The sequence below is a fragment of the Brachypodium distachyon genome, chromosome 1, assembly GCF_000005505.3.
Source record: "Brachypodium distachyon strain Bd21 chromosome 1, Brachypodium_distachyon_v3.0, whole genome shotgun sequence".
NCBI classification, from domain to species: Eukaryota; Viridiplantae; Streptophyta; class Magnoliopsida; order Poales; family Poaceae; genus Brachypodium; species Brachypodium distachyon.
Window position 1 is genome coordinate 26,469,120 of NC_016131.3, and position 104,065 is coordinate 26,573,184.

Here is a 104,065-nt window from a genome sequence, read left to right on the forward strand (position 1 = left end):
TTCAATGAGATATTGATGAGATTTGTTTGAAATCTGATTGGTGTGAAATAAAACCATGAGTTTCAATGGTGTATCTATCAAATTTGAGTGAGATATCAATGGCACATACATCAAATTTCTGCTATTTCATTGGCTGCAATCAAAATCCTGCAATCCAAAAATGCAATCAATGGTACACCACACCAAATCAATGGTACATAAATCTTACAATCCAAATTTGCAAACCAAAATTGATATATCACCGATTGCAATCTTACAGAAAAATTGCAATCCAAAATTGCAATCAAATCCTGCTTGTGATCCAAGATTGCAATCAAATCCAAATCCTGCAAGAGGTAGGCCTCGTCTGGATTGCTGAGGCGGGTCCAATGGCGGGCCGGTCGGCAGGCGGCGGCCGCCGGAGCGAGAGCAGCGCCGACGCGCCCCAGCCCTGCAAGCGCTCGCGGGCCTGCCCGGGCGGAGGGAGCCGGTTGGAAACTTGGAGTCCCGCAGCTATCCTTCCCGGCGGATCCGGGCGGCCACGGACCGGATCCGGGCCGCAGGTGCAGCGGCGGTGGCGGGAGGTGGCGGCCGCAGCATCTAGGGGCGGCGGCATGGTCCGAGGCGGTGGAGGCCGTCGCGAGAGAGAGAAGTGGTCGGGGGCACAACGAGCGACCCGGAGACGGCAGCCGCGGATCGCCGGATCTGGGGAAGAACGTGGTGGCGTCGCACTCCAGCGGCCTCGCCGGATCCCTAAGCTTCTAACTAGTTCCCCGGAGAGGAGCGGACCAGAACGACGGCGGAGGGATACAGGCGACCAGTTCGCACGATTCCAGCCAAAATATCTCCTAGGTGATAAGGACCAGACTTGAGTGGGCCCAGTATAGCAACAAGTGGTATACAACTTGCAACTACAGTATTTGCGTGTGTATAAGTTGCGGGAATTGAAATACCGATTTGGGCGCGCGTGGATCTCATAGCGCCGATGGACGGTTCGTAGGGTGCCGGTACATGCCGGCACCGCTACAATCCCCGCTTTGTCTTCTTGCTCATTTCTTTGTTTGTTTGCCTTTATCATTTCCTAAGTTTTAATTGATGTAAAATTGTAGTGGGAAAAAATCTACAACGAACTGGTAACCTCCTTTTTTGTGAGCCAAGTTTCAAGCATCCAGAGCATACGTATACTATCAAACCTGTAAACCCAACTGGCGTGCATGATCAAGACGGACGACAGTGATCGAGTAGCTTGAGATCGAAAAATGCTTTGACATATATTGCTAAAATCAGATGATGAATCGACGGTTGAAGCATAGTAATTTATTGCGCACAAGTTTTCTCAAAACAAAATTAAGAAAGAAACGAACAATTCTGAGCTATAATATATGGTTCCTTCAAATCAAATGACTCGGTGCACCCATCCCATCTGCTGGCAACCAAAAGCTAGGCGAGACGTGAACGATGTCGGCCAATCCATCCCAAAGGGCTCGAGCTTGGAGAGATAGCTGATCTCACCGTAATCTATCAATTCCTCCATCGTCCCGGTCTCAAGATCGGCTGCATAGACGTGTCTATGATTGTCCTTTACAATCAAGGTACCACATTTCTCTCCCAAAAGGATCAATAACACGTGTCGTCCTTCAATCCATACCTGCTTGGATAGTTTTAGCTCGATGACCGAAGTGCGGAGCCACTCCGCAACAACGCCATCCCCACTGTCGTTGCATCGTCTTGCCGAGTCAAGATGTCCAGTCGGTGGCCTGACCTTTGCAAGCAGAGCAGCGAGAGCGCCCCGTTAACATCGACACTAAGCTGCGGTCGATCGTCATAACCTAGAGAGTGCACGTAAGCCGTCGGAACCTGGATCTTCGTCACGGAAACGTGGCAGCAGGTCTCAGCATCCACATCGAGAGTATGCAACTCAAGGCCATACATCAATGAGCGCCAATTAATGAGCCAATGCACCGTGCCGCGGCGCACAACACTGCGAGACTGCATGAGCGCCAAGCAGACGCCGCTCCCCGGCATGCCGGTGTCGGAAAAGGATTTGCACGTCGTGCGCCACCTTGGCTCGCCGAAGGAGAACTCGTTAAGGCACTTCAGGTTGTGCGAAGTGTCGGCGCCGAGGATTAGCACTTTGAAGAAGAACGAGTATCCTTCCGGCGGCGGCGGCGGCAAAGGCTGCCGCTTATCGCGAACCGAGAAGCAGTCTGCGCCGGTTAGGATGGCATGGCCGCTGTAGTTGGAACTCCAAGCCCAACCGCACTTCAGCGGGGGGAGGACGTCGCAGGCATCGGTGAGCAGGTTGCAAACAGCAAGGCGAACGATGCCGTCGGGAGGATAACCGACAAGGCGAGGAGCCGAGGCCAGTTGCACGAGGAGAAGGCCGTGGCGCTCCAGGAGCGGCACGGCACTGTCGAGGAGGCCTCCTCCAACAACCTCATCGTTTGCGGAGAAAAATGACTTAAGGGCTCGGCGAACAGGCCCGAACACCGATAGTCGAGGCAGCCCCGGGAAGAAGGATTTCGCATAACTAGCTGCAGGGTTAAATACACCGAGTCGCCCCCATGGGAAGAACCCGGCGAGGAACGACGCTGTGTGGGCGGCGGTCTCCGGCGGCCAGCGGCGGCGGAGGAAAGAGGCATCGGACACGAGGCGGGCCCACTGCTTGCAGGCTGTGGTGCAACCATGGTTTTAAATAGCACGCTATCTCGGACTCCCGCTAAAGCTATGCACTTTTAGCGCTAAATAGCAATTGTCGCTAATAGCTCGCTAAAATGCGCTAAACGCTAAATTGGGCCTGAAATAGCGCTATTTCTCCTGCTAAGCCCCAAAATTTTCTGATTTGAATTTGAAAGTTGCAACTAGTTATGTAAGATGCACTTATGCAATCCATTTATTGCTACAATCATCATGGTTGTTCAATAAAAGTTGGTGTGGTTGAATTTCTGGTCATATATATATATGATGCCTAATTTTCATGAAAATTTCCTTATTTACAAGAAAAACGCTAAATGGCTTAGCACTGCTATAGCTTCGCTATAGCTTTCTTAACGGCTGAAAAATGCCGCCATAACCCGCTATTTAAAACTATGGGCGCAACGGAAGAGGGTGGGGACGTACTTGATGCGTACGAGAATCTCACAGATGACGTCCTCTGGCAACGGAGGCGGCCGGCACACGGGGGCCGCCGCCGCCGTCTCTGCCATCTTCCTTTTCTTTTCTTTTCGAAAATGGAAGCTTTTATTGATCTCAATGTTAAATCGAGCGATACAATCACAGAGTATCACACCCCCGGCCTCTGCGCCGAAACACACACAGCCAAAAAATACTGAACAAACTTATTACAATGAAAGAAATATAACGACTCAAGCAGCCTCAAGGCGGAGACTAGACCGCCACCCATGGTGGGTAAAAATATCCCTGACAACTTGTTCCAGCTTGTTGCACGCCATCAAAGCCAGTTGACGGTCCGCCGGCTTGAGGAGTATAGACCAAATACGGAGCCATTGCGTGCAAGAATACAAAACCTGCATTCGAGAAGTTAAATTCTTTCTATTAAAAACATTATCATTTCTGTATAGTCAAATTGCCCAACATAAATCTGTTGCCCTGAACAAAAGAAGCGCGCTCAATCTTTTGTTAACACCCCGTAACCAGGACCCAAACATATGAGCAACATCACGGGGAGGATAAAGATTAGAAGCTATTTGGACCATTGACCACACAGATCGAGAGACATGACACCGGAAAAAAAGTTGTACAATGGTCTCATCCTCAGCACAAAAACTACACTTCGGACTACCCTTCCAGTTCCGCTTTAACATGTTGTCTTTAGTAAGAGTGACCCCCCGCCGCAAGAACCAAAGGAAAATTTTAATTTTTAGAGGAACTTTTAATCTCCATAACTGTTTGGTAGATATCGGCGTATCAGTATGAACCAAGGCCTGGTGCATTGATTTGACCGAAAATAAACCGCTGGGGTGAAGATTCCAATGAAACTCATCGTGGCCAGGAGATAGGTTCACAGTAGAGAGACGAGTCAGGAGATCGGTCCACTCTACCAATTTAGGTCCGACAAGGCTTCGCCTGAAGGACACATTTGGTGGGAAGGATGTGAGAACCTGTGCCAAGGTATCATGTTTGTTATGGACAGTGAAGAATAAGAAAGGGTATTGGTCTCGAAGGGGACGACCACCGAACCAAGAATCCTCACAGAATCTCACTTAAAAGCCGAGAACGATCCAAAACAGAAAAAAAAAACCGCTTGGCTCTCATATGACCTCCCCAAAGGCGTGAATCTTCTTTTTCTTGGTCAGCGTCTCTCCCATCTTTGATCTGTTTCCGTATAATGATGGCGATCGATCACGTTAGCGGCCGGCGATTGAAGGTGTCTCGACTCTCGAGTCCACGTTGGGTTATGTGTTAAATATCCTTAATTAGGCGTGCCGTGGATTCGAATTAGCTGCGATGCCAAGCCCTGGTCCGGCCGGTTTGGTATATCTTCGTCAAGTTACAAGTCCTAGTTGTATTACAGATCGAAGTAGAAAAGGCTTCTTTCCTATAAAAAGGGCTATCCAATCAGTTCACGACAACGAGTCTCCTTGCTGTCTATAAGGGCTGTTGTTTAGGGCTTAGCATTTAGAAATCCAGACAACATGTTTTCCTTTGGATCATTTCCTTTTATTTTGTGTGAGCCTCTCGTCGATTTTGTAAGGTCAATCGGTCCGAGACAAGCCATGTTCACTCACCTAGGTTATGCTATCGAACCTGCAGCTCTGAGTTAACACGCAGCTGGTGTACATGATCAAGACGGACGATGTTCGAGTTGCCGTTGCTTGAGAAGAATGCTTCGACATACTACTAATCAAGACGAACGATCATCGAGTTGCTTGAGAAATGTGCTTTGCCATCCTGTACTAATCAGATGATTAATCCACGGTGATGCATGATAATTTGTTGCACACAGTATTTCTCAAAAGAAAATTAAGAAAAAACGAACAAATCCGAGCTATAATGGTTCCTCCAAATCAAATGTGTGGTCGTGCGTCGATCTGCTGGCTACCAAAAGGCGAGAAGCGAACAATGTAGGCCAATCCATCTCAAAGGGCTGGATCTCAAAGAGATGGCTGATCTCACCACAATCTATCAATTCCTCCATCGCAGATCTGCTGCATAGACATGTCTATGGTTGTCCTTCACGATCAAGGTATCACATTTCTCTACCAAAAAGATCAATAACATGTGTCCTTCAATCCGTACCTGTTTGGGTAGTTTTAGCTTGATGACCGAAGGGCGGAGCCACTCCGCAACACCAGCATCCACACTCTCTCCTCAGTCATCTTGCCGCGTCCAGATATCCAATCCGAAGCCCGACCTTTGTGGGCTGAGCAGTGTGAGCGTCCCGTTAGCAGCAACGCTAAGCCGGGGTCTGACATGAACTAGAGAGCACATGTCTGCTGTCGGAATTGAGATCTTCGTGAGGGAAACGCGGCAGCAAGTCTCAGCATCCACGGCGTGAGCCACCTCTCGGCTCGCCAGAAGTGAACTCGTGTAGGTTAATTGTTCGGGTACCGGCAAACGTCGGTGCTGCTGATGATTAGCACTTTGAAGAATGCCGAGTATCCTTGCGGCGGCGGCGAAGGTTGTCGTCTAGGATCGCCATTCAAGAAGCAGTCTGCGCCGGTTAGGATGGTGAAGGCGCTGTAATGGAAATTCGAAGGCCACAAGAAATCCAGCGTGGGGAGCACGTCGCAGGTGCCGGAGAGCAAGTCACAAAGACGGCAAGACGAACAGTCTCGCTTTCGTGTGGATCGCAAACGGAATATCGCTGCCTGAGACAAGTTGCACGAGTAGGAGGCCGTTGCGCCACCCGGCCATGGCCTATGGGGCAGACTACCAACGGATTGGATATTGCTGGGCTGTATATGCACATGCACGTGAAGGAATTTCATGTTGCTTGGGACCCGCACGTGAACAAGTCTATAAGGATCAGTTTGGTTGTAGGAACCTGATGAAATGTAATGAAACCGTGCTACTTTTGAAGTCTGTTCTCGCGTTTGGTCGAAATAACCAATAAGAATGGGACGGAAGCAACTGGGTCCACCAAAGGAAAATATCCCTTGTACGCGGTGACTCAAAAAATGAGGTATCAATCCGTTCCTCGTCTCCCGTGACTCTTCTTCTCGTCTCCCCTCTCCCCTCACCTCCTCTCCCGAAACTCCCTCCCACGAAGACATGGCGTCCACCTCCAGATCCGCGCGTTTCCCCACCGCGTGAACCCCATCTCTGCCAGATCCAGGGCGAGGCCGGCGGCGGACGGGCGAGGGGCGAGGCAGGCGGCGGGGAACACAGCGGAGCCGGCGAAGGGGAAGGCAGAGGAGGTGTCCTATCCCAACTAATTGAACTGACTGCACTCAGTTTCTACAATTTTTTATGCATTAGGCACTTCCCACCTATATTGAGAAAATCAAGCATGGATCCAAGTGATCTATGCTGTAACTTCTGTACATAATCTGACATCACTTTTTTGCAGCGAGTGTTTGTGCTTGCATTTTTCCTAACTGAAAGTGTCACTGCTGGAGCCTGCCATGCGACCTCCTGGTAGAGGTGCTTCAAAAACCCTAGAGGTGCTTCCTCCCCGGCGCGCGCCAGCTATGGAGGACGAGGAGATGGAGAAGAAGGTGCAGCAGTACCTGCACCGCAAGGGCTTCCGCCTCACGGAGCTCGCGCTGCAGGAGGAGCGCAATCGCCTCTCTACCACCTCCCTCTCCGACGTCTCGCTCTCCAGGTACGCGCCCCCCGAATCCCTCGACCCCATTCCCGGCCTCTCGTCCTCGTGTCCTCGTGTCTGCGTCGGCGGCGGAGCGAATTGGTGGTTCCTGAGTGGTGATTCCTGAGTGGGGTGGTGTCCAATTGGTGGTTCCTGAGTGGTGATGCTCCTGTGTGTGGGCTCATCCACGGCTAGGATTTAGCTTACCTGCTCGTGCTGACGTGCTGCTGCATGTTTAAGTTCTCCGAGTTCAGAATTAGCTTAATTGGTCGAGTGTGAGAAATTGACGCTTCTCTTGGGGAGCTGGAGCACAAGACGGGAGCGATTTTGCTTGGCGTGTGGTTCAAATTCAGCTTATGGTTACTTAAAAAAATCAGCTTCTGGTTGCTGTGCTGTGCTTATTTCTAAAGCTTGTTGTGCTGGGTAAATCAAATTTTGTATAGATAAAATTCTGTTATCCAAGGCTTTAGTCTCAAATGTCATCCTGTATGTTCGGAAATGCAGAATTATAACTGTTTGCGATTTGATTAAGAAATGGCACCAATAGCAAAGCAACCGTTTACATTAAGGAGCTAAACCTACGGGGTAATTATAATCCACCGCAACGCCAGATGGAGCCTTAGTGGTAGAGCTGCAATTCGTAGTTTTTTCTAGGTGGTTACTTGGGTGGTTGGTTTGTATCGATCCATAGGTACATTGTGCAGGAGGAGTATAGAAGTTGCTTATGGTGTTGGTGGGATTTACATTTTTTATTTTTTGTTGACCAGAGTGCCTTAATTTGTTATGGTAGGGTATTTTCTCCTCATGACTTTAATGGTGTGTTCGATTTAGCCTAGGCTTTCCCTACCAAAATTTGGCTAGCCAATTCTTTGGTCATGGAATTGCTTGCCCAAGAATTGGCCAACATTGGCAAGAAAAATGAACTAGAGTGCCAAAGGAGGCATTGGCATGCCAAATAGTTGGCTACCATGCAAACAAAGACCAACTATTTGGTCATGACCAAAAAATTGGTAGGGCACAATTTGGCCACTATCCAAGCAGCCCCTAATTGTCATCAGTTTGAGTGGATAAAGGGTAGAAGCTTTTGTTATGTGGAGAGCTCCATGCTATGACTGCTTATGCTTATTCATGGTTGAAGCAGCCTATCTTGATGGCTCAATGGTGCTCATATAGTCGTATCTAGTCTGTTATTATTGAAGTTCTTCATTTTGTGGAACCTGAATTTTTTTAAGTTCACACTGATTCCGAAATCACTATATTTTCTCTATGGTCTTTACCCTCTACTGTCACGTGATTGCATATTTTCCCCATTGACAGGTCGGATAACGATCCATCAAGATACTATGATGGTTACAGTAGGCTAAGAACATGGGCATATAGTTCTCTGGATCAATACAAGGTGTGTTAAATTTACATGGATTGTACTTCACGTTCACAGCTCTAGTACATTTGACTGTACTTCGCATTGAAGCACTCACGGCTATTTTGTGGCATGGAGCTGTTATTCTATACTGTTCTTTAATTTAGTGTGCTAGTTTTTCCTGTACGTATGATGAATGTTGCTTGACCATGAATTATTAGTTATCTTCATGTTCTCTTACTAGAAATGATCATTCCTACTTGGTGCACCAAGTTTCCAGCATTATGCCTGACTGCTTGCCTACTAACTTCAGATGCAGCATTAACAAAACAATCTTCTTTCTGTTCTATGCCTTGCGTGAACTCCTTGTAGAAAGCAAAAACTGTCCATGTAAGCATGATTGTGTACCTGTTGCACGCTTGTTGTCACCAGAAAGGCAGAAAGGACATTTTGCTTGCAGTGGATGGTATACTTACTATAGTTTGATGTATCATGATATGGGCTTTTCTGTTCTTGCAGTCAGCTATATACTTCGTACCTCTGAGTTATGATTTTTTGGTTGTAGCATGAATTACTCCGTGTCCTTTATCCAGTGTTTATACATTGCTTCATGGATCTAGTGGCAGAGGGACATGCACATGAAGGTATTTTTTTTTACGGGCAAGGAGGGTATTGGTAGTTGGTATACATAATTGGATAAACTTTATTTGCATTTTATGTTTCCTCTCAGTTTATTTGGAGTATTTTTTTCTTGGATATCCTAACCATTAGTTAAGTTCATATACTCCCCTAAGGTTTAAAGACGGAGTAAAATATACCGCTATCCATTAACTCGAAAGAAATGAACCCTTCAGTCTGTGAATTCAGAAAACGCACACATTAGTCCATGAACTCGTGTTAGTGATACAGATTAGTCCAAAAACAGTTTGGCAAGGATAAAAGTGGGCACGTGACACGAATCCAGGATCATGCCACGTGTCCATTTTTAGTCTTTCTAAACCGTTTTTGGACTAATCTGTATCACTAACTTGAGTTTATGGACTTACGTGTGTGTGTTTTCTTAATTTGTGGACTAAAGTGTTCTTTCTCTCCGAGTTTATGGACTAGTGATGTATTTTACTCTTAAAACGACCACTTAACCCCCCGAGCTTTAAAGCCATGTATCTGGCCCTCTGAGGTTTGCAAAACAATGTAAGACACCCTTTTTTGATTTAGACGGTTTTGCAAACCTCAGGGGTTGTTTTAAAGCTCAGGGGGTTAAGTGAGCGGCTTCTCAAACTTCAGGGGGTGGGGTGAGGTATATGGACTTAACTCCCTAACATATGAATCCTGCAGCTCGTTCATTTTTCCAAGCATTTCGGGAAGATCATGAACTGATGCATTCAAGGGATCTCCAGAAACTGGAAGGCATTCTTTCTCCTTCGCATCTGGAGGTCCATCATTTAGCTCTCTTACATCTATTCAAGTGTGAAGATCTGCATTTGCTCATTTGATTTGATGGATTGATTCCAAGATTCACAAAACATGTACTTATTTTATCTGCATGCCTTCATTTTCAGGAAATGGATCTGGCTCGATCTTTAAGGCAAAATAAATTCAGAATTAAATTATGTGAGGTAGTACTGCGTCAAGTTCTTTTGTCTTTGCATTCTCTCTCTTTCTTTCAAGTTTGAACTATTATGATTAGGTCACCTTTTATCATTTAAAACAATGCTCAAAGATAAAACTTTGCACTGAAATAAATGTTTGTTCTCGTGACATAGCTTTAGAAGTTCAGATCCTCTATAGTTGCTTTTTTTTTCTACTTCTTGTTAAGACCAAGGGAAACAATCACCTATAGGTTTGTTCTTATGGAAAAAAAAGTCCAACACGGGAGGAGCCCCGTGGAATTCAATTAAGGTAGCAACGACCCCGTGGTACTAGAATTCACTCCTGACAAGAGTTGAACCCTGGTTGGCAGGGACGAACCACAACAGCGCTACCAATGTGCTACAGCCCGGTTCTCCCTTTAGGTCTGTTACTTTTTTCTTCCTGAATTGTGGGCAACAGGTTGCAAATAAGAGTAGATGGTACGCCATGATATCATCTTTAGGTAGTTCTTATCCTAAGGTTGCTACAAATAAAATTAAATGATACATCATGGTAGCTATTGTAATCTCACTTTTCTGCAATGTTGTTTTTGATAGAAAAATAAGTCCAACTGCCCCATTTAAAGCCTCTACCTTGTTTTCCGTTGCAGTATTCATATGAATTGCTTCTTCAGTATCTCCAGAAAACACAAGCTCTTGTGATGCTTGGAATAATCAATGAAAGGATAATTTTTGAAGGTACAATTCTCCAGTCTATTTAGATCATTACCCCCAATATCTATCAAATTATCATGCATTTTACTTGCTCTCAGTTCTCAAATCTTCTCTACCACTTTTCTTTATGCAATATTGGCAGTATCTGCTGGGCAACCTTCATTGATCTCTGATGATGCGGATGTAGTTGCTCTGGTCGGAACCAGTAAGGACTTGGCAAAACAGATAAATCAGAAGGAAGTGCATTGGGGGGTATGTTACCCAGCACAACAGCTACCAGTCTGTTTATTTCCTATTTTCTATTAGTATCAAACCAGTTACACAATTCAGATAAAACAGATGAAAAAATTGCTCTAGTGGCATTGTTTTTGCCACTTCTCAAACACACCTCCTGAGCAATTTTTCTCTATTTTTCCTCGCCATCCTCAGGCATGTGTTCTTGAAATGAAAATTTTGGTATGCAGTTGCTTGAAGATTCAGTCGAGGAACGTATGGAGAAGGCACTCTCAGATTCTGATAAAACTGAAGCGGAAAGCAAGGATGCAGACACAGAAGATAACAAGGCACGAAACTCGGTCATAGTATATGAGAACCTTGTTACATTATGTTTGCTATCCTCTCTGTCATTGAAACATTAAGCTTCCTTTTCTTTTAGTGTGTCTGGCTACCAGCAGCATTTTTTTGTTTTTCTCTTTTTCTGTTGCCATCTTGAGAACAGGAATGCCATTGTTCATTGCTTGGTTCAACTATGCATGTCCCTGTGTTTGTAGTCACGATTGATCTTTCTTTCTTTTTTTTCTTTTTGTTTTTTGCTGCAGAAAAAATCTTCAGAAGGTGGAAAGCAGGGTGGTTCTCTTAAAAAGCTCAAAAAGGATAAGCTTGTTGGTGCAACAGGGAAAAACAACAAATCTGAAACGAGCATGGTTTCTGCGGCACCTCGTGTGAAACCAGAGCTAACCCTTCCAGCGACGTACAATTTTAACCTCTTTGTAATTTTCTCTGTTGGGGTTGGGGTGTGGGGGTGTGGGGGTGCTTCTTGGAACCTGAAATAAAAACTGAGGGATTTATTGGGGTCATTCGGAATAATTATCCCAAAAGGTCCATGAGGACCAAATATTGTACTTCCCCCTGTTCATGAAACATACATGTTTACTTTTTTGTTTTTGTTTCAGGCCTGTTGAAGTTGAACAATCAGTTCTCGAGGACTTGCGAAATCGTGCACAGTTGAATAACTTGGCATTACCATCTGTTAGCTTCTACACATTCCTTAATACACATAATGGGTAATCTTATCCGTAACTTACTTTTGGCAATTTCAATGTGTGCACTTTGGTTTGATCATTAACATGTGGAATGCAGATTAAATTGCACGTCGATTTCAAACGATGGATCATTGGTTGTTGGTGGGTTCTCAGACTCATCAGTAAAGGTTAGTTCCTTACTTCCTTTATGTCATATTTTGTTTTTCATGGGATCTCTATATTAACTTGGAATACTTCCTTGTTCACTAGGTCTGGGATATGTCAAAGATTGGTCAGCCAACCAAAACATGTTAGTCACTCTACACTATATATTATCAATATTTTGTTTATGTAATTATGCATCTGATTTTGGTCATGGTAGGTAACCTTTTGTTACAAGAATCCTAGTTTATTTTAGTCAGTTTAAGTTGTAACCTACAAGGATAAGGCGGTCTTGCAGCATTGGTGCATGTGTTGGGCAATGCAAACATATCTTCTGTACCTACTTGCTGAACATGCCGGAATATTTTACTGGTGTTGCAGTATTTGACTGGAACCTGTCTAGAACCTCTGAATAATCTTAGAACATTAATTCTCCTACATAATAATAACGTTTTCAGTTATATAATGATGTATTTTGCTGGGCAAATCTCAACTTTCAGGCAGTTCACAAGGAGAGAATGGATCTTCACAGGGTGAGCATTTATCAGGCACAACTGAGGGGAAAAGACCATATACGTTATTCCAAGGCCATTCTGGGCCAGTTTATTCCGCTGCCTTTAGTCCATTTGGGGATTTTCTCTTGTCATCATCTTCAGACTCAACAAGTAAAAATATCCTTACGTTCTGCTTATGTTGTACCATTCATTTGCTTGTTCACGTATACTGAATTAACATTTCATCTAAATTTTGTTACAGTTAGACTATGGAGTACCAAGTTGAACGCCAATCTCGTTTGTTACAAAGGACACAACTACCCAGTTTGGGATGTCCAAGTATGTGGACAAACTCTTCTATATCATTGTTGTGAAAACAGCATTTTGAGATGCTCTTTCTTTCATGAGCTGTCTTGACTGCCTCATTTATGTCAAAACGTTTGACTAGCTAGTTGTTTGTTCAGTGGTTTTTTCAATGGAAAGTGGTTTTTATTTTTCTGGTGCTCACACTGTTACACACAATTACATTGATCTGTGTAAGATAGTGTACTGACTACTGAACGTCAGGCATTTTCTACTTTCATGACTAGTTTATGCATTTCTTCTTGCAGCTTACTATTGAGTCAATCTGTTTATGACAGTCTTAAGACTCAAATATGGTTGATCATATTGTAGCGTAAACTTCGGCCTCTGAGTATTGGCAATTTACTCTTGAATTTTGTGTGAGGATGAAAATACTCGTCATATTCTTAGGTAGTTCTTCATTTCGTGTACTTTTGTTCATGGGATTTGGAATAGGTCCAGTGGGCTTGATATTCTTTTCAACCGCTTATAGTCGATATATAATTGTGTTGTTGCTTAGCTTTCTGATTCTGTTCTTCTGAACGCCGTGACATGGTCGTGTATTTTAAAATTTGCTGACATTCTTAAAATGTTTTTTTGGCAGTTTAGTCCAGTCGGCCATTACTTTGCCAGTGCGTCGCATGACAGGACCGCTCGTATCTGGTCAATGGATAAAATCCAACCTTTGCGAATAATGGCTGGCCATCTTTCTGATGTTGATGTAAGTGTGCTTCTGTCAGAACTTGTAATGATTTGCAAATTGATAAGTCTGCCTATGAGAATGCTCGGCCTACATGCTTATTCTTTTAATGCCATGTACTGATGCCTGTATGTTTGTACTGATATTTTCTTCTGCAATACTGGCATGACAGTGTGTACAATGGCATGTAAACTGTAACTACATTGCCACCGGCTCTAGTGATAAAACTGTAAGACTATGGGATGTTCAAACTGGTGAATGTATACGGATGTTTATTGGTCATAGGAGTATGGTTTTGTCGTTGGCAATGTCTCCTGATGGACGGTACATGGCCTCTGGAGATGAAGATGGAACCATCATGATGTGGGATCTCTCTACTGGTCGCTGCGTTTCGCCACTAGCAGGTCACAACTCTTGTGTATGGTCACTTGCTTTCAGGTAATCATCAGTATCCCATGTATCCTTGCTGATGGTAGTCAAACAGTACCTGATAATACTGAATATGTGCAAAGAGTAGAGTTTACTGTAATTATAAGCATTCCTTGGCAAACTGGCATTTCCAGCTCTGCCTATAATCAGTTTTCTCAGGCCTAAGCAGCTGCTTCAATTCAGAACGGGACACTTGTCTATACACGAAAGATGGGCTTGCTAACCATTTTTGCTATCCTTGTTGGGAGTATATGTAATTGGATGGTTGCATAATTCTGTCATTGTAGTTGAAATGACTGCGCCATGGAACTTCTTCAGCATGAACACATACTCATGTGGTTAAGTTATCTTGATTATCTTGATTATGCATTGATGGTCTAGGCTTGTGCACTTGGCAGCAATGCACCTTTTTTAGGGGGAACAATACCATCACACTTATTGGTTTGTTGCATTGATTTTCTTATGGATATATTGTTTAAAATAATCCTGTAAAAATGACTTGTATTTTATGCACTGCTTTTTAGTAGATTTAAGCTGAAATATAAGGCCTTCTCTGCATCCATGATGTTTTCCACATCTTTTTTTTTAATATAAAGTGGTTCTGCTTTGAGATGTAAATTATTTCTTATAGTGACTAATCATGAGAGTGTGTTCTGTAATACAGTTCTAGTAATTGGAAAAGTGTGATTACTTAATTGTATACTCATACTCTACAACAGTGGATCATAACCATTCTACCATTGGTTTAGCTGCGAAGGAGCATTGCTTGCATCTGGATCAGCAGATTGCACTGTTAAACTCTGGGATGTTGCATCCAGCACAAAGGCCCTGAAGTTGGATGACACGTAAGTTGGTTGGCCTACTTGTAAAAACGCTACTCTCCTTGCCTACTCTAGTCTAGTTGTAAAATTTCCTGTACTTTTCTGAAGGAGAAATGTCTCCTGAGAGTACATGCTCCAGGATGAACAGTAATTTGGAAAAATAAATCTGAAATATGATGTTTTTACACATGTATATGTTCGTGTCTTTTGTGTGCCTCTTTAAATTTTCATGAAAATCTGTTCCCAGGCCAAAGTAAGACAGTACTCTTTAAAGCACAATTGCAAGCACTAAAGTCTTTTTTACACAAGGCAAAAAACTTCAATTTTTCTCACAGAAATGTACACACACAAAAAACACAGGAACATGTTGTAATTTATTTTAACATTTCAAAAATTATTATTTTCACCCAGAGGAGCACATATTCCTGGGTGTACTTTGAAATTCCTCTGTTTTTTCAACCTTGAACTCCGATTGTTTTGCAATTTCCAACATCGAGGGATGTTCAATTTTCAACTGTTGGTGGTTTTCATGTCGATTTACGTTGACGTGGCAGGAGTTTTGACCCTTTGACTGTGTTTGACCACCTTATTGAGATGACATGGGCACCAATTGGTTACTGTATCACTTCCGCTTATAAGTTATAACATGTCGGTGAAAACACCTCCTGTCATACCAATGGACACGTGGATGGAATACCACCCTGGGTTGAAAAATTGAAAATTGAATGGTTCTAAAGTTTAATGTTGAAATGTGACTCAAGCAAGACAAGGCTGAACGATGGACTTTTTCCTTTTCTGAAACAGCAAAGGTGGTTCAACGAACCGACTGAGGTTGCTGAAAGCTCTCCCTACAAAATCTTCTCCTGTTTACAACTTGCGGGTGAGAAATCTATTTTCCTTTTATGCACCATACATGTTTCTCTTGGACTAGTTTGTTGTGCTATGAGAATAGAGAACTGACCGCTTTCTTCCCATTGCAGTTCTCTCGGAGGAATCTCTTATTTGCTGCTGGTGCTCTCTCGCTAGGCTCCTAAGCTGTCTGTATGTTCTCTAGAATACAATTGGCATTCTTTCAGTTTTGATCTTAAATAGTGAAGTTGATGTTTACTCGGCTGACTCCTGTTGTAGAACATTAGTCTCAATGAACCCTCTATCTAGGGTTGAACTGTAGCCTGTGAGTAGTGCAACACAATGGAATGTGTATTGATGTAACATTAGCTGAATTAAATTATATAAAATTTCGTAGCTGCAAAGAGAAGCATGGATGCACAGTTGATGAAAGAAGTAGATAATCCAAGAGCTTTACGTGCTTCTTCAGGGCTGTTTTCGCAGCATCAAAAGAATGTCTTTTCTGACTTGTTGAAGCTTCTTCTCCTTTTGCACCGTTTCTGTTGAACATTAGGTGCTTAATCAGGGTTACCACATCTTTCGGTTTGACTGGTAGTAGAGTAAAAAGTGTTCTGGATGTGGGAGTTCAGGCTTTTTCTTCGGAAGATCACTGGACGGCATCCGGAGAACGAAGTACACGTGACCTGAGATTTCTATGTTTACACTGCTTCTGCTCATCTGCTGTCTGATTCTGCGTTTGACGGCTCAGACATAGCACTGCACGTGTCATAAGTATGCATTTGGGCTCATTCTTGTCCACTGTCATTTCTGAGTATAAAAACTAATCTCCATCAGAAGGTTTCTATCAGAAAATGAATCTTGAACCAAGTCACTCCATGATTAAGCAACGTGTTTCTTCATTTGCTCTGTTTTTGAGCTAAACTCGCATGTTCAGGACACATCTTTGCTAAGTATCCAAAATCAGAACACCTACTCCTGCGACCTGACCTGTCGTGACCAAAGCATAGCGAAGGATTTTGTTGCCAAAGGATGTAGCAGCTCCAATTACAAAACATCTAATCTAGGGCCCTGTCAGTGTATTGAACCACACATTCAGCTTTTCAAGAGATCAAGTCTCTTTCATTATGGTTGCTAATTAACAACTAAACTGGCCTGTCAAAGATACATTACTGTTGTAGGAGTAGTGTCTTTTCACTTTCAGAACCTTTTTTCGGTTCTCTAAACTTTTTCCCCCCTTCTCAACTGGCAATTGTGGTTGCTAACTAAATAGACTGGAGGTAAGTATAACCACAATTGTGTCTACCAATCTGCACAACCTCTTGCAAGTTTGCACGAGTTCTCATGTCAAGTGGTCTTCACATGCTTTATGTGGTGATACTTAAATTAAGTACTTGGTTGTTGCGATATTGTCAACATATTACAGGGTTGCTGCAAGCTCTTGTAGGTAGTTCCGCTACAGTTCAGGGCCTGCTAACTAATCCATCTGAACACACTTTGACGAAGACGTTGCATTGCATGACACTTTCTGCTACCAATATTGCAAGAATACTGACGTCTTTCACTTGCTTTGTGTTGTTGGGAGAGAAAAAAATGAGTCTACCTACCTTTCATTGCATGTTAGTTCTACTAGATCAGCTAACAACTACCATTAAAAAAGAAAGAACAGCTAACAAACTGATGTTGCACCTGGACCAGTTAAGGCACTGGCATGTGCCCTGGATGGCATTCAGATTTTGTGCCAAGGATTAGAAATATTTCAATTTTGCAACACAGCTCCGCAAAGAGTTCAATTAATATTGATCTAAAAAGGACAGAGTTCGATTAACTCCATCCACTATATATAGCACAAAACCAACAAATTGTGGACAATTTGCTTGATAACATGGTTATTGTGGTTTTAGAAATAAGGCAGTTCATATAACAGGTTTTTTTGTTGCAATATTGACCGGCATATCATCGTGGTGGTTTGATAACAAGATTCAAATAACAAAACCTTTTGTATTATAGCTGTTTTGGTGCACTTCTTTGGAATCTATATGAAACATACCTAAAGAATGTATTTAAATTTTTTCTGCGAAAGGGAAACTCAAAAAGTTTTGGAAAACATCGCTTTTTTTTGTACAACTAGGGTGCTTAGGTGACAAAGGTTTCACCCAACCGGGACTTCAAGAAAATTGAAATTCAAACCAGCACATTTTTAGAAGAAAAACAAAATCAAATTACAATGTTGAAATAATATTTGGAATAAAAATAAAATCAAATTACAATACCGAACTAAGAATTGAAATAAAAACAAAATATTGATCCAAACCTCGATCCACAAAAAACCAAACCGGTGCAAGGGTCATGTTCAAATTAGGGATGCAATCAGGACCCTGCTTATGCCGTTTAATTAACTTGCTAGTTCAAAATGTGTTAAAAAAACTCGCTAGTTCAAAAAATCTGTTCAAATTCGAATATAAAAAATTTAGAGGTTGGCCTGAAGATGGTAAATATGCGGGATCTTGTTTGCATCACCAGTTAAAATTGCGGTTACGTTGATTAAGTTGGAAGAATTGACACGATTCAAATAACGAAGGAACACACGCACAAAAAAAAAATCATCCAAACAAGTGGGGGCCAAAAACAAATGGTTTCTTTCAAGACATGCGCGCCCACACGCCACGCACCTTCCTTCGTTCGTTCGCACCAACGAGCGCGTCCCCAGCACGCACCGAATTCCCCAAGACAGAAATTCGCGCACTCAACACGAAGAAAACCGAGCCGCTCGCTCCCTTTCCCTTCGTCTTCCCCCCTCCCGACGAACTCGCCGCGCTTCTCCCCCGCGTGATCGCTTCCATGTCACAAACCCGAGGACCCTCCTAACCTCGCCCTCCCCCCACACACAGCCGCGGGCCATGGCGCCGCCGCCGCGGCTCGCCATCCTCCTCCTCTGCATCTTCTTCTCCCTCGCCGCGGCGGCCGCGGCGGCGGAGGGGTGCGGGAGGAACACGAGCCTGGAGGGGTACGAGGCGGACCTGCGGATGTCGCAGCATCAGCTGCGTGGCCGCGTGGCGGTGCTGGACGGCTGCTCGTTCCGCGTCTCGGGGCTCGACCTACTCGCCGGCTCGTCCTCGGCCCGCTGGTGGCGGGCCCAGGGCGCCGACCTGGAGTCGCTCTCCCGGGGATCCCCCGCCGCCGCTGACCCGCTCAACCGCACCTTCGCCTCCGAGTCGCTCGTCTTCCGCCTCCTCCCGGGCCTCTCCTGGCCGCTCGTCCCCTTCCTCGCCGCCTTCGACCCCCTCACCTCCTCCCTCTTCGGCTTCGTCCGCCTCCCCTCCAACACCTCCGATTCCGATCCCACGGATTCCGATTCCGGTGGCGATGGCTCGTCATCATCCGCGGCTCCCACCATGCTCGCCTCCTGCGCGCAGCTCTCGCCGCGGTTCCGCGTGCGCTGGACGCTCAACGAGTCCGCCAACGCCATCGACGTCGGGCTCGAGGCGGCCGTCGGCTCCGAGTTCTACATGGCGTTCGGGTGGGCCGCCGGGAAGCCGGCCTCCATGATCGGCGCCGACGTGGCCGTCGTCGGGTTCACCGAGGACGGGCTCCCTTTCGCCGAGGACTACTTCGTCACCAAGCGCAGCGAGTGCGTGCTGCGGGGTGCCGACGGCGGCGCGGAGGGCGTCTGCCCGGACACGATCTACGGAGGCCGCAATGGCACCGCCGCGGAGGTCAATAACACGCGGCTCGTCTATGGCCATCGCCGCGACGGCGTCTCCTTCGTGCGCTTCTCGCGCCCGCTGGTCTCCCCCGACAAGAAGTACGACGTGCAAGTCAACGCCACGAAGAACATGACGGTGATCTGGGCCATCGGGCTGCTCCGGCCGCCGGACTCGCTCAGCCCGTACTACCTGCCGCTCAACCATGGCGTGCCAGCTGGGACGGCGTTCGGGTTCCTCGAGCTCAACGTGTCGGAGACGACCAGTTGCCACGGGCCATTGGACGCCGACGACAAGGAGGACCAAGGCAGGATCACGGCGGAGAGGCAGACGCCTTTAGTGGTGACGGTCGGGCCGGCAATGCATTACCCGAACCCGCCCAACCCGGACAAGGTGCTCTACATCAACAAGAAGGAGGCTCCTCTGCTCAAGGTGGAGCGCGGCGTGCCGGTCACCTTCTCGGTCGAGGCCGGGCACGACGTGCCATTGTACATCACGTCGGATGCTGTGGGAGGGAATGCCACGTCCAGGAACATGTCCGAGATCATCTACGCCGGTGACTCAAAGTCGGAGGGCGTGCCGGCCACACCGACGGAGCTCGTCTGGCTGCCCGACCGGAACACGCCGGACCTCGTGTACTACCAGTCCCTGTATGATCCCAAGATGGGGTGGAAGATCCAGGTGGTTGATGGTGGCCTCAGTGACATGTACAACAACAGCGTGCTGCTGGATGATCAGCAGGTGACGTTCTTCTGGACTCTCTCCGGTGACTCCATTAATATTGCTGCCCGAGGCGAGAAGAAGAGCGGGTACCTCGCCATTGGCTTTGGGACCGCAATGGTGAACAGTTATGCTTACGTCGGGTGGATTGACGGTGATGGCAGGGGGCATGTTGGATCATATTGGATCGATGGGAAGGACGGGATGAGCGTGCACGAGACACATGAGAATATCACCTACAAGAGGTGCCGATCGGAGAATGGCGCGATCGTGTTCGAGTTCACTCGTCCATTGACACCTTCGTGCAGTGGAAGGGTAGAGTGCAAGAACATCATTGATCCCTCAACCCCTCTGAAGGTCATCTGGGCCATGGGTTCCCAGTGGTCATCTGGTCGTTTGAGCGTGAATAATATGCACTCTGCCACGAGCAACCGTCCTGTCAGGATCCTTTTGCTGAGTGGTTTGGCTGAGGCAGTGCAGGATTTGCGTCCGGTGCTCGCTGTCCATGGATTTATGATGTTTGTGGCATGGGGTCTGTTGCTTCCGGGAGGAATTGTGGCGGCCAGGTACCTGAAGCATCTGAAAGGCGATCTCTGGTTCCAGGCTCACACATACCTTCAGTACTCCGGTGTGGCCGTCATGTTCTTGGGCGTTCTGTTCGCAGTTGCCGAGCTCCGAGGCTTCTCTTTCAAGTCCACACATGCTAAAATTGGCTTGTTGGCATTTACATTCACCTCTGTGCAGCCAATAAATGCATATCTCCGACCACACAGAGCAGAGAATAGGGAAATTCTGTCAAGAAAGAGGGTGATATGGGAATATCTGCATGTCTTCACTGGGAGGACTGCTTTGGTAGCTGGTGCCACGGCTCTCTTTACTGGTTTGCAGCATCTCGGACACAGGTACGGCAGCAAGACCATCAAGGGACTTACATGTGGATTGGTTCTATGGGTTGTGAGTGGTGTATTGGTAGTGGTATACCTTGAATACATAAAGGTTAAGCGAAGAAGAGATGGCGCCGATGGCCTTACACACAAATGGGTGCTTGGCAACACCGAGGAAGACGATTCGGTTGATCTATTGCAGTCCGACAGGTTTGCCAGTAAAATGAAGTCTAGTTTTCCTGGACCTGAGGAAGTACAGCTTGAGCCACTCAAAGGATGAATGAACCATTTTTCTTCTGTTACGGAGTACATATCAACATAAAGGATTTTAGTTAAGATTCTTCGTAGATAGAACAAAGTGGAGATGTGCATCTCGAGGTAAAAGGATTTTACTTGAGGTTCTCTACTGATACAAGGATTTTGAGTACCTCCTCTTTTACTGCATGAGAGGTATTATCATGACACATGGTCTAGAGTAGGTTTTCTTGAGCGTAGGTCCTCTTCTTTAGAGTCTTCTAACTTATTGGCTGGTCTGTATATCTGTACAATTTTGGTCTGGCTAAAAGAGAGTACTATTCCTTTTTAAATATGGACATAATCTTGTGAAGCGTTTTCTTTCCTTACCTGGTAAAAACTTAATATGGGTCCAATGAGATTATGCCATAATAACTGTGGGCACATAAGAAATGGAGCACTGTTTGCAGATTACAATTGCCTTGTCTTATATGCGCTACGTCTGCACCTTTTCAGAATTTATATTCAGTATGTTACATGCCGAACTCATATGCATTTTGTAGTTTGGCACCAACAAAATCTGGCCCATGTTTAGGTAAATTGCACCCTGATGTGATAAAACTGGCAACATGTTATGCTAAACTACCAAAGTGAATATAAATGTTATGCCATGTTATGCATTATGCCAAACTACCAAACTACCAAAACTGGCAACTTCGGGCTAAGCAACCTCACTTGCCCCTTTTTAATGGGATCGAAGACAGATTGCTTTTCGCTGTCCTGGTATGCAGATCTGTTACAAGGTAGCTGTCTACTTGCCTTGCAATTGCAGCTAACGTGCTGCAGTTTATTCTTTGTTGACCCTGGGGATATTGGCCATAACGATGATGAGTTGGACCTCCTCTGCTCCAAGCAAAACAAAGCAGGTACCAAATCTCTCCTTTTGATGTTGTTGTGCGTGCTAGTAAAATATTGCATTCAGTGGTATGGAAATCAACCTGCATGTTAGGTCTGCTGTTGTCTTAGTTAGGTATTCACCGTTTCCCATTCAGATCTGGATCTTTTGGTAGTTGGGTCTCCACCTTGCTAAGAAAGCAGCACCAGGTGTTGCCAGGCAAAGAGAGAAGAAATAAGCAGCACTGTTGCAGTACATCTGTCCCTTTGTCCATAAGAATCTCAATTATTTTTTCTTTCTCCTTTGATGGGCCTTCAGAGAAAGGGAAAGTTAGGTGTAGTTTTAGTTTAGGTTGATGATTCTTTTACCTGCTATCCGGACAACCAACATCCATTGCTCTAGCGGGAAAAAAAAAGCCCAAACTAAAAGCTGTCCTTCGATGGGCCTGGTGCTCGAACAACACTACACATTTGAGCTCTAAAATCAGTCCCGATGCAATTGAGCTCTAGGATCAACTTCGCAGTCAATTTGCTTTGCAGTCAAGATTCAAGCAACGCTCAACTCTGTTTCAGGGACTCCATGCTTTGCAACAGCAAATGATAGCAGCGGTCACAACCATGTGCTGAGAAATGTTTATTTTTCTTAATTGGCTATAGTTTCACTCTGGATCACATGCCCATGCATTGCGTAGGAACTATTCCAAGCACTTCTGGCCCAGCCAAGCTTTCAACTGATTCTGGTTGTCGCTGACGAAACGGAACTGCATTTCCCCGTTTGTCTGGTGTTTATAATCATGAATCTCCTCGACTGACATGATGCCTTGTTTGATGGAGATGGTCCCTGTGAGATGGACAACTTGGGGACAAGTGGCCTACTGTTGCCTCCTAGCATTTCCGGTAAGGCCCCTGGCTATGCTTTCGCTGTCATGATATTTCTCAGCATTTCTATCTTTCCTGAGGCTGTTTTACACTTTTACTCGCTCTCAATTGGTTTTTAAACTGCAAAGTATAACGAATAACTGAATAAACTATCCTGCAACTCTGATGATATTTGAGCCATGAAACAAAGCTAAAAAACGACATGGTTGTATAATTTATGCTGCCCCGATCTATCTGACAGGACAGCGGCGGGATAATGGACAATTACGACAGTATAAAGAATACCACTCTTCCAGACTGCCTCAAGAATAAAGATACCACAACAATAAAGAAATACTCCCTCCATTTCACAAAGGTTGGCGTATTTCGTTTCGTTAATACAAACCTTTGACCAAAAATTACTCTATTAATATGTAAGTTATATGATACGAAACCATGATCATTAGCAAGATTTTTTAAAGACGAATCCATTGATATAAATTTCATGTATGAAAATATACATATCAATAGAGTTTTTATTGGTCAAAGTCTTATCTTAACGAAACAAAATACGCCAACCTTTATGAAATGGAGTGAATACTGTATAATAACAGTACACATTAAGCGAATGACAGAATCGAGAAATATGTAATGCTAAATAAAGTATAGGCCACTTGCGGGAGACCTGGTAGTATGTTCCAGAGTCTCAGCTTGTGCCTTTCACTGACCTCTCTTTGGATGTTACTCCTGAGTTCTGACTTGAGCAGTTGAGCACGAGCGGCCGTCTTTCTTGTGTTTAAAATAGATGAACCGGGCCAACCACCAGGTGTTGTTGCTGTCTGACTATGTCCTCACAAAAAGGCAACTTCCATTTGCTGCCTCCAGGGCAGGGGTACTGGGTCTGCTCCTGTTAGAACTATTCTTTTTATAACACTAATTTCAGGTCCATCTGCTTAAATGTGCCCTGGAGTAAGTGCCACAGGGAATGTGATGATGCGAAATGCAACTCCACATCATAACATCCTACCGAATACTATACCTCTCCAGGCAACCAACCAAATGAAATAAATACAGCAGCCATGATCAGGATTCAGGAGAGAACTACTTGATATTGTGTTCTCTCCTGAATGATTGACATTGAAGATTTTCACGACCTCTGCATCAATAAAAAAAAGAAGATGATCACCCTTCACTCCAGTTGCAATGTACAAACCGAGTTGCATTACTGTCACAAATGATTTATACACAAAGCATTATGTTCCCTACGTTTAAAGGTAACACAACCTACATGGAGGTAATACAAGTACAGTAGCCAGCTAGCCTCATCACTGTTCCTCATGATCCTGTGAAATTGTAAGCGCATCGATTGCTCTCGACAGATCTGCATTAGCGCTCATCTCCTCACTGCAATTTTTTGTTCTTAGCTCATCTGCTTTTACCCTGTCAGCATCACTTGTGCGAGGAGTTGGAGGTGCATTGCATTCTTTGAAACGGAAGCAACTGATATGGTGATCATTGGTTAGCCCCGCTGCCTGCATGAAGGAATATACAACTGTCGGGCCCACACCTCGGAATCCCCTTCGCAGCATGTCTTTGCTGATCATATCTGCCTTGGGGCTCTTGACAGGGACTTGCCTTGGATATCTGAATTTGCTTACCATTGGTTTGTCGTACAGAAAACCCCAACAGTACTGATTGAAGGATCCAAACTCATCTGCAATCTGCATTGGTTTAACAAAGCCTTGTAAATAAGTTTGTGGGCAAAACACATATCTCACAGGAGCACCAAATAGATGGTGGTAAATCAGCCATTTTGAACCACAAACCTTGATTATCTGGCGAGCATTTTCCAGGACTGCTCGCAGCTTTTGCTCCGACAAAAGAGAGGTAGCAATGCTTCCTGGCGCTACGAGCTTCTTCTCGTTTATTTTGGCGATAGCAAGAGGGTCAAAGTCCATGAAAATTTCCCTGGAATATATGGTAAGGATGTTAGGAAACAAAGTATATAAACTACTCATTTACTTCCCTGTAACGTTAGAGAACCAATACCTGAAATTTTGTCTCCTCTTGAGAATTTCAGGCCATGAAAGTTCAGCCAATGCACCACATAGTACAAGTAACTCGAACAACCTCCTGTGAAATGGTCATGATTAGACATCATCAACTGTTCATTTCCTTCTAAGTTTCCAGAATACAAACAATAAGGATGAAAGAGTCTATGAATTCACATTTTCCACACCTGTCATCGTGAACTGGAACCCCCCATTCCTCATCATGGAAAGTGACATAGTAAGGATCTGAGCACAATAATGGGTACATCAGTGGAAATTCGACAAGTCAGCTCTCTCATCACAAATGATTCACAGAGTTAAGAATACTTCATCTGTAAGGCAAAGGAAAAGCACCGGGCAACCATACTACCATATCATGTGACAACACAATATCAAGTAAAGCAAAGCATTGCAAATGAAGCTATGGTTTTCTTGGGGTATAGATGAAGCAAAGTATACTGCTGCCTATTCTTTTTATTTTATTTTCCTGTTGGTAAAGAGTACCCTTTCCATGGGACCATTTTTACTGTTCCAACCGGTGAGCAAATGATCATGGCAGGTTCCAGTAGAACGATTACTGCACATTCTGCAGAACACTAGAAATCGATTCTTGAAGTGATGGCAAGGTGATCAGATGCTAATGTAAAGGATCACCCAATCTCTTCAAGGGAGTAATAAGAACAAAAAGGCGATCTAAAGGTGAAGAACAAAAAGGCAATCTAAAGGTGAGCATGCTCACTTTATCCAATGCAGGCACAATGATGAACTTTGTCTACTAATACAAGAAACTCTCAACAAAAGACTACAGGAGTAGCACATTAGTTTAGCTAGTACTACTATAACTTAGATAGCCAAATTGTGATCATTTTGGTTTGGAAGTTTGAGGAAAGCCTGAAAGGGGAATACAGTCTCTAAACCACAACTTAGATAGTCAAATTCATGGGTAGCAAGTGCCATGTAAATAATCATGCGAAAATAAGTTGTTTTTTCAACGTAGGCAAAACCATGCAAAAATACGAAAGATTGCAAAAACTGCAACACCTGATTGGAGATAATTGCAGTGTTTTTAGCCAACAGTTCTTCACAGTGACATATTACATACTCCCCTGCAGCACAAATGATAGAAACTAAAATCAATCAAGCTATCAGGAAGCAGGAACTCACCGGTGGTCGGAGTGACCCAGGCGCATCTCCTCTTCCCTTGGACGACATCCTCCGGCGTCACCGGAGCAACAACGACAACCTCCGGTAAGACATCGGCGTCCTTCTCCGCCGCCTTAGCCGCAGCCTTGCCACGCTTGGGCGCCACCGGCCGGGGCAAGCTCCTCTCCGTCCTCCCACCAGAAGCCCGGCCATGGAGCGGCTCCACGGAGGCGGGCTCCGAGGAGCAGGACGCGCTGAGCGGCGCCGCCAATTCCTGCTGCTTCTTCCTCGAGGCCGGCGGGGTCCGCCTCGGCGACCGCAAGGGGGAGGAGGATAAGCCCTTCCTCGCGCCGCCGGTGCATTCACCGCCGGCGGCAGCCTTCTTCGCGCCCTCCGCCTCCGCCTGCTCCTCCGCGGCGGCGACAGCCGGCGGCGGTTTCTCCGGCGTGGCCTCCGCCGCCTTCCGCAGCTGCGGCTGCGGCTGCTTGGGAGAAGGCTTCCGCGCGGCCGCCGGGCCCGACCTCGCCTTGTTGCCGCCCGGCACCAGCACCGGCCTCGCGTCCGCCTCCGGCGCCGCTACATTGAGCGAGCGCACCCTCGGCGCCCCGGCCATGGACGCCATACCCTTCTCCTCCTCCTTCTCCTCGCCCAAAATCTCCCGGCTCCCAAATTCAAAATTCTTCCCCGGCCTTTTCGTTTCCACTCGCAGGGGGACAACACAACACGCAAGCGAGCGAGCGCCCCCAAAACCTCTCCTCCTCCCAAGAAACCGAGACCGAAATCCCAACCTCTTTCTTCCTAAACTTCAACCGCAGCGAGCTGCGAGCTTGCGACGCAAGAACTGCTGATCCCGGCCCCGCATTGCGTGGACGGTGGAGGCCGCGAGAAAGTCAGACGGCGCAGGGAGGAGAATCTCCCGCCGGAGGCAAGCGGGTGAAGCCCTGCGGAGGCGGTGGGCGTAGAGGACCTCGCTGTCGCCGGGGTTGTGGGTGGTGGTGGGGACGAGAGGCGCTTCTGCTTCTGCTGCTGCTGCACCTCTTGCTTCCAGTGTTTCTGCTGCTGCTGCCGCTCCGAGGAGTGGAATCCAAGGAGAGTAGAGGAGTGGACGGGCAGGAGGGGTTGGTATGAGAGGGACACTTGTTGACACGGCTTTCAGTTTTTAGTTGGTTGGTTTTGCGCTTGCTTATTTATGGATTTCTAACAAAAAGAAACAATTTGCTGGAAAGAGGAGCTTTTCATTCCTTAGCATCTGAAATGTTCAGAGACTCAATATTGGCAATCGCGGGCGGGACACACCCCGAACAGAATTTTGTAGGATTTCATGGAGATACAATCCCAGCGGATCGCAACACTTTGCCACTACTCTTGGAGCGATTATTTTCACATAACCAAACCTGCTGAATTAAGCTTTTCGACAGAAAAAACAATTGTATGGGCCCACATGTAAGATCCTACATTGTTATTTTTGACAGTTTCATCATGGAAAATTTGGAAGTTTGTCTACCAAATTTAGAAGTCCAGCCCGTAAATTTTGAAGCTTGTCAAAAATATAGCAAGTTTCCATCAAAATTTGAAGGTTTATAAAAAAAAATAGAAAGTTTGTTCCTAGAAGTTTAGAACTTCAGTATTTTAAAGCCTTTTAATTCTGAAAGTATCTATACCTTTTTGGGAAAATTGAAAACTCGTCTCATGGTTAGCATTTCAGAATGTTGGGTAAACAAAAGCTGAAACCTACAGGGAATTAAAGGGCTGTCAGCACCATTTCTTAGTTAACTTTTCTTAGTTAAGATACTAAGAGACAAGAAAGATAAGATAGTTTTTCCCTGCGGTTTCATCCGACGTTTCATTAATTAATTTTGATCATCAAATATTTCTATGTTCATGCGGCGATAACTCTTGCAAGAGATGATGCTAAAAAGGTAGGAGTAAAAGATAAACTGCGATTAGTAAGCTTTATTATTTCTCTGCAAGTGAAGTGGAGCGTACCAGTGACAATATTCGCTATCCCACATGTGCTAAGCCTTACTTACATACGGTTCGCTTATATACTCCTACAAAACCAAATCGCGGATGACATGACGCCGCCAGCGAACGTGAGAGAGTCCGTCGTCCTCACCGTGCAAAAGATCTCACCGTTTAGCACAAAGTAAGTAGGCCTCTCTGACTGTAAGAATGTAGCAGAAGTCTAGCCGTGTACCGGCGTTTCGACACGTTCCCCGTACGTGCAGCGGCTTCCCGTCACGTGTACGTGGCAAGTTTTCTCCTGTTCATCATGTGAAGTGGTTGCGAGCTCATAAAACCCGCCCGAGTTGTTGGAGTTGGTTACACTACACAGAGGCGTGTAATCCGTTCTGTGTCTCTGTCGCTGCCCTCACCTGAGATTAGGACACTGCACTGCTCTGCTCTGCTATGGAGAGTATCTGTCCGGGCCAAACAACCGACCGAGTAGCCAGCCAGCCAGCGAAGCATTCCTCGACCGATGATCTCCGGGAAAACGATGGCTGCTAGCTAGCTTCATCCAGGACAACACCGCAAGTCTGCAGATACAGGATGCTGTTTCCTGTGTCACATGGCTTCTCAATTCAGTTAGTTCAGGGTGGTTTGCTTTCCGGGAGTGCAGGCACTTTTACTTCTTCGAAGATTTTGACAGAATGCCACGCCTTGCTTTGCGCTCCTGCATTTTTTTGAAGCATGTTACAATCATCAATGAGACGAATTATTCGAAGAATCTCCGTGTGTGTCAAGTGTGGTTCCCCTTCTCGTAGCGACAGACCGGTGTTATTCGCTGACAGCGGGTTGGCGGAAAAGAAGAGCTGAGCTGATCATCGCCTCCCTGATCCTACGCTGACGCCTCCAGGTCCAACGGTTTAACTGGCACAGTGTAGGGGGAATCCCAGTCGGCGTCGAAGACGTCCTGCAGCTGCGAGACAATGGAAGGGTTGCCCGTCCCGAAGCTCACCCCAGCCGTGGTATAGAAGTAGTCCCAGATGAGGTTGCTGGTGCCGATGTTTGCCCTCGTGTTGCTCACGGCGTACTTGCCATGGTTCACCCGGGTGAAGTCCGGGTAGCGGTTCCCTGTCACGGTCGCCTGCCCGGTCTCATTGTACCCAGGCACCACGTAGTACCTGATCTCGACCTTGCCTCCACAGTGGTTGTATTTGGAGGATGTGCACAGGGTGTTCGAGTATAGGAGGCTCTTCAGGTAGTTCTCGGTGTTGGGGATGAAGTGTGTCCAGTAGGCGACTAGGAGCCTCACGGTTGCATTCTTGGAGAAAATTATCTGCCAGTTGTCAAGTTAATTCGGTTAGTACATGAATTCAGCATCGATGAGTGGAGAGGAATTTAATGAGGAGAAGTTTGGAAAAAAGTCACTAACTGCTTAACTACAGCGATGTAAGATAAAATTGGACAAAGTTCTGGTGTTAGCAACCGAGGTGTGTGTATATATTGAAGCTATGATCAATTGCAACCGGATAGTAGTGATTATGGTGCTCATGTATGTAGTCATGATAATGTGCCCCTTGGATAGTACTTTTAGTCGATCTACACATTTAATACACATACGGTGTATTAAATGCCAGCTTGCAGCCTAGGTAGGTCCAAGTATGCCCAATTGTACTGAAAACTATAGGACGCCCATAATCCTTAAAGAAAGCGAGCCCCAGTTGTTGCAAGCCGAATTGGTAATATCAAACCGAATCTAAGTACCTCTGATATTGCTGTTGACAAAGATGGCCAGAACACTGTTTGAGTAGCATATTGTGATTGTCCAAGCCAGTCCATAGTGTTTATCCGCACAATTCCCCCAGAATTGACAGATTTGATGGTGTCGACCCAACCTTGCTCGTCTGCCTGGAACTTGTCGAATGACAGCTGCAAAACATGAACAGCTTGAATCGACAGCACGGGATGTGTTACTAACTAGATTACTCCTTCGAATAGTAATTTGTGTTAATTTCACATAGCATAGTACATTTTGAGAAGTAAATCGCGGCAAAGCAGGCAGTATGTAACAAATAACATGTGGATGGAAAGACATTATATGCCAATAGATTACACAGCTTGAAAAAAATAGTTTATTAGAAGCAGGCCTTCTCCTTTTTGGAGGCATCCAGGCAGTCAAGCAAAACAAAATTTGGAAAATGTTCCGTGCAATAGAAACACTAGTGTATGGCTTTATGCTGGAGGATAGGCTACTAAAGCACCAAGTGACCAAGAACTGCATGAATTAGCACTACAGCACTACTACTTCGATGTTTCATAGGTTGACACAAAAAATGAAGGCCATTTTCTTTTTCCTTAGAAAGAGGACAGTATGTGATATTACCTCAGGTGGAGCAAATGAAAGATAGCTCAGGTAGTGTTCTTGAGTGGATATGTTGTGCCCAGGGGTTTCAATTAAAACATCAAGCATTTCAGGATTGGCAAGTGATGGATAGCCATCGACATATGGGACATCAACAGAAAGTGGCAGAGGTGACCTGTTGGCAGATTATGATCAAACTTGTATTATTCAATTAAGGAAAGCTTCGCAGAAGAATTGGAGTATTTGTTCCTACTAATATTGTTTTGAGAAATTCATGGAACCACAACACGGCTTCAAGTAAATAATACTCCCTCTGATCCTAAATTCTTGACTCAAATTTGCCCAAATATGGATGTATCTATTCTTAAAAAGCGTCTAGATACATGTAATATTTCGACAACAATTTAGGATCAGAGGGAGTAGCAAGCATTGAATCCGTTTGACATTAAACAACAGTATGTGCATTACATAAAATAGTGAAGAAAAAAGGAATGGGGCTAAATGTTGTCAGCAGTTTGACCAAAATGTTGGCAACATAAAGACAAGATACATAAGTACACTTGTTGACGAATTATAGGCGGTCGTTTATTCTTGTATGGGTTTTATAACTTGTACCAACTCAGTATTAATTACAGAGAAGGCTACAAACCTGCATCTTTGTTCTGGACGTAGGAAGTGTGACCAGCATGGCACTTTTCTAGAAGTCTGCCACTGCTTATCCCAGGCAATTTTGGTGCAAGCAGTTGAATTGAGTGTCGAAAGTGTCCAAAGATTTTCAAAATATACTTCAATGGTTTTTGCTATCTCTGGACAATCAGCAAAATAAATCCCCAGCTCCTTCACCTGTAATAAGAAATCAAACTAGTATCAAACAGCTGCTACTTAAGAAACTTGTTTTTCAGCACTATTTTGCAAACTGCAATGTAAATATAGCAACACCATGTAGGATAGTTTAGCTTTCCAATATACCTGGGTAAGGGACTTCCAATCATTGTTTGCAGATCCAATATACACATCTTTTTTGTCAGATATCCAGACTTTTGCATGTAGAACGCCAGAGCCCCACCAATCACCAAAAAGTAAGGTTACATTCTGAACATTTGGTCTCCCTGCAGCGAGATTAGCGCTCTCTTCATCGAAATCAGGAGCAAATCCAGAGTGCTGCACAATCCTGAAAAGATGCTACAGGTGTTAACAAAATGAATTAGACTCCTGTATGTACTCAATGACAATTTCCTGTGACGCAGAAATCACTATGATGGTAACGATTAATACTTCAAATTTTTACATCAGCACTTGCCTGATTTTGACCTTACGATCTGCAGCTGTCTCCAGAGCCTTATACACCCGGAGCCCCTCACCAGCCCCAAATCGTGCCATGTCACTCTCGGAGAACCCGTAGTCCCCTGATTTGGGGTTCTTAGGCTGTGCTAACAACTGCCAGTATTGTGCAAGGATATCCAGGTTCTTGGTCGCATTCCCTGAGAGCCACTGGAACACGTCCGCTACGAATCAGCAGGAAGAACAGAATTCAGCAAATACTCTGTAAACAGCCAAGTAACATAAGCAGCTAACTTTCCACTCCTCTACATCCTTTTCACGTAAAGGAGGACGAATAGCACTTGCGATGAATATACCCACATGCAGCAACCGGAATCGACGTCTACAATATATAGGTACCTCCAGAAATTACAGTGACCGTGGCAAATTAACCAAAACAGGGCAAAGTGCCAAAGACATCCATGGAACAGGTGGCTTGTCGATTCCTCACTATTAACAGACCCCATTTCCATTCGTAACAAGATGAAACAGATCGACCAACATGCATGCCATCTTTCAGAATTCAGACATTTTTTCAGCGTTCAGGACCGTTACCTATAGCGAAGTGGACACCTAATTAATCATCATGAGGCAGTAATGGTGGAAAACTGAAAACAGACCACATCACTAGCGCGCCCTTGGCTCCTTGCAAGTTGCAACACAATCCAATTCATCAGATTGTTCCAGCAAAATTAGCAAATAAACGCGTTTTCCATCATATCACGCTCGAGTCGTCGAGCCCCCAAAATCGGGGGCACCGAGGAGCCGAATCCCCACGGCCCAGGCCACATCGATCGATCCAGCGCGCACGCAAAGGGGGGGATTGGGCGGGAGAGTGGCGGGCTACCTGTGGAGAGGACCCCGGGAACGCGGCGGAGGTGGGGCATGTCGGTGGGGACGGACTGCACCAGCCATGCCTTGCACGAGGCCGCCGCGGACGCCGGTGCGCCGGCCCACAGCGCGCCGACTGCGGCAAGGAGGAGTAGGCGGCGAGGCCAAGGAGGCATGGTTTCTCGTGCCGGCCGGCAGCACTGTGAACCGAGCTGGAGGGAGAAAAAAAAAAGGAGGGTTGAAGACTTGAACTCACCCTCCCATGTTTTTTTTTAGCGTATCCTCCCATGTTTTTTTTTTGAGCGAATACTCCTCCCATGTTATTGTGACGTAACGCAATTTATAATAGAACTCGGCCCACCTATCTGACCACCTCGGCCTACTTTCGTGGATTGGCCTTACAGTGTCTCACCGCTGAGCTGGCCCATCTCTATCTGGGCGCAAATACGGGCTGGACGAGGTGCATATATGCAAAACAGCCACATCATCGTCCCCAACCCGAACAACCCAAACCTAAACCCTCGGGAGGAGGTGGAGCTCCGGGGGCGAAGGGAAGCAAAACCCTAGCAGATCGAAGCGGAGAGAGGCGGGAGGGGATCCGCGATGCAGATCTTCGTCAAGACGCTCACCGGGAAGACCATCACGCTCGAGGTCGAGAGCAGCGACACCATCGACAATGTCAAGGCCAAGATCCAGGTAGTCCAAACAACCGCCCCGCCCGCCTGCCTCTTTTCTCTCCCCCATACCCCGCTAACTCGCCCTCGATCTGGGGCGCCGGGATCCGGATCGCGCGTTGTAGATGAGTCGTGCGCTAGTGGTTCTTGTTAATTATCGGGAGGGAAATCAAATAGTCCTTTAGGTTGGGATGATTCTGCAGTATGTGGTGATGGAGATCTTGTTTAGGATCGCAATTTACTGTTTAATGTTAGCTTTTCGCCAGGAGCCTACTCCAATTTCGGTGCGATACTGTGCTAGTATAAGATTATGTCGTGTGCTATCGCTGTGCTCTGTGGTATGTAATGATCAAAATTGGGCAAGCAAGTATGCACTGTATAATCCTCTGTTGAAGTATTGTTACTTATTAGTTGTAGGCCGATATGATTATACTTATCGCGTGTCGATATGATTACCTGTAGGCCGTGTTCTTTTTGTCTGCTAAGAATTGTTTTGGCTTCCATATTAGTTGTTCAATAAGGCCACATACAATGCTGGTGCTTAAGGAGGCGCTAGGGAAATAAATCCCAACCATCTGACCGCTGCTACCCCTAATCCCGGTCTTTAGGCTGGCGTCGGCGCAAAAAGAATCGCCAAGTGCTTGATGCTTTTTTTCTCTCCGTGGCGTCAACAAGGGAGTTAGCTTTTAGCGCCTGGAATTGCGCCCAGCGTTGGAAGCCCAACCTCTTAGCGGATGTTCTTAGTTTTTTCATTTTTCTTTTTCAGTTTAAGTGCCTATCCAGGCATCTTGCACTGGACATGCCCTAAGACTTCAGTTTAGAGGGATTTTGGAAGGAATATTTTTATTATTTTCTCCGATTAGACTAAACTTGATTGAAACAGTTTAGACTTCACTTGATTGAACAGAAAATTTTGGCTGGCATTGTCTTGAAAATCCTTACTCAGCCTAAACTAGCTAGTGCACATGTGAAATCACAATACTAAGTGAAGTTTTAAGATTATTCACAAATTCAAATTGCGCACGTAAAATGGAGGTTATGCAACAGTCGATTTATTACTGCTCTGATTGTATGGCATATTTTGTCGGCAAGTCATCAAGTTTGAATTTGGACCCTCCAATCTGGTAAAATGGATGGTCAGGTTACACTTTATCTGCTTTCCATTGATAGCTTAAGATTGCACTCTTTTTCTTATCAGGAATCATAGCAGTTGTTGAATTTCGTCTTAATGATCTCCTGGTATTAAATGGGCAGTTATTTTCTTCTTGCTCCTCCTTATGCTTTTAAGTAAGCAATGTCTAGGACCATATCATTGGAGTACAACTGAGTTCCTTGAAAAATACTGAGTGACTGACATACTGGTTTATTTACTTCAGGACAAAGAGGGCATTCCCCCGGATCAGCAAAGGCTAATTTTTGCTGGAAAGCAATTGGAAGATGGGCGAACGTTAGCTGATTACAACATTCAGAAAGAGTCGACGCTCCATTTGGTGCTGAGGCTGAGGGGTGGAACTATGATTAAGGTGAAGACACTTACTGGGAAGGAAATTGAGATTGATATTGAGCCCACTGACACAATTGATAGAATCAAGGAACGTGTTGAGGAGAAAGAGGGTATTCCACCTGTTCAACAGAGGTACTCTTGTTGCCCCTCAGAGTAAAACGAAGCTGGAATATTTATGTTCTAAGCGTGCTTTCAGCTTCATATTACTTTAATCTGTGTTAGCAACTTAGAATTTACTGACCATATGCAGGCTCATTTATGCTGGGAAGCAACTCGCTGATGATAAAACTGCCAAGGACTACAACATTGAAGGGGGTTCAGTGCTCCATCTTGTGCTTGCTCTGAGGGGCGGTCAGTAGATGCAACTTTGAGTGTGCACCGTATATGCCATTTCTACAAGATGCTGTTGCAGACTTAGACAAGTGTGTATTTGCCGTTGATTGAAGTACCATGTGATCGACACATTTGAAATCAGCTGTCATCTGTACCAGAAAGAAATGTTTGAACTACATGTTATTAGCTGTCATCTGATTTCTGTTTGCTCTGAATCATATTTTCTCCATGGCTGTTTATTGAGCTGCTCCCTATTTGTTTGACGTTGTCCGTTACACCTGGCTCTTGAGGTTTAAACTAGATTTACACTACTCTAGAGGGTTGTGGCTAATCCACAAAATTAGTGCTTGATTGCACAGCTCATTTGATCAGTGATATACCACTGAAATTGGTGTATCTGAAGGGTTTTAGGTATGTTTAATGTGCCTGTTATGTTTACACAAAATTGGATAATTTCTGTGTTGTTAAAATGACCACCGGAGAAGTTTTTCTCAAAAGTGCCTTTTTAAAGAAAGACACATGTTCTGTTAACATGACGGATTGTTTCGTGTCTATGCTATGCAAAGAGACTATTGGCATCATCACGTAGGAATCCACTCAATTTGATTATTACAATTGTGAATCCAATTCTATCCCGTTATAATTTCTGTGTTGTAGCTCCAACTTGGAATATACAATGCAAGCAGACATTTAGAACTACAACTTTGAACAGTTTCCTGCAATTGTGATGTGTGAATCTGATTCCTCATTGGGAGTATACATATACTTCTTGCAACACCTTTGGATTCTTGTTCAATGCTCCTGAAGAAATCATTCGAATGCAGACATCTATCTGTGATCTTCTCTTTGTAAAGACTAAAGATACAGATGTTTATCTCTAGTGCATTTCTGATGCACCAATTGAAGTACCTTCTTAAATAAATTGCAGACCAGAAAGGAGTGTTCCTGTTGGAGATACACATGTCCAGTCCATCTTATCTCTCAAAGTGCATTTCTGATGCATCCATTGAAGTACCTTCTAAAATAAATTGCATACCAGAAAGGAGTGTGCCTGTTGGACTTAAAAATGAAGGTTGAACGTTCTTGTCTGATAAAAAACATTAGGTTAAAAAAAACTATGTCATACCACAGCGACATAATAGGTTCAAATATTCCTTTTGTTTTGCCTTTTTATTATTCCTTCCAACATATCTTTGATATTCTATTAGGAATTTGCACTTTCTTTGGTCGGTACATTCTTCGTGCGCCTGCAAGCTGATTTTAAATGTAATTCATGTCATTATCTCTGGTTCCTTTTTGATAAGATCACCACCTCTGTCATGATCCATCTAATTGCAATGTTTATTAGGTTTAGGCCTGCCATGTTAACACATAGGTTTATTCCCACGACCCATTCTGCATATATTCTGTAGTTAAGAGAATACATATATTATTGCCATTAATAACTTCTCTACTTCCTGCCTTACACCAGGCAAAATCATGAGGAATATGAAGAACAAACTATGATGATGACATACTCTGTCTCTATACATGCTAGTTCAATTTCCCTAAACTCCAATTCGGGTCGATGTCAAGAATTACACAGAAATTTCAAAGAGACGGTTTGATTAAGCACATTCTGCCCTCTGGTTTCTTTACGCGGCGCAGAAGAAAGCGAGAACAGGCCATGTACACCCCTCCTAGGTTTTGGAGGGGACCAAACATGAAAGGAAGAACCCTAGCCACATCAACTTGCCATTTCTAACTCTGCTCCTCCTTCCTGGAAGTGTCTAGCAACTTGCAAAAACCCTTGCACTTTATCAAAGCCACTATTGCTACATATATACTCTGTAGATTAGCTTTGTTCTAGGTTCATGGATTGGCCAGAAGCCCAGGACCATTGCTGCGATTCCTTATGCATTTCACATAGATCCAAGTCATTTTCACTTACTTTTCCCTTCCCTTCTTTTTGCATAGGCAGGTCCATGGCTATCTTGGTCAGGAAACTCTGCAACTTGGACCATCACCATCCTGGTAAGTTCCTTGACAATACTACTCTATTTTTGGAAGATACGAGGAACACTAAAGTTTCTTCTTCTCTCCTGTGGACCATTGATCGACCTGGACCATGAATATGATCAGATCATCATGGCACCATCATCATCGTCTCAGCCATGAGCTGAAAGTGAGAGCTTGTTATTGGTGGGGGGCATGAATTTCTGTGTGATCTTGGAATATTTGGCTGATCTTGCGCAGGATTAAAGGAGATCTCCTTGTGCAACAGGAATTTTTATGAAATGTGTGTGAGACCACCAGGTAGGAGTGGGGCCAGGCTATTAATCTATCATTAGTTAATCCAGCATCACTTCTTTTCAGTGATCTTGTTCAGTCAAAACTTGTGCTAGATTGATGTCATATGTATTGTGATCTGGACTCTCATATGTATTGATGTCATGCATGCTTGCCTTTTTCATTATCATTGTATATTACATTTTCTCTAGTGTTAAGCTACGATAATTTTACTTGATTGCTTAGTTAGCTGGATGTGTTTTTTGCTGTTCTCAGTTTACCTTTCCACTGGTCAGGAGGTGAAAAGTGGGGCCATCTCTTTTGACCTGGCCACTGCCTTATTTTAATGATTTTTAGAAGATGATATAACCAAAATGATTAATTACTCATTCTTACTCCATCTGATCAACAATACCTGTCTTTGTGAGTTTTCAGATGGTCTCTAGTATTTTATCAATATTCAAAGTTGGCTGCATTCTACTCCCTGAGGTAACTTCATGAATTCCAATTTTTTAGAGAAGAGTCCACTGGATTACTAACCTGGAAGCCTCCATTAGTTGCACTTATGCAGGAGCTTACTGAACTCCCGTTGTTAATTGCAGCAAGACTAATTTCTCTTCTCTTAAATTAGGTTCATTGCAGGCAGTTTCTGCGAAAACCAGAGAGAAACAAGAAGTGGCATTGGTTTGATTCTGCAATGACATGAACAATGATCAGAGAAACTAGGGTCTGCTAAGCATTCCATTGCTGTTGTTCCTGGCCTCGGAACCAAACTAAAGTTAAGCTAATTAATTGACTAATTTCTCTAATATCACACTCTTGAATTAAGCTAATTTTAACTTGGGGGAGTTGTTGCCACAAGCGGCAAAGGCAGGTCATTGCCGCCGTTCGTCGCAGCACCAGATATACTAATGTGTACATCACTGTCAAAATTGGGCAGCCAGAGACGATCCAGCTGCCTGCTCCTGCCTGCGCCGTCCACGGCAATGCCGATGCCGATGCCATGGCACGGCATGGCCATGGCGGATTAGAACTCGCGGGGGTCGACGAACAGGACGGTCCCCGGCGCCGGCGCGGGCGGCGCCGGCCAGTCGCCATTGCCGTCGAGGTCCTTGATGCACCAGACGTCCTCGTCGCAGGAGAAGCGGCGCCAGCGAGGGACAGCGGCGGCGGCGGGGTCGTCGGGCGAGAGGTCGGCGGCGACGACGGCGCAGGCCGGGTTCTCGCGTGCCACGTTGTGCGCGTGGCGGCAGAGCGACCGGAGCAGCGCCGGGCCCCGCGGCCCCGCCATGCGCACCCCGTAGAGGAGGTAGGCGCCGAAGGGCCGGAACACGTCCGGCACCGAAGGAACCCGCATCCATGGCGCGCGGCGGTCGAGCTCCCGGACCGCGGCGAGACCCGCCCTGAGCAACCCCGGCGCGCCCTCCACCCGCATCCGCAGCGCGCGCGTCGAGTCCCACACGCTCAGCATGGCGAACGAGCTGTCCGAGGCGGCGGGGCTGCTCTCGGCGGCCTCGACGGCGAGGAAGGTGCCGAGGGTGAGCTTGTGGTTGAGGAGAGCGGGGAGATCTGCGGGGAGGAACTCGGTCTCCTCTGGGGGGAAATGGCGCGCGTAGGCGGCGGCGGCGAGAGGGGGCTGGAGGTGGAAGACGCGGTGGCCGGCCGGGATGGGCAGGCGGCGCGCGTGCACGGGCCGGCCCAGGAACACGGGCCGCCTGAACGGCGAGTACCCGAACCGGCCCACGAAGAGAGCCAGCGACGCCTTGTTGGACGCCGTCGTCGCCATGGTCGCCCGCGCCGCGCCCCGGGCCCGGCTCCACTCCTCCGCCGCCTGCACCAGCGCCGCCCCGATCCCCTTCCGCCTGCAAGCAAACACACACAGAAAGGACCGAACACGTCAGCACTCTCTGCCATTGCTGAAACAAGGAAAGCTTAATTTAGGCGAGAAGAGAAAGCAGCTTTGGAAGCAAGCAGGAGGAAGAAAGGAAGCTCAAAATGGCGATTAGGCTGCGCATTGTGCGTGATTGTTAGCCATGGCCGTGCCGGAAAGAGGAAAGAAATTACGTGAGGCGGGCGGCGGTGGTTTTAATTTACCTGTGGGAAGGGGAGACTCGGAGGCCGAGGAGATAGGCGACCTTCACGTACGGCTCTTCTTCTTCTTGCTGCTGCTGCTCAGGGGAGCTGGAGGAAGAAGATGACAAGGAAGAAGAAGAAGTCGCCGATGATGGTGGCGAAGGCTTGGTGCTGCTGCTGTTGGGGAGGCTCACCATCTTGATGCAGGCCTTGATCATCCCAACCATCTTCTCCCCATACTCGGCAACCTATATAAACATTCATGTACAATTAAACCATTTAGTCACATGCACAACACAAGCTACTAGTAACCAATTTAAGTATGTTCCAGAGTAGTTCTTGATTAAGTTAATTTTTAAAATTTCTGCATTAATCTGTGCATGCATGGGCTCATCCAAATATGTACACTGGCCAGCAGCCAGGAAGGAATTAACCATGATGAAGAGTAATATACAGTATATATTTGCATGTGTTTGCTTGTTGTTAATGCATGGATATATATGTTTCATGGTTAATACTACTAAGCATGGTAGCTTGCAGACTAACTAACCAGCATGACGTGCTCCGGCGCGTGGCGGACCCTGGCCAGCGGGTCGCCGATCTGCTCCACGCACAGCGACATCTTCTTCTTCTTGCTCTTCTTCTTCTTGTCACCGCCGCCATCGGCGTCGGCGACGGAGCCTTGGTTCTGGTCACCGGAGATGCCGACCTGGCAGCGGCGCTCGAGCTCCTCCACCGCCGCCAGGTCCCTCTCCATCTCCACCTCCCTCACCTTGATGGGCACCCCCATCATCATCTTCCTAGTTAACAGCTGATCAAGCTCTTGCTTTCTAACTTTCTCACTGCTTAGTTACTTGGTTGCCTTTGCTAGCTAGCTCCCTGGCTGCTAATTAAGCTGCTGCTGCGTCTTCTCCGATGAGAAGGGTGGTGTGTGCCGCGCCGGCCATATTTATACACGCAGGTTTGAGAGTGAGAGCTGAGATAGAGAAGAGAAGGTGGGGCCGGGCAAAAAAACAATGGTCAGCTAATCGACCGGTCGATGCAAAGCAAGAGATCACCAAGAACAATATTTCTGGCCCCTTTTGAATAACAGCTACCTCTGATTAATTACTTCATAAGATTTAATTTGATAGGCATGCAAATTTAATTTCATGGAATATAGTTGGATGAGTTAATTACTGTACTGCTCCTTTCACACAAAAGGGCTAGCTTCTTTGGCTAAATTCATCTAGACGTAATCATGTAGGGTAGGTTAATTATTTAGCCAGTTTCATCTCGATCTCTCTTGAAGTGTGAATGTGGACTAGACTAATGGGGCCTAATTAGTGGTGAAGACCATGGTTCTAGTGGTCCCTTAAGATACTGATTAAAGATTGATGCTGGCTCTCAGAGTTGATTAAAGGCGCCAAATCAACCTCTAGCTAACTAATCTATATAGTATATATACATGGCATACCCGACTGCTTTAAACAAGTAAGATTCCGATCGATCGATCAATGTGTGCAACCGAAGCTCACACTATATTGATTAATTAAATTGTTCAAACCTGCATATTAATTATTTTATCAGGGCGATGCAAACTAGGATTGATAGGGCAGAACCTACATGATTCTAGGGTATCATCCAGACATATATTCCATGCTAATAAGCAGTTCTCTGGATATCTGATCTGTTAAGGGGCATCGATCCTTCCCCCTCGCACGCATGTGAATTAATTAATGGATCCATCAGAAAGAAGCAAAGCATAATATCAAAACCGTTGCTAGTTAGCCGATATAGTGTGTATAGAAATTAAATTGTGAAAATAATTCTCATATCTTTAAGCACTAATTAACAAATGTGCATGTCAGAGCTAACTAATCATACGATTTTGTAACTTTTTAATTCCTTTAGGCATCCGAAGACGGAAATAAATCCCTGAATGGTTCTTATATAAAATTTTATTGGCTGTAAATTTGACCAAATCTATATGAAAAATCATCACCAATTAGAATCTGAAATCAAAATCATTAGATCTACCATTCTGTAGTTGATCATTTGAAATAGTAAATGTTAACATTTTATTTAGCTTGGTCAAAGTGTAGAAAGTTTTTTTTATATAGTCAACAATATATGCCCTTTATTTTAGAACGGCGGAGGGAGTATCAAATGCGCCCACATAGTAAATGTCATGACAGAAACCTCCTTTGCCGGCCCCACACGCCAGGTCGGTGTTTACGTTGGTAAAGATGCAAAAGAAAATTACATACCATGTGACCAGTTTTATCTCCAAACTCTAGCAAGCTAGCTACATATGCTTACCCCCAAAGATGCATAACTGCTTACGCATTATTTGTATGCGCTTTTGTTCAAAAAGAGCATTAATTTTTGTTGTTTACTGTTTGATGGATCTCCATCCGCGTCGATGTAGCCCATATATATACATGCATGCAAGATTTCCCGTTTGACATTGTTTTGGCGTCACGGCAACATTAATTAGGCAGCTAGCTTTCTGCGTCAGAATGGAACCACAAGTATATTTAGCACCGTTCGTTCGTTCTTTTCTTTCCCTTTTTGTGTTGCATCATGCATGCAGTACTCCAATAGTGGCTTTGATCTTGTTTACTGGTAGTATGTTAATTCTTGAGGTGCTCCTTAATGACTTAAATTTGTCCAAATATAAATGTATCTATACTCAAGAAACGTTTAGATGCATGTCATATTTCGTCACTTAATATGGACGGAGGAATCAGTAATATGCTTCAATCAATCGTTGTCTATACATGTCACTCTCAACTATGGCACAACTAAAGAACAAACTCCAAACTCCACAAACTTCACTTGTATATGTATATTTTCCATTGGTATATAAAAAGGAGCTTCACTGGTCTATTCGTTTGTTATGTTTATACATATCGAGAGGAATGACAAGGATGTTTCGTGGACATTTATGTACAGCACACATACTTTACATATGATATGATTGCGAAGGTTTAATTTGCGTGCCATGACGTGCTAGCTGAGCTCTCAGTGTACGTACGTATGTCTGGTTTAGTTAAAAAGCCGTGCTAGTTGAACACTTGAACTCCGTTTATATACTAAGTTAATCAAGCCCTATTCAACGGTCAAGAACTTTGAACACCACAAGCAAGCAGTAGCTGTATATAAAGTGTCATGGCATCTTATATAGTACTCCTAGTAGTTAACTGTATATGAAGTAGCTAGCTAGCTAGGTATGTACCTAGCTAACTAATCTCTCCGATACTAAATTGTTGTCAAAATATTACATGTATTTAAACGTTTTTTAAAAATAGATGCATCCATATTTAGGCAAATTTGAATCAAAAATTTAGTATCAGAGGGAGTGGTAATTAACAAGAACTTTGAGTACAATACTCTGCTAACAAGAGTACTGTATGGAGTCAATTGTAGAGTGTAGACCAAGTTAGCTAGTCAAGTAACTATAGGGTTTAACTAACAATTGTGGAGTATTAGACTTGTGACAGCACACAGTAGAACGAATTATTGACTTGATAAATTGGCGCGTCAATCTTCTCTCTTTTTTTAACACTTAATTGGCGCGTCAAGCTGGGTAGCTAGTACTACGTACTACGCGTGTTTGCAGGTTGCCTTCTTGGCCGGTTTGCATCGATATTTGAGTTGACACACGTTCCTTTGACCCTCACGAGCTTTGGTAACAGCTTTCCAACTTAATTAGTGACAGGTGGGCATGCATGCATGCATCTTTTCCTAGCAAATGCATGCTTTGCTTTTTGTAAGAAAGATTGTGTGTTCATTGATCCATCATGCATTGTTTAATGCAAGCATGCAAAGACATTTGGAAAGTAGGGAGAGAGATGAGAGAGAGAGAGAGAGATAGCTAGAGGAGGCATTGTCAAAAGGCATCTCTTGCTTGACACAAAATAACTACATTGATTAGTTTGTTTAGTACGAACTCTGTGCCTCCTCAAGACTGAAACCGGCCTAAGCTTTTTTTTAGGGAGAAACCGGCCTAAGCTTTTTTTTGAGAGAGAAACCGGCCTAGCTATAGCTTGCTTGCATTGCATGCTTGGCTGACTGCATGCTCTCTCATTGTCTCTCCCAACCTTTGCTAATTCTGTACTGCTTGGTATACTTATCTAAATTAATATCTAGGCTTCGGATCGAAAGTTGTTGGCGCGTAATTGCTGACCTTTGGCGCGTTAATGAATGAATATTCCTGGAAGATGCATGCATGCACAACCAAGTCAAATCTAGTTGCATTTTGCCAAACATATACGTGTACATACTATGTAGGGAATCAGCCAATCAGGGATCAGAGGCTCGACAAGGTATGGACATGCTTAGGGTTCCTGCCTAATGCTTCCTCCACAGCTGACACGCAGTACTAATCAAACTTTAATTAAGCACACACTGTCGCCTACTAGTTTAGTTTAGGAGTAGCTAAACTAAACGGGGACGTACGATCGGCAGCCATAAATAGCTTACTAATTAGCTAGCTAGGTCAGCTGCATGCATATTGGCATCTTGCATGCATTGACTCCATGTTACTTACACCACAAAGTACGTACCAGTACGTACGTGTCCCTGCATGGGACAGGCTTGTGTATGTACATATATAGCCATCTACACTAGCTAGCTGGCCTTAATTTGACCCGAGTTTACTATGGTCAGATCCGTATCTGTCATGTCTCCATTTGATATCTAGCGGTCGGTCGGTCGGTCGGCATACCCTGTAGTAATCGACGAACACTTGCTGCCAAAAAAAACCAACAGTTATTTCGTGCTTGGTCGTGTACGACAGCACGACACGACCGTAGTTCACGCATTCACTCGATCGTGCTATATACGAGTTTGACCGGCTATGTGTGGGGAACGTACGATCGAGACGCGCGCGCGGCCAAGCACGTGGCGCCAATCGGGACCGTCCAATCAAATCAAGAGCTAGCAGGAGCCCCCAGTGCATGCAGCATGCAAGGACTGCTGGCAGGCCACGTGCACGCATGCATGCCAGCACATGCATGCACACATCCACTGGTCTCGTGCCACCTGTCAGTGCCAGCAGTGACACGTGGATCGACCGTGTCCCCGGCCCACCTGTCTGAAATGTACTGGCATACTCTGCTACTCAAATTTTCAAATTTATTTAAATATGGCATACTCTCGTATTCAAATTTGTTCAAATTTATCCAATATGGATGTATTGGCATACTCCCGTACTCAAATTTATACTAAAATCACGATAATTATTTAGCAACGATTTCGTCAAAGTTAGTATAGGACGGAGAGTACACGTGCATGGCATGGCAAAATTGGAAGACACGCACGGCTAGAGATCGAATCGAAAGGAGCTGTACATGTACGTGCATATATGCCTCCGTGTGCCGCGTGCGAACAGTGTAAGAGTGCAAGTGGTCGCCGACTGAACAACGCGCTAGTAGCATGCAGCAAGCAATTTGTTTTTGCTTGTTTAATTTAAAGTGAAGGGGGCCGGCCGATGGAGCACAGCAAAGTGCAGTGGTGGGTACAGTAGAGTACGTACGACAGATTCACTGTTTACGTTTCTTTCGTGCCCTGGCCGTGGCCGGCCGGACGGCTGATTCTGCGCGGTGTGTTGTTGCACGGACAGTCTGGATAGCCAAGGATATTTTTCACACTGGTCGCCTCTCGTCCTCTGTTCCGGTTATTGTTCATGTTCTTGTAGCCTTTATATTTGTTGTTAGGCGCCTGCCTGGTGCGCGAAAATTAAAGGTGGATTTTTAAGCTTAAAAAATTGGACGTGTCTGTTCCGTTAAGTCAGTTCATTTTTAAGAAAAGTAAATAAATCTCAGTCCAGGCACAAGATGAGGTTGGATTAATTGATAAGCTTTCATGTTCTTTGTCATGCAATTTCTTGGATTACATAGAAACAACAGACTTTCAAGAAGAAACTTGCATGCATGAGGAATCTATAACCTTAGCAGCGAAGTTCAGTTTCATCCATAAATTCGCCAGTTTGTAAAACGACTCCTTAAACTTGGCACGTTGGCTCATTTCAGTCTAGAATGACAATGTTAGACCAAACTAAGGCAAGCCTGGAATAAATTAAGCCATGGCATCTGACGTGGCTCGGGAAGGTTTAATTTTTTTCGCAAAGTTGCCGCCGTTATTTTTTTTTCATGTAACCCCTTGTAACTTTGTTGACCCCAGCATCTCCCCGCATACGCACAGGAGCATATGTACGTACGTGCGTATACCCTGTCGTTGCGGCTGGAAATCCACACTTAGTACGTTTAAATATACGGAGCACGTACAGTAGATGTTGGAGGCGAATCATGCATGCAATCTTTGTAGGTTCGTACGTACGTCCGTGCATGCTGCCGACGTGTCCGTGCATGCATGCATGGGACCCGGAAATTAAGGGAAGGTCGTCGTTGTTCATGGACGACCAAAGCGCTAGCTGCATGCGTACGTACCCGGCCCCGGTCGACTGTGTTCGTTGTTGCCTCTATCGATCTAAGACCTTTTTCCGGAACCCGCGAGATTTGCCAAAAAGTTGTGGGCAGGACCAAAAACGAACGTACGAGACACTGTTGCACTGTACTGTGCACACTGTGCATGCATGCACCCTTATTTGCTGGACATCCACATGTACGTACCTGCAGCGGCGTGGCAGAGGGCACTGTGCAATTCGATCGGCACTGTGCATGCTTCCAGGAAATCTAGCTACCTGCGGACTAATCGGCCGCAAGAGCTAGCACGTGAAGGATGATGGATTTCCTGTCAATGCAGTAGAACTAGTATCGATCTACAGGGATCTCGTGCTTGCTCGATCCACGTGGCTCTGGATGCAAGCATGCCTAGTACTGCATGCTATCTTCCAAAACGTAAAAACCGTTTACTTTGCACCAAGGTTTGACCAAAACATATATTAGGTCAAAGAAGACGGAATGTGTTTTGGTTGCAACTGAGCACCGCTTGTTACATACTACGTATACAGTACAGTACAGTGCTACTAGCTCTCTGTATATATCTGCACTGCACTGCTGGGATGTAGCAGCCGTCAGCCATGCATGGCCGGCCGCAGCTGTTTGGCAGCGCTGTTCTCGAGGCATGCAGCAGTGGTTGGAGTGGTCATGCACTGTGGCTGATACTGCGCTGCCTTATCCCATCCATGCCAGCCGCCACTGTTGATGAGACCGTGTTGAGTTGGTGCACTCAGCTGATCCCACGGGGATAAGGCTCTCCCAGTACACATCCTCACGAACTCACCCACTGCTCATGACACGGATGACGGCTCGATCGGAGTCCCGGTCGAGGCAAGCACCAGTGGATCGATGGGGCGATATATTGCAGACAAAAGTATATATGTGTCTGGTCTTAAATTGGCGACGGAAGTCTACCGATGGTCTCTCAAATACAGATCCTATATATTTGGTCTTTTAATTGATATTTTTGGTCGTTTCTTCTGGATTTGAACGGTTCCGATTAGTTTTTCCTTCACGTGTCATGATTTTCCCACTATATTTCTTCACGTCGAGCGTGCCATGACGACATCTGCACCGTAAATGGTCCCTGAACTTGAAATCATGCATGTACATTTGGTTACTAAATTGGGTCCACAGTGACATCTATGTGAAAACGTTTAAGGAAAAATGGCGCCACTAGAGGTCAAACCTGTGCTTAGCCCTAAAAGTATCCGATTTTGCTAAAGGAGACCACATGTATACGGTTTTGACTTGAGGGACTGTTTCTAGATTTCGCTGTCAGTTGAGGGAACAAAATATACTTTTTTCTACCATTATACATGGACTTGATCAAACTCATTTAAGAAAGCAGAAGTTTAGAAATTTAAATAGGACAGAAGCAGGTCATTTTTTGTTTCTATAGGAATTAACGAAAAGGTTCATAAGACAAAGCTGGAACATATTACGAAAATGTACGAACAAAGTATGTTTCTATTGAATCGATGGACTAACTAGTTCACCCTAAAGCTTAACACTCTCACGAGCTACTCCCTCCGTTGCATATCATATTAAGTGTCGTAATATTACATGTATCTAGACGCATTTTAGACATAAATACATTCATATTTGAACAAATTTGAGAAACTTAATATTGGATGGAGTGAGTATTAGGTAAGGGATGTCTAGGTTACTTTAGGCCTAGATGTGGAGATCGTCAAAGGCCCCAATTATTTTTAAACTACTAATGTCTGAACTTAATTTAGACTCTTGTCTCTAAATCATATTGAATTGATGCACCAGTCAGTTCACTCAAAAAAAAAATCAGTTCACTCGAAAGCTCGAGCCGTTAAGAAACGATGCTTTTAGTACGAGTTTATAATTCTAAATTCGCAACACTTATTACTACGATCGACCGAGAGCTAGCTCTCCCGAGAGTAACAAATTTCTATCCTACTATGCATTTCCTTCTCGTTAACTTATTCGAGTCGTACGTTCACCGGTCACGATGGAAAGAGACATCAAATAGATGTCGCAGATTTCGCAGTACGACGTCGTCGATCACCTCCATCATTTCCCTTTTCATTTCTCTCACTCGAACAGTACGCTGATCGATTCGAGCCAGGGATGCACACGGACCGACCGATGTGATGCACGGAAAGCGATCGAGTCCGTCCGACCATCTATCATATCACACGTACGAGAGCTAGCCAGTCGACAGGGTCGTACACTCAAACAAGGCAAAGGTTTACATCTCCAGGGTGGTTTGACCAGTTTGTCACGATCGTACAGCCATGTCGGCCCGGGCCTTGTTTGGCAAATTCAAAAGCAGCTCCTGGTAGTACCGCAAGTGGGTGGTCAGAGCCAGGCCAGCTTGTTGACTGAAGAGACTGACACGCAGCCGCACAGCACCAGCTGGAGCGCAGCTGGAGTGGAGTACTTGACTGCACCTTGTTGTCTCTCTCGAGCTCGAGCTCGCCGGCCCGGACACAGTACTCCTGGCTACTCGATCCAGCTAGCTAGGTAGGGATCGACTGACATGAGTTTACTTCTTTTTCTTGACCGACTATGGTCGTTTATGCAGTATTATACAATTAATACACGTGTTTATATGATCTGCCCTGACCTGCTAGCTCCATTGACTTCTTTGATTTTCGGATCATAGAGTGCATGCCGAACCGACGTCCACGAAATCATAGAAGCTAGGCGCCAGAATTTGCTTACACATGCATGAATCCGATTTTAAAATTGAACTTATTTCGAATCGTATTTGTAGATTTGAAAGGAAAAAAAAGCTTCGTATAAGAAGCCCATGCACGTACGTTATCGAAAACTTATGAATGCTTCGTTATGGCATGTTTTTTGTGGAGTTTGTAGTACTACTTTTTTTACTATTATTAATTTATATGCTGCATGTGTGAAACTAAGTTGATTACTTAATGCACAACAAGCAGCTAAGCTACAGTACGTATCTATCATACGTATGTAGCATTCCCAAATTTATACCAATCCGTGCTACCAAGTTCGTCCGATTAGAATAACTATTATTATCCACAGATCGTAGGAAATGGACGGACCACAATGCTCGACGTCGACCGATCTCGCGCGGCGCGCGCAGCATGCACACAACATGCATGTACTGATTAATTAATGTTCTAATGATTCGCTCGCTCTCGGCGGTGCATGGCCCATGCATGCAAAGCTTAATTGGTTAATTAGTCCGTTGTTAATTTAGGATTGATTAGTTCGATCAAGGTGGTGGTGACCAGGAATTGTACGTACTGCTCATCGAGGCGATGTTTCAGCGTGTGATTGGCTGTCATGCATATATGCATCACCAGTTAAATTCCTTTAATTTGCACGCAATCTCCAAATATGACAAATATATTGTTTGATCAAATATGTTTTCTATGAAGATATATTGTTTCAAGTAAAATATATAAGTTGTGGTGCGTGTTGTACATGCATGTTGGCATTTCTTATTTCTCTAATAAATGCAAGGATTTACAACACTTTAAGTTGAAGTTAAGCTATATAACTAATTAATACACCAAATAATATATAACCATAATAATGCATGCTCATATTTTACTCCAACTCATGCTTTATTCACTTTTATGTACAGTCAATCACAAGCTGTCATGCTGTACATAAACTACTAACAGTTCTCCTGAAGCATCCATGCATACAATAATTTACTCCGTAACAAAAGTTCGATCACTCGCTAATAATAGTCTCAGCTAGTGGATAGGTGTACAGTACCTTTGCTTTATGACCAGGTCGTTTAACTAAACGCCCAAAGAAAGGTGCTCACCTTTAGTTGTACTACAAAACTAATAGGTAAATCAAAAGGGAATTATTAGCAAAACAAATATTTTGAAGTACAGATGTAGATCATATATATACTGCCAATAATTAGTACTTGCTTAACCATGTGTCGTTCATCCATGATCTATGCCTTGCTAACCAAATGCTCTCATCCTCTCATGTCTTGAAACGTGTCCACTTCAAAGTGAACCCTAATTAGTTTCCAGTTAATATATGCGCCCATCCAGTACATATATATGCACACAGTTTGCACATATACATATATGGAGAGCTCTCACGTCACGATCGTACGGCTATCCTTCTCAAAAGGGCCAAAAGGGAATCACCCACGCCATTGGATGACAAGGGTATCTTGTGTCAAAGGCTATGCTAGTATGGAGACCGGGAACTATCTGGACCATTTTGGAATTAAATAGCCTAATTAATTAACTAGCCATGCCTTCTTTTTAGGTTGATGCTATTTCATTCCAACAAGAAAAAATAGCCATCGACAGATCATATGGTGCATGGTAAGATGCATATGCACGGCTGACTATTACGCATTGCTAAAAATTTATAATAGTACTCCACCTCCTACTAACTAAGATTATAGGTAATACGTGCTTGTATTGATTCTTCACAGCCACAAGCTATTCTTTCAAGATAGCAGAAGCATGCAGCACCATGGGTGCTTAAAACTAAGGAGTTCAAAGCTCCATGCATATGGACACAGCATCACAGCTAAGCTAAGCTACCTAGCTAGCTAGCACCTTGCATACTCTCGCATGCATGTGATTGCTGATGCATGCTTAGGCATAAACAAAACATTTCCATTGCATGCTTTGGAAGGAGATAAGGATATGCATGGCACGTACGTGTACTGTTGGTTAGTTACTTAGCGAAAAAGAACAACGGTTGATTAGCCGCGCTATGTATTCTTTCTAGTAGTACTTTGATGGCATGCTAGCTTAATTATGGCATGATTTGACATGCATGCATCGATTGTGTATATAATTGAGAAGGACAAGCAAATCTAGCTAGCGTGCTTGCCAGAGCCTCTCTCTGGACACACATGGATGATATGCACATCAGAAAAGAGACGTACCCTAGCTATAGCTAGAGGATAAGGCTCAAGCTTTCTCGTGCCATTGATGCTTGACGTATCCGTACATATGAATAGAAAGGGGCATTGTGCATGTAGCAGCTGGCAATGCTAGCTAGATGGATAATGGTTTATGTCAATCGATCAGATAAAACAGTTTTCAAAAGTATTTTCCCTGGAATTCAAGTATCATCTCCAGGTATTTTCCCTGAAATTCAAGTATCTGGAGATAGATCTAATACAAAGTGCATTTTCCATTGCATAAGATCTATCTCCAGGTGTACGCGGTTCTGCATATATAGAGACCAATGTCCTTTGCCCCCAAATGGAATTTATTTGCTTTTTAGCTTGTGTTTGGCATAATTGACCTGCTACTGGAGCTGTCTACCTTAGTCGTTTGGATTAGTAGCAAGGATACGTTGAATTTCTGGTGGTGGCGTGGTGCTAGGTTTTCGTATCAAGTTAGCATGTCAACTGTGAGCGCTGACAGTAGATTTCCTAGCACTGCTCAATTAGCTTCCCTACCTTTTCGTCTCCCGCTGTTCTGTAAAAGACTGAATATTTCCGTTTGGTATGAGCGGAAAGGGAATAGCCCGGTTGCTAGTGTGTGTTCGGCATTATGAGTGAGTTGATCAATACTACTGCATGCGTATCATTTTCGCAATCCAACTATTGGTATCAATTTAACTCCGTATTTAGGTTCTTTACGGCAGGTACTTTCAGCGCAGCAAAGGTTCAGCGACTTCAAACTGACGTAGCCCAGCCCATGTGTACCTAACCATGGGGTCAGGCGACGGGCCTTGTTTGTCCTTGGGCTGCAAATTTTTAGGCCAGATCCGGCCCAGTAGAACACGCCACGGAGAACGACGAGGTCCGTCCATGAGTCAACTTCGAAAAAAACTAAACCAGCCCAGTGACACTGAGGCACCAAATCTGAACTATCCTGAAGCTGCTGGCTGGGTGACCTCAGGAGGTGTCTAGTAGAGACAAATGGACTCGGCAATCATCATGAGACAAAAGAAAATGGAAGCTAGTTTGGCAAGAACAGACAATGGATTACAGGTTTCGTGATTGCAGCTGGCAATTGGGTTTGGTAGAAGAGGACAGATCATGCTATTTTTTGGGTGCAAAATGAAGATGAGATTATGATAGAATGGACGTGCATCAGCAAACACAAGTCTTTAGAAAGAAATGGGAATGGAAGAGAGATGTTCTAAACAACCAAATGGACAACTTGGCTTTACTCGTGGTGGCGCGTGGACACGTGTCTGTCAGACGGCGAAGAACTGCAACACGTCCGTATCTCCACTGACGACTACTACTGGCCAGATCATCGCTGCGTTAAGCCGTTAACCAACCAAAGCTGTCACGAATCCTATATTCAGATGTTTATTTAATTCCCAAAAAGAAAAAAAATGTACTCCATGCACACACGCTAGTGGTACTAGAATTACCTAAAAAAATAGTCTCTCAAATCCATATTAATTATCTCAAATTTGCCAAATATAGATGTATCTATGTCTAAAAAGTTTCTAGATACAGATACACATAATATTTCGACAATTAATATGAATTTGAGGAGTACTAGAATTGCTCACTCACGAATCCTTGCCTAGAAAATGACCAGGTTCACATATAAAACATTGGTGCGTCAGAGTCATGCATCTGCACTGCACCCTGAGACAACTCCACCATGTTTGACAAACGCTAATGTAAATTTGATGTGCACATAGAGGCCAATTAATTAAGAAGGAGTGGTAACACAAAAACCGGAGCAAGCAAAGCTCACCTTGAAACTGGAAAACCATGGCGTGATTCCTACTGTTCCCCGTTGACACACTCTTCCTTCCTCTCTCCGCCTCGAGATTCCGTGAGTCCGGTGGCGTGCGGGCCCCGCACCTGACAGCCCCCGGATTCGGGTGGAGGCCCACGCGTCGGCCGGAAGTACGCGCGGCGAGGCCCACGCCCTCGAACTAAACCGCGGCCCAGGGCCCACCAGCCGGCCTCACAAGTCACAACAGCCAACTACCCTGGGCAAAACCAAAACCCCCCTTCTCCCAACCCAAGGACACCCGTCAAGTCCAAGCCAACGCCAGCCGAGACGCTCCGCTCGCTGCCGGCGACGACGTGCTAACCAAGGCTTCTCGCCTCGCGCTCTCCGCCCGGACCCCCGAGGGCAGGGCGACCATGGCGGCGACCCGCCTCCTCCTCCTCGGAGTCTTCGCCGCCGTCCTCTTCCTCCTCCTCGCCGGCGCCGCGCGCGGGTTCTACCTCCCCGGCGTCGCCCCCGCCGACTTCCGCAAGGTCCGTCTCCGTGCCGTACCCCTCGCCCCCTCCCTTCCTTTACCCTTTCTCCTCATGCCTGCGCTGCGTGTGTTTGTCGAATTGACGACATGGGTGTGGGGTTTGCAGAAGGACCCCCTGGCCGTGAAGGTGAGCCAGCTGAGCTCCACCAAGACGCAGCTGCCCTACTCCTACTACTCCCTCCCCTTCTGCCGCCCCGACGCCATCGTCGACAGCGCCGAGAACCTCGGCGAGCTGCTCCGCGGCGACCGCATCGAGAACTCCCCCTACCTGGTAAGTTAGCCTCTACCACGCTCGCTCCAACTTTGGGACGATACCACTTTGAATTGTGCCAATGAGATGCTCTGAATTGATTCCGGAAATAAATTTGTTGCGGCTGGGTTGTTGTTGTTGTAGTTCGAGATGAGGGAGCCTCGGCTTTGCCAGATCGTCTGCAGGACGGCGCTGACCCAGGAAGGGGCCAACGACTTCAAGGAGAAGATCGACGACGAGTACCGCGTCAACATGTGAGAATTCAGATACGCAGATAGATAAATTAACCAACGGAAGGGCTCAAATGTTCAGAGACTGATTGTTCGTTCACTCGCTGATTGCTTGCAGGATTCTCGACAACCTCCCCCTGGTCGTCCCAATCAAGAGGCTGGATCAGGAGGCGGCCACCGTCTACCAGCACGGCGTGCACGTCGGCATCAAGGGCCAGTACTCCGGGGTCAGTAATTCATCAGATGTGTGTTTGTGTCAGCTGCATATATGGATATACGCGTGAATGAATGGATTCTTTGTTTTTTTGGGTCCCATTCCTTGATGCAGAGCAAGGACGAGAAGCATTTCATCCACAACCACCTGACGTTCCTGGTCAAGTATCACCTGGACGCCAAGACGGATCTTGCTAGGATCGTCGCCTTTGAGGTCAAACCATACAGGTTTGGGTGACATCCATCGATGCCTTGTGTATAATGGGACATTTTTTGTTTTGACCGTCTTCATGTCATGGTATCGACTTATTGGCATTCCTCTTGCTCTGCTTTCATGTGTAGTGTTAAGCATGAATATGACGGCGATTGGAAAGGGAACTCGACGCGCCTCAAGACCTGTGATCCGCATGCCAGGCGCCTCATTGTCGACTCGGATTCTCCCCAGGAAGTGGAGGCCAACAAAGAGATCATCTTCTCCTACGATATCAGCTTTGAGGTATGGCCGAGCGTGAACCTGTTCTGCATCTCACATTCTTTCTGCAAACATCTCCTACGATGCCAGTTTTGAGCACATGTTTGCCAGTTTATGCTCTGCGAGGCTCGAGATCGTTCTTGACAATGGCGTCCACGGTATGTGAAATCCTGCAGGAAAGCGATATCAAATGGGCGTCGCGCTGGGACACGTACCTCCTGATGACGGACGACCAGATCCACTGGTTCTCCATCATCAACTCTCTGATGATCGTGCTCTTCCTGTCCGGGATGGTGGCCATGATCATGCTGCGGACGCTGTACCGCGACATCTCCAAGTACAACCAGCTGGATACCCAGGAGGATGCGCAGGAGGAGACCGGGTGGAAGCTCGTCCATGGCGACGTCTTTAGGCCACCGGCCTACTCCGAGCTGCTCTGCGTGTACGTTGGCACGGGTGTCCAGTTTTTCGGCATGCTGCTCGTCACCCTGCTCTTCGCCATCCTTGGGCTGCTCTCGCCGTCAAACCGGGGAGGGCTCATGACGGCCATGCTCCTCGTCTGGGTCTTCATGGGTGTGCTCGCCGGGTACTCCTCGGCACGCCTCTACAGATTGTTCAGGGGGTCAGAGTGGAAGAAGGTCACGATCAAGACGGCGTGCATGTTCCCTGGCATCGTGTTCGCCATCTTCTTCGTCCTGAACATGCTCATATGGGGCCAGAGGTCATCTGGCGCCGTGCCGTTCACCACCATGTTCGCGCTGGTGCTCCTCTGGTTTGGCATCTCCGTGCCGCTGGTCTTTGTCGGGAGCTACCATGGGTTCAAGAAGCCTGCCATGGAGGACCCGGTCCGGACAAACAAGATCCCACGGCCGATCCCGGAGCAGCCATGGTACATGCACCCCGTCGTGTCGGTGCTGATCGGCGGCGTGCTCCCCTTCGGTGCGGTGTTCATCGAGCTCTTCTTCATCCTGACCTCCATCTGGCTGCACCAGTTCTACTACATCTTCGGCTTCCTGTTCCTCGTCTTCCTCATCCTGATCCTCACCTGTGCCGAGATCGCCATCGTGCTCTGCTACTTCCAGCTCTGCGGCGAGGACTACCAGTGGTGGTGGAGGTCCTACCTGACGGCCGGCTCCTCAGCAGTGTACCTCTTCCTGTACGCCGCCTTCTACTTCTTCACCAAGCTGGACATCACCAAGGTGGTCTCCGGCGTGCTCTACTTCGGCTACATGCTCATCGCCTCCTACGCCTTCTTTGTCCTCACCGGCACCATCGGCTTCTGCGCCTGCTTCTGGTTCACCAGGCTCATCTACTCTTCTGTCAAGATCGACTAGAACCTAAACTAGCATTACAAGATTGGTTCCGAGTGACCACCAGAGATGTAATAGAGTAGTAGGCAGGCAAATCAGCTCTGCTTCTTCATCCGTTTAGGGGATTCCCAGTTACACTACAGTAAATGGGTGAACTTCTGGTGTGTTGAGCTTACATGTGTATCTTTAGTTCCTTACGTTACATACAGCACAGCTAGCTCCTTGAACTCTGATGGTAATTCAGTGTTTCACAGAATTTAACCAGATTCAGTAAACAAGACACTCTGTTGAGTGAAATTCATGCCATGTTCCTCACGGATAAGAAGGTACAACAGAAACAAACAACATACGATTTGCACAACATGGAAGGAACACCCAACAAAGGGAAGAACTTATTATGATGGTTACTGGTAAGCAACCTATGCTACTCGGCGTACGCCTCCTGGGACAACAACGGCAGCTTCTCAAGGGCGGTGAGCCGGACGGTCGATGTGCCTCTTCTCCTTGGGCATGAACATGAGGTAGCCGAGGGTGCCGGCGACAAGAAGGCCGCCGACGGTCATCGTAGTAGGGCTGAAGCGGCGCAACGGGCTGGACGGGTGCGTCGCCGATGATGACCCGCGCTTCAGAGGGTCGTCTGCCATGGATGCCCAAGCCTTGATCTCCGGCCACATGACCAACGATGCTTCCTCCTCCTCCTCTGGATGCCTAGTTGCCTACTCTCTAGGACGAAGCTTTCTCTATCTCTTTTGCTTGCTCCGGCGTTGTGGTGAAGTGCCAGCAGAGAAGGGAAGACGCTTTATTGTGGGCGTGTTAAGCGGCGAACTGGAATGCATGAAAGGACACGTGGGACGTACCGTGGCATCGTGTCACCGCCACGTGGTGGGGCTTAGCTGATCTCCGGCTACTTGGCCTGCCGCAGGAATGAACTAGAGCGACCTAGATGCAGTAAGGAAATCGCCTACGTCAGTTGGCACACAGAGAAGCCAACGCCAGCACTGACTCTTTGCCATTTTGCATACATCGATGGGATGAACTAGCGGGAGCACAGATCGCATACGTATAAACATTACAGAGTTGCCTGCAGTTAAATTCCATGCGCCTGAAATTAAATTTCTTGTTCGCCGGAAAATACACAACTGACAGCAATTTACACTGTAATTGTAGTGAGATGGTGCTGTGAAGCAACATGTAGAAGCAATTTTAGTCTGTGGGATATATATTGAGTTAGGCGTGTGAGGTGCTTGAATGTTGATATACGTTCTAAACTGAAGACTTAGGAGTATTAAAGACCCGCGAGTCGTGACTGTCATTTTAAATAAAATTCAAGCAACTTATGAATAAATGTCCTTAAAATTGATTCTCCTACACGGAACTGAAGAAGGCCATATATACTCGACATGCATAATTACAGTAAGCTATGCCCTTACGACAATATTACCTCTTGTAATTTCTTTTAAGGAAACTGCAAACTGAGACACTTAGGTACCGTAGAACAACACTTTTCTATAATACCCCGTTTACAGCAGTACGGAACATATGTTTTCATTAGATTTTCCCCGTAGGTATGCTGTAAGCCTCTAGAAGAATGTTAATTTACATGAGTTCGAGGCTTTTGATCAAATACCTTAACAGAGAGAGTATAAGTTTTGGCCCACCTTATGCGGAGCTTATATTCTACAGGGGCATCAGTCTCTTGTACTTGAAGAACCAGACGAAGAAGCAAAAGATGAAAGCCCCAACCACTCCAGTAATGATCAGGACCCACTGGAATGCATTCTGTATGCTGAAAACCGAAGTCTCGAAGTTCATCCCAAATACCCCCGCGACCACTCCAAAAATAGCGACAACAAATGTTGCAGTTGTTAGTAGAAGCTCAAACTGGATCAGCTGATTCCGAACATTGTCCTGGGAGCAACGGGAAATTCAACATCACTCAGTTACTACAGACCAGCAAGCAGCAGTAGTGCATAGCTTGAATGAGAAGAGTAGAGATATGTTGATGTACCAGCTGAATGTTGATAAAATCTTCCGTGTCATCGATATACTCCTTCAGCTGAAAGAAGAGACAACCAACCAGTCACCCTCAACTTCTAGTAACAACATGAAAAAATAACAAGACACTAGAATTTGAAAGATTACCGAAGTAAGCTTGTTAAGAGTGCTGTCAATGACTACAAAGTATGCTTCCAACAACATTTCCAGTTCTTCAATATGTTCTGTCACTGTGTTATCTGAGCTCTTCACACTATCATGTCTACTTCTACACAAGCTGAATGTTTTCTCCAACTTCCTTGATTCTGTGGGTGACGAGACTGGAGACACGGGAGCTGAAACTGAAGCCCCAGCACCTACTGAGTTGTAGCCCAGCAATGACTGATCACCAAATACGGATGATTCCATCCTCATCTTTTTCTCCGTGAGATACATCTCAGCCATATCTCCATCATCATCCATTAGCTGTTCTATTTCATCCCTGACCTATTATTGCAAAGACAAAATGGAAATTATGCAACAGGTCAAAACTTAGAAAGATGATCTGAAACCAAAGAAAGAGAAGCAGGTTCTGTTAGAACGCAATTTACCTTCTGAACTCTTCTGGTCAGAGCAACTAGTCTACTTTTTAGTCGCCGAACACGTTCCAGATTTAGAGTACTAATTTTTGACGTCAGCTCATCAAGCAATGGATATGCTTCAATTTCCAATTCTGCTGCCTGAGAAAAAGGCAGAAATGCAGATTCAGACATGCTCCGATTTGAAATGATATCAGATCATCTATTTGCATAAGATGTGTCATTTCCAAAGAACTTGATGAGGTAAGAACAAGGCTGCTTCTTCGCAAAAAAAAAAGAGGACAAGGCTGCTGACTGCAGAAATGCAAAATGCATTTTGATAGCTAAATAATACAGTTCCACAGCCTATAAGTGAACATGAGCAATATATGGAGAGTCTCAAACAGTACGAGCTGTACAGCTTGGAATATGTACCACTTTCTACATGCTAGAAAATTCAGGACGTTGGATCATAATCATTTTCAGGTAATGGTTCTTGTTTGCAGCTTTTACAAAATAATATTGTCAATAGTTAAATCCTGTGATGTCGTGTTTAGCAGCATGGTTGCGTTTTCAATGAACTACTAAGATGATTAATGTTGCATACATTCGTTAATTATTTGTTACTTTTTAAAAGCAAAAGAAAATTACTATATATCAAAGCATAATACATCCCAAAAGGCCAAAACACAGTGGATGGTTATGAATAATAATATTTGAATAATACATACCAATCCTCGCTGGGTTTGTCGCATTTGTACTATGCTGAGGAATCATGTAGTTATGAAGAATATTTGCCATCTCTAGTAAATCTTACTGTCATGCCCCAACAGATATGTTCCCATTAATTTATGTACTAACAAAGTAATAGGTTGAAAGTGGTACTTAGAGAACCAGAATGCCAAGCGAAGCTAAATCTGCTCCACGTCTCCTTGCAAGGTTTCAAATACACCAATGAGGTTATACTCGCCAAAAAAAAAAAGCTTCCAAATTTGCAGCTACGTGATAGTCAGCGTACTTAATATTGACGGGCTTACTTTCAAACATGGAAACAACACTGACTGATCTAACAAAAAGAAAGCAAAATTGTAATCGGTGGAAAGCATTTATGTATAGCCTGACTGTTCAGAATAGGAGTCTCTAGTCCCATATGATAGCCTCATAACAGTCGAAGTATCCAAATAAAACTATAACCAAGTGGCACAAATCTGGCTCAATAGTAAAATGCCACGTTGAGATGGTTCAAGCATAAGCATATGAGGTGTATTATCCATTTTCTGAATAAATTTGTCTGTTGTGCTTAGAACAGTTAGGCAATTTTAGTGTAATGAGTGTCAGTCAAGATTTTAACAGAGAAAGCATCATGTTTTGGCTATAAAGGGCAGGAGGCATCAAAGGGAACACCTGTAGAAGGAAAGAATATGCACATGGAAAGGTGGTGAATGGTGACTTCTTAGAGAAGAAACTGTTTGCAGGATCTTATTTTTCTACTAAATTTGCACCAAGCTAGCTATTATCCTCTTAAAGTGACAAATTTCTTTCAAAAACTTAACCCGTGATAACCCTATCTCTTAACACCGAGTGTCTAAGACTAGACAAAGATGCCCAGACATTGCCTATTATGACGACGTATCTAAATGGAGCCCCTTTTCATTTAAAGATGTATTACAGTGAACAGTTTCCTCTTAAACCTCTATTTACACATTTAAATGGTTAAATCATCCCCCTCCTAAAAGCATCAATACAGGAATGTCCAGATTAAAAACATCAACGGAAATGTGACAGCCTGAAATTGTAGTTACAGGTGCAGCAGACTGATGCCAACTAGTCCAAAAGAAGGGAAAAGACAAGAGCCACAACCATCAGATGTAATTTTGATCCAACTGCTACCAAGGAAACAAATCTTTGTGTCTTTGGACCAGAGGCATTGACCCCAAGCATTTCTGCACCATGGTACTCCACACTTAATCTCAAATTCTCAATTAAACATCGGATGAGCTTAGCCCACTCCAATTCAACTATCCAAGTAAAATCACAGTACTCCAGCAATTTTAGACAATAGTATGTGATCCTCCTCCTACCATAACTAAGCAATCACAGCAGAAGCATGTATACTTTATGTAAAGGGGGAAACAAGAAATCCTGGGGCGCGTGGGTACCTGAGAGTCAAGGAAGGAGCAGGCCGCCTCGAGGGCGAGCTCGAGCGCCCGGAACTCAAAGGGGAGCTCGTCGCCCTCGGCGCGCTGGAGGAGGCGGCGCTGCAGCTCGGCGGCGTACTGGAAGACGTAGCTGTCGAGTGAGTTGAGGAGGAGCACCTCGTCGGCGGTGATGACGCAGCGGATCTGCTCCAGGTTGACGACGATGGCGCGCTCCCTCCCCAGGATGGTGGAAGGGTACACGAAGAGCGGGTCGAGGAGGCGGAGGTCGCGGGCGGGGAGCTCGCAGCGGCGCATCATGGTGGCCTTGTCGACCTCCAGCGTCTGCACGGAGGCCGTGGAGGCCTCGACGCGGATCCAGCTGCGCGTGCCGCCGCCGCGCTTCTTGAGGTTGGGGACGTCGAGGCCGCCGGGGAAGCGCGGGCGGCCGCCGTGCACGCCGGAGGAGGAGACCGAGGGGAGGGAGGGCGAGGAAGCCGAGGCCGCGTGCGACGGGTACGCGCGGTGGAGGAGCGGCTGCTTGACGGCGTCCGCGGCGGCCATGGCGGCAGCGGCAGCGGCGCGCCGCCGAGTGATTGGTTTGCGGCGATGGGCTGTGGGGTCTTTTTTGCGGATGGGCCCCTCGGGAATCCGTAATATGGAAGTGGGTTCGCGCGAGCTGCGGTAGTTGTGGTGGCGCTTGTCTCTGGATTACGTGTGGTTCTTCTTGCCAGACTTTATACTCCCTACATTTTTTTTCAGAAACATGGCTGCCGTCATGGACTGATGTGTCAGTGTGTCTGGTTTCATCGGGAATCAAGTTGTTTAGTTGGCGCATAATTAAGAAAGTATTACCAAAAGATGTTTCGAGTTTGTCAATATTTAGATGTATCTAGATGCGATTTAGTGTATAGATGCATTTAAATTTAATCAAAATTGAGACATCCTTTGTTGGACGGAGGGAGTATATGAATTTGATTTAAAATTTAATGTAATTGCACCTATATCCAATCTGATTTCTTTTAAAAAACATCATTTTTCTAAAATTATCTCTCATTCTGTGAATCTACCTGATAGACAAACAAGATTTTTGAATCTAAAATTTAAATTCAAGTAAATTAAACCATTTAATTTTTTTGATTTCATTATGAATGAAATGCAATAAGTGCCGCCAAATGAGCTGATAGAGTTCTTCGATAACAATTTTCGTTATTGGTTCAAAAGAAAGTGCACATGATCAAACTGAAATAAAATAACAGTTATCTATGGTACAACCGAAAATCAATTTGCGTAGCTCCATCTTGTTTTTTTTTTGCGAAAAGGCCAAGGCCATATATTAAATGAACCAAGCCTTACAAAACCATATTTAAAATAAAAGAAAATTACACGCAAGTTATTTTAGGTAAATCTTGTTGTTTTTCTCTTGCACTCGCAGTTGGCGCGCGGCGCCGCGCCGTGAGCGAAGCACGATGCTGCCTCTGGATCTCCGAACCACATCCGAGCCAGAAAAACGTTGTTAACGTAGCAGCCGTAAAGTCGGTCGGAACCAGAAGATGCCGGAAAAGTTGCTACGTTTTTGACAAATAACGTGCAAAGTGTTACGACGTGCCGGGAAAGTTGACATGTAACAATCTGCATATATAGCTGGGCCTTCACGGTTTCGATGTCAACTTTTCAGGACTGTTGATTAAAAGCTTTTCATGTCGGTTGTCTTAGGAGGGAAACACGGGTCAATAAATATATGGCAGGTTAGGCAGAACATGAAATGGGTGCATTTGTAATGCTTAAAGAACTACAGTTGTTCTAGAGATCGAGAACAGCAAATTGTGTGATGCAAGCCATGAAGCCAAAGGGTCGTGACGAATCCTCGAAAAAGTAGGCTCCATCAGAAAAGGTAAGATTCTTCCAAACACTTGTTTTATGGTGTTTCATCACCAACTAGCTCAGCAAAAGAAACCTAAATTAACAAAGAATTATGGATACATAATATATTCGGGTTATCCATCACCTGTACAATCTTACGTTGCAGGCCTAAGATATGAGTTGCAGTTTTAAAAATCTGGTTCCCAATTGGATGTTTCAATACGCTCTTCAATTGTATTTCAACTTGTTTATAAAATGCTCAAGCCCACCAACAGAAATTTAGTAAATCCTGATTTAAGAAGACAACTACAGCCTCCAACTGCAAATTTACTTGTACGTACTTACCTCTAGGCTCCAGACATTGGAGACAATGGGTTTTCGGCAGATTTTTCTCATTAACTGGTCAAATTCTTTTCTACTTAATTAATATGAAGAGGCACAGTCCTTGCTGTTTGCTAAAAAAAAAGGGTACTTTGGAGACAAGGTTTAATCTTATCTACTGTAGGAAACAACCTCCTCCTTTCAGTCATCATACAAAACAAACCTTAAGCATGTAAAGATTGATATGGATTTTCAGGGAACCTTTAAATAATTGTGTGAACAATCAGCGAGGCACCGACGAACGAGCGATAGCCACCCAAAAGTCCAAAACTAATTGGTACGGCTAGAGCAACAAAATAGAATACCTGTTTCTGTTTGAATAACATATCTTCACAGATCTAAATGATGCTGAACACGAGAGTTCATCCCTCCAGATCTTCTGGTCTTGTAGCATCACTTGTACTCCTACTAGTATAAACAAAGTCTATAAACCATCCCAGTCACTGAAAACGAAAGAGGCGTATCAGCATATGCATTTCTAGTTAGCCACGATTTATTAGACTCCTCAAATTCTCAAATCCCTTCTTCATATTTACAAATGAGAAATACAAACTGTGGGTACAACCGTTAGAAATTTAGTTCTGTAAATGATCCCTTTCTCCCTCGCTAAAAACAGGGGGAGAAGCAGAGACAGTGACGCGTACAAGGAAATTTTACAGTTGTGCCGCCTCGATCTGTCAGGGCATGTCAAAGAAGAAGATTCCAGCTCCAGCTTCAAATGTCGAAAACTGATCGATCACCAGTCCTCGTCGTCGTCGTCGTCGTCGTTGAGGTAGTACCTGTAGCGGTCGAGGTCCTCGTCGGCGAGGCCGTACCGCTGGCGCCAGTACTCGAGCCGCTCCTCCGCCGCCCGGATGTTGCTCATCACCCTCTGATACGCCGCGTTGATCCTCTCGAAGTCCACGCCCACGCCGCCGTCCCCTTCGCCGCGCCCGTGGCCATGGCCGACGGCGTCCGGGTGGTACTCCAGCGCGAGGCGGTGGAAGGCCTTCTTCACCTCGCCCCTGCTCGCCCCCGGCGTCAGCCGCAGCGTCGCGTAGTGGTCCTCCACCGCCCCCGCCCCCGGCGCCGGCCTCGTCGACCGCGCCGCCGCCGCCCCGCCCACGCACCTCACCGACGCCGGCGCCCTCCGCCGCTGAGGCGGCGAGCCCCCCGCGCACAGAACCGCTGGTCCTCCGGCGACGATGACAGCCATGGGCACGCACGCACGGGAGAATGGCCGCTAGACCTCGAACCCCGGGGTTAGGGTTAGGTCAGCCGCGAATTGCAATCGAGAGATTCGTAGAAGGGGAAGAAGAAGAAGCCTTCGGATCCGGATCGATGTGCTGACTGCGCGTGGTGGAACGAATGAATCTGGGAATCGGATGTGAGGAATGGATGAGGCTGCTGCATGCCGCGTGGGGGCTGGGGGATTTATACTCGCTGGCCATGGCGGTTGGGGATGGTTGGGCATTGGCGGGTTCTTCTTCTTCTTCCCGAGGAAGCCGCACGTTTGGGGCGCCGCGGTGATTCCCACGTTTGGCATTTGTCTGCACGGGGAAACTTGGCCGGGGGATACAGACACAGACAGCGCGGCGTCCATATCCGTTTCCGTTTTCTTCCACACGTGGCGCGTGCGTGTGCTGCTAGTACTATTCCTTTCCTTCTGTGTCTTCCGTTTCCGTGGGGATTTCGCTGCCAAACGGAGCTGCTATTTTGGTCCTTTCTGGAGAAAACTATGTTATCCTTCACGTGACTGTTTGTAAGTAAAATCTTGCTATCATTTCTTTTGTGTTTTTTGAGCTGTTGAAATTGGCTCGGTAGTGGGTGGCGCCTCTAAAACCTGGAAAAGAAATGTTAGCCCGATTGCGTTATTTTAAAAAAAATCCGGATCATAATTATCTGGATTTATTAAAAGGTTTAACATATGACGTATCCGTCAATTCCGAAATGTCTGTACTGATTTCGTTAATTTTGAAATCCACGATCTAATCTCCGAGAGATGCTCGCATCAGTAAGGTACGCGTGCGTGCGTTCGTAAGATGAATGTATGACCACGTATTTTTGTACCCCTCAGTTCATAAATTCTAGGAACGGAAGAGATATTGTTCCTAGAAAAAACAGATGCCAAAATAAGAACGCGGAGAGTCATTTCTCTGTTGCCGTGACGAGAATACACGGCCAGAGAGAGAGAATCGTCCAGAGGCACGATGTACGCGAGAAGCTTCCCGGTCGCATTCATCCAGAGACAACAAACGCTGTATACCGATCGGCCGGTTAATCCAAAGGCGACTGCAGCGACAATCGAACCCGACCCAGTCCAAAGGCGCTTCCACGCGTACGGCAGGGTCGGAGACTAGAGGTACGTATATACAGTCTCCCCTGTTCCGACCTACCGCGTATTCTACGCACCTTCCTACAGAGTACGAACCCACAAGTGCCTAGCGACGACGACGGTGGGCCCGTGACGTGATGAATTTCTTCTGCTCGACGTCGACGTGGAACAGAAGTACGTACGCACAGGGGCGGAGCTACAGTATTGGGCCGGTGTTAGTTGACACCGACGCCTATGCCCCAGCCCCTTAAAATTGGTTTGACCCCGGCCCATTCCAAATGACATCAGTCCAAAATTGGTTTAACCCCGGCCCATTTGAAAATGAGTACTGTACAAACTGCAGTAGCCCAACTGCCCAAGCCCAAGCGTCAAGCCCAACTCCCAATCCTAAACTCCACAACCATCGTTCAGCTTCTTCTTCGCGTACCCAGTCGAGGCTTGCCCCAGAAAACTTGCGAGAAAAGGAAACCCTCGACGCTCCTCACCGCCGCGCGCCGTCCGCCGCCGGCCGCGCCTGGCGTCCCTCATCTCCGGCCTTCTTGTGCGGTTCCGATCTGTAAGTGATGTCGGGGCTAAAGCCAATTTGTTTCATTTAATCTCAAGAAGCCAATCTGCTTAATTTCTCGATTCCTCTTGTATTTGTATAATCTGTATTTCAATCCTAAGTATTTTGTGCTGATTTCGTAGGCAATATAATCGAGCGCCTTTTGATTTTTGAAAAGAAAATCGCCACCCACCTGACGAAGGTCCATCTACAAATATTACAAGTACGACTCCGTCAACTCGTCCTTCTCCTTCGCTGGTGTCTCCACGAGTACCAGAGGTAAATTTGGATCCTATCGATAGGAAGAAAAGTTTCTGAATATTATTGGACCGAAGCTACAAGATGAGATAAGGCGCAAATATTTGATCACAGGTCCATTCAGACCACCAGCTGTTTATGAATCACTCTATTGTTTGCTTTCTGCAGCAAGAATTTTTAGCTACACTCCCAAGCAATGATGTGATAAATCGCTTTCTGATGATAAAAGATTGCAGAGGAGATGATAAACAGAGGTACAACTCTATTGCTGTATGTTACTGTATAATTCAAGAGTATAAACACTTTTTTGATACATTAACACTTTTTATGTCCTTATATAGTTTATTTTATTAGTCATTTTATTCATATTAGATAATATGAGGTATATATTATTGCTACCAGTCCGTTTTGACACCGGGTACGCAGACACCGTCTCGCCGTCAGCCGGCCTTACATGTTTCTGTCAGGTCTTTAATGGCCTATTTATAATTTAAGTAAGTAGAAACAGCATCATATGTTATTAAGTTTTTCAGAACAAATCATGCACGTATGTCATGGTGAAAAACTTAGCCTCATGAGATTTTACATGGACTGTTATCCTTATGAGCTAGGCAAGAAAACAATCACAAATGATGTTCTTAGACTCGTGTTGCTACGGTACAAGTAAGTATGCTGTTATGTGAAGATTCATTTTTGTGTGGTTTCTACATGATTCACAAATTATCGTATTTTTTCCTCCTCCACCGGCAAACCCATTCTTTAATTACAAATTCATGCCGTATTTTGACAAAAAATGGTAAAGACATACTATTTTCTTGATTTGGAGACTAGTATTTTGACAAAAAAAAATGGTTGGCGTCAATGTGTGGGTTCAAGGTGGCAGCAACCCCCATGACTCTACAACTTGTGTTGTGTCATCATCCTTTGCTTAGCTTGTCGTTTCACACTTCAACCACGTCGATTTACTACTTAAGGTCCTATTTGGAATGAAGGGTTTTGGAGGAATATCATATGGAAAACATTGAACCAAATTCCTTTTGTTTCTCCATTGTTCCCCGACTTCAATCTCTCGTGGACTCCCTCAATTATCAGACCATCGTCTTCTTCTCCCACACGAGCTAGAGAGAGAAATGGCCTTCTCAGTCGGACCACCTTGTCTAAAATGTTCTTACTTTTTTTTAGATCAACAAAATCTATGCTTTTGTGAAATGATCTCATAGAAAGAACAATATTCAGTTAAAACCTCATTCTTTAGTTACACATTCATGTCGTAATTTGCAACAAATGGTACGGAAATACTATTTTTCTTGATTTGGCGAGAATGGTATTTTGACCCCAAAATGTTTGAGACATACTATTTCGACAAAAATGGTTGAGACACACACGGTTGAGCGTACAAAAATGGTTGAGAGATACAAAAACGGTTGAGACATACTATTTTGACAAAAAAATGGTTGTGACACACGGTTGAGATGTACAAAAATGGTTGGGACACACAAAAATGTTTGAGACATACTATTTAGCAAAAAATTGTTGAGACATACGAAAATAGTTGAGACATACCATTTTGACAAAAAATGTTGAGACATACAAAAATGGTTGGCACATTATTTCGTCAAAAATGGTTGAGACACACGGTTGAGACGTACAAAAATGGTTAAGACATACTATTTTGACAAAAAATATTGAGACATACAAAAATGGTTGAGACATTATTTCAACAAAAATGGTTCAGACATACAAAAATGGTTGAGACACACACAATTGAGAAATACAAAACTGGTTGAAACACACAAAAATGGATGAGACATACTATTTTGACAAAAAATGTTGAGAAATACAAATATGGTTGAGACAAACTATTTCGACAAAATGGTTTAGACATACACGATGGGACATACAAAAAAAATTTAGACATATTTTGACACAAAATGTTGAGAGATACAAAAATGCTTTAGACATATTTTGAGAAAAGAATGTTGAGACATACGAAAATGGTTGAGTAAGTAAATATCTTCTCTATTCAGTAGCAAGGCACGGGTATTATATTAATGGTGTCTAGTAATTGAATCGGAGAGCGAACCCTCTTGTTTTTCCTCAATCTCTCACGAAGCATGCAGAATTGCTCAATTGCCACTGCACCGTCTTCTTGCCCCATGAGAGTGAGCAAAACACTACCTAGAATTACCATATATGACACGTAAAATCCTCTCTCTTGTAACTCTGTATGTTTATGTTTTCCTGTCATGGCTTTCTCAAGGCAGAATCTTGATCCTATTTCGCTGCCCCGATAGAACTTCGGTTATGCAGCTTATTTTTCATGTGATCGATCCTTGTGCTAAATATTAAGTATTTTTTATCGACGGAGGTAACCTATGCTCCTGTTCCATACTTCCATTTCTCATAGGAAAGAATACAATATTAAGTTTGCAACCTCGTTCATGAGTTGTCTCAACCAAGGGTCTCTACAAGCAGGGCCAGCGAGCTATATCTTTCGTGTTTACTCGTTATCCCCCTAGCGGAGCGCAGATCGAAAGGGCTTGTAGCCGTCCGGTCACAATCGATGCGCCCGGACGATGGGGCAGGGCCGTCGATGAGCATGCACGGGCTGCACGACCGCTCAGGGCCCCCAAAAACGTGGGGCCTCCAGATCGATTGTTAGTTTGGTTGGGTATCCAGAGAAAAAAGGGAAACTATCAGTAAAACGCTAATTTACGCGCCTGACAGGTGCACGGCATCGCACGACTCCTGGACTCTGGTCGATGCCTCGACCTGCTCGCACGACGCATAAACTCCACCCAATCGCCGCCCGTTCGATCGATCAGTTCAGCGCTTTCCTCGTCTGTCTGATCCGCCTCAGACCTGAATCGCCTTCCCTATTTATCTGCTGATCTCCTGCCTAGAGTCTGGACTCTGGACGACGCCCTCCGGCCTTCTCTCCGTCCGTCCGCGTCCGGCCGTCGGGCCCTGTGCGCGCTGCGCCTCAGCGTCTGCCAGCCGCTTCTAATCGGGATCACCGCTCTTCATTGAGATCAATATTGTAACACTGTTTTTAATTGATTCACTAAGACAATTCAATTGAGGCCTAATCAATCAATTGGACAGTAGTTTGGTTTTGTAATTGTAGTCAGCAGTACACGACAAATAGCACTTGAAAATGAAGCCTTAAAGAAGATTAGTTATGAAGATATAATTGGAGATTTCATTTAAAAAACATAAGACCGATGATGCTTTTTCAGTAGAACATGAGGTCAGTTTATTTCTGCGATAAGAGCATATGTTTTAGCATCAGTTTCTGCTATGTATTTCTAATGTTTTATGAAATAAAGCATATTGCGATGGTGAAGTTATATAAGTGAATGAAACTACGTTTAGTTATATGAAGTTAGTACAAATTTTAGAACAAACTTTTCAATTTTGCTCTGGGGCCTCCAATTCCTGGAGACGGCCCTACGATGGGGTACAACAGCGGGCAAACGGTGAACATACGCCATGTGCCGGTCGACGGCATCGCAACGCGAAAGAGGAGAGACGGTGGCCTCTTTCAAAATTTAACCGCATCAAATCAAGGTTTGAAGTTTGTTGTCTGAAAGATATATTTGGAAAAATAATCGTTGGTTGTATCATATTTCAGATAAAAGATTGTCAAGTGGACCACCCTGTCTCAAAATCCTAGACACACCACTGCTATGGGCTAATCTCATCTCCTAGATACGCCACTTCTATAGGGTAATCTCATCTCAACTCTGCTTCCATCCGAGGTTCCTACAACTACGAGCAACATTCTGATTCTAACCAGTCTATTGAGCACATCCACCATGTGTTTCGTGGGCAAGTCCGCAATGCTGGTTGGGGATTCTCTTTATTGGTTTGTTACTAGAATTCTTCGTGGGACTTCATAAGGATTCCTTGAGCTTGATTTGAATGGACAAATGCTAGATGTGATACATGTGCCAGTGGTCATGTCTGTCGAAATTTTTTGCCGCATGACGTCCAATTATGGATGAGAAGTCATGGTATTGCTTCAGGGGAGTTGGGAAGAACTAGTGAAGTGGACAACCTACTTCCACACCCACATATTCTAGGGTTTGCTAGTCAAAATAATGTTGTCTTCATCCTCCAGCTCTAGTGTCTACTAACACTGCATGTAATACCCCGCATCGTTACTATCCATATGAAAGTGTCTACACTGCATGTAATAGCATAGACATACATTGCGGGTATGGCACAAGCAAATTATTTTCGATAATTGGTTGACCGAACGCTATTTACATCTCTTGTGTTAACCAGCCTAAAATTTGTAAGTACTGTTGTAGGAATTAGTTCTTCTAATGTTTGATTACCGTAATCTCATCCCTGCCGAGCGCATCTCCTTGCGGTCCGACCATAGGGACCCCCTGCGATGCCTTGGATGCAGACATGGTCTCGTACTCCTCTTCTCTCTGAAGCGGCTTGAGTTCTTGGTGTGGGACCCTCTCACCGGCGACCGACACCACCTAGCCATTGCCCCCGGGGTTCTACTAGGGAAGACGTTGATTAGTGGGTTTGTGCTTCGAGCTGCCGGCGACGGCCACCACTTCCTGGTGACCTTGGCACTGACACAAACCATCGACAACCAAATGCAACATGCAAGAGAGCGCTTGCCTGCATTTACTCATCGGAGACCGGCCTATGGGGTAATCTCTTCTTAACACTGCTTCCATATGAGGTTTCTACGACTACATGCCACATTCGGATTAGGACCGGTTTATTGAGCAATCCTACCGTGTGTTGCATGGGCAAGTCCATTGTGCTGGTTGGGGATTCTCTTTACTGGTTGGTTACTAAAAAAGTTCGAGGGACTTCATAAAGAATCCTTGAGCTTGATTTTAATGCATAGAGGCTAGATGTGATATGTCCGCCAGTGGACATGTCTGTCGGAAAAAAAATGCCATGTGTGATGTGGGCAGATGGTTGTGATATTTGTTTCCCCCTCTTGTCGGACTTCAGCGCCCAATTATGGAAGAAAAAGACCGATTGACATGGTATTACTTCATTGGAGTTGGGAAGAACTAGTGAAGTGGGCAAGCCGCTTTCCGTGAAATTTGAGAAGACAGGGCACCCACATATTCTAGGGTTTGCTAGTCAAAATAATGTGGTGTTCCTGTGGACACATTGTCGGTTTCTTCATGCTCCAGCTCTAGTCATTGCAGTTGAAGATCTTCAAAACCGACACCCCGCATTGTTACTACCCATATGAAAGTGTCTACACAGCATGCAATAGCATAACCATACACTGCGGATATGGCACAAGCAAATTATTTTCGACAATTTGTTGACCGAACGCTATTTACATCTCGTGTTAACCAACCTAAATTTTTTTAGTGTTGTAGGAGTTAGTTCTTCGAATGTTTGATTACTGTAATCTCATCCCTGCCGGGCGCTTCTGCTTGCGGTCTGACCATAGGGACCCCATGCGGTGCCTTGGATGCTGCCATGGTCTCATACTCCTCTTCTCTGTGAAGCGGCTCGAGGTCTTGGTGTGGGACCCTCTCACCGGCGACCGACACCACCTAGCCATTGCCCCTAGGGTTCTACTGGGGAAGACCTCGATCAGTGGGTCTGTGCTTCGAGCTGCCGACGACGGCCACCACTTCCTGGTGACCTTGGAAGTGACACAAACCATCGGCAACCAAATGCAACAGTGCTTGCCTGCATTTACTCATCGGAGACCGGCCGATGGGGTAATCTCTTCTCAACACTGCTTCCATATGAGGTTCGACTACATGCCACATTCGGATTATGACCGGTTTATTTAGCACTCCTACGATTTGTTTCATGGGTAAGTACGTCGTGCTGGTTGGGGATTCTCTTTACTGGTTGGTTACTAAAAAAATTTTAGGGACTTCATAAAGAGTCCTTGATCTTGATTTTAGTGCATAGAGGCTAGATGTGATATGTACGCCAGTGGACATGTCTGTCGGAGAAAAATTGCCATGTGTGATGTGGGCAGGTGGTTGTGGTATTTGTTTCCCCCTCCAGTCGGACTTCAGCGCCCAATTATGGAAGAAAAAGACCGATTGACATGGTATTTCTTCTTGGGAGTTGGGAAGAACTAGTGAAGTGGACAAGCCGCTTTCCGTGAAATTTTTGAAGACAGGGCACCCACATATTTCTGGGTTTGCTAGTCAAAATAATGTGATGTTCCTGTGCACACATTGTCGGTTTCTTCATGCTCCAGCTCAAGTCATTGGAGTTTGAGATCTTTGAAACCGACACCCCGCATTGTTAATATCCATATGAAAGTGTCTACACAACATGTATTAGCATAACCTTACATTGCGGGTATGGCACAAGCAAATTATTTTCGATAATTGGTTGACCGAACGCTATTTACATCTCTTGTGTTAACCAGCCTAAAATTTGTAAGTAGTGTTATAGAAATTAGTTCTTCTAATGTTTGATTACCGTAATCTCATCTTTGCCGGACGCTTCTCCTTGCGGTCGGACCATACGGACCCCCTGCGGTGCCTTGGATGCTGCCATGGTCTCGTACTCCTCTTCTCTGTGAAGCGGCTCGAGGTCTTGGTGTGGGACCCTCTCACCGGCGACCGACACCACCTAGCCATTGCCCCCGGGGTTCTACTGGGGAAGACGTTGATTAGTGGGTCTGTGCTTCGAGCTGTCGGATACATACTGTTGGCGACCAAATGCAACATGCACGAGCGCTTGCCTGTGTTTACTCTTCGGAGACCAGCCTATGGTGTAATCTCATCTCAACACCGCTTCTATATGTGGTTTCTAGGACTAAATGCCACATTTGGATTCTGACCATTCTATTGAGCACTCCCACGATTTGTTTCATGGGCAAGTCTGCCGTGATGGTGGGGGATTCTCTTTACTGGTTGGTTACTAGAATTTTTCGTGGGACTTCACAAAAAATCCTTGAGCTTGATTTGAATGGGTAGAGGCTAGATGTGATACCTATGCCAGTGGAAATGTATGTCAGAAAATATTGCCACATGTGTTATGCGGGCAGAGGGTGGTGGTATTGGTTTCCTCCTTCTGTTGGACTTCAACGCCCAATTATGGAAGAGAAAGACCGATCGCCATGGTATTGCTTCATGCGAGTTTGGAAGAACTTGTGAACTGGACAAGCCGCCTTCCCTGAAATTTGATAAGATAGGGCACCCACATATTCTAGGGTTTGCTAGTCAAAATAATGTAGTGTTCCCGTGGACACTTGTCGGTGTCTTCATGCTCCAGCTCGAGTCATTGAAGTTTAAGACAATCTTAGAAACCAGCACCTCGTGTTGTTATTATCCATATGAAAGTGTCTACAATGCAGTTAATAGCATGCCCTTACACTGCGGTTATGACACATGCAAGTTATGTTCAATAATTGGTTGATTGAACACTATTCACATCTCTTTGTGTTAAGTAGCCTAAAAATTTAAGTAGTGTTGTATGAATTAGTTCTTCTGATGCTTGATGACCTCTTCGACATAGTGAAGTTGTTTTGCTATGTATTTTCTGATGCTTGTGTGCTGTTGTTTTATGCAATTTTTGTGGTCTTGAAAAAATTAGTTAATGCTATCTAGTTTAGTTTATTTTGCCAGTTCCGTTTCTATAGCCAGGCAATGGGAGGCCATATCGCTATATCACGGTTCCTCTAGTTGGAGCAGGGCTTGTCAAAAAAATATGTAGCGCTATTGCTCACATCGTGACATTATCATTATGACTATGTGGTTCAACTAATAGTTAGCAAAGTCCCTCTACCAGTTTATTATGCGAATATCATACAGTAAAGCAACTAACACCAAGATTTGCTCATTCTTTGTATAATTATTGAACTAAATTTCATTGTCGTCTGCCTATTGACACGTGGAAGAACTGTATAATTGTAGGGCTAACGTATAATTTTACTATGCAACTATGACGACTTCCTGCTCATTCTAGATAGCCGTTTCATACTTCAATAGCATCAAATTTGCTACTTGAGGCTCTATATGGAATGGAACATTTTTGGAGGAATATCATAGGAATAGAAATTCATATGGAAACCCTTGATCCAAATTCCTTTTGCTCGTCCACTAGTCCCTACTTCAGTATCTCGCGGAATCCCTCGATAGTCGGCGCACCGTCTTCTCCCATACATGTGAGAGAAATGGCCTTCTCGTTCGGGCCACCTTGTCTGAAGTGTTCTTACCTGTTTTTTAGATCAACATAAAATATGTTATGTTTCATTATCTCATAGAAAGAACAATATTTTGTTTACAACCCCATTCTTTAGTTACACATTCACGTTATATTTTGCAAAAAAAATGGTTGAAACATACTATTTCTTGATTTGGCGAGAATAGTATTTTGACAACAAAAATTGGTTGGGACATAAAAAATGGTTGGGGCATACTATTTTGACAAAAGTGGTTGAAACACACAAGAATGGTTGAGACATACAAATTGTTTAGACATACTATTTTGATTAAAAAAATGTTGAGTAAAGTGGATATCTTTTGTTCCATTCGGTAACAAGGCATGGGTATTCATTAATGGTGTCTAGTAATGGAATTGGAGGGCAAGCCCCTCTTGTTTTCCTCAATCTCTCACCAAAGCATGCAGAATTGCTCAAGTGCCGGAGCACTATCTTCTTGCCCCATGCAAGTGAGCAAAACGCTCCACCTTTCCCGTCACGTTCACCTCATTTCCTAGAATTATCATATACCACACACAAATCCTCTATCACTCTGTATGGTTTATGTTAGAGTAACCTTTCCTAATCCACTTTATACACATGTATTGGTATGTTAGTTTGAGTCTGTAATTGAATCATCAAAAGTATAAAATGATCTTCTAGTTTGATGTCAAGTCGTAATGCAGTAGGAATAGGTTTCAAAGTCTCGTTTGTAAACTGAAGAGTTTTACAGTACTTCGGGTTAGCGTTGATATGGGCAGCTTTTTGTGTCATGTTGGCCGGCATGATGTCGAGCTTGTTAAGCTTTTTGTACAAAGCAGTAAAACGATTTCAAAAGCAGAAAGTTGCTGCTGTAAAAAAAATCTCCCACCGAAACCATATGTATTATGTTTTCCTGTCATGGCTTTGTCAAGTCAGAATTTTGGATCCTATTTCGCTGCTGGGATAGAACTTCGGTTACCCAGCTTGTTTTTCAAGTGATTAATCCTTGGGCTAAATCTGTCAGCCTCTTGTTTTGTAGATCAACGGAAGTAACCTATACTCTCGTTCCATCCTTCCATTTCTCATAGAAAAGCAAAACAATATTGACTTTACAACCCCGTTCATTTGCAGACAACACAGAGTTATGATAGCAACAACAAAACATCACCTACTTCAATAGATGGCAGATTCCCACAACAATTGCTCTCGTCGTTGTTTTTAACTTTGCTCAGAGTCTAGCCGCATTGGGATCGAGCTCTATTGTTTTGGTCTTGTGGTGGTTCCTATTAATTGCATCAGAGAGTGTGAACCCCACTCTTTTATCAAAATAAAAGAGAACTAATGTTTGATCCTTACTTGCAGTTGACCAGACTCTGACAGAGCATCATGCCAGACAGGAGAAGCATGACCAAGCTGGACGACCTGCCCGAGGATCTCATCATCGACAAGATACTCATCCTGTTGCTGGCCAAGGACATCGGCCGTTGCCGCACTGTCCGCAAATCATGGGGCAGCGCCACCTCCACGCCAAAGTTCATGCTTGACCACCACCGTCGCCAGCCATCGCTCCCCATCATTGACGGCCAGCCCTCCCGTTTCGTGGCCCTCCGTTGTGGCATGGGCACCAAGGTCTCCGATGAACAGCTCTGGCCCATCCCCACGAACAGCAACAAAGCCAGTGACAAGTTTCACCTCCACACCACCTGTGACGACGGCCTCGTAATCGTCTCCCAGGGACCCCGATTCTACATCTGCTGCAACCCAGCCATCCACAAGCATGCTCCCCTACCGCTCCATTGTCCCCATGACATACTTGGACTCTACCGACACAATGCAACTGGGGAATACAGGGTGCTCTGGTGCACAAGGTACACAAGCAATGCAGAAACTTTGTTCATCCACACAGTAGGAGCTAATGAGTCAAGGAGCGTCACGGTAAGATCCCCAACAGCACCCTCCTCGTCGCCTTCCCTGGAACAGGCCTTACATGAGGGGCTACCCTGGAACTATTCTAATTGTTCCCCAGTTCACCTCCATGGCGGGCTTCACTGGTTATCCCATAATACCAACAAGAGCATTCCACGTCGTGGGGACATCATTGTGTTTGACACAACAGCTGAGTCGTTCCGGTGGATGCGCGGTCCTGTCCGGTCAGGCCTTCTGGGGAATATGCCGTTTGAGATGGAGGGAAAGCTTGCTTTGTGGAGCGGCAACTCTTACCAATGCACTACTGCTATGGATGTCTGGGTGATGCAGGATTACGATGCTGAGATCTGGGCCTTGAAGTACCGGATTGACGTGTCTACGGTGGAGGCATCACGGCAACTCCATTTAGCTACTCTTGAAAAGAAAAAGAAAACATCACGTGATTTAAGAGTGAAAATGATCCATAATATGGTTGTGCTCAACGATCATGAGCTGCTCATACAGTTTAATTATAACCATGTGTTGCGCTGTGACATTGGTGGCAAGTTCCTAGAAATGGTGAACATTGGGAAGAGACAATATTGTATGAAACTCACTCAGCATCGCCTCAAAGAGAGCATTATTCCAGTCCTGTTTGATGAGATGCAAGAGTAAGAAGATGAGGAGCCTCCATTCTCCACAAGACATGTCTGAATCTTCAGGAAGCCTGGCCTTTCACCTGGTAGTACATCTATCTATCCTTATCTGAATGTCCAGGGCATACCTTTTGTTCGTGGCTCTTCTTACTTATTGCTAATATTATCAGCAGAGACTATTTTGGATGGTAGCACTTCTGCCGTCATCAATTGGTGCTTATTATGATGTCTTGAACATCATGCTATTGTTCTGGACTATGGAGCATCTATCTTTGTTATTAGAACTATTTTGCTGTTTTTATTGGCCACCAAAGTTTAAAATCCAGATTCCATTGTTAATTAAGAACAAGGATAGAAGTTTGGTCTTGGTCATATTCGTTGAGATAATATTGCATTTCCAGGAATGGCACTCTAGCAGTTCCTTAGAAGTTAATTATTGCATTACTTATTGTTGAGATGGTTACTCTGCATATCTCCTTCCACAGGCTGGTAGTTTGATTTCTGCTGTTCAGTGAGCAATTTGGTCCTAATTCCTAACCAGAACTTGCTTCTAGCATCTGCGTTACTTCTGCATTTTGCACGAACACGATGCTGAGTACTATGTGTAACATAGTTGTGACACTTAGTACCGGACGGAGGGGTACTAGGGTTGCTGCGTATGTTATACAGTATCACTTAATTACGGAGTAGCAGTTTAGCACAATTTGTTGTCTGATTGTTACTTAACTAGTGCTGCTATGCTATGATTAAAGAAAGAATATTGGTACTCTGGTCTTGTATCGGGAACATTTTCAGGGCTTATGTTTCCTGCTGTTTTTATGTGTAGAGTTTGGCATACAGGGGATGTAAAAGCGGCATCTCCCGTTTTCTTATAGGTAATTTAATCTGTAGATTTAGCGGATGGGCTAATGGCAGTTAATCCTCGCACGTGGTATTAGTCCATCCTTCATGCCCTTCCCATTACATCTTGGATGATGAACATGCAGCTAGCATGCACTAGCAATACTACTAAGCCATATAGCTGCACAAGTGCATATTCATCAAGATTCGGAATGCATGTAATGGGAAATAAATGAAGGATAGAGTACACCGCGTACGAGAATTAACCACGTGTATACGCAAGCATGTACGTCAGCCCATGCGCAAGCTCACAATGACCATACATATCATATATATACACACACATATACATCCATATATAGATACGAATCTCGACACATAAATACGTTTTGTAATCTTTTGGATCCTAGGTATCTCACATCGACCGTCGGATACTCGGACGGACAGACGGCGATCTGAGAAACCATATGTTCCTCGAAAATATCATGTGGTTAATGCGCCATAAGCCCATTACACCTTACCTCGGCTCACCGCCGCGCTCCAGATCGCCATGCCGGGCAGGAGAGGCTCAGCCGTACTTGCCGACCAGCTGGAGGAGATCATCGCCGACACACTCCTCCGTAGGCCGGTGCCGCGCCGCGTGCAGATCCATAAACATGCATGTTGTTGTTCTTTGAAAAAAAAATGGTTGAGACATACTATTTTTCTTGATTTGGCGAGAATAGTATTTTGACCTAAAAAATGGTTCAGACATAAATAAAAAAGGATCGAGACATACAAAAATGGTTGAGACATATTATTTTGATAAAAAAATGTTGACATACCAAATGGTTGACATACTATTTTGACGAAAATGGTTGAGACAAACGGTTGAGACGTGCAAAAATGGTTGACACATGTTAAAACCACATTCTAATTTACTTACACATTCATGTCGAATTTTGCAATAAATAGTTGAGACATATTATTTTTCTTGATCCGGCGAGAATAGTATTTTGACCCAAAAATGATTGAGACATACAAAAATGGTTCAAATATACTATTTTGACAATAAATGTTGACATAAATAATAGTTGAGACATGGTATTTTGACAAAAATGGTTGAGACATACAAGGTTGAGACGTTAAAAAAATGGTTGAGACATGCTATTTAACAAAACAATGTTGAGACATACAAAAATGGTTGAGACATACTATGTCGACGAAAATGGTAGAGACATAAAAAATGGTTAAGACACACGAAAATGGTTGAGACATACGAAAATGACAAAAAATTGAAACATACAAAAATGGTCGGGACATATTATTTCCAAAAAAATAGTGGAGACATACAAAAATGGTTGGGACACACATGGTTGTTAAGATGTACAAAAGTGGTTCAACACACGCATGATATACGCAAGCATGTACGTCAGCCCATGCGCAAGCTCATAATGACCATACGTATATGTCCATATAGATACGAATCTCGACACATAAGTAGGCATAAATACGTTTTGCAATCTTTTGGATCCTAGGTATCTCACATCGACCGTCGGATACTCGTATGGACGGAAGGACGGACGCCGATATGTGAAACCATAAGATCCTCGAAAATATCATGCTATTAATGCGCCATTAACGCCTACCCCCGCTTCCGCGCCTATAAAAAGGAGAAGGAAACACGCAAAGCAGCACAGAAGGAAAGGAAGTACTCCTACAATGCCGCCGCGTCGCAGGCCGAGCCTGGGCCGGCAGAAGATCGAAAAGGAGCGGATCGAAAGCCGGGAGGCCCACCAGGTGAGTTTCTCCAAGCACCGTGTTGGGCTGTTTAAAAAGGCGAGCGAGCTTTCGGTGCTTTGTGGCGTGGTGCGCTGGCCGTCGTCGTCTTCTCCCCCGGGTTTTGCGGATTTTGGAGGTGGACTAAGGGGCATCTCCTGTTTTCATGTGTAGAGTTTGGCATAGAGTATAAACACTTTTTGATACATTAGCATTTTTGATACCCTTATATAGTTTAGTTTATTAGTCATTTTATCCATATTAGATAATATGAGGATTATTGCTACCAGTTCGCTCTGACCCGGGTACGCAGATACCGTCTCGCCGGCAGCCGGCCTTACATGTTTATGTCAGATCTTTCATGGCCTATTTATAATTTAAGTAAGTAGAAACAACATCATATGTTATTAAGTTTTTCAGAACAAATCATGCACGTATGTCATGGTGAAAAACTTAACCTCATGAGATTTTACATGGACTGTTATCATTACGAGCTAGGCAAGAAAACAATCACAAATGAGGTTCTTAGACGTGTGTTGCTATGGTACAAGTAAGTATGCTGTTATGCGAAGATTCATTTTTGTGTGGTTTCTACATGATTCACAAATGATCTTATTTTTTCCTCCTCCACCGTCAAACCTATTCTTTATTTACAAATTCATGCCGTATTTTGACAAAAAATGGTAAAGATATACAATTTTCTTGATTTGGAGACTAGTATTTTGACCAAAAAAATGTTTGGCGTCAATCTGTTGGTTCAAGGCGGCAGCAACCCCCATGACTCTACAACTTGTGTTGTGTCATCATCCTTTGCTTAGCTTGTCGTTTCACACTTCAACCAAATCGATTTACTACTTAAGGTCCTATTTGGAATGGATGGTTTTTGGAGGAATATCATATAAATAGAGATTCATATGGAAAACATTGAACCAAATTCCTTTTGTTTGTCCATTGTTCCCCACTTCAATCTGTCGTGGACTCCCTCAATTATCGGACCACCGTCTTCTTCTCCCACATGAGCTAGAGAGAGAAATGACCTTCTCAGTTGGATCACCTTGTCCGAAGTGTTCTTACCTTTTTTTTAGATCAACAAAATCTATGATTTTTTTCCCATTATCTCATAGAAAGAACAATATTCAGTTAAAACCACATTCTTTAGTTACACATTCATGTCATAATTTGGAACAGAAGGTAGGGACATATACTATTTTTCTTGATTTGGCGAGAATGGTATTTTGACCCCCAAAATGGTTGAGAGATACAAAAATGGTAGAGACATACTATTTCGACAAAAATGATTGGGACACACACGGTTGAGACGTACAAAAATGGTTGAGAGATACAAAAATGGTTGAGACATACTATTTCGACAAAAATGGTTGAGACACACACACCATTGAGACGTAGAAAAATGGTTGAGACACACAAAAAATGTTGAGACATACTATTTTAACAAAAAATTGTTGAGATGTACGAAAATAGTTGAGACATACCATTTTGACAGAAAATGTTGAGACATGCAAAAATGGTTGAGACATTATTTCGTAAAAAATGGTTGAGACATACAAATATGGTTGAGATACACACACATACTATTTTGGCAAAAAATGTAGAGACATACAAAAATGATCGAGACACACGGTTGAGACGTACAAAAATGATTGAGACACACGGTTGAGACAAAATAAATTGAGACATACAAAAATGGTTGAGACATATTATTTTGACAACAATAGTTGAGACATACAAAAATGGTTGAGACACAGAGAGTTGAGAAGTACCAAACTACTTGAAACACACAAAAATGGATGAGACATGCTATTTTGACAAAAAATGTTGAGAAATACAAAAATGGTTGAGACAAACTATTTCGACAAAATGGTTTAGACATAGACGGTGGGGCATACAAAAAAATTAGACATATTTTGACACAAAATGTTGAGAGATACAAAAATGGTTTAGACATATTTTGAGAAAAAATGTTGAGACATACGAAAATGGTTAAGCAAATATCATTTCTCTATTCAGTAGCAAGGCATGGGTATTACACTAATGGTGTCTAGTAATTGAATTGGAGAGTGAACCCTCTTGTTTTTCCCCAATCTCTCACCGAAGCATGCAAAATTGCTCAATTGCCAGCGCACCATCTTCTTGCCCTATGAGAGTGAGCAAAACATGCCACCTTGCTCCATGTGTTCTCTTCACTACCTAGAATTACCATATATGACACGTAAAGTCCTCTCTTGTAATTATGTTTGTTTATCTTTTCCTGTCATGGCATTGTGGCCAAAACGACAAAACTGACCCTTTTGTGGAAGTTGAGCCCGAAAACCCCCCTCCTCGAAACTAATTCCAAAACTGACCCTTTTCAGCAACGCCACTCACTCTGGCGTTTCGCTTCAGAAGGCAACGCCATAGGTAGTGGCGTTGCGTCCGACGTGGCGCTAGGTCAGCGGAGCGAGGCTCGCTGTTGACTCGGTCTACGTGGCATCGTCCGAAACGCCAGAGCCTTTGGCGTTGCCCTTCTCGCGCGAAACGCCAGAAGGTCTGGCGTTGCCGCCCCATAACTCCCGGCCCACCACTTATTTCCCATCTCCTTCCTCTCTGTTCCTCATACACGCGCGGCCGCTAGGGAGGCCCGGCTCTCGGCTTCCTCTCTCCCCCCTCACGAAATCCCCTCCTAACCACCCCAAATCCAAGTGAGTTTTTGAGGGATTTTCAAATCTCTCAATTCCTAAGGTAAATCTCACCCTCTTCTCTCTATTTGCCCGGTTAATTTTGTCCACATGGGTTGATTTGGTTGAAACCCTAGACTTGTAAGATTTGATTTGTTGAGATGTTCAAACCCTAGGCATGGTAAGATTTGATTGGTGTAATGGATGTATTGAATGTTTGTATGTATTAGCCTAATGCAATTTGTGGTTTAGATGCATGTTCCTAGGGATGCAATGTGTGCACGCTGCGTGTATGCATTTATGTCCTACATCAATGAGTTGGACACGCTCACTCACCAGCAGGTAATGGTGTATTAGTTTTCGGTTGAAGTCTGATGTGATGCCTTACTTAAGAAGTAATGTCATCTGTTGTAGGTCAACTGGAGGCCTTACTTGGGTGAGAGGCCTTGGATTTTGAATGAATTGTGCATGCGTGACGAACACCTTTGGCATGCAAGGGTACCGATGATATGCTTTTACGCTGTCGAGTGGCACCTTCCACAACGGGTTGCCGCTCAATTTGGTATCTTGCAATGCACCCCGCCGGAAACACAGGTCACCGGTCTTGAGCTACATCGGTGAGTGGCTGTACGATTATGCATATGCCTTCAATAAAGCCATGAATGCTAATGATTGCACATCCGCTCTAATTTTGCAGTATTAGTTGACGGAGGTGTTCGGGAGAGAAGAATTGGCCACAGAAGCACCAACGTTGGATTGACATGTGGAATGAAAGAAATAATAGTGTTGAGTTTGAGGAAGCGAAGTATGATGATGAATCGTACTACCGCCATTTATACTGGCTTAGAGGGGAGTATCGGCTTTATCTGAAGCCTGCTTGGACCGATGAAGATTTCTTGGACTTAGAAAGGGAGTTTGAGGTTGACAATCCATACAACATGGGCAGAAGAGAATCCGAGGGGAGCCAACTTGACTACGCATCCGTTCATGATAGAGTCGTATGTTTTATATATTATGTATTGCATATCGTTTACTTGTGTCTTGGTTTTTATTCTAATAACCACCATCTTCAGGGTACGGAGCTCCACAGGTGTGTGAGTGAGGCCCCAGTCGCACTCTCACTCCCTGAAGGCACTACAGTGTCAGAGACGTCTCTTAGGAACACCATGACAGTATGTCCCCCCTCCCCCTTTTGTTTCTGATTGTTACATTTTTTTTATACAAATATTGATGCCGCGTTTTGTCAATGTTATTTTTCCAGAGGTTCGTAGGCCGGTTCCGCAAAATGGCAGCCATGCTTGCTTGCCATGGTTGCGGAGCCGTTGATGCCCATGCACCTGGGCCGAGTGCTAGCCAAGCCGTTGATGCCTCATGCACCAACGATGGTGAATCCACTCATGCCCTAGAATATCAATCTCCATGGCATTGAGTATCCCTTGGTGCCAGTCTGATATGATGCATACTTCCCTATTAGGAGAAAAAAATCCTTGTCCTCACAAGATACATGAGCCATTGCCAATTGTCGTTGGTCTCCCCTGACACCAAAGCAAAGGCCACGGGCAACACCCGATCATCAACGTCATGTGCCATTGCAATCAACAGTGATCCCTTGTATTTTCCAGTCAGGAATGTGCCATCTATGGACATATCAGGCCTGCAGTGCTGAAAGGCCTTGATGCACGGCTCAAAAGTCCAGAACGCACGGCGGAACACTCCATTGAGTTCTTCCACCACATGATACATGCCTGGGTTTCTATAGGCCATCCCTCCCAACATCCTAGGGAGTAGGTTGTATGCTTCTGCCCATCCACCGTACAACATTTTGAATGCGGCTTGCTTGGCCTTCCATGCCTTGCCATACTTGATGGGGTATCCCATGATCTCGTGAATGAGACGCATCATGAAATTCACCTTTATAATAGGTTGACACTTGATCCAATGAACTATTCTGTATGCGATGAAAGTGGAGGTGAGCTGACGGTGTGTCTTGGATGGGATTTTGGGTTTAGGACACATGTGAGTGGCTACACAACTTGTTATCTTCCACCCCCATCTCTCATTCTTCGTGCACGGACAACCCATGGGCATCGAGGCTTCTCACACTTCACGGTGTAACGCTTATTCGCATCCGAGTGCCTCACCTCGTAAGGCCGATGGTGCTTAACCGCGTACTCCCTCAGCCACATCTTATAGTCTGTCAAATCTGGAAACTTCAGACCTTTCTTTATTTGAGGATTATTGGCTTCATCCTCTTCGGTGTGTTTTACGGTAGGCATCGGTTCAAATACTTTAGTCTTGCCACCATCAACTATAGCCTGATCGACGAGACTGAGATCACCAAAAAATGATATTCCGTGCTCACGACCGAATTCTTTATAAAATATTTCCGCTTCTTCTTGCGACACCCATCCCCATGCCCTTCTTCTGGTCCTTCATCATCCGAGTCATCGGCAAAGGCATCACAGTAGGGGATGTCGCGGTCCATGTCCTCTTCTTCCACATGTGCCTCGACATCACCAACATCATTGTCATGAATCTGATCCTCCCTCTTGGAAACATCATCCTGAGTGCCTTCATCATATTCCATTTCATCAATTCCATCACCCTCCATGTGAACATTGACCTCATCTTCTTGTTCATCGGCATGCTCACTATCTCATCTTAAATTCAAGTTGTTGGCTCAAAAGTGGTGGTTGGCTCATAGTATTAGGGACATACTCCTCAAAACTACCATCAACTAGGGACTCATTTCGACACGGATTCATAGCATTGTTTGGGGAGGCACACCGGTTCAAGTCAATTTGCAATCGGGCGCCTATGAACTTGGTGGAAAAAACTTCGAGAGACTTATCTTGTGAAGCCGCTACAACCTCCTTGTACGCCTCCCACACTAACTCTGACGTGATAGGCATTATCTTAATTCGAGATCGAGGCCCCGACCCAACATCATACCTTCCTTCCAATCGAAATTCCTCATTCCAATCAATCCATTTTGAAACATCTCTAATCCTTCCCACAAGCTCATCATAGCTAGGACTTGTTTCAAAGACCAACACTTCCTCTTGAGTTTCCACATTATCAGAATTGTTACTTAGAAATATCGCCTTGTCCACATGATGGACATTTACGATTCTCGCCATCTAAGAAGTACAATATAAAACAAACATAATGCATCAATCACAACTCTACCAAACAAACTTTGACATAAATTTCACAAAATCTAAAAGGCAAAAACCCTAACCCTAACCCTACCTCACATCCTTACAAGTTAACCCTAACCCTAACCCTAACCCTAACCCACATCCATATTATCCTTTAGGAATAACATTTGAGAGAAAATCCTTAGAGCTAGGTTCAAACCCTAACCCTAACCCACCAAAAGATTGAGCAATGCCAAGAAATAGTTCCATTTCAACCAACCAAATTGTGAGAGAATAGAGAGATTACCTCAAACAACGCAAATGAGATCCTATTCCACAAAGAAATGCCTCCGATTTGAAGGATTTGAGAGGGATTGAGAGCGGCGACTGTGAGAGGGGCGAGAGCAAGAACTGGCGGAGCTGAGGAAACGAACTGGCTGTGGGGAAACGAAGTGGCTGGGCCACTTAACTCTTCGGGCCCGCAAAGCCAGACGTCCTGGCATTTTGCTCGGGGATGGCAACGCCACGACCTCTGGCGTTTCCACCTGGCCACGTCAGCCAGGTCAATGGCCATCGTCTCTCCGCTGACCCAGCGCAACGTCGGACGCAACACCACTACCTGTGGTGTTGCCTTCAGAAGCGAAATGCCAGAGTGAGTGGCGTTGCCGAAAAGGGTCAGTTTTGAAATTACTTTCGGAGAGGGGTTATTTTGGGCTCAACTTCCACAAAAGGGTCAGTTTTGTCGTTTTGGCCTGCCATTGTCAAAGCAGAATCTTGATCCTATTTCCCTGCCCCAATAGAATTTCGGTTATGGAGCTTGTTTTTTGTCGTCACACGGGGCTCCGACACCGGGGGCGTGCTGTCACACCCCCTTTTAGGTTCGGTAGGGGCGTCGGGGATCGCTTCGGCGATCGCCGGCGTGGCCGATGGCGTACGCGAACTGCAAAGTGATACACCCAGGATGCATGCAAGCTAGGAACACATGCACACACGTTTTTACCCAGGTTCGGGCCACCCGGAGGTTTAAAACCCTACGTCCTGCTTGTCTGAACTGGTATTGACAGTAGATCAAGTGTTTACATGTTGTCGGGGGGAGAGTCCCTGGGTGCTCTCTTTTTGTCTAAGTGCTCTTTGCTACTTTTGGATACTGCTAGTGGCGAACTGTGAGTCCGTTGAACCCTTTGACCGTCGGCGGGGCCCCTCCTTTTATAGCCAAGGGGATACCACAGGTGCCACGGTGCATGCATTACAAGTGGTGAGCAGGGAGACATGGCAACTCATAGGTACGGAACCGGCCATTACCAAACGACCGGGTGCTATAAAGCTTTTACTGTTGCCAAAAAGGGGAAAACACTCTACTCCCCACGGCCTTCGCCTTCAACCTCCTTCGCATCTCGCACCCAAGTGTTCTTGCTAGCTTCCACCCCCGTTCCCCATGGCGTCCCCCACCACCAGGAAGGGAAAAGAGGTGCAGGTCTCGAAGAGAGCGGCGGCCAGCAGGAGCGAGGCGGCAACCAAGGCAGTCGCCGACAAAGACTGGAGTAAGCGGGAGATGTGGGCCACGCTCGCCTTCTACCGGCCTGGCTACAACGGCGAGGCGCTGGACAAGATCCGGCACGCCGTCGCCTCCAAGTTCAACGAGCACGGGGAGACCTTGTTCTTCCCCGCGGGCACCGAGCACCAGGACAAGTACTTCCGGGTGTTCGGGTGCTTCATCCTCACCGGGCTGGTGCCGCCGTTCTCACTGTTCCTCCATGCGCTGATGGAGTCGTACCAGCTGCGGGTGGCGCAGCTCCATCCCACGTCGCTCTTCCTCCTCGCCACCTTCCAATTCCTCTATGAAGCATTCGTAGGGGTGATGCCGTCGGTGGCGCTCTTCCGCCACTACTTCTACCCCCGGATCGATAACGCGAAGGCGATGTCGTCGGGGGTGGTGTTCCGCACCCGCGACCAGATGAAATCCGAGTTCATCGTTCGGTCGGGGAAGAAGATCGAGAAGGAGTGGCGGGGAGACTGGTGTTGGGTCCGGGTGGAGGACCCCCAGGAGTTCATCCTCTCGCTCACGGAGTTGCCGGAACCCCACAGCGGCTGGCAGGACAGGTACCATCGCGATGCCGATCTCCTCCCCATCATGGAGAAGATCAAGGCACTGCGGCTGGCGGAGCTCTCCGAGGTGGACGTGGCGCGCTCCTTCATCACCCGGCGCATCGCGCCACTCCAACTGCGCTCCCGGCCCGCGTGGATGTACACGGGCGCCGAGGACAGGACATGCCTCCGCTGTGAAGGCATGGACTTGGAATCCCTCAAGGTGTGGGTGAGGGGGATCTCCCGCGAGAACCTCCCCGCAACGGGGTTCCCGCCGGGGGTCGTCTCCCTCCACGCCGGCGTCACGGGGCTCAACGACACCATCGCCGCCTTCCCGCCCTGCAACGAATGGGGGTTGATGGACGATACCCCCACTCGGGCCCCGCGCGCCCCCCTGCCAGCACCTCGCGGGAAGCAGGTGCTTGAGGAGAGCGGGAGCGAATCTAAGACCAGCTGGCCCTCCCTCCAGTCCCTGGGCGACGAGGCGGGCTAGCCTCCGGCGTCCCAGGAAGTCATCCCTGTGGACGACGACGACAGTGATGACGCGCCCCTGATCGTGCAAAGATCAAGGGCGTACGCAGCGGCCGCGGCTGCCTCCTCGGTTGACCTCGACCCCGATGTCGAGATCACAAGGGCGGTAGAGGAGCCGGCATCGGCTCCCGCACCAAGCCCTGCGACGCCGGCCACGGCGGCAGCGGTGGCCACCGTCCCCACCGGGACGGCGCTTGGCGACGCGCTAGCAGCCGCAGACGCGGCTGGCGCGGATTCGCCTGCCACCCAGCAGGCAATGGCTCCTGCCGGGAGCACGGGGGCTTCTCCAGCCCCGGGTTCCCTGGGCGCGGGTGAAGGGGAAGCTGGTGGGAAGGGCGACAGGATCCCCCGGAGCAAGCAGACGACCCCCCGCACAGCCCTACAATGGCAGCGGGGGCTTCGTCGTCCTCGGCTGCCTTCCCCAACACCGACCTCGGCACCCTTGCTGGGGTGGCTTGGAATCCCATCACCTGGGATCCGAACATCTTCGAGCGAGGGCACCGGTTCCTGGACGCCGCCAGGGACCAACAGCAAGCCTTCGTCACCTCTTTCAACGAGGTGAGGGAGCACCACGCCATCGCCAAGAGCCAACTTGACGACGTGCGGGAAGCCGCGGAGAGGGAGCGGCAAGAGCTTTCCCGGCTGCGCGAGGAGACGCGCCTTGCCCGGCAAGCCCTAGAGGACGCCGAGGAACCGGTCGTCCCAGAGGCTGAACTCCACCGGCAGCTAGAGGCCCAGCGCACGGAGCTTCAGGGGGTGCTAGACTCGCTGGCGGCAACCCTCAAGGCGACCAAGAAGGAGCACGTCGGGGTGCTCGCAGCAGCCCAGGCCCGGCTGGACGAAAAGAGTGACCTGATCGCCAACTACCGCGGCGAGATCCAGGGGCTGCGGGTCAAGCTGGAGGTGCAGGTCAAGGCCACCGAGAGCGCGGTGGAGGCGGCGGCCAGGCGTGAGATCCAGCTCGGCTCCACCAAGGACAAAGCGGCCAGGCTTGAGACCGAACTGGCCGCCGTTCGGGCGGAGCTCGCCAAGGCCGGCAACGACATCGCGGTCAAGACCGCGGAGGTTGCGGCGCTGGAGGGCAGCGTCCGCAAGGCCAAGAAGGCCACGCACGACGCTCGGCTCCATCACGGCACGCTGATCGGGCAGCGGCAATTAGAAACCGAGAAGCTACTGAAGATCGCACAAGCGCTGCGCGACTTGCTATCTCGGTTTGAGCTGGAGGCTGCGGCAGCGGAGGGCACAAACGTCTCCACGTTGATTCCTTTCTTCTCCGACCTGGTGGGGAAGCTTGGGGCGCTCGACGTCTGGATCGCGCAATATGGCGCCAACGAGGTTGCCAACCGTGCCCGGGAGGTTGCCGGGACAATCCTCCCAAGGATACACCTCCGGGACCCGGGGTTTCCCTTCGAGTCCCTGCTGGACGCCTGGTCGGACAGCGAGGACGAGCCCACCCACACCCAAGCGGTGCGCGAGTTCGTCGACGAGGTGGTCGAGCAGATGCAACGGAAGCCGGACCCCGAGCCGTGCCCGGAGCCCCCGGTAGAAGATGCTGGCAACTAGTTGCCGTAGCCCCCAGCCGTCCTTGCTGCTTTCCGATGTATCTTCTTTTTTTTGTTTTTTCCTGCAAGTGTGGCGCATGGCGCCGTTTAAACAATTACACTCCCATTAGTTCATGTAATCGTCCAGTACTTAGTTGATCAAGCTCTTTAATTTGCTTAACTCTTGTTCCTTGTTCCTGGGGCTGCCTCGCGTGGCGGCTCCCTTAGCCTTTGCGTGTTTTGCCTTGTGTTGCCGGGGACTCACGCGCCTCACCCTTGACCAGACCAGGGACCCGGGACGGACCCGCAGTGCTGACCTGGGGTCAAGCGGTAGCGGGGAGCCAATCCACTTGCGGGGTAACTACTCCAAGCCATGCCCTCCCGGGACGGACCCGGGAAGCCACACGGGGAGCGCACTCCCCCCACAAGTGTCCTTCAATTACGTTCAGTTCTCAGAGGGTTTGTCATTTAGGTGCCAGCACTTAGCTTTTCGTTCAGTCTTGCGCCCGAAGCGTTTTCGGAGGTGCACTCCTGGCTCGTCGTCCTTACAAAATGCCTGATAAAGGGGCGCCGCGGGGACGCCGCGGCAACCCTCGCCCGTCGTGGGGCTGTTCCGAGGGGTGCGGCAGGGACGCCGTGACTTCCTCGGCACCGCTGCTGACCACGGGCGACGAGGACGTCACGGCGTCCCGACAGCAGCCCTCGCTGCTTGGGGAAAACCCGTCTGAGGGTCGCAGCAGGGACATTATGGCTTCCTCGCCACCACCGCCGAAAGCGGGCGGCAAGGCCGCCACGATGTTCCCGTAGCAGCCCTCGCTGGCTGGGAGCAAAACTGCTCGAGGGCCGTGGCAGGGATGCGGTGATGGGCCGGAACGAACGGGGAACGCCGGCACCGGCGCCATCACAGATAGAGGCGATTTCTAGAGGGAGGCGGCAGGGACACTATGGTAGTGCACCCGTCGGCGCGGGGCGCCGATGGAATGCACCACATAGTGTCTCCGTGGCAACCCCTGCTTCTTGCGGAGATGTCCTCTGGAGGGACGCGGCAGGGGCACTGCGGTAGTGCACCCGTCGGCGTCGGGCGCCGATGGAATGCACCACCACAGTGCCTCCGCGGTAGCCCTCGCCCAGGAGCCGCTCGCTAGAGGAGGCGCGGCAAGGGCACGGTGGCAGTGCACCCGTCGGCGCGGAGCGCCGATGGCATGCACTACCACCGTGTCTGTGCGACGCCCCTCGGAGTAGGCTCGATGGGGTGATGCGGCAAGGGCGCGATGGCAGTGCACCCGTCGGCGCTAGGCGCTGATGGTATGCACCACCATCGCGCCTCCGCGGCACCGCCCGCCTCAATAGCCCCTTTCTTGGCTTCGCTCTGAGCCGTTCCATGGCTGGGGCGCGCTTTTTATAGGCACGGGGGGAGGGCTTGCCACCGCGCGCGACGGATCAGCGCAGCACTTGTGGCATCCCTCCCCTTGAAGTGTGGTGCAGTCTCCGCCACTTTGCATGCCAAGTTGTTGTGGCACACGTGGCGGCCCCCTCCTGAGTCAAGAGCCTCGAAGTGCGGTGAGTCCCTAGTGGCGCGGTCGTTCCGCACCACAAGGCACTGCTACATGCCGCGACCCGTGGGCAGCCCATGTGCATTACAGTGCGCAAGATTCCACCTTTTCTTGCAGATTAGATTCTTACCAGGCCGGAGGTGCTACAATTTTTTTTCAAAATTCATGAATATACAGAAAGCAACATGAGTAATCTCCTGCCTCCCAGCCCCGGGCACGGAAGGGTTGATGCCAAACTTGGATGTGAGCATTCCATTTCCCAGCCACAACGGCTGCGGGGTGCACGTTGCGGGAAGCCCGGCAACTACACGTCCCGTGATGCACGTTGCGGGGAACCGGGCAACTGCATGTCCCGTGATGCACGTTGCGGGAAACCCGGCAACTGCATGTCCTGTGTCGGAGCGATCCGGCAACGGGGTTTTTGTTTTCGAGGCTCCAGCAGCCCCCTGCTCACAACCAAGTATGGAAAGACACTTCCGTGCACCAAAAGCAGGAGACAGAAGATGGGGGGGGGGGGAACACACAAATAAACAAGGCAACTTTGAAGTTCAAGAAAGAAACACTTATCTTTATTCACAATAACTAGTGGTTTACACACGGGGGCTGCCCAGCTACACTAGTTCGAGAGGTATGCATCGGCGGCATCACCTGAGGATCGGGCTCCACTGCTTCATGGGTAGAACTTGCGCAAGTGCTCAATATTCCAGCTATTTGGCATCGGCAAGCCATCTTTGGTTTCCAGCCGGACAGCCTCCGGTCTGGTCACCTGCACTACCCGGAAGGGGCCCTCCCATTTCGGAGTCAACTTGTTCCCGGCCTTTGTTCCTTGTATCCGGCGTAGGACAAGGTCTCTGTTCTCGAGCCCCCGGGGACGGACTCGCCTGTCGTGATAACGATGGAGTCCCTGCTGGTAGCACGCGGCTCGTATAGCAGCCCGGCATCGAAGCTCTTCGATGAAGTTTAGATCGCCCACCCTTTGCTCGTGTTGGCTGGTGTTGCCGTACGCGCGTACTCGGGGAGATCCGTGCTTGAGCTCGAGGGGCAGCACCGCTTCTACCCCGTAGACAAGGGCGAAAGGAGTTTCGCCCGTTGCCCGACTAGGTGTGGTCCTGATTGACCACAGCACGGGTTGGAGTTCTTCAACCCAGTGTTTCCCGTGGCCTTTGAGCTTGTCAAAGGTTCTCGTCTTGAGCCCCCGCAGCACTTCTGTGTTGGCTCGCTCCGCCTACCCGTTACTCCTCGGATGAGCAACGGATGCGAAGTGTAACTTGGTGCCCATGTCCTCACAGTAGGCCTGGAACACTGCGCTCGTGAACTGTGTGCCATTGTCGGTGATGATGCCGTTAGGCACACCAAACCGGCACACAATGCTTTTGAAAAACTTGATGGCCGCCTAGGCGGGCACCTTCCGCACTGGTTCCACTTCCACCCACTTGGAAAACTTGTCGATGGCCACGAACAAATATTCGTAACCACCAACCGCTCTCGGTAGCTTACCAACGATATTGAGCCCCCAGACCGCGAACGGCCACGAGGAAGGGATGACGTGTAGGGCCTGCGCCGGCTGGTTGCTCTTCTTCGAGTGGAACTGGCATGCTTCGCACGTCTTCACCAGCTGCTCCGCGTCGGCCAGGGCCGTGGGCCAGTAAAAACCGTGCCGAAACGCCTTGCCAGCCAACGTCCGGGAGGCCACATGGTGGGAGCATGTGCCTCGGTGTATCTCTTCCAGCAGCGCGCGCCCTTCGTCTTGCGGCACGCAGATGAGCTTGACTCCATTTGCACGCCTGCGGTAGAGGTTCCCGTCCACCACGACGTACATCTTGGCTTGCCGGGCCACTCGCTCTGCGGCGGCATCATCCTCCGGGAGGGCCCCCTCCTTCAGGTAGCGGGCGATTTCCATCGCCCAGGGAGGGGTCTCCCTGCCTACGCATGCCGCTATGTCAGCGGCATGGACCCCTGCTGTTGCGGGGGTTCCTTCGGTCGCTGGTGGGCTTCAGCTGCTGCACCGGCAACCAGAGTTTCTGCACCAGTCTGGCGGACAGGAGGTTAAGCCCCGCTCCGTTGTCCACCAGTACCTTGGTCACCGTCATATTGCTGATGATCGGTGAGACGACGAAGGGTATTACCCCAGAACCCAGCTGCCGAGCTGGGTGATCGTCAGCGCCGAAGGTGATCGGTACATGCGATGTCCACCAGTACCTTGCTCAGCGGCTGTTGTGGCTCCGCGTCCGGCAGCAGCGCGCACACGTCGTGAGTGAGGCGCTTCACCGCGGCATGAGATGGGAGAGCATAGGCTCCCCCATGGATGCAGGCGACGCCGCGAGGCTCCTGGAAGCCCGGCTCGTCGCCACCAGTGCAGTCAGACTCGCGCTGCTCCTCAGCGTGAGCCCTGTCATGTCCCCGGGGAGGGCGCTCCCTGCCCGCGTGGGCCTGGCCGTGTCCCCCCTGGGGTTCGTCCCTGCCGGCACCGCCGCCGGCAGGCCTTGGCCCCGCTCTGGGGTCGTTCGGGCAATCTCGGGAGAGATGCCCGATGTCGCTGCAGTTGAAGCAGGCGCCAGCAGCGCAGCGCTCCTCACGGCGCTGCTCCCGCCGCTGCTTGATTCCCTGCAGGATGTGGCAGTCCTGCGTGTCGTGGGTGGAGTTGCTGTGGATGGGGCAGCGGGGCGCGTCACCCTGCGTGCCACCAGACCTGCCACCCGGCGAGGTCTTCTTTGCAGGCCTCGCAATAGGAGCCCCCGAGTCCGCAGCGAGAACCTGCTTCCCCTTGCGCTTGCGGGAATCCTTCTTCTGCGAACCCTCGCCAGGGCTCGCGGCAGCCTTGGCTGCTAGCTCGGGCGCTAAGCGCCCTTCCTCAGCCATGGCGCACTTGTGCGCCAGGGCGTATAGATCCTGCGTCGTCCGGATCCAATGCGTGCTCAGCTTCTCGCGCATCTTGGGGTCGCGGATGTTGATGGAGAAGGTGTTGACGATGGCAGCTGCCTCCGCCTCCGCCTTCGGGATAGAGTAGGAGAGGTTGGAGAAGCAGTTGACGAAGCTCCGTAACGTCTCCCCCGGCTTCTGCACGATGGTGTGCAGTTCCGCCATGGTTCCCGGGCGCTTGTAGCCGCCCTGGAACGCGCTCACAAACTGCTCGTGCAGGTCCGCCCAAGTGGCGATGGACCCGGCGGGCAGGTTGAGCAGCCAGGTTCTCGCTGATCCTTTCAGGACCATTGGGAACCAGTTGGCCCTGACCTTGTCGTCGGCGCCGATGGCATGCATCCCCAACGTGTAGGCCAGGAGGAAATCCTTAGGATTCACGGTCCCGTCGTACGTGCCGAGCGCTGGCGCTCGGAACTTGCGGGGCCATGTCACCCGGCGCAGCTCGCGCGTGAACTTGCGGGGCCATGTCCTCGAGGCCCACGGGAGCATCTTCCTGCTCCTACAGGTGCTGGTGCTCCACCTCGCGCCTGTGCCGGCGCTCTAAGCGCTGGCGTAGATCTTCTTGCTGGCGGGCATTCAAAATGCCTCGCGTGTCACCTCGTGTGACGATGGGTAACGAGTTCGAGGACCCCTCCAGGTCCCCGTTTCCCTGGCCTCCCTGCGGAGGAGGGTTCTCCCCCTGTCGCGAGGCGCGGGGCGCGTCTTCGCGCTACGGGTTCTGCCCGTGGCCGGAGCCTACCGGGACGCCCTCGCCTTGCGGCTGCTGGGCGGCCAGAGCGAGGAGCGCGTCCAACTCCTCACCCCATGTCTCGTGCGCCGGCGTGCCTTGCTGCGGTTCATACCGCACCATGACCGCGCGGCGATGATGGCTTCCGCCGGGGTTCGTGCGGGGGGCAGCCGATTTCCCGAGCGGCTGCTGTCCGCTCTAGCCCCGGACGCCTCCGGCCGTCGCTCGCGACGCGGTATGCTCATGGTGCCACTGTCGCTGCGTGTCATCGGTCCGCGACTCGATTCACTGGCCAGCGCGGGCGGCACCATGCCCGCTCACGCGGCTAGCCCCGGCGCTGGGGGCCGCCGGTCCCCTCAGCCGGTTGTCTGCCGACGGCCGAGGGGGCGGGGGAGGCAGCTGTGATTGCTGCACTCTCGAGGGCTCCGGGTTCTCCTGAGCCCCGACGCGGGTCGCGCGTCATGCGACCGCGTGTGTGCCGTTGGGGCCTCGCGCGTGTCTATCCGAGGGTCACCAGCCTGCTTTGGGGGCATGGTGGCCAATCCCGTCAGCGAAGAAGACGAGGCCGACGTCGACGCAAACACTGCTGCCGGCGGTCACCGGTGAGCTCTCCTCTCACGCCCCCTACCTGGCGCGCCAGATGTCGTCGCACGGGGCTCCGACACCGGGGGCGTGCTGTCACACCCCCTTTTAGGTTCGGCAGGGGCGTCAGGGATCGCTCCGGCGATCGCCGGCGTGGCCGATGGTGTACACGAACTGCAAAGTGATACACCCAGGATGCTTGCAAGCTAGGAACACATGCACACACGTTTTTACCCAGGTTCGGGCCACCCGGAGGTGTAAAACCCTACGTCCTGCTTGTCTGAACTGGTATTGACAATAGATCAAGTGTTTACATATTGCCGGGGGGAGAGTCCCCGGGTGCTCTCTTTTTTTGGCAAAGTGCTCTTTGCTACTTTTGGATCCTGCTAGTGGCGAACTGTGAGTCCGTTGAACCCTTTGACAGTCAGCGGGGGCCCTCCTTTTATAGCCAAGGGGATACCACAGGTGCCATGGTGCATGCATTACAAGTGGCGAGCAGGGAGACATGGCAACTCCCCCTCGGTGCGCTGGTGAGCGTGCATGAGCGCCAACTCCGCTGCTAGGGGACTAAAACCCTAAAAGTAGGATTGGACAACCACTGTTCACCTGACTTAGACGGGTAACGCCCCTCCTGCCGTGCGCCTCACTCCTCGCCTTGGTGAGACTGCGCACTCGACGCCTGGCACACGCCCACGTGGCGCCGTTGCTCTGCCCGCTGGGCCCCACCCTTGTGGCGGGAGCCTGTGCCCGGGAACCCCTCCTCCCGGCAAGTGGCTTCCCGTTGGGAATATTCCCCGAAGCCCTGCTAGCCCTTCCAGGCTGGTAGCTTGCCGGGCTGCTTGTGGCTGCAGCCCGGGATGAGACCCTCCCGGGAACTCGGAGACGAAGCCCATGCGTCGCGCAACGGTGGTACCTCGGGTGCCACTGGCGCGACATTTTTCATGTGATCGATCCTTGGGCTAAATCTGTCAATTTCTTACTTGTCTTTTTTATCAAAGGAGGTAACCTATGTTCCCGTTCCATACTTCCATTTCTCATTGGAAAGAATACAGTATTAAGTTTACAAAGTTATGATCGAAACAAGGGTCTCTACAAGCAGGGCCAGCGAGCTATATCCTTCGAGTTTACTCATGATCCCCCCAGCGGAGCGCAGACCGAAAGAGCTCGTAGCCATCCAGTCACAATCGATGCGCTCGGACGATGGGGTGCAGCAGCCGGCAAACGGTGAACATACGCCATGAGCCGGTCGACAGCATCGCAACACGGAAGAGGGGAGCCGGTGATCTCTTTAAAAATACAACCGAATCAAATCAAGGTTTGAAGTTAGTTGTCTGAAAGATATATTTGGAAAAATAATCATTGGTTGTATAATATTTCGAATAATAGATTGTCAACTGGACCACACTGCCTCAAAATCCTAGAGACACCACTGCTATCGGCTAATCTCATCTCCTAGATACGCCACTGCTATAGGGTAATCTCATCTCAACACCGCTTCATTCCGAGGCTCCTACAACTACGGGCACATTCAGATTCTAACCAGTCTATTGAGCACATCCACCATGTGTTTCATGGGCGCAAGTCTGCAATGCTGGTTGGGGATTCTCTTTACTGGTTTGTTACTAGAATTCTTCATGGGACTTCATCAGGATTCCTTGAGCTTGATTTGAATGGACATATGCTAGATGTGATACATGTGCCAGTGGACATGTTTGTCGGAAAAAATTGCCACATGTGTGTTTTGGAGCCAAAGGGTGGAGGTCTTGGTTTGCTCCCGGAGTCGGACTTAAACGTCCAATTATGGAAGAGAATGACCGATATTGCTTTAAGCGAATAGGGAAGAACTAGTGAAGTGGACACGCTACTTTTCCCTCATAGTTGAGAAGGCAAGGCACCCACATATTCTAGGATTTGCTAGTCAAAACAATGTGGTGTTCGTGTGGACACATTGTTGGTGCCTTCATGCTCCAACTTGAATCATTGCAGTTTCACAAGATCTTCTGTGACATCCCAAATTTCCAAACCCTTTCATATGCATTGCACTCATGAGCATCATGCCACATTTGCATGTTTGAATTCAAATTTGAATCTCATAGGCTTTAAAAAGGTTTTATTTCATTTTAAAACCCTAGTATTTCACCCATTTGAGCTTTGGATCTTTAAACCAATAGGGTTTATCTATAAATGGGGTTTATTGCATAAATAAGCTATCCCATATTTATTTTTTTGGATATTTATTGGAGTTGAAAAACTATTTTATTTAAATAGTTATATAGCCCTAAAGCCATTTATAGGGCAAATGTATTTTTATATATTTTATTTGGAAGGGAAATTATTCCCAAAAGTTGAATCATGATAAAACATGATTTTACAAATTTTCTGGAATTTATTTGGATCAATTTAGAGTTCAAAATCAAAAGATATCAAAAAAATCAAAAAAAGGAAAAAGGAAAAGAAAAAAAAAGGGAAAACCGGACCGGCCCGGCCAAATGGGCCGAACTGGCCTGGTTCCAACCGCGCCCGAACCGCCCGAGCCGGCCCAACCAGCCACGCGCGCGAGCCACTGATAGGTGGGGCCCACCTGTCAGCTGCGTCTTCGCCGAAGGAAACCCCCGCGCGTCATGCCGCCGCGTCCGCGCCACCATCCCCGGCCAAATCCTCGCCGCGCCGTCTCCTCCGCGCTTCCCTCTCCTTTCCAAGCGTGGCCCTATAAAGCCAGAGCTCCCCCGGTTCTTTCCCCTCCGTTTGCCCCCTCTCTCACGCGCCCACGCTGCCGGAATCGCTTGCCGGAGCCGCACGGACGCCGCCGCATTCTTTGGTCGCCGCCGACGAGCTTGGTGAGCCTCTCTCGCTGCCATATACCCTACCTCCTCTCTCTCGCCCTTGCGCACTTTTTGACGCGATTGGTTTTTCGTTTTATGCACCATATCGCCCGGACGTCACCCGCCCGAGCTTGCCGGAGTCCGTGCCGCGCCGCCAAGGCCGTCCTCGTCCTAGGCGTCTTCTCCGACCCCGCCTCGTCGTGACGACCGCGTCACCGGATCCGCCTCATCGCGCCTCCCCCGCTGGAATCTTCCCCAATGCGTGACGCGCCGCCACCGGAGCTTCGGCCGGAACCCTAGTTCCCGCCGGAGGTGAGCCCGACGCATCCTGGCCGTTGGATCTCGGCCAACGGCCGAGATTAAAACATTTTAATGTTTTAAGTGAACCGGTACCAACCAATCAGGGAGCGACACGTGGCACAGTAATAGAAAAAGGAAAATGTAATTTTTATTCCCGGAATAATTAAAATGGCAGTTTTGCAGAAAAAATCCCAGAACTTCAAATGCTTATAACTTTTAAACCCTTTGGCCAAATTTGACAAATTTTACCTTTCTAGAAATCTCTTGACCTATAGAATCTTTTGGCACTCTTTAAATTTAAATTTAAATATTTGAATCACAGTCAATTTACAGAAAGGCCTTTTATGCCCTTTAATTTATAACTAATTAATTAGAGATCCTTTTTAAGTGAAACCAGTGCCCATAATTTTCTATTGATGTCCTCTGTCCATGGGGACAGAGAGATAAAAAAATTTGAATTAAATTATTTGGCTGATGCCAATGAAACTATAATTTAGGGTTTTAATCGATTGTTTTTGCCTTTTTTTTAAAACCCTAATGCTTTTGTTTTAATTACCAATGCTTAGGACCAGTTGATCACCCGAATAAAATAAACCAATTCATGTCACATGTTGCATAGCATCATAGCATATCTTATTTTGTCGTGATGTGAATTGTGTGTTTATGTATGTGTATGTTGTTTGTTTCGTATAGTTTTATCGGAGAGCGAACCTTGTGATTGTGACGAGTGTTTGAACTCAAACTGCTACCAAGGCAAGTTCACTTTGATCATATCCTGTTACTGTTTGTTTTTAAATACTTATGCATTAGAGTTGTTTGTAGAAATGCATTGATAGGACTATTACTCGTACTTATGCTAGTTATGATTGACCTACTAGCTATAGGGTTAACTTTGCCATGAATCCTCCACCAATAGCCATCGTGATTAGTATTGCTTAGCCATGCTATGTTAGTAAACGTGGGAGGGAATCTCAATCACTGTGAAATGATGATGTGGAGTGATTTTGGAAACTTGGCAAAACAACCCTAATGAACCATCCTGGGTGGACTGCTTTGAGATTTTGAGATGTTATGCGACGTCAGGTCCATTTCTATGGGTCCCTCTGAGTCGATTCTCCGTGGATTCCGAGATGGATCGTTCATGGACATCTCCCCGTGGATTCGGGGAGCGCTTGCGTCGCAGATGTGGAATGCCACCTGGGGTATCAGAGACTGGACTAGTTTCCTGTTTAGTAGCTTCCAGTACAACCACAAGCTAAATGGGCTCTGGATGGATGGAGTAAGAAATATGAACCCAGATCCGAGGGATTGTACTGAGGTAGTTGTGTAGGTGGGAGCGCGGGTCCCTCAGGTGGTCTGGGGGAATATGTTCTGAAAATTCTTGAAGTCGATGCCGTTGCTACTCTACTATGAGGACAGCAAGGGATTAACACGTCCATTTCTTGTGGGGAATGTGTACAACCTCTCGAGGGTGTCAAACTAAGTACTTAGCCGTGTCCCCGGTTACGGACAATCATGAGCAACTAGATATGGGGCTGTAAGGAAAGTCTCACTCATTCCAATTTCCTAATAAAATGAATGGTTTGAACTTGGGTTTAGGAGCATTGATGTATCTACTAAATGTTCTTAGTTTAATAGGAGCATCAGTGTTTCTACCCGGTGTCCATTAGTTAACAATAAATGTAACCTTCAATTGTAGTAAGATAAACTATGTTTTACTACCATGCCATAAAGCCTGAACCCCACTATACCTCAATTGCATATACTTGGTAGGATTTGTTATAACTTCCAGGTGAACTTGCCAATACATTCAATGTATTGACCACGTAGTGGCTGCAATCAATAATGCAGGTGAATCTGACGAAGAGTGAGGTTCGTCAATGTTCTTTGGGTCATGTGCTTACATTCCAACATGCTCTCTCCTCTGGGAGTAGTTGAGGCCCATTTGCTCTACCTTTCCGCTGCAGTTTTATGATACAATGTTTTATGGTTTTGAAACAATATTTGTTCATGCTGGCCCAAGGGGTCATGCAAGTTTGTAAGTACAATTAATTCTGGATGATACGATGTAATAAAGTACTTTTGACCTTTGTATCTTGGTATTACATCTTGAAACTGTGTGTGCTAGTGAGTCGATCCAGGGACTAGCACAAATAAGCATAGAGATCGAACCTTGTACGGGGGCGGTCGCTTTACGTGAAATTTGAGAAGACAGGGCACCCACAGATTCTAGGGTTTGCAAGTCAAAATAATGTGGTGTTCCTGTGGACACATTGTCGGTTTCTCCATGCTCCAGCTCGAGTCATTGCAGTTTGAGATGTTCTAAACCGACACCCCGCATTGTTACTATCCATAAATGAAAGTGTCCACACAGCATGTAATAGCATAACCATACGCTTCGGGTATGGCACAAGCAAATTATTTTCGACAATATATTGACCGAATGCGATTTACATCTCTTGTGTCAACCAGCGTAAAATTTGTAAATAGTCTTGTTGGAATTAGTTCTTCGAAGGTTTGATTACCGTAATCTCATCCCTCTCCGGGCACTTCTCCTTGCGCTCCGACCATAGGGACCCCCTGCGGTGCCTTGGATGCTGCCATGTACTCGAACTCCTCTTCTCTCTGAAGCGGCTCGAGTTCTTGCTGTGGGACCCTCCCACCGGTGAACGACACCACCTAGCCATTGCCCCCGGGGTTCTATTGGGGAAGACCTCGATCAGTGGGTTTGTTCTTTGAGCTGCCGGCGACGGCCACCACTTCCTGGTGACCTTGGCAGTGACACAAACCATCGGCAACCAAATGCAACATGCAAGAGCGCTTGCCTGCATTTACTCATCAGAGACCAGCCTATGGGGTAATCTCTTCTCAACACTACTTCCATATGAGGTTTCTACGACTACATGCCACAATCGGATTATGACCGTTTTATTGAACATTCCTACGATGTGTTTCATGGGCAACTCCGTCGTGCGGGTTGGGGATTCTCTTTACTGGCCAGTTACTAAAATAGTTCGAGTGACTTCATAAAGAATCCTTGAGCTTGATTTTAATGCATAGAGGCTAGATGTGATATGTACGCCAGTGGACATGTCTATCGGAGAAAAATTGCCATGTGTGATGTGGGCAGATGGTTGTGGTATTTGTTTTCCCCTCCTGTCGGACTTCAGCGCCCAATTATGGAAGAAAAAGACCGAGTGACATGGTATTGCTTCGTGGGAGTTGGGAAGAACTAGTGAAGTGGACAAGCCGTTTTCCATGAAATTTGAGAAGACAGGGCACCCACATATTCTAGGGTTTGCTAGTCAAAATAATGTGGTGTTCCCGCGCACACATTGTCGGTTTCTTCATGCTCCCGCTCGAGTCATTGCAGTTTGAGATCTTCGAAAACGACACCCCGCATTGTTACTATCCATATGGAAGTGTCTACACAACATGTAATAGCATAACCTTACACTACGGGTATGGCACAAGCAAATTATTTTCGATAATTGGTTGACTGAACGCTATTTACATCTCTTGTGTTAACCAACCTAAAATATTTTGTAAGTAGTGTTGTTGGAATTTGTTCTTCTAATGTTTGATTACTGTAATTTCATCCATGCCGGGCGCATCTCCTTGCGGTCCGACCATAAGGACCCCCTCTGGTGCCTTGGATGCTGCCATGGTCTCGTACTCCTCTTCTCTTTGAAGCGGCTCGACTTCTGGGTGTTCTTTTGGGGAAGACGTCGATCGGTGGGTCTATGCTTCGAGCTGCCGGCGACGGCCACCACTTCCTGATGACCTTGGCAGTGACACAAACCATCGACAACCAAATGCAACATGCAAGAGCGCTTGCCTGCATTTACTCATCGGAGACCGGCCGATGGGGTAATCTCTTCTCGCACTACTTCCATACGAGGTTTCTATGACTACATGCCACATTCGGAACCAACACCCCGCGTTGCTATTATCGATATGAAAGTGTCTACACTGCAGGTAATAGCATAACCTTACACTGCGGCTATGGCACAAGCAATTTATTTTCGATAATTGGTTGATTGAATGCTATTCATATATCATGTGTTAAGCAGCCAAAAATAATAAGTTGTGTTGTACGAATTACTACCTCCGTCCAACAATACGGGGCGTATTAACTTTCCTTTGACCAATGCTTTGACCACAAATTACTCTATTAATATATGATTATATGACATAGATTCATATCTATTATATTTCTACTCAAGGATATTTGCTTATGGTAATGATTTTGATCACATTAGTCACATATTCATGAAGTAATTTGTGGTCAAAGGATTGGTCAACCGAACCCTAATACGTCCCATATTGTTGGACGGAGGGAGTAGTTCTTCTGATCCTTGATGACCGCAATCTCATCCCCACCGGGCGCTTCTCCTTTAAGGACGACCATAGGGACCCCCTCTGGTGCCTTGGATGTTGCCATGGTCTTGTACTCCTCTTCTCCCTGAAGCGGCTCGAGGTCTTGGTGTGGGACACCATCACCGGTGACCAACACTACCTAGCAATTGCCCCCGGGGTTCTATTTGGGAAGACCTTGATCATGGGCCTGTGCTTCGAGCTACTGAAGACAACCACCACTTCCTGGTGACCTTCGCAGTGATACAAACTGTTGGTGACCAAATGCAACATGCACAAGCGCTTGCTTGTGTTTACCCTTCGAAGACCGGCACATCCACGTCCGCAATGCGGGTTGGGGATTCTCTTTACTGGTTTGTTACTAGAATTCTTCGTGGGACTTCATAAAGAATCCTTGAGCTTGACTTGAATGGACAGATGCTAGATGTGGTACATGTGCAAGTGGACATATCTGTCGAAGAAAAGTGCCACATGTGTGTTTTGCACGCAGAGGGTCGAGGTCTTGGTTTTCTCCTCCAGTCATACTTCAACGTCTAATTATGGAAGAGAAAGACCGATTGTCGTGGTATTGCTTCAGGGGAGTTGGGAAGAACTAGTGAAGTGGACAAGCTACTTTTCCCTGAAAGTTGAGAAGATAGGGCACCCACATATTCTAGGGTTTGCTAGTCAAAATAATGTGGTGTTCCTGTGAACACATTGTCGGTGTCTTCATGCTCCATCTCGAGTCATTGCAATTTAAGAATATCTTCAAAAACCAACACCCCACATTGTTATTATCCATATGAAAGTGTCTACACTGCTTGTAATATCATAACCTTACACTGCGGCTATGCCACAAGCAAATTATTTTCGTAATTGGATGACCGAACGCTATTTATATCTCTTGTGTTAATGAGCCTAAAATTTGTTAGTGTTGTAGGAATTAGTTCTTCTAATGTTTGATTACCGTAATCTCATCCCTGCCAGGTGCTTCTCCTTGCGGTCTGACCATAGGGACCCCCTCCGGTGCCTTGGAGGCTTCCATGGTCTCGTACTCCTCTTCTCCCTGAAGCGGCTTGAGGTCTTGGTGTGGGACCCTCTCACCGGCGACCGACACCACCTAGTCATTGCCCCCAGGGTTCTATTTGGCAAGACCTCGATCAGTGGGTTTGTGCTTCGAGCTGCCAGAGACGACCACCACTTCCTGGTGACCTTGGCAATGGCACAAACCATCGGTGACCAAATGCAACATGCAAGAGCTTGCCTTCGTTTACTCTTTGGAGACCGGCCTATGGGGTAATCTCTTCTCAACACTGCTTCCGTATGAGATTTCTATGATTACATGCCACATTCGGATTATGACCAGTTTATTGAGCATTGCTGCCATGTGTTTCATGGGAAAGTGCGGCGTGCTGGTTTGGGATTCTCATTCCTGGCTGGTTACTAAAAAAGTTCGTGGGACTTCATAAAGAATTCTTGAGCTTGGTTTTAATGGATAGAGGCTAGATGTGATATGTATGCTAGTGGACACGTCTGTCGGAAATAAATTACCACGTGTGTTATGTGGGCAGATGGTTGTGGTAGGTTTCCTCCTCCTATCGGTCTTTAGCGCCCAATTATGGAAGAAAATGACCGATTGACACGATATTGCGTCATGGGAGTTGGGAAGAACCAGTGAACTTCACAAGCTGTTTTTCGTGAAATTTGAGAAGATAGGGCACCCACATATTCTATGGTTTGCTAGTCAAAATAAGGTGGCTTTCCTGTGGATCTAAAATATGTTGGTATTCATGAACATGGTAGTCCGCACCAAAAACTCAAGATGATCAGTGCATGGGATACACATTAGTCATTTGTCCTTTTCCGATGGGAACACCAGAATTCCGATGAACAACGTGTTTTGCGGAGACAAACGATGCAAATCGACTTTGGGTTGCACGTGCACGCTAGCTTGAAAAAACCTTTTCAAAAGTATTTACTATCGCAAGGTTTCATTAATTCTTCTAAGGCACAAAACAAATAAAATGACTACCAGCAAACCAAAGGCAACATGCGCCATATGTGAAATAAAATTGTTCACAATTATTGCCATGACCTTCAGCCAGGAGGTTTACAATT

At 46.6% G+C, this 104,065-nt stretch overlaps 11 protein-coding genes and 1 pseudogene across 17 annotated transcripts; 7 read left to right on the forward strand and 5 right to left on the reverse strand.

Annotated features, from left to right (window-relative positions):
* The first annotated feature begins 6,126 nt into the window (after positions 1-6,126).
* LOC100837458 (transcription initiation factor TFIID subunit 5) lies at positions 6,127-15,911 on the forward strand. 2 transcript variants are annotated; one of them, XM_010241666.3, is made up of 20 exons: positions 6,127-6,359; positions 6,512-6,766; positions 8,066-8,147; positions 8,674-8,752; positions 9,444-9,541; positions 9,668-9,724; positions 10,348-10,435; positions 10,554-10,663; positions 10,876-10,974; positions 11,230-11,381; positions 11,584-11,694; positions 11,771-11,840; positions 11,923-11,962; positions 12,315-12,479; positions 12,571-12,647; positions 13,255-13,371; positions 13,523-13,788; positions 14,529-14,624; positions 15,405-15,480; positions 15,581-15,911. In XM_010241666.3, exons 2-20 carry the CDS (start codon positions 6,567-6,569, stop codon positions 15,632-15,634), a joined length of 2,037 nt encoding a protein of 678 aa, XP_010239968.1. In that variant the 5' UTR covers positions 6,127-6,359; positions 6,512-6,566; the 3' UTR covers positions 15,635-15,911. The 2 variants fall into 2 exon arrangements, 1 of the variants encoding a protein (XP_010239968.1); XR_001405363.2 differs by lacking the exon at positions 15,581-15,911 and having other exon boundaries at positions 14,499-14,624; positions 15,405-15,449.
* Positions 15,912-18,127: 2,216 nt separating this feature from the next.
* LOC112268495 (cytochrome b561, DM13 and DOMON domain-containing protein At5g54830-like) lies at positions 18,128-21,341 on the forward strand. Its single transcript, XM_024461239.1, has one exon. It carries the CDS (start codon positions 18,347-18,349, stop codon positions 21,032-21,034), a length of 2,688 nt encoding a protein of 895 aa, XP_024317007.1. The 5' UTR covers positions 18,128-18,346; the 3' UTR covers positions 21,035-21,341.
* Positions 21,342-21,505: 164 nt separating this feature from the next.
* LOC100840984 lies at positions 21,506-26,041 on the forward strand. 2 transcript variants are annotated; one of them, XR_002964897.1, is made up of 5 exons: positions 21,921-22,779; positions 24,188-24,720; positions 24,821-25,244; positions 25,351-25,516; positions 25,904-26,041. XR_002964897.1 is itself a non-coding variant. In XM_024461248.1 (4 exons), the coding sequence occupies exons 1-4, from the start codon at positions 21,873-21,875 to the stop codon at positions 24,227-24,229; spliced, it is 261 nt and encodes an 86-aa protein (XP_024317016.1). In that variant the 5' UTR covers positions 21,506-21,872; the 3' UTR covers positions 24,230-24,314. The 2 variants fall into 2 exon arrangements, 1 of the variants encoding a protein (XP_024317016.1); XM_024461248.1 differs by lacking the exons at positions 24,821-25,244; positions 25,351-25,516; positions 25,904-26,041 and adding exons at positions 21,506-21,914; positions 23,003-23,116 and having other exon boundaries at positions 22,717-22,779; positions 24,188-24,314.
* On the reverse strand, positions 23,902-27,066 carry LOC100841287. Its single transcript, XM_003560316.4, has 5 exons — positions 25,956-27,066; positions 24,980-25,037; positions 24,790-24,873; positions 24,567-24,708; positions 23,902-24,461 (listed from the first exon to the last, which is right to left on the reverse strand). Exons 1-5 carry the CDS (start codon positions 26,554-26,556, stop codon positions 24,066-24,068), a joined length of 1,281 nt encoding a protein of 426 aa, XP_003560364.2. The 5' UTR covers positions 26,557-27,066; the 3' UTR covers positions 23,902-24,065.
* Positions 27,067-27,860: 794 nt separating this feature from the next.
* LOC100838069 (phospholipase D Z) lies at positions 27,861-32,627 on the reverse strand. 3 transcript variants are annotated; one of them, XR_733088.2, is made up of 8 exons: positions 32,408-32,625; positions 31,541-31,745; positions 31,210-31,411; positions 30,890-31,083; positions 30,262-30,415; positions 29,643-29,807; positions 28,708-29,214; positions 27,861-28,608 (listed from the first exon to the last, which is right to left on the reverse strand). XR_733088.2 is itself a non-coding variant. In XM_003563275.3 (7 exons), exons 1-7 carry the CDS (start codon positions 32,565-32,567, stop codon positions 28,774-28,776), a joined length of 1,521 nt encoding a protein of 506 aa, XP_003563323.1. In that variant the 5' UTR covers positions 32,568-32,625; the 3' UTR covers positions 27,861-28,773. The 3 variants fall into 3 exon arrangements, 1 of the variants encoding a protein (XP_003563323.1); XM_003563275.3 differs by having other exon boundaries at positions 27,861-29,214; XR_002964893.1 differs by lacking the exon at positions 30,262-30,415 and having other exon boundaries at positions 27,861-29,214; positions 32,408-32,627.
* A 227-nt stretch (positions 32,628-32,854) lies between these two features.
* Positions 32,855-35,165, forward strand: LOC100838366 (ubiquitin-NEDD8-like protein RUB2). The gene is given in 4 exon segments (XM_003563276.4): positions 32,855-33,087; positions 34,442-34,701; positions 34,820-34,921; positions 34,923-35,165. Coding segments are annotated over 4 exon segments (546 nt in total). The 5' UTR covers positions 32,855-32,994; the 3' UTR covers positions 35,014-35,165.
* A 2,668-nt stretch (positions 35,166-37,833) lies between these two features.
* LOC100841591 (probable N-acetyltransferase HLS1) lies at positions 37,834-40,149 on the reverse strand. The gene is made up of 3 exons (XM_014896743.2): positions 39,794-40,149; positions 39,265-39,491; positions 37,834-39,032 (listed from the first exon to the last, which is right to left on the reverse strand). The coding sequence occupies exons 1-3, from the start codon at positions 40,037-40,039 to the stop codon at positions 38,198-38,200; spliced, it is 1,308 nt and encodes a 435-aa protein (XP_014752229.1). The 5' UTR covers positions 40,040-40,149; the 3' UTR covers positions 37,834-38,197.
* A 12,467-nt stretch (positions 40,150-52,616) lies between these two features.
* Positions 52,617-55,656, forward strand: LOC100838668 (transmembrane 9 superfamily member 9). The gene is made up of 7 exons (XM_003563277.4): positions 52,617-52,878; positions 52,987-53,151; positions 53,275-53,384; positions 53,479-53,587; positions 53,689-53,801; positions 53,916-54,069; positions 54,222-55,656. The coding sequence occupies exons 1-7, from the start codon at positions 52,762-52,764 to the stop codon at positions 55,377-55,379; spliced, it is 1,926 nt and encodes a 641-aa protein (XP_003563325.1). The 5' UTR covers positions 52,617-52,761; the 3' UTR covers positions 55,380-55,656.
* A 1,125-nt stretch (positions 55,657-56,781) lies between these two features.
* Positions 56,782-60,746, reverse strand: LOC100841898 (magnesium transporter MRS2-B). The gene is made up of 5 exons (XM_024456648.1): positions 60,067-60,746; positions 57,941-58,069; positions 57,498-57,836; positions 57,364-57,411; positions 56,782-57,263 (listed from the first exon to the last, which is right to left on the reverse strand). The coding sequence occupies exons 1-5, from the start codon at positions 60,604-60,606 to the stop codon at positions 57,033-57,035; spliced, it is 1,287 nt and encodes a 428-aa protein (XP_024312416.1). The 5' UTR covers positions 60,607-60,746; the 3' UTR covers positions 56,782-57,032.
* Positions 60,747-62,761: 2,015 nt separating this feature from the next.
* On the reverse strand, positions 62,762-63,806 carry LOC100838972 (chaperone protein dnaJ 8, chloroplastic). Its single transcript, XM_003563278.4, has one exon. The coding sequence runs from the start codon at positions 63,479-63,481 to the stop codon at positions 63,023-63,025; it is 459 nt and encodes a 152-aa protein (XP_003563326.1). The 5' UTR covers positions 63,482-63,806; the 3' UTR covers positions 62,762-63,022.
* A 1,192-nt stretch (positions 63,807-64,998) lies between these two features.
* On the forward strand, positions 64,999-76,522 carry LOC100842501. Of its 3 annotated transcripts, XR_001405555.2 has the most exons (5): positions 64,999-65,156; positions 65,288-65,423; positions 65,571-65,656; positions 74,920-76,204; positions 76,292-76,522. XR_001405555.2 is itself a non-coding variant. In XM_010241702.3 (4 exons), the coding sequence occupies exon 4, from the start codon at positions 74,944-74,946 to the stop codon at positions 76,135-76,137; it is 1,194 nt and encodes a 397-aa protein (XP_010240004.1). In that variant the 5' UTR covers positions 64,999-65,156; positions 65,288-65,423; positions 65,571-65,656; positions 74,920-74,943; the 3' UTR covers positions 76,138-76,522. The 3 variants fall into 3 exon arrangements, 2 of the variants coding, with proteins under 2 accessions (XP_010240004.1, XP_024313497.1); XM_010241702.3 differs by having other exon boundaries at positions 74,920-76,522; XM_024457729.1 differs by lacking the exons at positions 64,999-65,156; positions 65,288-65,423; positions 65,571-65,656 and adding an exon at positions 71,139-71,157 and having other exon boundaries at positions 74,920-76,522.
* LOC100842189 lies at positions 71,167-74,901 on the forward strand (annotated as a pseudogene).
* Positions 76,523-104,065: the final 27,543 nt, after the last annotated feature.

Coding starts and splice junctions, on each gene's coding strand:
- LOC100837458 (XM_010241666.3), top strand. CDS start 6,567: ATGCGACCTCCTGGTAGAGGTGCTTCAAAAACCCTAGAGGTGCTTCCT. Junction 6,767..8,065: donor TCCGACGTCTCGCTCTCCAG/GTACGCGCCCCC, acceptor CCCCATTGACAG/GTCGGATAACGATCCATCAA. Junction 9,542..9,667: donor TTTCTCCTTCGCATCTGGAG/GTCCATCATTTA, acceptor CTTCATTTTCAG/GAAATGGATCTGGCTCGATC.
- LOC100842501 (XM_010241702.3), top strand. CDS start 74,944: ATGCCAGACAGGAGAAGCATGACCAAGCTGGACGACCTGCCCGAGGAT.
- LOC100841898 (XM_024456648.1), bottom strand. CDS start 60,606: ATGGCCGCCGCGGACGCCGTCAAGCAGCCGCTCCTCCACCGCGCGTAC. Junction 57,837..57,940: donor TGACCAGAAGAGTTCAGAAG/GTAAATTGCGTT, acceptor TTGCAATAATAG/GTCAGGGATGAAATAGAACA. Junction 57,412..57,497: donor CTCTTAACAAGCTTACTTCG/GTAATCTTTCAA, acceptor CTCTTCTTTCAG/CTGAAGGAGTATATCGATGA.
- LOC100841591 (XM_014896743.2), bottom strand. CDS start 40,039: ATGATGATGGGGGTGCCCATCAAGGTGAGGGAGGTGGAGATGGAGAGG. Junction 39,492..39,793: donor CGCCGGAGCACGTCATGCTG/GTTAGTTAGTCT, acceptor ATGTTTATATAG/GTTGCCGAGTATGGGGAGAA. Junction 39,033..39,264: donor CGAGTCTCCCCTTCCCACAG/GTAAATTAAAAC, acceptor GTTTGCTTGCAG/GCGGAAGGGGATCGGGGCGG.
- LOC100841287 (XM_003560316.4), bottom strand. CDS start 26,556: ATGGCGTCCATGGCCGGGGCGCCGAGGGTGCGCTCGCTCAATGTAGCG. Junction 25,038..25,955: donor CTGGGTCACTCCGACCACCG/GTGAGTTCCTGC, acceptor TATTGTGCTCAG/ATCCTTACTATGTCACTTTC. Junction 24,874..24,979: donor GTTCCAGTTCACGATGACAG/GTGTGGAAAATG, acceptor ACCATTTCACAG/GAGGTTGTTCGAGTTACTTG.
- LOC100838069 (XM_003563275.3), bottom strand. CDS start 32,567: ATGCCTCCTTGGCCTCGCCGCCTACTCCTCCTTGCCGCAGTCGGCGCG. Junction 31,412..31,540: donor GATCGTAAGGTCAAAATCAG/GCAAGTGCTGAT, acceptor GCATCTTTTCAG/GATTGTGCAGCACTCTGGAT. Junction 29,808..30,261: donor TTTCATTTGCTCCACCTGAG/GTAATATCACAT, acceptor CATGTTTTGCAG/CTGTCATTCGACAAGTTCCA.
- LOC112268495 (XM_024461239.1), top strand. CDS start 18,347: ATGGCGCCGCCGCCGCGGCTCGCCATCCTCCTCCTCTGCATCTTCTTC.
- LOC100840984 (XM_024461248.1), top strand. CDS start 21,873: ATGATGAGTTGGACCTCCTCTGCTCCAAGCAAAACAAAGCAG. Junction 21,915..22,716: donor CTCCAAGCAAAACAAAGCAG/GTACCAAATCTC, acceptor TGTTTGATGGAG/ATGGTCCCTGTGAGATGGAC. Junction 22,780..23,002: donor GTTGCCTCCTAGCATTTCCG/GTAAGGCCCCTG, acceptor TCTATCTGACAG/GACAGCGGCGGGATAATGGA.
- LOC100838972 (XM_003563278.4), bottom strand. CDS start 63,481: ATGGCTGTCATCGTCGCCGGAGGACCAGCGGTTCTGTGCGCGGGGGGC.
- LOC100838668 (XM_003563277.4), top strand. CDS start 52,762: ATGGCGGCGACCCGCCTCCTCCTCCTCGGAGTCTTCGCCGCCGTCCTC. Junction 52,879..52,986: donor CCCCCGCCGACTTCCGCAAG/GTCCGTCTCCGT, acceptor TGGGGTTTGCAG/AAGGACCCCCTGGCCGTGAA. Junction 53,385..53,478: donor GACGAGTACCGCGTCAACAT/GTGAGAATTCAG, acceptor GATTGCTTGCAG/GATTCTCGACAACCTCCCCC.